This window comes from Mustelus asterias, chromosome 23 (genome assembly GCF_964213995.1).
Source record: "Mustelus asterias chromosome 23, sMusAst1.hap1.1, whole genome shotgun sequence".
Taxonomy (NCBI): domain Eukaryota; kingdom Metazoa; phylum Chordata; class Chondrichthyes; order Carcharhiniformes; family Triakidae; genus Mustelus; species Mustelus asterias.
Genome location: NC_135823.1, coordinates 2,381,837 through 2,526,015, shown reverse-complemented (window position 1 = coordinate 2,526,015; position 144,179 = coordinate 2,381,837). Strand labels below are relative to the sequence as shown.

Here is a 144,179-nt window from a genome sequence, read left to right as displayed (position 1 = left end):
GTCACTGTCTGTGTGGAGTTTGCACATTCTCCTCGTGTCTGCATGGGTTTCCTCCGGGTGCTCCGGTTTCCTCCCACAGTCCAAAGATGTGCGGGTTAGGTTGATTGGCCAGGTTAAAAATTGCCCCTTAGAGTCCTGGGATGCGTAGGTTAGAGGGATTAGCGGGTAAATATGTGGGGATAGGTAGGGCCTGGGTGGGATTGTGGTCGGTGCAGACTCGATGGGCCGAATGGCCTCCTTCTGCACTGTAGGGTTTCTATGATCCTATGATTCATTAATGCCTTTCCCTGACAGTTTCTGTTCCCATCTTATGCCCCCTAATTCTTGCCTAATTGCATCATAATTACCTCTCCCCCAATTGTAAACCTTGCCCTGCCGTACGGCCCGATCCCTCTCCATTGCAATAACAAAAGACACCGAATTGTGGTCACTATCTCCAAAGTGCTCTCCCACAACCAAATCTAACACTTGGCCCGGTTCATTTCCCATTACCAAATCCAATGTGGCCTCACCTCTTGTCGGCTTATCCACACATTGTGTCAGGAAGCCCTCCTGGACACACTGCACAAAAACTGCCCCATCCGAACTATTTGACCTACATTGGTTCCAATCAATATTTGGAAAGTTAAAGTCCCCCATGACAACTACCCTGTGACCCCCACACCTATCCATAATCTGCTTAGCAATTTCTTCCTCCACATCTCTATGACTATTTGGGGGCCTATAGTAAACTCCGAACAACATGACCACTCCTTTCCTCTTTCTAACTGCAGCCCATATTACCTCAGTGTGCAGATCCCCCTCGAACTGCCTTTCTGCAGCCGTTAAACTATCCTTGAATAACAATGCTACTCCTCCACCTCTTTTACCAGCTTCCCTACACTTACTGAAACATCTATACCCCAGAACGTCCAACAACCATTCCTGTCCTTGTTCTACCCACGTCTCCGTAATGGCCACAACATTGTAGTCCCAAGTACCAATCCACGCCCCAAGTTCATCTACCTTGTTCCGGATGCTCCTTGCATTGAAGTAGACACACTTCAACCCACCTTCCTGTCTACCGGTACCCACCCTTGACCTTGATCCCTTCCCCAATAACTCACTACCCTCAACACTGACTTGCGGACTACAACTCCTTTACCCACTCCCCTGACAAATTAGTTTAAACCCCCCTGAAGAGCCGTAGCACATTTCCCTCCCAGGATATTGGTGCCCCTCTGGTTCAGGTGCACCACGTCCTGTTTGTACAGGTCCCACCTTCCCCAGAATGTGTTCCAATTATCCAAGTCGCTGAAACCCTCCCTCCTACACCATCCCTGCAACCACATGTTTCACTGCACTCTCTCCCTGTTCCTCAACTCGCTATCACGTGGCACCGGCAATGTACCAGAGATGACAACATGGTTTGTCCTGGCTCTCAGCTTCCAGCCCAGCTCCCTAAATTCCTGTTTTAAATCCCCATCCCTTCTCTTACCTATGTCATTGGTACCAATGTGTACCACGACTTGTGACTGGTCCCCCTCCCCCTTAAGAATCTGGAAAACACAGTCCGAGACGTCAAGGACCCTGGGATCCGGTAGGCAACATACGATCCTTTTGCTGCCACAGGACCTCCTATCTATCCCTCTAACTAACGAGTCCCCAATAACTATTGCCCTCCCGCTCTGCCCCTTACCCTCCCGAGCCACATGGACGGACTCATTGCTGGAGATCTGCTCACTGCAGCTCCCCACTGTCCCCCTCAACTGCATCCAAAGCGGAATACTTGTTGCTAAGGGGGATGGTCACAGGGGATCCCCACTGACTGCTTCCTCCCAGCCCCTCTCACTGTCATCCATCTATTTTCCTTTCCTGGAGTAACTATATCCATGAAGCTTCTGTCTATGGCCACCTCTGCGTCCCTAATGATCCTAAGTTCATCCAACTCCAGCTCCAGTTCCCAAACACTGTTTTGGAGGAGCTGCAGATGGGTGCACTTCCCACAGATGTAATCAGCAGGGACACTGACGGCGTCCCTCACCTCAAACATAGTGCAAGAGGAACATAGCACTGCCTTCACACCCATCCCCTCTAGATACCTTGCCAGTACCACTAGCAGATAGAGTTGCTCCAATGGAACAATGAGCTATTTTCCCCCCTTTTCCTCGCAATCCACACAAACTGAACTCAGGATTTGCAATTGAAGAGACAACAAAACGAATTAAACTTACCCCGCCTCACCCTTTCTGCTGAAGCCCTTAGAACCAAAGCCCTTACAGCTCTCACTCTGTTCCCTGCTTACTCCGCTGCCTGCTCAAAAGTGCAACCTGCTTTTAAACCCACCAAAACACTTCCCAGGCCTCTCCTGGGCCTACTTCCAGTTTTGGAAAAAACCTCCGATTTTAAACACAAAAATCATCTAACTGTCCTGGGCGTGTTTGATGGGGGACAGTGGAGAGGAGCTTTACTCTGCATCTAACCCTGTGCTGTACCTAACATAAATGATTTGGAAGAAGGTGTAACTGGTGTTATCAGCAAGTTTGCAGATGACACGAAGATGGCTGGACTTGCGGATAGCGATGAACATTGTCGGACAATACAGCAGGATATAGATAGGCTGGAAAATTGGACGGAGAAATGGCAGATGGAATTTAATCCAGATAAATGCGAAGTGATGCATTTTGGAAGAACTAATGTAGGAGGGAGTTATACAATAAATGGCAGAGCCATCAAGAGCATAGAAACACAGAGGGACCGAGGTGTGCAAGTCCACAAATCCTTGAAGGTGGCAACACAGGTGGAGAAGGTGGTGAAGAAGGCATATGGTATGCTTGCCTTTTATAGGACGGGGTATAGAGTATAAAAGCTGGAGTCTGATGTTGCAGCTGTATAGAATGCTGGTTGGGCCACATTTGGAATACTGCATCCAGTTCTGGTCGCCGCACTACCAGAAGGACAGGGAGGCTTTAGAGAGAGTGCAGAGGAGGTTTACCAGGACGTTGCCTGGTCTGGAGGGTCTTAGCTATGAGGAGAGATTGGGTAAACTGGGTTTGTTCTCCCTGGAAAGACGGAGAATGAGGGGAGACCTAATAGAGGTGTACAAAATTATGAAGGGTATAAATAGGGTGAACAGTGGGAAGCTTTTTCCCAGGTCGGAGGTGACGATCACGAGGGGTCACGGGCTCAAGGTGAGAGGGGCGAGGTATAACTCAGATATCAGAGGGACGTTTTTTTACACAGAGAGTGATGGGGGCCTGGATTGCGCTGCCAAGTAGGGTGGTGGAGGCAGGCACGCTGACATCGTTTAAGACTTACCTGGATAGTCACATGAGCATTCTGGGAATGGAGGGATACAAACGAATGGTCTAGTTGGACCAATGAGCAGCACACGCTTGGAGGGCCGAAGGGCCTGTTTCCTGTGCTGTACTGTTCTTTGTTCTTTCCTGGGAGTGTTTGATGGGAATAGTGTAGATGGAGCTTTACACTGTATCCAACCCCGTGCTGGACCTGTCCTGGGAGTGTTTGATGGGGACAGTGCAGAGGGAGCTTTACTCCGTATCTAACCTCATGCTGTACCTGTCCTGGGAGTGATTGATGGGGGACAGTGTAGAGGGAGCTTTACTCTGTATCTAACCCCGTGCTGTACCTGTCCTGGGAGCGTTTGATGGGGACAGTGCAGAGGGAGCTTTACTCCGTATCTAATCCCGTGCTGTACCTGACCTGGCAGTGTTTGATGGGGACAGTGTAGAGGGAGCTTTACTCTGTATCTAACCCCGTGTTGTACCTGAGCTGGGAGTGTTTGATGGGGACAGTGTGGAGGGAGCTTTACTCTGTATCTAACCCCGTGTTGTACCTGTCCTGGGTGTGTTTGATGGGGACAGTGTAGAGGGAGCTTTACTCTGCATCTAACCCCGTGTTGTACCTGTCCTGGGAGTGTTTGATGGGGACAGTGTGGAGGGATCTTTACTCTGTATCTAACCCCGTGCTGTACCTGTCTCCTCGGTGTGTTTGATGGGGGACAGTGTGGGGGGAGCCTTAGTCTGTATATAACCCCGTGCTGTACCTGACCTGTGTGTGTTTGATGGGGACAGTTTTGAGGGAGTTTTCCTCTGTATCTAACCCCATGCTGTACCTGACCTGGGTGTGTTTGATGGGTCTCAGTGTAGAGGGAGCTTTACTCTGTATCTAACCCCGTGCTGTATTTTTTGGGAATGCGAAGAGATCTAATATTGTCTCTGCGCAGTAAAGGTTGATGGAAGAGTGCAGAGGCAGTCTACTGTGTCCAATTGGTGCTGTACCTGCTCCAGGAGAGATGTGTAAAGACAATGAGACGTTACTTTTATTCTGTAGGAGCCACCCCACCACCCCCGCCCCACTCCACACACAGCCCCCCACTCCACACAACCCAAACACCCGCCCGCTGTCCCTGCCCTGGGTGTGTTTGCTGGGGAAATTGCAGATGGAGTTTTATCTTGTGTTTCCCCGATGCTACACCTGTCTCTGCAGATGCAGAAATAACCTGATTCATATTGGAACCAGGTATTTAGGAACAGCAGTGACCGCACTCTCCTTTCACAACCTGCACAGCTACATTACTGAATTGCTCTTATTGTCAATACACATCCAGGTACATGGCTAACCTCATCCCTACTGCCTTTACCTTCCAGGGATATCACCGACTTCATTCTTATTACCAACTGACAAACAGATACATCACTGACCTCACTCTTATTGTCGCTACTGATTCCCTGAGACCCCCACGTTACAAAACGAATAAAGGCAACACAGCAGCAGCGTCACACAAACTGTCTCAAAAACCTTCAGCTCCTTCAATCATTCTGATCCTGGGCTGATATGAATAACAAAGTTTGAATGCAGAATGTAAGTTTGTTCCTCCACGAATAAACTTGGTTTAAATAATTGCGGAACAGAGCATCTATTTCAGGTCAAGCAGAGGTGGCAGTGTGGCAGCATGGTGCTAAATATCAGAATTATCTGTATCAATATCTGACTGCTCAGAGACCAGAATTAAAATAAATATATTCACTGCATGTGAAACATGTATAAAATGATATGCATTAAAACGTTACTGCTGGTGTTCAGTGACTGGAACTAATGTTATTCACCTTGAGATCTCTATAAATGTACCTCTTCTGTTCTGTACAGTCAGTTGGAGAAACGGATTTCAAAATGTTTTTCAATTAGATTGTACAAGATCTCCACATGCATTTTCACAAATTCCCTCAATAAATCCCCAGCTGAATTTAACAAGGCAATCCCCACCAATTGAATTCTGGTTTTTACTCTGCGTGAGATGTCAGCACCTCCGGGAATGTCATCCCGCTTGGTTAACGCTGACACACAGACTCACTGTTACTGGGAGATATTGCAAAGTGTTCTTGTGTTGGATCGGGTCATCTCATTGTCCCAATACTGCAAACAATCACAATATGGAACAGGTTCTCACTTCTACACAGGACAATTATTCCCCATTTGGCATTGATTGCAACCAGTCGGTCAATCTGATTTACTTTAATGGGGCAGTTTTCACCTGGCCTTCATCAATCGAGGGATTGAGTTTAGGAGTCCGGGGATAATGATGCAGCTTTATAAGACCCTCGTCAGATCCCACTTAGAGTACTGTGCTCAGTTCTGGTCGCCTCATTACAGGAGGGATGTGGAAATTATTGAAAGGGTGCAGAGAAGATTTACAAGGATGTTGCCTGGATTGGTTGACATGCCTTATGAGGATATGTTGAGGGAGCTCGGTCTTTTCTCCTTGGAGAGACGAAGGATGAGAGGTGACCTGATAGAGGTATATAAGATGTTGAGTGGTATAGATAGGGTGGACTCTCAGAGGCTTTTTCCCAGGGCTGAAATGGCTGCTACGAGAGGACACAGGTTTAAGGTGCTGGGGAGTAGGTACAGAGGAGATGTGAGGGGTAAGTTTTTCACTCGGGGTGGTGGGTGAGTGGAATCGACTGCCGTCAGTGGTGGTGGAGGCAAACTCGATTGGGTTTTTTAAGAGACTTCTGGATGAGTACATGGAGCTTAATAGGATTGAGGGTTCTAGGTAAGCCTATATATAAGCCTAGGTGGGTAGGGACATGACCGGCGCAACTTGTGGGCCGAAGGGCCTGTTTGTGCTGTAGTTTTCCTGTGTTCTATACAACAGAAAATGTTTGCAATTAATTCATTCGAATTCCCAAGTGTCTGAACTGTATTTAGGAAAGAACTGAAGGAGCATTTCACAAACTATTACAACAAATTAACAGAAGACCGTTATTATGAAAGCACAAATGGAAAATATCAATATCAGTGAGGCTGCCCTGGGATTACTTCATAGACAGTGATGGAAACGTGTTTGATACAGAAGATACACGTCCCTTTTATCAGCCTGTTTGAATTGGCAGTGCAGCAAGACCATATACTTGACCCAGTGCTGTCCCTATCCTTGGAAATGTTCAATGGAAGCACAATTTACAGTAACCCAATGGCAAATACAGAAACATGGTTCACAATTGGGTTCAAAACAGAGTAAACACCCTTTTCAGTGAACTATTCAATGGGACACTGCAGAGTGAGCTTTGCTCTGTCTGCAATCCCGTGTGTAACTGTTTTGGGAGGGTTTCAGAGGGCAGTATCAAGAGGACATGTATCTGTATTGAACTTTTCTTTACCCATACATGGGATTTTTTTCTGGCAACATACAGGAAGCTCAGAACTATATGTATCTCTGTATCCACCTGCGCTCAAGTTCCTGATGGGACAGTGTAGAGAGATTTTCTTGTACCTTACCCTGTGCTGCTCCTGCTCAAGTCTTTAGTGTTTGGACAGTATATGTGGACATTTTTTTGTGCATCTCACCCTTGCTACACCTTCTCTGGAGTTCTTGGTGAAACAGTGTGATGGGAGGTTTATGGAAATCTCAACCTGAGCTGCATCTGAACTCACACTAGTTGCATCTGTCTTGGGAGAGTTTGATGGGGACATTATAGAGGGAGATTTACTCTACATTTAACCACGTACTGTCCCTATCCTGGGTATCCTGGGAGTGTTTGATGAGGACACTGTAGAGAGAGGTTTATTATGTATCTACACCCCCACCCCGGCCAATGCTGTAGCTGTTCTGGGTGGTGCAGAGGGAATTTTACCGTGTGAATGTTGAATGGGCACAGTCTTAAATTTACTCTGCGTCTATCCCCATGCTGTTCACGTCCTGGGAGTGTTTGATGGGGACATTGATGAGGGAAATTTACTCTGTATCTAACCCCATCCAGTACCTGTCCTGTACGTTGCCCACCTCCTCAAGTTAGCATGGCTAATCCAACTAACTCCCATGTCTTTGGAGTGTGGGAGGAAACAAGAGCACATAGAGGATTCCCACGCAGACAGGGGAGAACGTGCACACTCCACACAGAGAGTGACCCGAGGCTGGAATCAAACCGGGTCTTTGGCGCCATGAGGCAGCAGTGCCAACCAGTGTGTTACAGTGCCTCACCCGCACCACAAAATTCCCCTCTCACCTCCACACTCCCACTGTCACCTCAACACTCTCCCCCTCTCACCTCAACTCTCCCCCTCTCACCTCAACACTCTCCCCCTCTCACCTCCACGCTCCCCCCCTCACCTCAACACTCTCCCCCTCTCACCTCAACACTCTCCCCCCTCTCACCTCAACACTCTCCCCCTCTCACCTCAACGCTCACCCCATCTCACCTCAACGCTTCCCCCCCTCTCACCTCAACGCTCCCCCCTCTCACCTCAACACTCTCCCCCTCTCACCTCAACTCTCCCCCTCTCACCTCAACACTCTCCCCCCCTCACCTCCACGCTCCCCCCTCTCACCTCAACACTCTCCCCCTCTCACCTCAACACTCTCCCCCTCTCACCTCAACGCTCCCCCTCTCACCTCAACGCTCCCCCTCTCACCTCAACACTCTCCCCCTCTCACCTCAACACTCTCCCCCTCTCACCTCCACGCTCCCCCCCTCACCTCAACACTCTCCCCCTCTCACCTCAACACTCTCCCCCTCTCACCTCAACGCTCTCCCCCTCTCACCTCAACGCTCCCACTTTCACCTCAACACTCTCCCCCCTCACCTCAACACTCCCACTTTCACCTCAATGCTCTCCCCCTCTCACCTCAACACTCTCCCCCTCTCACCTCAACACTCCCCCCCACCCTCACCTCAACACTCCCACCCTCTCACCTCAACACTCTCCCCCCTCACCTCAACGCTCTCCCCCTCTCACCTCAACACTCTCCCCCTCTCACCTCAACACTCTCCCCCTCTCACCTCGACGCTCTCCCCCTCTCACCTCAACACTCTCCCCCCTCACCTCAACGCTCTCCCCCTCTCACCTCAACACTCCCACCCCCTCACCTCAACACTCTCCCCCCTCACCTCAACACTCTCCCCCCTCACCTCAACACTCCCACCCTCTCACCTCAACACTCTCCCCCCCTCACCTCAACACTCTCCCCCTCTCACCTCAACGCTCTCCCCCTCTCACCTCAACACTCTCCCCCTCTCACCTCAACACTCTCCCCCTCTCACCTCAACACTCTCCCCCTCTCACTTCAACACTCTCCCCCTCTCACCTCAACACTCTCCCCCTCTCGCCTCAACGCTCTCCCCCTTTCACCTCAACGCTCTCCCCCTCTCACCTCAACACTCTCCCCCTCTCACCTCGACGCTCTCCCCCTCTCACCTCGACGCTCTCCCCCTCTCACCTCAACACTCTCCCCCTCTCACTTCAACACTCTCCCCCTCTCACCTCAACACTCTCCCCCTCTCGCCTCAACGCTCTCCCCCTTTCACCTCAACGCTCTCCCCCTCTCACCTCAACACTCTCCCCCTCTCACCTCGACGCTCTCCCCCTCTCACCTCGACGCTCTCCCCCTCTCACCTCAACGCTCTCCCCCTCTCACCTCAACGCTCTCCCCCTCTCACCTCAACGCTCTCCCCCTCTCACCTCAACGCTCTCCCCCTCTCACCTCAACGCTCTCCCCCTCTCACCTCAACGCTCCCCCCCCTCACCTTCACGCTCCCCCCCCCTCTCACCTCAACGCTCTCCCCCTCTCACCTCAACGCTCTCCCCCCTCACCTCAACGCTCTCCCCCTCTCACCTCAGCGCTCTCCCCCTCTCACCTCAACGCTCTCCCCCTCTCACCTCAGCGCTCTCCCCCTCTCACCTCAACGCTCTCCCCCTCTCACCTCAACGCTCTCCCCCTCTCACCTCAACGCTCTCCCCCTCTCACCTCAACGCTCCCCCCTCTCACCTCAACGCTCTCCCCCTCTCACCTCAACGCTCTCCCCCTCTCACCTCAACACTCTCCCCCTCGCACCTCAACACTCTCCCCCTCTCACCTCAACACTCTCCCCCTCTCACCTCAACACTCTCCCCCTCTCACCTCAACTCTCCCCCTCTCACCTCAACACTCTCCCCCTCTCACCTCCACGCTCCCCCCCCTCACCTCAACACTCCCCCCCTCTCACCTCAACACTCCCCCCCTCTCACCTCAACACTCTCCCCCTCTCACCTCAACGCTCTCCCCCTCTCACCTCAACGCTCTCCCCCTCTCACCTCAACGCTCTCCCCCTCTCACCTCCACACTCTCCCCCTCTCACCTCAACACTCTCCCCCTCTCACCTCAACACTCTCCCCCTCTCACCTCAACACTCCCCCTCTCACCTCAACACTCTCCCCCTCTCACCTCCACGCTCCCCCCTCTCACCTCAACACTCTCCCCCTCTCACCTCAACACTCTCCCCCTCTCACCTCAACACTCTCCCCCTCTCACCTCAACACTCCCACCTTCACCTCAACACTCTCCCCCTCTCACCTCAACACTCCCCCTCTCACCTCAACACTCCCACTTTCACCTCAACACTCTCCCCCTCACCTCAACACTCTCCCCCCATCACCTCAACACTCCCCCCCACCCTCACCTCAACACTCCCACCCTCTCACCTCAACACTCTCCCCCTCTCACCTCAACACTCTCCCCCTCTCACCTCAACACTCTCCACCTCTCACCTCAACACTCTCCCCCTCTCACCTCAACACTCCCCCCCTCACCTCTCCACACTCTCCCCCTCTCACCTCAACACTCTCCCCCCCTCGCCTCAACACTCCCCCCTCTCACCTCAACGCTCTCCCCCTCTCACCTCAACGCTCTCCCCCTCTCACCTCAACGCTCTCCCCCTCTCACCTCAACGCTCTCCCCCTCTCACCTCAACGCTCTCCCCCTCTCACCTCAACGCTCTCCCCATCTCACCTCAACGCTCTCCCCCTCTCACCTCAACGCTCTCCCCCTCTCACCTCAACGCTCTCCCCATCTCACCTCAACGCTCCCCCCCTCTCACCTCAACGCTCCCCCCCTCTCACCTCAACGCTCCCCCCCCACCTCAACGCTCTCCCCCTCTCACCTCAACGCTCTCCCCCTCTCACCTCAACGCTCTCCCCCTCTCACCTCAACGCTCTCCCCCTCTCACCTCAACGCTCTCCCCCTCTCACCTCAACGCTCTCCCCCTCTCACCTCAACGCTCTCCCCCTCTCACCTCAACGCTCTCCCCCTCTCACCTCAACGCTCTCCCCCTCTCACCTCAACGCTCTCCCCCTCTCACCTCAACGCTCTCCCCCTCTCACCTCAGCGCTCTCCCCCTCTCACCTCAGCGCTCTCCCCCTCTCACCTCAGCGCTCTCCCCCTCTCACCTCAACACTCCCACCTTCACCTCAACACTCTCCCCCTCTCACCTCAACACTCCCCCTCTCACCTCAACACTCCCACTTTCACCTCAACACTCTCCCCCTCTCACCTCAACACTCCCCCTCTCACCTCAACACTCCCACTTTCACCTCAACACTCTCCCCCTCTCACCTCAACACTCCCCCTCTCACCTCAACACTCCCACTTTCACCTCAACACTCTCCCCCCTCACCTCAACACTCCCACTTTCACCTCAATGCTCTCCCCCTCTCACCTCAACACTCTCCCCCTCTCACCTCAACACTCCCCCCCACCCTCACCTCAACACTCCCACCCTCTCACCTCAACACTCTCCCCCCTCACCTCAACGCTCTCCCCCTCTCACCTCAACACTCTCCCCCTCTCACCTCAACGCTCTCCCCCTCTCACCTCGACGCTCTCCCCCTCTCACCTCAACGCTCTCCCCCTCTCACCTCAACGCTCTCCCCCTCTCACCTCAACGCTCTCCCCCCCCTCACCTCCACACTCCCACCTTCACCTCAACACTCTCCCCCTCTCACCTCAACACTCCCCCTCTCACCTCAACACTCCCACTTTCACCTCAACACTCTCCCCCTCTCACCTCAACACTCCCCCTCTCACCTCAACACTCCCACTTTCACCTCAACACTCTCCCCCTCTCACCTCAACACTCCCCCTCTCACCTCAACACTCCCACTTTCACCTCAACACTCTCCCCCCTCACCTCAACACTCCCACTTTCACCTCAATGCTCTCCCCCTCTCACCTCAACACTCTCCCCCTCTCACCTCAACACTCCCCCCCACCCTCACCTCAACACTCCCACCCTCTCACCTCAACACTCTCCCCCCTCACCTCAACGCTCTCCCCCTCTCACCTCAACGCTCTCCCCCTCTCACCTCAACACTCTCCCCCTCTCACCTCAACGCTCTCCCCCTCTCACCTCGACGCTCTCCCCCTCTCACCTCGACGCTCTCCCCCTCTCACCTCGACGCTCTCCCCCTCTCACCTCAACGCTCTCCCCCTCTCACCTCAACGCTCTCCCCCTCTCACCTCAACGCTCTCCCCCTCTCACCTCAACGCTCTCCCCCTCTCACCTCAACGCTCCCCCCCCTCACCTCAACGCTCTCCCCCCCTCACCTCAACGCTCTCCCCCCTCACCTCCACACTCTCCCCCTCTCACCTCCACACTCTCCCCCTCTCACCTCAACGCTCTCCCCCTCTCACCTCAGCGCTCTCCCCCTCTCACCTCAACGCTCTCCCCCTCTCACCTCAACGCTCTCCCCCTCTCACCTCAACGCTCTCCCCCTCTCACCTCAACGCTCCCCCCTCTCACCTCAGCGCTCTCCCCCTCTCACCTCAACGCTCTCCCCCTCTCACCTCAACACTCTCCCCCTCTCACCTCAACACTCTCCCCCTCTCACCTCAACACTCTCCCCCTCTCACCTCAACACTCTCCCCCTCTCACCTCAACACTCTCCCCCTCTCACCTCAACTCTCCCCCTCTCACCTCAACACTCTCCCCCTCTCACCTCCACGCTCCCCCCCCTCACCTCAACACTCTCCCCCTGTCACCTCCACGCTCCCCCCTCTCACCTCAACACTCTCCCCCTCTCACCTCAACACTCTCCCCCTCTCACCTCAACACTCCCCCTCTCACCTCAACACTCCCACCTTCACCTCAACACTCTCCCCCTCTCACCTCAACACTCCCCCTCTCACCTCAACACTCCCCCTCTCACCTCAACACTCCCACTTTCACCTCAACACTCTCCCCCTCACCTCAACACTCTCCCCCATCACCTCAACACTCCCCCCACCCTCACCTCAACACTCCCACCCTCTCACCTCAACACTCTCCCCCTCTCACCTCAACACTCTCCCCCTCTCACCTCAACACTCTCCCCCTCTCACCTCAACACTCTCCCCCTCTCACCTCAACACTCCCCCCCTCACCTCCACACTCTCCCCCTCTCACCTCCACACTCTCCCCCCCTCGCCTCAACACTCCCCCCTCTCACCTCAATGCTCTCCCCCTCTCACCTCAACGCTCTCCCCCTCTAACCTCAACGCTCTCCCCGTCTCACCTCAACGCTCTCCCCCTCTCACCTCAACACTCTCCCCCTCTCACCTCAACACTCTCCCCCTCTCACCTCAACACTCTCCCCCTCTCACCTCAACACTCTCCCCCTCTCACCTCAACACTCTCCCCCTCTCACCTCAACACTCTCCCCCTCTCACCTCAACTCTCCCCCTCTCACCTCAACACTCTCCCCCTCTCACCTCCACGCTCCCCCCCCTCACCTCAACACTCTCCCCCTGTCACCTCCACGCTCCCCCCTCTCACCTCAACACTCTCCCCCTCTCACCTCAACACTCTCCCCCTCTCACCTCAACACTCCCCCTCTCACCTCAACACTCCCACTTTCACCTCAACACTCTCCCCCCTCACCTCAACACTCCCACTTTCACCTCAATGCTCTCCCCCTCTCACCTCAACACTCTCCCCCTCTCACCTCAACACTCCCCCCCACCCTCACTTCAACACTCCCACCCTCTCACCTCAACAGTCTCCCCCCTCACCTCAACGCTCTCCCCCTCTCACCTCAACACTCTCCCCCTCTCACCTCAACGCTCTCCCCCTCTCACCTCGACGCTCTCCCCCTCTCACCTCAGCGCTCTCCCCCTCTCACCTCAACGCTCTCCCCCTCTCACCTCAACGCTCTCCCCCCCCTCACCTCCACACTCCCACCTTCACCTCAACACTCTCCCCCTCTCACCTCAACACTCCCCCTCTCACCTCAACACTCCCACTTTCACCTCAACACTCTCCCCCTCTCACCTCAACACTCCCCCTCTCACCTCAACACTCCCACTTTCACCTCAACACTCTCCCCCTCTCACCTCAACACTCCCCCTCTCACCTCAACACTCCCACTTTCACCTCAACACTCTCCCCCCTCACCTCAACACTCCCACTTTCACCTCAATGCTCTCCCCCTCTCACCTCAACACTCTCCCCCTCTCACCTCAACACTCCCCCCCACCCTCACCTCAACACTCCCACCCTCTCACCTCAACACTCTCCCCCCTCACCTCAACGCTCTCCCCCTCTCACCTCAACGCTCTCCCCCTCTCACCTCAACACTCTCCCCCTCTCACCTCAACGCTCTCCCCCTCTCACCTCGACGCTCTCCCCCTCTCACCTCGACGCTCTCCCCCTCTCACCTCGACGCTCTCCCCCTCTCACCTCGACGCTCTCCCCCTCTCACCTCGACGCTCTCCCCCTCTCACCTCGACGCTCTCCCCCTCTCACCTCAACGCTCTCCCCCTCTCACCTCAACGCTCTCCCCCTCTCACCTCAACGCTCTCCCCCTCTCACCTCAACGCTCCCCCCCCTCACCTCAACGCTCTCCCCCCCTCACCTCAACGCTCTCCCCCCTCACCTCCACACTCTCCCCCTCTCACCTCCACACTCTCCCCCTCTCACCTCAACGCTCTCCCCCTCTCACCTCAGCGCTCTCCCCCTCTCACCTCAACGCTCTCCCCCTCTCACCTCAACGCTCTCCCCCTCTCACCTCAACGCTCTCCCCCTCTCACCTCAACGCTCCCCCCTCTCACCTCAGCGCTCTCCCCCTCTCACCTCAACGCTCTCCCCCTCTCACCTCAACACTCTCCCCCTCTCACCTCAACACTCTCCCCCTCTCACCTCAACACTCTCCCCCTCTCACCTCAACACTCTCCCCCTCTCACCTCAACACTCTCCCCCTCTCACCTCAACTCTCCCCCTCTCACCTCAACACTCTCCCCCTCTCACCTCCACGCTCCCCCCTCTCACCTCAACACTCTCCCCCTCTCACCTCAACACTCTCCCCCTCTCACCTCAACACTCCCCCTCTCACCTCAACACTCCCACCTTCACCTCAACACTCTCCCCCTCTCACCTCAACACTCCCCCTCTCACCTCAACACTCCCCCTCTCACCTCAACACTCCCACTTTCACCTCAACACTCTCCCCCTCACCTCAACACTCTCCCCCATCACCTCAACACTCCCCCCACCCTCACCTCAACACTCCCACCCTCTCACCTCAACACTCCCACCCTCTCACCTCAACACTCTCCCCCTCTCACCTCAACACTCTCCCCCTCTCACCTCAACACTCTCCCCCTCTCACCTCAACACTCTCCCCCTCTCACCTCAACACTCCCCCCCTCACCTCCACACTCTCCCCCTCTCACCTCCACACTCTCCCCCCCTCGCCTCAACACTCCCCCCTCTCACCTCAATGCTCTCCCCCTCTCACCTCAACGCTCTCCCCCTCTAACCTCAACGCTCTCCCCGTCTCACCTCAACGCTCTCCCCCTCTCACCTCAACGCTCTCCCCCTCTCACCTCAACGCTCTCCCCATCTCACCTCAACGCTCCCCCCCTCTCACCTCAACGCTCCCCCCCCTCACCTCAACGCTCCCCCCCTCTCACCTCAACGCTCCCCCCCTCTCACCTCAACGCTCTCCCCCTCTCACCTCAACGCTCTCCCCCTCTCACCTCAACGCTCTCCCCCTCTCACCTCAACGCTCTCCCCCTCTCACCTCAACGCTCTCCCCCTCTCACCTCAACGCTCTCCCCCTCTCACCTCAACGCTCTCCCCCTCTCACCTCAACGCTCTCCCCCTCACCTCAACGCTCTCCCCCTCTCACCTCAACGCTCTCCCCCTCTCACCTCAACGCTCTCCCCCTCTCACCTCAACGCTCTCCCCCTCTCACCTCAGCGCTCTCCCCCTCTCACCTCAACGCTCTCCCCCTCTCACCTCAACGCTCTCCCCCTCTCACCTCAACGCTCTCCCCCTCTCACCTCAACGCTCTCCTCCTCTCACCTCAGCGCTCTCCCCCTCTCACCTCAGCGCTCTCCCCCTCTCACCTCAGCGCTCTCCCCCTCTCACCTCAACACTCCCACCTTCACCTCAACACTCTCCCCCTCTCACCTCAACACTCCCCCTCTCACCTCAACACTCCCACTTTCACCTCAACACTCTCCCCCTCTCACCTCAACACTCCCCCTCTCACCTCAACACTCCCACTTTCACCTCAACACTCTCCCCCCTCACCTCAACACTCCCACTTTCACCTCAATGCTCTCCCCCTCTCACCTCAACACTCTCCCCCTCTCACCTCAACACTCCCCCCCACCCTCACCTCAACACTCCCACCCTCTCACCTCAACACTCTCCCCCCTCACCTCAACACTCCCCCCTCACCTCAACACTCTCCCCCCCTCACCTCCACACTCTCCCCCTCTCACCTCAACACTCTCCCCCCCTCGCCTCAACACTCCCCCCTCTCACCTCAACGCTCTCCCCCTCTCACCTCAACGCTCTCCCCCTCTCACCTCAACGCTCTCCGCCTCTCACCTCAACGCTCTCCCCCTCTCACCTCAACTCTCTCCCCCTCTCGCCTCAACGCTCCCCCCCTCTCACTTCAACGCTCTCCCCCTCTCACCTCAACACTCTCACCTCAACACTCTCCCCCTCTCACCTCAACACTCTCCCCCTCTCACCTCAACACTCTCCCCCTCTCACCTCAACACTCTCCCCCTCTCACCTCAACACTCCCCCCCACCCTCACCTCAACACTCCCACCCTCTCACCTCAACACTCTCCCCCCTCACCTCAACACTCCCCCCTCACCTCAACACTCTCCCCCCCTCACCTCCACACTCTCCCCCTCTCACCTCAACACTCTCCCCCCCTCGCCTCAACACTCCCCCCTCTCACCTCAACGCTCTCCCCATCTCACCTCAACGCTCTCCCCCTCTCACCTCAACGCTCTCCCCCTCTCACCTCAACGCTCTCCCCATCTCACCTCAACGCTCCCCCCCTCTCACCTCAACGCTCCCCCCCTCTCACCTCAACGCTCCCCCCCCCACCTCAACGCTCTCCCCCTCTCACCTCAACGCTCTCCCCCTCTCACCTCAACGCTCTCCCCCTCTCACCTCAACGCTCTCCCCCTCTCACCTCAACGCTCTCCCCCTCTCACCTCAACGCTCTCCCCCTCTCACCTCAACGCTCTCCCCCTCTCACCTCAACGCTCTCCCCCTCTCACCTCAACGCTCTCCCCCTCTCACCTCAACGCTCTCCCCCTCTCACCTCAACGCTCTCCCCCTCTCACCTCAGCGCTCTCCCCCTCTCACCTCAGCGCTCTCCCCCTCTCACCTCAGCGCTCTCCCCCTCTCACCTCAACACTCCCACCTTCACCTCAACACTCTCCCCCTCTCACCTCAACACTCCCCCTCTCACCTCAACACTCCCACTTTCACCTCAACACTCTCCCCCTCTCACCTCAACACTCCCCCTCTCACCTCAACACTCCCACTTTCACCTCAACACTCTCCCCCTCTCACCTCAACACTCCCCCTCTCACCTCAACACTCCCACTTTCACCTCAACACTCTCCCCCCTCACCTCAACACTCCCACTTTCACCTCAATGCTCTCCCCCTCTCACCTCAACACTCTCCCCCTCTCACCTCAACACTCCCCCCCACCCTCACCTCAACACTCCCACCCTCTCACCTCAACACTCTCCCCCCTCACCTCAACGCTCTCCCCCTCTCACCTCAACACTCTCCCCCTCTCACCTCAACGCTCTCCCCCTCTCACCTCGACGCTCTCCCCCTCTCACCTCAACGCTCTCCCCCTCTCACCTCAACGCTCTCCCCCTCTCACCTCAACGCTCTCCCCCCCCTCACCTCCACACTCCCACCTTCACCTCAACACTCTCCCCCTCTCACCTCAACACTCCCCCTCTCACCTCAACACTCCCACTTTCACCTCAACACTCTCCCCCTCTCACCTCAACACTCCCCCTCTCACCTCAACACTCCCACTTTCACCTCAACACTCTCCCCCTCTCACCTCAACACTCCCCCTCTCACCTCAACACTCCCACTTTCACCTCAACACTCTCCCCCCTCACCTCAACACTCCCACTTTCACCTCAATGCTCTCCCCCTCTCACCTCAACACTCTCCCCCTCTCACCTCAACACTCCCCCCCACCCTCACCTCAACACTCCCACCCTCTCACCTCAACACTCTCCCCCCTCACCTCAACGCTCTCCCCCTCTCACCTCAACGCTCTCCCCCTCTCACCTCAACACTCTCCCCCTCTCACCTCAACGCTCTCCCCCTCTCACCTCGACGCTCTCCCCCTCTCACCTCGACGCTCTCCCCCTCTCACCTCGACGCTCTCCCCCTCTCACCTCAACGCTCTCCCCCTCTCACCTCAACGCTCTCCCCCTCTCACCTCAACGCTCTCCCCCTCTCACCTCAACGCTCTCCCCCTCTCACCTCAACGCTCCCCCCCCTCACCTCAACGCTCTCCCCCCCTCACCTCAACGCTCTCCCCCCTCACCTCCACACTCTCCCCCTCTCACCTCCACACTCTCCCCCTCTCACCTCAACGCTCTCCCCCTCTCACCTCAGCGCTCTCCCCCTCTCACCTCAACGCTCTCCCCCTCTCACCTCAACGCTCTCCCCCTCTCACCTCAACGCTCTCCCCCTCTCACCTCAACGCTCCCCCCTCTCACCTCAGCGCTCTCCCCCTCTCACCTCAACGCTCTCCCCCTCTCACCTCAACACTCTCCCCCTCTCACCTCAACACTCTCCCCCTCTCACCTCAACACTCTCCCCCTCTCACCTCAACACTCTCCCCCTCTCACCTCAACACTCTCCCCCTCTCACCTCAACTCTCCCCCTCTCACCTCAACACTCTCCCCCTCTCACCTCCACGCTCCCCCCCCTCACCTCAACACTCTCCCCCTGTCACCTCCACGCTCCCCCCTCTCACCTCAACACTCTCCCCCTCTCACCTCAACACTCTCCCCCTCTCACCTCAACACTCCCCCTCTCACCTCAACACTCCCACCTTCACCTCAACACTCTCCCCCTCTCACCTCAACACTCCCCCTCTCACCTCAACACTCCCCCTCTCACCTCAACACTCCCACTTTCACCTCAACACTCTCCCCCTCACCTCAACACTCTCCCCCATCACCTCAACACTCCCCCCACCCTCACCTCAACACTCCCACCCTCTCACCTCAACACTCTCCCCCTCTCACCTCAACACTCTCCCCCTCTCACCTCAACACTCTCCCCCTCTCACCTCAACACTCTCCCCCTCTCACCTCAACACTCCCCCCCTCACCTCCACACTCTCCCCCTCTCACCTCCACACTCTCCCCCCCTCGCCTCAACACTCCCCCCTCTCACCTCAATGCTCTCCCCCTCTCACCTCAACGCTCTCCCCCTCTAACCTCAACGCTCTCCCCGTCTCACCTCAACGCTCTCCCCCTCTCACCTCAACACTCTCCCCCTCTCACCTCAACACTCTCCCCCTCTCACCTCAACACTCTCCCCCTCTCACCTCAACACTCTCCCCCTCTCACCTCAACACTCTCCCCCTCTCACCTCAACACTCTCCCCCTCTCACCTCAACTCTCCCCCTCTCACCTCAACACTCTCCCCCTCTCACCTCCACGCTCCCCCCCCTCACCTCAACACTCTCCCCCTGTCACCTCCACGCTCCCCCCTCTCACCTCAACACTCTCCCCCTCTCACCTCAACACTCTCCCCCTCTCACCTCAACACTCCCCCTCTCACCTCAACACTCCCACTTTCACCTCAACACTCTCCCCCCTCACCTCAACACTCCCACTTTCACCTCAATGCTCTCCCCCTCTCACCTCAACACTCTCCCCCTCTCACCTCAACACTCCCCCCCACCCTCACTTCAACACTCCCACCCTCTCACCTCAACAGTCTCCCCCCTCACCTCAACGCTCTCCCCCTCTCACCTCAACACTCTCCCCCTCTCACCTCAACGCTCTCCCCCTCTCACCTCGACGCTCTCCCCCTCTCACCTCAGCGCTCTCCCCCTCTCACCTCAACGCTCTCCCCCTCTCACCTCAACGCTCTCCCCCCCCTCACCTCCACACTCCCACCTTCACCTCAACACTCTCCCCCTCTCACCTCAACACTCCCCCTCTCACCTCAACACTCCCACTTTCACCTCAACACTCTCCCCCTCTCACCTCAACACTCCCCCTCTCACCTCAACACTCCCACTTTCACCTCAACACTCTCCCCCTCTCACCTCAACACTCCCCCTCTCACCTCAACACTCCCACTTTCACCTCAACACTCTCCCCCCTCACCTCAACACTCCCACTTTCACCTCAATGCTCTCCCCCTCTCACCTCAACACTCTCCCCCTCTCACCTCAACACTCCCCCCCACCCTCACCTCAACACTCCCACCCTCTCACCTCAACACTCTCCCCCCTCACCTCAACGCTCTCCCCCTCTCACCTCAACGCTCTCCCCCTCTCACCTCAACACTCTCCCCCTCTCACCTCAACGCTCTCCCCCTCTCACCTCGACGCTCTCCCCCTCTCACCTCGACGCTCTCCCCCTCTCACCTCGACGCTCTCCCCCTCTCACCTCGACGCTCTCCCCCTCTCACCTCGACGCTCTCCCCCTCTCACCTCGACGCTCTCCCCCTCTCACCTCGACGCTCTCCCCCTCTCACCTCAACGCTCTCCCCCTCTCACCTCAACGCTCTCCCCCTCTCACCTCAACGCTCCCCCCCCTCACCTCAACGCTCTCCCCCCCTCACCTCAACGCTCTCCCCCCTCACCTCCACACTCTCCCCCTCTCACCTCCACACTCTCCCCCTCTCACCTCAACGCTCTCCCCCTCTCACCTCAGCGCTCTCCCCCTCTCACCTCAACGCTCTCCCCCTCTCACCTCAACGCTCTCCCCCTCTCACCTCAACGCTCTCCCCCTCTCACCTCAACGCTCCCCCCTCTCACCTCAGCGCTCTCCCCCTCTCACCTCAACGCTCTCCCCCTCTCACCTCAACACTCTCCCCCTCTCACCTCAACACTCTCCCCCTCTCACCTCAACACTCTCCCCCTCTCACCTCAACACTCTCCCCCTCTCACCTCAACACTCTCCCCCTCTCACCTCAACTCTCCCCCTCTCACCTCAACACTCTCCCCCTCTCACCTCCACGCTCCCCCCTCTCACCTCAACACTCTCCCCCTCTCACCTCAACACTCTCCCCCTCTCACCTCAACACTCCCCCTCTCACCTCAACACTCCCACCTTCACCTCAACACTCTCCCCCTCTCACCTCAACACTCCCCCTCTCACCTCAACACTCCCCCTCTCACCTCAACACTCCCACTTTCACCTCAACACTCTCCCCCTCACCTCAACACTCTCCCCCATCACCTCAACACTCCCCCCACCCTCACCTCAACACTCCCACCCTCTCACCTCAACACTCCCACCCTCTCACCTCAACACTCTCCCCCTCTCACCTCAACACTCTCCCCCTCTCACCTCAACACTCTCCCCCTCTCACCTCAACACTCTCCCCCTCTCACCTCAACACTCCCCCCCTCACCTCCACACTCTCCCCCTCTCACCTCCACACTCTCCCCCCCTCGCCTCAACACTCCCCCCTCTCACCTCAATGCTCTCCCCCTCTCACCTCAACGCTCTCCCCCTCTAACCTCAACGCTCTCCCCGTCTCACCTCAACGCTCTCCCCCTCTCACCTCAACGCTCTCCCCCTCTCACCTCAACGCTCTCCCCATCTCACCTCAACGCTCCCCCCCTCTCACCTCAACGCTCCCCCCCCTCACCTCAACGCTCCCCCCCTCTCACCTCAACGCTCCCCCCCTCTCACCTCAACGCTCTCCCCCTCTCACCTCAACGCTCTCCCCCTCTCACCTCAACGCTCTCCCCCTCTCACCTCAACGCTCTCCCCCTCTCACCTCAACGCTCTCCCCCTCTCACCTCAACGCTCTCCCCCTCTCACCTCAACGCTCTCCCCCTCTCACCTCAACGCTCTCCCCCTCACCTCAACGCTCTCCCCCTCTCACCTCAACGCTCTCCCCCTCTCACCTCAACGCTCTCCCCCTCTCACCTCAACGCTCTCCCCCTCTCACCTCAGCGCTCTCCCCCTCTCACCTCAACGCTCTCCCCCTCTCACCTCAACGCTCTCCCCCTCTCACCTCAACGCTCTCCCCCTCTCACCTCAACGCTCTCCTCCTCTCACCTCAGCGCTCTCCCCCTCTCACCTCAGCGCTCTCCCCCTCTCACCTCAGCGCTCTCCCCCTCTCACCTCAACACTCCCACCTTCACCTCAACACTCTCCCCCTCTCACCTCAACACTCCCCCTCTCACCTCAACACTCCCACTTTCACCTCAACACTCTCCCCCTCTCACCTCAACACTCCCCCTCTCACCTCAACACTCCCACTTTCACCTCAACACTCTCCCCCCTCACCTCAACACTCCCACTTTCACCTCAATGCTCTCCCCCTCTCACCTCAACACTCTCCCCCTCTCACCTCAACACTCCCCCCCACCCTCACCTCAACACTCCCACCCTCTCACCTCAACACTCTCCCCCCTCACCTCAACACTCCCCCCTCACCTCAACACTCTCCCCCCCTCACCTCCACACTCTCCCCCTCTCACCTCAACACTCTCCCCCCCTCGCCTCAACACTCCCCCCTCTCACCTCAACGCTCTCCCCCTCTCACCTCAACGCTCTCCCCCTCTCACCTCAACGCTCTCCGCCTCTCACCTCAACGCTCTCCCCCTCTCACCTCAACTCTCTCCCCCTCTCGCCTCAACGCTCCCCCCCTCTCACTTCAACGCTCTCCCCCTCTCACCTCAACACTCTCACCTCAACACTCTCCCCCTCTCACCTCAACACTCTCCCCCTCTCACCTCAACACTCTCCCCCTCTCACCTCAACACTCTCCCCCTCTCACCTCAACACTCTCCCCCTCTCACCCTCTCACCTCAACACTCTCCCCCTCTCACCTCAACACTCTCCCCCTCTCACCTCAACACTCTCCCCCTCTCACCTCAACACTCTCCCCCTCTCACCTCAACACTCTCCCTCTCACCTCAACACTCTCCCCCCTCGCCTCAACACTCTCCCCCTCTCCCCTCAACACTCTCCCCCTCTCACCTCAACGCTCCCCCTTCTCACCTCAACGCTCTCCCCCTCTCACCTCAACACTCTCCCCCCTCACCTCAACACGCTCCCCCTCTCACCTCAACACTCTCCCCCTCTCACCTCAACACTCTCCCCCTCTCACCTCAACACTCTCCCCCTCTCAACACTCTCCCCCTCTCACCTGTACACACTGTGTATCTCACCCTCTGCTATACCTGCACTGGAGATTCGTGTTTGGACAGTGTAGAGGGAGATAGTTTGTGTAATTGGGCCTGTGCTGCATCTACAGTGAGAGTGTTTGATGGGAGTGTGTAGAGGCAGCTTATCCTTGTAAATGTCTGATGGGCGCAAGCTTACGGATATCGAGCCTGAAGGTTGCCTGACTAAGTTGAACCTTCACTTTAGCAGCCATGAGACAGCCTGGTCACACAGTTAAGATTGGGTGGGAGTGACACTGGACCTCTGTAGCTAACATTGGAGCGTTTGATGGGATGTTGCAGATGATGTTTGCTCCGTGTTTAAGGGCTGTCACCGTTCCCTCTGCACTCTGCTGGCAGCGTGAGGGGACAGACTGACTTTGCACCTAATCCCTGCAGCAAATATCCTGGGAGTGTTTGTTGGATCAGTGTGTATTGATATAACACCATGTTGTTCCCCTCTCATCTGAAAGCTCCCTCCTCACATCAACACACTCCCTCTCACCTCAGCAACCGCCTCTCACCTCAACTCCCACCGTCCACAGCAACACCCCTCACCTCAACACTGACCCTCTCACCTCAAAATCCCCCTTCACCTCAACACTCTCTCTCTCACCCCACTCACATCAAAAATAGGATTGACCTTGTGAGTTCCTTCAATCTTTCTGATTCTAGGCTGTCCTGAACAGCATAAAGTTTCACTGTGCACCGCCCGTCTGTTCCTCCAGAAATACCCTAGTGTTAAATAATTTCTGAATAGAGCATCTATTTCAGGTCAGGGAAAGGTAGCGGCGTTGAAGCATGATGCTAAATACCAGCATTAACTATACCAATGTCTGATTTCTCCATGTCCCATGTTACATTGATTTGGATGAGAATTTAGAAGGCATGGTTAGTAAGTTTGCAGATGACATCAAAATTGGTGGCACAGTGGACAGTGAAAGTTATCTCCGATTGCAATGGGATCTTGATCAATTGGGCCAGTGGGCTGACAAATGGCAGATGAAGTTTAATTTAGATAAATGTGAGATGATGCATTTTGGTAGATGGAATCAGGGCAGGATTTACTGAGTTAATGGTAGGGCATTGGGGAGAGTTACAGAACAAAGAAATCTCGAGCGGGGGTAAGGGAAATACAGACATTGACAGCAAAACAGGTGTGGGTTGAAGTGAGATGGTGGGATGAGACACAGGATCTGGGGGGGGGTGTCCAGTGTGGGCTCAGAACAAAGAACAATAAAGCACAGGAACAGGCCCTTCGGCCCTCCAAGCCTGTCCCGATCTATTCCCAGTCTGTTAGAACCGAGAACCATAGAACATTACAGCACAGAAACAGACCTTTTGGCCCTTCTTGCCTGTGCCGAACCATTTTTCTGCCTAGTCCCACTGACCTGCACCTGGACCATATCCCTCCACACCCCTCTCATCCATCAACCTGTCCAAGTCTTTCTTAAATGGTAAAAGTGAGCCCGCATTCACCACTTCATCTGGCAGCTCATTCCACACTCCCACCACTCTCTGTGTGAAGAAGCCCCCCCCCCTGATGTTCCCTTCAAACTTTTCCCCCTTCACCCTTAACCCACGTCCTCCAGTTTTTTTCTCCCCTAGCCTCAGTGGAAAAAGCCTGCTTCCATTCACTCTATCTATATCCATCATAATTTTATACACCTCTATCAAATCTCCCCTCATTCGACTATGCTCCAGGGAATAAAGTCCTAACCTATTCAACCTTTCTCTGTAACTCAGTTTCTCAAGTCCCGGCAACATCCTTGTAAACCTTCTCTGCACTCTTTCAACCTTATTAATATCCTTCCTGTAATTAGGTGCCCAAAACTGCACACAATACTCTAAATTCGGCCTCACCAATGTCTTATACAACCTCACCATAACATTCCAACTCTTATACTCAATACTTTGATTTATAAAGGCCAATGTACCAAAAGCACTCTTTACGGCCTTAACTACCTGTGACACCACTTTTATGTATTATGTATCTATATTCCCAGATCCCTCTGTTCTCCTGCACTCTTCAGTGTCCTACCATTTACCTTGTATGTTCTACCTTGGTTTGTCCTTCCAAAGTGCAATACCTCACATTTGTCTGCATTAAACTCCATCTGCCATTTTGCAGCCCATTTTGCTCGCAAATCCCTCTGCAAGCTTTGAAAACCTTCCTCACTGTCCACGACACCTCCAATCTTTGTATTGTCAGCAAATTTGCTGATCCAATTTACCACATTATCATCCAGATCATTGATATAGATGACAAACAACAATGGACCTAGCACTGATCCCTGTGGCAAACCATTCGTCACAGGCCTCCACTCAGAAGCAATCCTCCACTACCACTCTCTGGCTTCTTCCATTGAAAGAAGTTTAACAACACCAGGTTAAAGTCCAACAGGTTTATTTGGTAGCAAAAGCCACACAAAGGTGTGGCTTTTGCTACCAAATAAACCTGTTGGACTTTAACCTGGTGTTGTTAAACTTCTTACTGTGTTTACCCCAGTCCAACGCCGGCATCTCCACATCATTCTTCCATTGAGCCAATGTCTAAGCCAATTTACTACCTCTCCATGTTTACCTAGCGACTGAAACTTCCTAAGTAACCTCCCATGCGGGACTTTGTCAAAGGCCTTACTGAATTCCATGTAGACAACATCCACCGCCTTCCCTTCATCCACTCTCCTGGTAACCTCCTCGAAAAACTCTAATAGATTGGTCAAACATGACCTACCACGCACAAAGCCATGTTGACTCTCCCTAATAAGTCCCTGTCGATCCAATTATTTGTAGATCCTATCTCTTAGTACTCCTTCCATTAATTTACCTACTGCTGACGTCAAACTTACCGGCCTATAATTTCCCGCATTACGTTTGAGCCTTTTTTAAACAACGGAACAACATGAGCTATCTTCCAATCATCCAGCAACTCACCCGTGGATACCAACATTTTAAATATATCTTCCAGGGCCCCTGCAATTTCAACACTAGACTCCTTCAAGGTCCGAGGAAATACCCTGTCCGGTCCTGGGGATTTATCTACTCTGATTTGCCTCAAGACAGCAAGCACCTCCTCCTCGTTAATCTGTATCGGTTCCATAACCTCCCTACATATTTGCCTTATTTCCATAGACTCCATGCCAGTTTCCTTAGTAAATACGGATGCAAAAAACCCATTTAATATTTCCCCCATTTCTTTTGGTTCCGTAATAGCCGACCACTCTGATGTTGAAGAGGACCAATTTTATCCCTTACTGTCCTTTTGCTCTTAATACACCTGTAGAAGCTCTTCGGATTATCCTTCACCTTGTCTGCCAAAGCAACCTCATATCTTCTTTTAGCCCTCCTGATTTCTTTCTTAAGTAGTTTCTTGCACTTTTTATACTCCTCAAGCATCTTAACCCTGTTGCCGAAACATGTCATACATCTCTCTCTTCTTTATCAGAGTTCTAATATCCCTCGAGAACCAAGGTTCCTTATTCTTATTCACTTTGCCTTTAATTCTGACAGGAACATACAAACTCTGCACTTTCAAAATTTCTCCTTTGAAGCCTCCCACTTACCAATCACATCCTTGCCAGAGAACAGCCTGTCCCAATCCACGCTTTTTCGATCCTTTCTCATTTCTTCAAATTTGGCCTTTTTCCAGTTTAGAACTTCAACCCGAGGACCGGTTCTATCTTTATCCATGAACAAGTTCAAACTAATGGCGTTATGATCACTGGAAACAAAGTGTTCCCCTACACACACTTCCGTCACTTGTCCTAACTCGTTTCCTAATAGGAGATCTAATATTGCATCCTCTCTAGTTGGTACCTCTATATACTGATTTAGAAAATTTTCCTGAACATATTTTACAAACTCTAACCCGTCTAGACCTTTAACAATATGGGAGTCTCAATCTATATGTGGAAAATTAAAATCCCCTACTATCACAACTTTATGTTTCCTGTAGTTGTCTGCTATCTCTCTGCAGATTTGCTCCTCCAATTCTCGCTGACTATTGGGTGGTCTATAATACCTTTAATGTGGTCATACCTTTCCTGTTTCTCAGCTCCACCCATATGGCCTCGGTAGACAAGCCCTCTAATCTGTCCTGCCTGAGCACTGCTGTAACATTTTCCCTGACTAGCAATGCCACCCCCCCACCCTTCATCCCTCTGCCTCTATCACGTCTGAAACATCGGAACCCTGGAACATTGAGCTGGCTGTCCTGCCCCTCCTGTAGCCAAGTTTCACTAATGGCTATAATGTCATAATTCCATGTGTCAATCCACGCCCTCAGCTCGTCAGCCTTCCCCACAATACTCCTGGCATTGAAATAGACACACCTCAGAAGATTATTACCACCACACACAAAACTTCTATTTGTGGTTTTGCATGAACTATTAACATCATTTATTTTCACCCCCGCTCCACTGTCTGCTCTGGCACTCTGGTTCCCATCCCCCTGCGAATCTAGTTTAAACCCTCCCCAATAACACTCGCAAACCTCCCTGCAAGTATATTGGTCCCCTTGTAGTTCAGGTGTAACCCGTCTCTCTTGTACAGGTAGGTCCTACCTGCCCCAGAAGAGGTCCCAATGATCTAGAAATCTGAAACCCTGCCCCCTACACCAGTTCCTCAGCCACGTGTTCATCCGCCCAAGCATCCTACTCCTTCCTTCACTGGCACGTGGTACAGGTAGCAATCCTGAGATTACTACCCTCGGGGTCCTGCTTTTTAACTTCCTACCAAGCTCTCTATACTCACTCTTCAGGACCTCCACACTCTTCCTTCCTACGTCACTGGCACTGACGTGTACCATGACATCTGGCTGATCACCGTCGCACTTCAGAATGCTGTGCACGCGATCAGAGACATCCCTGACCCTGGCACCCGGGAGGCAACAAACCATCCCGGAGTCTCTGTCACGACCACAGAACCTCCTGTCTGTACCTCTGACAATCGAGTCCCCTATCACTACCGTTCTCCTCTTCTTCCACCCTCCCTTCTGCGCTAGAGAACCAGACTCAGAGCCAGAGAAAAGGCTGCCGCAGCTTGCCCCAGGTAAGTCATCCCCCACAACAGTATCCAAATCGGTACACCTGTTGTGGAGGGGAATGGCCACAGGGAACCCTGCTGGGCCTTCCCTTTCCCTCGCTTGACAGTAACCCAATTACCTGTGATCTGTGCCTTTGGCGTAACTGCCTTCCTGAAGCTAATATCTATAATCTCCTCACTCTCCCAAATGATCCGGAGGTCATCCAGCTCCTGCTCCAGTTCCCTTACGCGGTTTGTTAGGAGCTGCAGCTGGATGCACCTCCTGCAGGTGTCGTTGTCAGGGACACCGGAGGTCTCCCTGACTTCCCACATCCTGCAAGAGGTGCATTCCAACATCCTGCCTGGCATTCTTTCTACTCTGAAGAAACAATAAAAAATTGCCCGAACCTACCGTTGCCTCTGCCTGTTTACGCCAAAGCCTGTTTGAGCCAAAGCCGTCCCACTCTGCTCCCTCTCACTCCGCCTCCCACTGGATAGAGTGGCCTGCTTTTTAAACCTTCTGCGCTAAGGTAAGTAACTTATAAACAAAAAAAAATCTTCCCATGCCTCCCCGCCGCCTACTTCCGGTTTCCCATTTAACTGAAAAATAAACTCCACTGAAAAGTAAAGTAATAACAAAAGATTCACTCTTACCCTCAGCCACTCCTGACATGAATCACTCCCTCTCTACTTTGCTCCGGTGGAACAATGAACTGTGACCTTCAGCAGTCAGATGGAACTCGCTGCTCTGTTGGAGATTGGGCCAGAATGGAATGAACACTGGCCTTGACTGTAACAATGCAAGGGCTGATTCACACACATGGCTACTTTTGACAGGTCAGGACAGTCCAATTCCTATTTATTGACTGATTGCTGCAAACATATTTCAATCCATTCTTCTTACTTTGGACGATTTCCTCAAGTTGGAAGCTGGAGGAATGAGGTGGGTTTAATGCTGATGATTTTGTGTTGAGGTGATTGATCTGACATCCAATTTGTTCCTATGTCAATGGTTCTTTTTCAGACGCACAATAAGAATGGATGCCGCGGCAAGAGGCATGATTCATTTCTTGAGAAACTGGCTGACTGTAACACATACATCATGTAGTTGCAGTGCATTTGCTTGTAAAAAAATGCGGAGTGTGCAGTCGTCAACTGGATACAACATCAACAGTGAAATACAGAAAAACATTCACAAACTCTTCCCAGACTGAAAGTTGACAAGTCCCTGGGAACAGATAAGCCTCATCCAATCATTTGATTTGATTTATGATTGTCACATTTCAGAGAACCCCCACAGTGCAGAAGGAGGCCATTTGGTCCATCGTGTCTGCACCAACCAGAATCTCACCCAGGCCCTATTCCCGTAACCACACCTATTTACCATGTTAGTCCCACTTGGCACTAAGTGGCGATTTATCATGGCCGATCCACCTAACTCGCACATCTCTGGGGTTTGGGAGGAAACTGGAGCACCCGGAGAAAACCCACGCAGACAGGGAGAGAACGTGCAAACTCTGTGACCCAAGCCAGGAATTGAACCCCGGTCCCAGGCGCTGTGAGTAAGCACTGTGCCACTTTGCTGTATTATGTGTATTATGATACAGTGTAAAGTATTGTTTCTTGCGCACCATACAGACAAAACATACCATAGATAGAGAAGGAAAGGAGAGGGTGCAGAATCCAGTGTTACAGTCACAGCTAGAGTGTAGAAAAAGATCTTAGTATGAGATAGGTCTGTTCAAAAGTCTGGTGACAACAGAGAAGAAGCTGCTCTTGAGTTGACTGGTACATGATCTCAGACTTTTGTGTCATTTTCCCGATGGGAGAAGGTAGAAGAGAAAATGTCCAGGATGCGTGGGGTCCTTGGATATGCTGGCTGCTTTGCCAAGGCAGCGGGAAGTGTAGACAGAGTCAATACATGGGAGGCTTGTTTGCGTGATGGACTGGGCTTCGTTCACGACCCTTCGTGGTTTCTTGTAGTCTTGGACAGACTTTATTCCTTGGATGACAGCTCTGTCATCTGAGAGACTAAGTTGGTTAGGATTACATTCATTGGAGTTTAGAAGAGTGAGAGGGGATCTCACAGAAACTTATAAAATTCTACCATTGTTAGACAGGGTAGATTCAGAAAGAATGTTCCCAATTATGGGGGAATCAAGATCGAGGGGGTGATAGATTGAGGATAAGGAGTAAACCTTTTAGAACTGAGGTGAGGAAAAATGTCTTCACCCAGAGGGTGGTGAATGTGTGGAATTCACTCCCACAGAAAGTAGCTGAGCCCAAAACTTTGTGTGATTTCAAGAAGAAATTAGATATAGCTCTTGGGGCTATAAAGGAATCAATGGATATGGGGAAAGGGGGGATCAGGATATTGAATTTGATGATCAGCCATGATCACAATGAATGGCAGAGCAGGCTGGAAGGGCTAAATAGAACATAGAACATTACAGCGCAGTACAGGCCCTTCGGCCCTCGATGTTGCGCCGACCAGTGAAACCAATCTAAAGCCCCTCTAATCTACACTATTCCAATATCATCCATATGTTTATCCAATAACCATTTGAATGCTCTTAATGTTGACGAGTCCACTACTGCTGCAGGCAGGGCATTCCACACCCTTACTACTCTCTGAGTAAAGAACCTACCTCTGACATCTGTCCTATATCTCTCACCCCTCAATTTAAAGCTATGTCCCCTTGTGTTAGCCATCACCATCCGAGGAAAAAGGCTCTCACTATCCACCCTATCTAATCCTCTGATCATCTTCTATGCCTCGATTAAGTCACCTCTTAACCTTCTTCTCTCTAACGAAAACAACCTCAAGCCCCTCAGCCTTTCCTCATACGATTTTCCCACCATACCAGGCAACATCCTGGTAAATCTCCTCTGCACCCTTTTCAACACTTCCACATCCTTCCTATAATGCGGCGACCAGAACTGTACGCAATACTCCAAGTGCGGCCGCACCAGAATTTTGGACAGTTGCAACATGACCTCCTGGATCTGAAACTCAATCCCTCTACCAATAAAAGCTAACACACCGTACGCCTTCTTAACAACCCTATCAACTTGGGTGCCAACTTTCAGGGATCTAAGCACATGGACACCCAGATCCCTCTGTTCATCCACACTACCAAGTATCTTACCATTAGCCCAGTACTCTGTATTCCTGTTACCCCTTCCAAAGAGAATCACCTCACACTTTTCCGCATTAAACTCCATTTGCCACCTCTCAGCCCAGCTCTGCAGCTTATCTATGTCCCTCTGTAACCTGCCACTTCCCTCCGCACTGTCTCCAACTCCACCGACTTTAGTGTCATCCACAAATTTACTAACCCATCCTTCTATGCCCTCATCCAGGTCATTAATAAAAATAACAAACAGCAGTGGCCCCAAAACAGATCCTTGCGGTACACTACTAGTAACTGAACTCCAGGATGAATATTTCCCATCAACCACCACCCTCTGTTTTCTTCCAGCTAGCCAATTTCTGATCCAAACCACTAAATCACCCTCAATCCCATGTGTCCGTATTTTCTGTAAAAGCTTACCATGGGGAACTTTATCAAACGCTTTGCTGAAATCCATATACACCACATCAACCGCTTTACCCTCATCCACCTCTTTGGTCACCTTCTCAAAGAACTCAATAAGGTTTGTGAGGCACGACCTATCCTTCACAAAACCGTGCTGACTATCCCTAATCAAATTATTCCTTTCCAGGTGATTATAAATCCTATCTCTTATAATCCTTTCCAATACTTTGCCCACAACAGAAGTAAGGCTCACCGGTCTATAATTACCAGGGTTGTCCCTACTCCCCTTCTTGAACAAGGGGACAACATTTGCTATCCTCCAGTCTTCTGGCACTGTTCCAGTAGACAATGACGACCCAAAGATCAAAGCCAAAGGCTCTGCAATCTCCTCTCTAGCCTCCCAGAGAATCCTAGGATAAATCCCATCCGGCCCAGGGAACTTATCTATTTTTACCCTTTCCAGAATTGCTAACACCTCCTCCCTATGAACCTCAATCCCATCCAGTCCAACAGCCTGCATCTCAGTACTCCCCTCGACAACACTGTCCCTCTCCAGTGTGAATACCGACGAAAAATATTCATTTAGTGCCTCTCCTATCTCTTCAGGCTCCACGCACAACTTCCCACTCCTGTTTTTGACTGGCCCTAATCTTACCCGAGTCATTCTTTTACTCCTGACATACCTATAGAAAGCTTTAGGGTTTTCCTTGATCCTACCTGCCAAAGACTTCTCATGTCACCTCCTGGCTCTTCTAAACTCTCTCTTTAGGTCCTTCCTGGCTAACTTGTAACTTTCAAGCTCCCTAACTGAGCCTTCACGTCTCATCCTTACATAAGCTTCCTTCTTCCTCTTCACAAGAGATTCAACCTCCTTAGTAAACCACGGTTCCCTCACACGTCTGCTTCCTCCCTGCCTGACAGGTACATATTTATCAAGGACGCGTAGTAGCTGTTCCTTGAACAAGTTCCACATTTCAATTGTGCCCATCCCCTGCAGGTTCCTTCCCCAACCTATGCCAGCTAAATCTCGCCTAATCGCATCATAATTTCCTTTCCCCCAGCTATAACTCTTGCCCTTTGGTATATACCTATCCCTTTCCATAGCTAAGGTAAACGTAATCGAATTGTGGTCACTGTCACCAAAGTGCTCACCTACCTCCAAATCTAACACCTGGCCTGGTTCATTACCCAGTACCAAATCCAATGTGGCCTCGCCTCTTGTTGGTCTATCTACATACACACCTACTGGAAGAAGGTGTAACTGGGGTGATCAGTAAGTTTGCGGACGACACAAAATTGGCAGGACTTGCAGATAGTGAGGAGCATTGTCAGAAGCTACAGAAGGATATAAATAGGCTGGAAATTTGGGCAAAGAAATGGCAGATGGAGTTCAATCCTGATAAATGCGAAGTGATGCATTTTGGTAGAAATAATGTAGGGAGGAGCTATATGATAAATGGCAGAACTATAAAGGGTGTAGATACGCAGAGGGACCTGGGTGTGCAAGTCCACAGATCCTTGAAAGTGACGTCACAGGTGGAGAAGGTGGTGAAGAAGGCATATGGCATGCTTGCCTTTATAGGACGGGGCATAGAGTATAAAAGTTGGGGTCTGATGTTGCAGATGTATAGAACGTTGGTTAGGCCGCATCTGGAATACTGCGTCCAGTTCTGGTCGCCACACTACCAGAAGGACGTGGAGGCTTTGGAGAGAGTACAGAGGAGGTTTACCAGGATGTTACCTGGTATGGAGGGGCTTAGTTATGAGGCGAGATTGGGTAAATTGGGGTTGTTCTCCCTGGAAAGACGGAGAATGAAGGGAGACTTAATAGAGGTGTATAAAATTATGAAAGGCATAGATAGGGTGAACGGTGGGAAGCTTTTCCCCAGGTCGGTGGTGACGTTCACGAGGGGTCATAGGTTCAAGGTGAAGGGGGCGAGGTTTAACACAGATATCAGATGGACATATTTTACACAGAGGGTGGTGGGGGCCTGGAATGCGCTGCCAGGCAAGGTGGTGGAGGCGGACACACTGGGAACGTTTAAGACTTATCTAGACAGCCATATGAATGGAGTGGGAATGGAGGGATGCAAAAGAATGGTCTAGTTTGGACCAGGGAGCGGCGCGGGCTTGGAGGGCTGAAGGGCCTGTTCCTGTGCTGTATTGTTCTTTGTTCTTTGTAAGGATCGTTGTCAAGTCATCGCAAGTTTTGATTTCTGACTTTGCTGGTTGAGCTATATTCCAGAACAAATTAAAGATTTTACTTCCTATTGTACTGAGGAAAACTGGCATGAGCAAATTGTTTTCAATTGTTTTCGGACAATGCAGTGAAAACACTGTGTATAGGAACTCCATGATTAATTTCCTTAATCGAAACGTCCCATGGATCAGAGTTGACCCACCATTTCTCTTGCAGGCACTAAAGTTAACATTTATTTATTAGTCACAAGTAGGCTGACATTCACACTGCAATGAAGTTACTGTGAAAATCCCCCAGTTGCCACACTCCGGCACCTGTTTGGTACACTGAGGGAGAATTTAGCATGGCCAATCCACCTAACCTGCACATCTTTGGACTGTGGGAGGAAACTGGAGCACCCGGTGGAAACCCACGCAGACACGGGGAGAACGTGGACACTCCACATAGACAGTGGCCCAAGCCGGGAATCGAACCCGGGTCCCTGGCACTGTGAGACAGCAGTGCTAACCACTGTGCCACCATGCTGCCCCACCCTAGCAATGTGAGACTGTTCTCTCTCTCTCTCTATATATATGTATATATATATTTAACACAGTACTGCCCTTTAGACTTGATGTATTTTTCTAAATGTCCCCAGCAATAGAAAACAATCTCTTGTTTTCAAATATGCCACACTGCCCGGAATCTCACTCTGATCTGATTGGGGAATAAATCTATTTTAAAAGCTAAACAGAGAACTTTTTCTTACTTGGTCTTCCTGCACTGGCGCTTGAACCCTTAATCCTGTTGCTGATTTTCCCCAGTGTTCCAACATTTGAAATGTGAGGACTCACAAGATCTCTTCTGGCCAAAACAACATCCCAACTTCAGAGAATCTTGACAGTGCAGAAGAAGGCCATTCGGCCATTGAGCCTGCACCAATAACCATCCCAACCAGGCCCTATCCCTGTTGCTCCATATATTTACTCTGCTATTTGCACTGACACAATTGGACAATTTATTATGGCCAATCCACCTCACCTTTTGTAATGTCCTAACTACATTTAGAGTTGTGGATTGTAAACAATAAAAATAAATATATAAAATGTGGTTTGGACATGCAGACTCAAAGTAACAACAATAGATTTATTGAAGGAGCTTTTGCTAGTGTAAAGTACAAACTGAAACGAAAACAGCAGTCTGTGCAGAACCCTTATGACATTCCCATCAAATCATATTTTTTAAATTCATTCGTGGGACATGGGCATCGCTGACTGGGGCAGCATTTATTGCCCATCCCTAGTTGCCCTTGAGAAGGTGGGAGTCAGCTGCCTTCTTGATTCGCTGCAGTCCATGTTCTGTGGGTTGTCCCACAATGCCATTAAGGAGGGAATTCCACAATTTTGACCCAGCGAATGTGAAGGAATGGTGATAAATTTCCAAATTTTTATTTGAGAGACAGGATCTGCAGGCATTTAGAGATGCAAGGACTGATTAGGGACAGTCAGCATGGCTTTGTGAATGGAAAATCTCACAAATTTAATTGAGTTTTTTGAAGGGGTAACCAAGAAGGTAGATGAGGGCAGTGCAGTTGATGTTGTCTACATGGACTTTAGCAAATACGGACTTTAGAAAATACGGACACATGGGATTGAGGGTGATTTCGTGGTTTGGATCAGGAATTGGCTAGCTGGAAGAAAACAAAGGGTGGTGGTTGATGGGAAATATTCATCCTGGAGTTCAGTTACTGGTGGTGTACCGCAAGGATCTGTTTTGGGGCCACTGCTGTTTGTCATTTTTATTAATGACCTGGATGAGGGCGTGGAAGGATGGATTAGTAAATTTGCGGATGACACTAAAGTCGGTGGAGTGGTAGACAGTGCGGAGGGAAGTGGCAGGTTACAGAGGGACATAGATAAGCTGCAGAGCTGGGCTGAGAGGTGGCAAATGGAGTTTAATGCGGAAAAGTGTGAGGTGATTCACTTTGGAAGGAGTAACAGGAATACAGAGTACTGGGCTAATGGTAAGATACTTGGTAGTGTGGATGAACAGAGGGATCTGGGTGTCCATGTGCATAGATCCCTAAAAGTTGGCACCCAGGTTGATAGGGTTGTTAAGAAGGCGTACGGTGTGTTAGCTTTTATTGGTCGAGGGATTGAGTTTCAGAGCCAGGAGGTCATGCTGCAACTGTACAAAACTCTGTTGCAGCCGCATTTGGAGTATTGTGTACAGTTCTGGTCGCCGTATTATAGGAAAGATGTGGAAGTGTCGGAAAGGGTGCAGAGGAGATTTACCAGGATGTTGCCTGGTATGGTGGGAAAATCATATGAGGAAAGGCTGAGGGGCTTGAAGTTGTTTTCGTTAGAGAGAAGAAGGTTAAGAGGTGACTTAATAGAGGCATACAAGATGATCAGAGGATTAGATAGGGTGGATAGTGAGAGCTTTTTCCTCGGATGGTGTTGGCTAGCATGAGGGGACATAGCTTTAAATTGAGGGGTGAGAGATATAGGACAGATGTTAGAGGTAGGTTCTTTACTCAGAGAGTAGTAAGGGCATGGAATGCCCTGCCTGCAGCAGTAGTGGACTCATCAACATTAAGAGCATTCAAATGGTTATTGGATAAACATATGGATGACATTGGAATAGTGTAGATTAGAGGGGCTTTAGATTGGTACCACTGGTCGGCGCAACATCGAGGGCCGAAGGGCCTGTACTGCGCTGTAATGTTCTATGTTTAGCAAGGCCTTTGACAAAGTACCGCATGGTAGGTTGTTGCATAAGGTTAAATCTCACATGATCCAGGGTGAGGTATCTAAATGGATACAAAATTGGCTTCTTGATAGAAGCCAGAGAGTCGTTGCTGAGAGTTGTTTTTCAAACTGGAGGCCTGTGACCAGCGGTGTGCCTCAGGGATCAGTGCTGGCCCACTGTTATGTGTCATTTATATTAATGATTTGGATGAGAATATAGGGGGCATGGTTAGTAAGTTTGCAGAAGACACCAAGATTGGTGGCATAGTGAAGAAAGTTATCTCCAATTGCAATGGGATCTTGATCAATTGGACCAGTGGGCTGATGAATGGCAGATGGAATTCAATTTAGACAAATGCGAGGTGATGCATTTTTGCAGATTGAACCAGGGCAGGACTTACTCAGTTAATGGTAGGGCGTTGGCGAGAGTTACATGTAACCCCCTGCTGACCACTATATGGGGGCTACTATTTAAATATTCAATCAACAGGATCCCGAATTCTGAGCGGTTGATGTTGATTTGGCTAATTCCGTTTACCCATAAATGTCAGTACTGTAAGTCGGAATATCAAAAATAAATTTAATAACACATATCATTAACAGACATGAAACAGTGAGCTCTGCCTCTCTCTCTCTCTGCCTGGAAAAAGCTCTCTCTCTCTGCACTCTACCTCTCCAGCTCTGCCTCTCTCTCCAGCTCTCTGCCTCTCCCTCTCTCTGCACTCTTCCTCTCCAGCTCTGCCTCTCTCTCCAGCTCTCTGCCTCTCCAGCTCTGCCTCTCTCTCTCTCTGCACTCTTCCTCTCCAGCTCTGCCTCTCCCTCCAGCTCTCTTCCTCTTCACTTCCTGGCGCCTTTTTTTTTCTCCCGCCCCCAGTGCAATCCCATTGGCCCAGCCCACATCACTCAACCAACAGCATCCTGTTCACAGCACCCACCCTGCAAACATGACACTGAAGCCCACCAGGGATAAAGAACACTGGTAACTGTCTTCCCCACAAATTTTCCTCAGTCCCTTACATTCTCCCCCCACCAAAAATACAGCATGCCCCCATGCTGAAGTACATGACATAGGACCCAGATAACCAATTACACCATGTACCTTATAGTGTGATGACTGGTATAATAGTGGGTGAAAAGAGTGGTACCTTATTTATACATGACGAGCACTGAGCAAAGGAGTTACACCACCATGTATGACAACTATTGCAGTGTTCAGGAAAATGCCTAGTGGGTGGCGTAGCTGAGTGAACACTTGTATGTCCTACTACTACAGACTTTGCACACGGCTCTCCCAGCTTTGTATAATGGAAACGGTCTGCTGGCTTTCTCTCTCTCTGTGATCTCCTTATCTCTGGTTCTGGATTGGCTATGTTAGATGTGTCTGTAGTGTAAGTGCCCTCAACAGAACTGTCTGATTCTACTTCCCTTTGCTCAGTTACTATCTCTTCTATCACAACAGGTAGCCCTTCTGAAGATTCTGAGCTCGCTGCGACTTCTGTCACCTCTGTAGCATTTGTGGGGGGATTGGACTCTGTAAGCATGACATCCTGTTCCGGTTGTTCACAGATTCCCTCCGGATTGTCAATGATCAAGTCCTCTGGGTAATGTCCATACTCTGACTCTGAGTCTGAAGAGTTTTGATCTCCCAGGGGCACATCAGCTGCGGAGTCATCTTTGTGAACCTCAGGAGTTTGATTCCTTTCTTTTGCTTTTCTGCGCCTGAGGGCTCTTGGAGAGGGAGTAGGCTTTGAGTCAACCTCAGTGCTCAATTGGACCTCTTGTCCCAGGGGCAAAATATGATTTCGGTGCATGACCTTAATGGGTCCCGAACCATCTGCAGGCTTTAGACAATAAACAGGAAGATCAGACATTTGACTCTCAACCACATAAGGATTTGCACTCCACCGATCAGCAAGCTTCTGTTTCCCTTTCAGGCCAAGGTTTCGAATGAGGACTCTATCCCCAGGCTTCAAGCAATGGTAGCGCACTCTCTGGTCATACCTCTCCTTGTTACTTTGGTTCATTTTAGCGAAAGTGGCTTGGGCCAACTGATAGGCTGCTTGCAGCTCTTTCTTCATCTTAGACACATACTGCAAGTGGGAAGTTGTTGAGGTCCCATCCGCTGACACGCCAAAGCAAATGTCCACAGGAAGTCTGGCTTCCCTCCCGAACATTAAAAAGTAGGGCGAATACCCGGTAGCTTCATTTGGGGTACAGTTGTACGCGTGGACCAGATGTGCAATGTGCTGACTCCATTTGGACTTTTGACTGGGCTCAAGAGTTCCTAGCATGTTCAACAGGGTTCTATTGAACCTCTCTGGTTGAGGGTCACCTTGTGGGTGGTATGGTGAAGTTCTTGATTTCCTCACACCCAACATGGTCAACATCTCTCTCACCAACTGGCTTTCAAAATCCCGACCCTGGTCTGAATGTATGCGAGCTGGTAGGCCGTAGTGAATGAAGTATTTCTCCCATAGAGTTCTGGCAACCGTTATGGCTCTCTGATCCTTGGTTGGGAATGCTTGTGCATAACGAGTGAAGTGGTCAGTGACTACCAACACATTGCGGGAATCAGGTTCTATGGAGAGAAAGTCAATGCATACAAGATCCATAGGGCCTGAACTTTGGATGTGGGAAAGTGGTGCTGCTCTCTGTGGCAGAGTCTTTCTCTTAATGCAGCGTTCACATGTCTTGCAGTAGGTCTCTACGTCTAGCTTCATGCGGGGCCAGAAGAATCTGTCACAGACGAGTGCATAGGTCTTGTCAAATCCCAGATGTCCATTGTTGTCATGCAGTGACTTCAGAATCATATGGTGGAACTGCTTGGGGAGCACAAGCTGTCGCCGTAAGCGTAGGTCAGACTGTTTGACTGTCCTGTAAAGCAGACCCTGCTCGATTGACCACTTCCCCCACTCTCGTTTCAGAAGTGTAAGATCAGGATGGTTTGTCTGTATTTGACTTGCTGGTGCCTTCTGATTGACAGCTAGCCATATTTCTCCGATACACGGGTCGCTTTTTTGAGCAGCTTGAAGCTCTGCTGGACTGAAAGTGGGCAGCTGATCAGCTACTACTGCAACGGTATGACAGAAAGCCTTGGGAACTGCAGACACATGAGCCCCTATTTGTTCGATCACACATGGATAGGAGTGTCCTGCTCGTGTGCTACTCGACACCGTCTGACAGAGAGCCCGCACTCCTGGAACTGGGATTTCTTGCCATTCATCATCTGGTGTCATGCTGTCATGTGGACGTCGAGACAACGAATCTGCGTCAAGGTTATGCCGGCCTGGTCTATACTTAAGGCTAAAGTTGTAGGTGGACAGTGCTGAGAGCCAACGATGACCAGTGGCATCCAGTTTAGCTGACGTTGTGATGTAGGTCAGGGGATTGTTGTCCGTTCTGACTTGTACAGTAGCTCCGTAAAGATAGTCATGTAGCTTATCCACAATAGCCCACTTGAGAGCCAAAAACTCCAGTTTGTGTGCTGGATAGTTTTTCTCAGATGGCGAGAGACTTTTGCTGATGAATGCAACTGGGCGTAGACCATCATCATGCTCTTGGTATAAGACACCACCTAGTCCGTCTAGGCTAGCATCCACGTGCAGAATGTAAGGCTTCTGTGGATCCGCGAACGCCAATACAGGGGCTTTGGTGAGCCGGGTCTTGAGTCCTTGGAAAGCATGTTCGCATTGCTCACTCCACCGAGAGCCAAAGGGTTCAGAAGGCTTGAAGTCAGTCTTGTCAGGTGAGTTTGCAGTCTGACTCCCCTTGGAGCGGGGACGGGGAGGATATCCTTGAAGGAGTCCGTTGAGGGGACGGCAGAGTTTGGAGAAGTCCTTGACAAAGCGGCGATAGTAGCCACAAAATCCAAGGAAGGATCTGAGCTCTGTCACCGTTTGGGGTCTTGGCCAGGAGACAACAGCCTCTACCTTGGATGGGTCCGTCGCTATTCCGTCCTGCGACACTACATGTCCAACGTAGGTGACAGAAGTCCTGCCAAACTGGCACTTGTCAAGCGACAGCTTCAGACCTTCTTCTTGGAGCCGGTCAAGCACTTTGAGCAACCGCTCCTCGTGTTCTTCGAGGGTTCGTCCAAACACAATGAGATCATCCAGGTACACCAACACCTCCAGAAAGTTCATGTCGCCGACAGTATGTTCCATGACTCTCTGAAAAGTGGCCGGTGCTCCGGAAATTCCCTGAGGCATGCGTTCGAACTGATAAAAACCCAACGGGCAGATAAAAGCGGTCTTCTCCTTGTCAGCCTCACTCATGGGTATTTGATAGTACCCGCTCCTCAGGTCGAGGACTGTGAACCATTTACTCCCAGACAAGCAGTGAAGAGCGTCTTCTATCCTTGGGACAGTGTACTGGTCCAGTATTGTTCGAAGGTTAAGGGTTCGGTAGTCCACACACATTCGTACCTTCCCTGACTTCTTGCGTACGACTACTATTGGCGATGCATAGGGACTACGCGATTCAGAGATGATGCCATGGCTTTGTAGTCCCTGTAGGTGCTGACGCACATCCTCAAAGTCAGCAGGCGACAAACGAAGTGACCTCTCTCGGAAGGGCCTTGCATCCTTCAGTCTTATTTCATGTCTGGTGCTTTTAGAACAACCTACATCCCACTCGTGCTGAGAGAAAACCTCTTTCCTCTCCATCATTTTCTCACAGAGACGCCTCCTTGCCTCCTCTGGCATAGGAGAGGCTCCAAAATCAAAAGAGGAAGGGGTCAGTTCAATTGCAGCTTTATCCGCACACTGTGCCCTCGGCAGAGAAACAGGGGCTACTGGAAAAATATGGGCTACTGGAGTCCCACGTTTCAAGGAGATTTCTCTGGATGACAGGTTCTTCACAGTCACAGTAATGCGTCTGCTGGAAACAACTGATGCAGGATGAACCTCAGGCCTCACCCACAACTCTTCAGGGGAAAAAGTGTCAATAGGCTGATCTGTTAGTGCTAGCTGGTCTGTGAAATCACCAGGAAACTTTGGGAGGCCAGTGACTTTAAACACTTGTCCTGGTTGCAAGGTGATTGGCTTGTGCTGGGTAAACCACACAGTACCATGCTTGTCTACCTCTTCTGTTGTTTCAGACTGGGTGTCTCATAAGCTTCTCGGAGGACGGGGTGTATGGTCAAAGTACCCAAGAAGCGTTCTCCCGCCTGTTCTTTACAGGACTCAACCAACTCTCTCACTAGCCGGGTATTTGTCCCCACCAGCACGGCAATGTTGTTATCTTTCACAGGGTCAGGACATACTAAGGCCAAAGTGTCAACTGTCTGCGGCACTCCGGTTACAGCGGCAGTGAACTCGAGTTGTATGGACAGGTAGCCACCATATGGGTATTGGTGAGAGCTTAAACCCCATATTTCCAGGTCTTCAAGTGGCTGGAGAGGCAAGTGTTTCAGGTAGGTGTCGTAGAAGTTGCGATACAAAATGGTTACTTGGGAGCCACTGTCAAGCAAAGCTCTTGCATAAACTCCTTCTATTTGCACAGGTACACCAGAGATGGGCCCCACTAATCCTGCAGGTAACTGTTTTGAGCCCTCCTTCGCTGGGGGTGGACAGTGGGTGGAACGTATTTCACACGGAACCAAGCACTGTTCCTTCACATGGCTCCTGAAGTTTCCCTGCTTTCTGCTTGCTTTGATCAGCTTCTGATTCACTTTCCTCAGATCCTCGAGTTCTTTGCACTCTCTCCTTGTATGCCCATCTTGCCCACACCTGTAGCAAAAGATTCCTGCCGGCAGTGGTTTGGACATTTTCACTCGGGGCGACGCGTCCCGAACAGCAGCTTCTGGCGCCTGCTGTACGGACCCAGTCCTTGCTGTCGTACTTTCAGATGTGGGGGTAACTGGAACGGTGCTCAACAGCCTGGCCACCTGAGAAGTCAGTTCCCTTACCTCATTTCGTAGGCTGTTCAACTCAGACGTAGCTGAGGACTGCGGTACACTGGCGATGGCTGCGGTAGCAGTAGCTTTCACCCCTTCTCTGGCGCTAATCCAATTTTCTTCCTTTCTCACCTCCCGCATCAGCTGGAAGAAGGAAGGGGGTTTGTCCAGGGTGTGGCTCATCCTTACACGCAGAGCAACCATGTCTCGAGTGAGTGCACCCTTGACTAGCTGTTCCATCCGAGCTCGATTCATGTCTGCAGCCGTAATTCCTCCCTTAAGAAGAGCACGATGGAGAAGTTTGTCAAGGCGATATAGAAAAGCAGAGAGGTTTTCTCCTTCATCCTGGTATGTGTGTCTGAACTTGGCCAAGATGTCGGCTCCACTCTCTGTGGTGCCATAAGCTGTGTCCAGAGCAGATAAATAATTGGTGGCCGTAGCAGTGGGAGTGCTAACTTTCAAAAATTGAACGATGTCAGCAGCAGGCCCTTTTAAACTCTCCACTATACGCTGTCTCTTGGCGGCGTCAGTGCATTGCCACTCGCTGATCATCTGGGTAGCCTGCTCCATCCAGGCATCGTATTCTTCCTCACCTGGGGGTACAGGTTTCAGTCCTGAAAACAGTCTCAGCTTTCTGTAGCTAGGCCCATCGGTAGACACTTGGTTGCACTTGTCCACCAGTTTGCCAATAGCAGTCACTAAATCCATGTTCACATCCACTTTGGGAGCTTGATTTTCTGATACTATGGCCTGAAAATCCTCCATCGACTTGCCTTCCTGTTGTAGTAGTAACAACAGCTTTGTATGGAAAGCATCCTCTTCAGGAACAGCATCCTGTGTGACAAGGCTTTCTAGCGTATGTACAGCCCATGGCCCAGCTTCTCCTTCAATACCTACATCTGGAGGTACAGTGTCAGGGGCTAAATCAATGCTAGTCTCCACTAGTATGAACAACTGTGTGCCAGTAGAATCCCCACGGCGACCACAAATCTTGGTGCGACCAAAGACTTTCACTGTGTTTAAGACCCCAGCAATGGTCTCCTCACTAGTATCTATTGGCACATTGCTCAGTAATATGCCACGAGAAAGACTGATATTCTTTTGGCGGCTCCAGTCAGCGGCCTGAGAAAAATCCATTGTCTTAAGTGAGCTGCTAATACTGTAAAACTTTTCCTGTTGTAATTACTGGGTTAACTGTTACTGACTGACAGAAAAAAAATTATATTTGACCTTATGGGTAAACAGGAATGATCCCAGCGGTGCCTCCAAAAATGTAACCCCCTGCTGACCACTATATGGGGGCTACTATTTAAATATTCAATCAACAGGATCCCGAATTCTTAGCGGTTGATGTTGATTTGGCTAATTCCCTGTTTACCCATAAATGTCAGTACTGTAAGTCGGAATATCAAAAATAAATTTAATAACACATATCATTAACAGACATGAAACAGTGAGTTCTGCCTCTCTCTCTCTCTGCCTGGAAAAAGCTCTCTCTCTCTCTGCACTCTACCTCTCCAGCTCTGCCTCTCTCTCCCTCTCTCTGCACTCTTCCTCTCCAGCTCTGCCTCTCTCTCCAGCTCTCTGCCTCTCTCTCTCTGCACTCTTCCTCTCCAGCTCTGCCTCTCCCTCCAGCTCTCTTCCTCTTCACTTCCTGGCGCCTTTTTGTTTCTCCCGCCCCCAGTGCAATCCCATTGGCCCAGCCCACATCACTCAACCAACAGCATCCTGTTCACAGCACCCACCCTGCAAACAGGACACTGAAGCCCACCAGGGATAAAGAACACTGGTAACTGTCTTCCCCACAAATTTTCCTCAGTCCCTTACATACAGAACAAAGAGATCGAGGGGTACATGTTCATAGCTCCTTGAAAGTGGAGTCACAGGTGGACAGAGTGGTGAAGAAGGCATTCGGCATGCTTAGTTTCATCGGTCAGAACATTGAATACAGGAATTGGGACGTCTTGTTAAAGTTGTACAAGACATTGGTAAGGCCACACTTGGAATACTGTGTGCAATTCTGGTCACCCTATTATAGAAAGGATATTATTAAACTAGAAAGAGTGCAGAAAAGATTTACTAGGATGCTACCGGGATTTGACGGATTGAGTTATAAGGAGAGGCTCAATGGACTGGGACTTTTTTCTCTGGAGCGTAGGAGGCTGAGGGGTGACCTTATAGAGGTCTATAAAATAATGAGGGGCATGGACAAGGTAGATAGTCAATATCTTTTCCCAAAGATAGGCGAGTCTAAAACTAGAGGGCATAGTTTTAAGGGAGAGATACAAAAGTGTCCAGGTGGCAATTTTTTCACACAGAGAGTGGTGAGTGTCTGGAACAAGCTGCCAGAGGTAGTAGTAGAGGCGGGTACAATTTTATCTTTTAAAAAGCATTTAGATAGTTACATGTGTAAGATGGGTATAGAGGGATGTGGGCCAAATGTGGGGAATTGGTATTAACTTAGGGGTTTTAAAAAAAAGGATGGCATGGACAAGTTGGACCAAAGGGCCTGTTTCCATGCTGTAAACCTCCATGACTCTATGACTGTAAGTTAGAATGGTGAGTGGCTTGGAGAAGATTTCAGGTGGTGGTGTTCCCATGTATCTGCTGCCCTTGTCCTTCTGGATGGAAGTGTTTGTAGGTTTGGACGGTGCCTGTCTAAGGATCTTTGGTGAATTGCTGCAGTGCATCTTGTAGATAGAATATTGCTGCTACTGAGAGTTGATGGTGGAGGGTTGAATGTTTGTGGATATGATGCCAATCAAGTGGGCTGCTTTATCCTGGATGGTATCAAGCTTTTTGAGTGTTGTTGGAGCTGCACCCATCTCGGCAAGTCGGGGAGTATTCCATCACATTCTGACTCGTGCCTTGTAGATGGTGGACAGGCTTTGGGGAGTCAGGAGGTGAGTTACTCACTGAATTATTCCTATCCTCTGACCTGCTCTTGTAGCCACAGTGTTTATGTGGTGAGTCCAGTTGAGTTTCTGGTCAATGGCAACCCCAATGGTGTTGACAGTGGGGGTTCAGTGATGGTAAAATCATTGAATGTCAAGGGGCAGTGGTTAGAATGTCTCTTATTGGTGATGGTCATTGCCTGGCATTTGTGTGGCACGAATGTTATTTGCCACTTGTCACCCAAGCCTGGCTATTGTCCAGATCTTGTTGTATTTGAACATGGACTGCCTCAGTATCTGAGGAGTCGCAAATGGTGCTGAACATTGTGCAATCATCGGAGAACATCCCCAATTCTGACCTTATGATAGAGGGAAGATCATTGATGAAGCAGCTGAAGATTATTGGGCCTTGGACAATTCCCTGAGGAACTCCTGCAGAGATGTCCTGGAGCTGAGATGACTGACCTCCACAGCTACAACCATCTTCCTATGTACCAGGTATGACTCCAACCAGTGAAGTTTGCCCCCTGATACCCATTGGTTCCAATTTCACTAGGGCTCCTTGATGCTGCACTCGGTTGAATGCGGCCTTGACGTCAAGGGCTGTCACTCTCACCTCACCCCTGGAATTCAGCTCTTTTGTCCAAGGGTGTAATGAGATCAGGAGTTGAGTGACCCTGGCGAAACCCAAACTGGACATCACTGAACAGGTTATTGCTGAGCAGGTGCTGCTTGATAACACTGTTGATGATCCCTTCCATCACTTTAATGATGATCGAGAATAAACTGATTGGGCAGTGATTGGCCAGGTTGGATTTGTCCTGCTTTTTGCGTACAGGACGTACCTGGGCAATTTTCCACATTGTTGGGTAGATGTCAGTGTTGTAACTGTACTGGAAGAGCTTGGCTAGGGGAGCGGCAAGTTGGAGAATAATTCTTCAGTACTATTGCCAGAGTGTTATGTGCCTCCAACCGTTCCTTGATATCATGTGTGATAGCATGATGACATATGATGTGATGGGCTAATAAAGCAATATGCAACCATTTAAATATATAACATTATTTCTTCGAAGAACCCTATCAAATTGGTTACACATGATTTCCCTTTCACGAAACCATGCTGACTTTTCCCGATTACCTTGAGCTTCTGTAAGTGTCCAGCAATAATCCCTTTAGTGAACAATTCTAACACCTTTTTCATGACTGTCATCAAGCTAAAAAAAGCCTATATTTTCTTGTTTTCTGCCTCCCTCCCTTCTTGAATAAAATGTATTAATTAGTGTCACAAGTAGGCTTACATTAACATTGCAATGAGATTACTGTGAAAGTCCCCGAGTCGCCATACTCTGGCACCTCTTTGGGTGTACTGAGGGAGAATTTAGCATGACCAATGCACCTAACCAGCACATCGTTGGACTGTGGGAGGAAACCAGAGCACCCGGAGGAAACCCACGCAGACACAGGGACAACATGCAAACTCCACACAGTCACCCAAGCTGGGAATCGAACCCGGGTCCCTGGTGCTGTGAGGCAGCAGTGCTAACCCACTGTGCCATTGTATATTAGCTACTTTCCATCTGATGGAACCTTTCCAGAATTTAGGAAATCTGGGGAAAGGAACGTCAATGTACCTTATTAACCACCTCTTTTAAGACCCTATGATGAAGTCCATTGGTGCCTGGAGACATGAGCCCACAGATCCATCATTTGCTCAGTATGCTTCCCTCATGATTGCAATTTCACCAAGTACCCCAAAATCTTTATTAACTGCTAATACTGGGATGTATCTTCTAAAGTAAAGTTTATTGGTCACAAGTTAGGGTTACATTAACGCTGCAGTGAAGTTACTGTGAAACTCCCCTAGTCGCCACACTCTGGCGCCTGTTTGGGTCAATGCACCTAACTAGCACATCTTTCGGACTGTGGGAGGAAACCAGAGTACCCGGAGGAAATCCATGCAGACATGGGGAGAACACGCAAACTCCACACAGTGACCCAAGCCGGGAATGGAACCCGGGTCCCTGGCGCTGAGAGGCAGCTGTGCTAACCACTGTGCCACCGATTATCTATCTGATGCCCATCTATTATCTATCAATATTCTCACACTTTAGAGGACAAACAATCGCTTTACCTACTCTTTTCCTTTTTAAAAATCTGTCAAAACTTTTGCTATCTAGTTTTTTAACATTTCTAGCCATCTTCTTCTCACTCTAATTTCTTTACTCCTCACTAACCATCCCTGTAATGTCCGAACTATGTTCAGGGTTGTGAGTTTTAACAGAAAATCTAAAGACACGGTTTGCACACACAGATTTAAACTAAGATACAACACATTTTATTGAAGAGCTGTTCCCTGCCCCGCACAGAATACAAAACTGAAAGTAAAGCAGCATCCTGTGGCAACACCCTAATGACATCGCCATCGAATCATGTGATCAAAGCAACCTTCAACCCTTTAAATAAAGAACAATTTGCTGCCATTCTTTATATTTTGACCAATCATCTCACTCACCACTCATCTTTGTTATGTTTCCTTCCTTAAGTTTGACGCTTTCCCTAACTTCTTTAGTTATCTGTGGATAGCTTTTCCTCCCTTTACAATGTCTCTTTATGGTAGGAATATACTTATTCAGAGCATGGTTCCTTCAATATCTGTCACTGTTTATTTATTGATCCATTTCCTAGCCGAGTACCAGTTCACTTCACACATTATTCATGCCCACAAGGTCACCCTTATTTAAGTTTAAAATACTAATCTTAGATCCACTCTTCTCACCTTTAAATTGGATCCAAAATTCAATCACAATGTGGTCACTGACAGCCTAGGGGTGCCTTTGCCCAGAGGTCATGAACCCGGTTACATGATACAATACATTACAGTGGACCCCATTGTAACGTGATTTAGCGTGAAATCGGATATGACGCGATGAGTCATTGGACCTTTTTTTTGCTCTTTCCAGTTTAGCGATTTAGCGCGACCCCGATAACATTCGCGATAACATTTTATGAACCCCCAACCATCGCGTTACAACGGGGCTCCACTGGATATCAGTCTTTGTATCTATTAAGCCTGATATAAACAAATCGCTAATTGGATCCTCAACATTCTGCTAAAAGAATCTATCTCCAAAGCATTGAACTCTTATAGCTGGACTTATCTGTACGCCCTGTTTTGAACAAGGATGTATCGCTTGCAATCTCTCTGGGAACTAACCATCGAAGGAAGTTGGAGACATCATGTGCAGTGCCTATGCAATTTCTACTCTCACTTCCCTCAGCATGCTACAGTGCATCTCATCCAGTCCAGGTGCCTTATCAACTTTAGAAGCAGATACAAGGAGCAGGAGCAGGCCACTCAGCCCTTTAAGCCTGCTCCGCCATTCAGTATAATCATGGCTGGTCCTTGATCTCAATGCCATATTCCGGCTGTCTCCCCATATCCTTTGACGTCCTTAAAATCTAACAAATTATCGAATTATCTACATCATAAAAGCAAGTTACCCTGGATGCTGGAATCTGAAACCAAAAGAGAAAATGCTGGAAAATCTCAGCAGGTCTGGCAGCATCTGGAAGGAGAGAAAAGAGCTGACGTTTCAAGTCCAAACGAACCTTTGTCAAAGCAGCTTTGACAAAGGGTCATCTGGACTCAAAACATCAGCTCTTTTCTCTCCTTACAGATGCTGCCAGGCCTGCTGAAATTATCTACCTCCTTATAGAGCCAGAGAGGTTTACATCATGGAAACAGGCCCTTTGGCCCAACTTGTCCATGCCACCCATTTTTTTCTAAAACCCCTAAGCTCACCCCAATTGCGCGCATTTGGCCCTCTGGACACTTTTGTATCTCTGCCCTCTCACCTTAAACCTATGCCCTCTAGTTTTAGACTCCCCTACCTTTGGGAAAAGATATTGACTATCTACCTTGTCTATGCCCCTCATTATTTTATAGACCTCTATAAGGTCACCCCTCAGCCTCTTACGCTCCAGAGAAAAAAGTCCCAGTCTATCCTTATAACTCAATCCATCAAGTCCCGGTAGCATCCAAGTAAATCTTTTCTGCACTCTTTCTAGTTTAATAATATCATTTCTCATAGAAATCATAGAATCATAGAAACCCTACAGTGCAGAAAGAGGCCATTTGGCCCATCGAGTCTGCACCGACCACAATCCCACCCAGGCCCTGCCCCCATATCCCTACATATTTACCCACTAATCCCTCTAACCTACGCATCTCAGGACACTAAGGGGCAATTTTAGCACGGCCAGTCAACCTAACCTGCACATCTTTGGACTGTGGGAGGAAACCGGAGCACCCGGAGGAAACCCACGCAGACACAAGGAGAATGTGCAAATAATTCTAAAATAGGGTGAGCAAAATTGCGCACAGTATTCCAAGTGTAGCCTTACCAACGTCTTGTACAACTTCAACAAGACATCCCAACTCCTGTATTCAATGTTCTGACCGATGAAACCAAGCATGCCGAATGCCTTCTTCACCACTCTGTCCACCTGTGACTCGACTTTCCTTCTTTTGATTTGATTTATTATTGTCACATGTATTGGTATACAATGAAAATTTTTGTTTCTTGCATGCAATACAAAGCAAACCGTACATAGAGACAGAAGTAGAGTACATAGAGATAGAGATTTGGGCGGCACGGTAGCACAGTGGTTAGTGGGCGGCACGGTAGCATGGTGGTTAGCACTGCTGCTTCACAGCTCCAGGAACCTGGGTTCGATTCCTGACTCAGGTCCCTGTCTGTGTGGAGTTTGCACATTCTCATTATGTCTGCGTGGGTTTCCTCCGGGTGCTCCGGTTTCCTCCAACAGTCCAGAGATGTGCGGGTTAGGTTGATTGGCCATGCTAAAATTGCCCCTTAGTGTCCTGAGATGCGTAGGTTAGAGGGATTAGCGGGTAAAATATGTAAGGATATGGGGGTAGGGCCTGGGTGAGATTTGGTCGGTGCAGACTCGATGGGCCGAATGGCCTCTTTCTGCACTGTAGGGTGTCTATGATTCTATTAAATAAAACATAGAACATAGAACAGTACAGCACGGAACAGGCCCTTCGGCCCACGATGTTGTGCCGAGCTTTATCTGAAACCAAGATCAAGCTATCCCATTCCCTATCATCCTGGTGTGCTCCATGTGCCTATCCAATAACCGCTTAAATGTTCCTAAAGTGTCTGACTCCAGTATCACTACAGGCAGTCCATTCCCCACCCCAACCATTCTCTGCGTAAAGAACCTACCTCTGATATCCTTCCTATATCTCCCACCACGAACCCTATAGTTATGCCCCCTTGTAATAGCTCCATTCACCCGAGGAAATAGTCTTTGAACGTTCACTTTATCTGTCCCCTTCATCATTTTATAAACCTCTATTAAGTCTCCCCTCAGCCTCCTGCGCTCCCTCAACCTTTCCTCATAAGACCTACCCTCCAAACCAGGCAGCATCCTGGTAAATCTCCTCTGCACTCTTTCCAGCGCTTCCACATCCTTCTTAGAGCGAGGTGACCAGAACTGCACACAATATTCCAAATGTGGTCTCACCAAGGTCCTGTACAGTTGCAGCATAACCCCATGGCTCTTAAACTCAAACCCCCTGTTAATAAAAGCTAACACACTATAGGCCTTCTTCACAGCTGTATCCACTTGAGTGGCAACTTTTAGAGATCTGTGGATATGGACCCCAAGATCTCTCTGTTCCTCCACAGTCTTCAGAACCCGACCTTTGACCCTGTAATCCACATTTAAATTAGTCCTACCAAAATGAATCACCTCACATTTATCAGGGTTAAACTCCATTTGCCATTTTTCAGCCCAGCTTTGCATCCTATCTATGTCTCTTTGCAGCCTACAACAGCCCTCCACCTCATCCACGACTCCACCAATCTTGGTGTCATCAGCAAATTTACTGATCCACCCTTCAGCCCCCTCCTCTAAGTCATTAATAAAAATCACAAAAAGCAGAGGACCAAGCACTGATCCCTGTGGCACTCCGCTCGCAACCTGCCTCCAATCCGAAAATTTTCCATCCACCACCACCCTCTGTCTTCAATCAGATAGCCAGTTACCTATCCAATCGGCCAACTTTCCCTCTATCCCACACCTCCTCATTTTCATCATAAGCCGACCATGGGGGACCTTACCAAACGCCTTACTAAAATCCATGTATATGACATCAACTGCCCTACCTTCATCAACACACTTAGTTACCTCCTCAAAAAATTCAATCAAATTTGTGAGGCATGACTTGCGCTTCACGAATCCGTGCTGACTATCCCGGATTAATCCGCATCTTTCTAAATGGTCGTAAATCCCATCCCTAAGGACCTTTTCCATCAATTTCCCAACCACCGAAGTAAGACTAACCGGTCTATAATTACCAGGGTCATTTCTATTCCCTTTCTTAAACAGAGGAACAACATTCGCCATTCTCCCGTCCTCTGGCACCATCCCCGTGGACAGCGAGGACCCAAAGATCAAAGCCAAAGGCTCTGCAATCTCATCCCTTGCCTCCCAAAGAATCCTAGGATATATTTCATGAGGCCCAGGGGACTTATCGACCTTCAGTTTATTCAAAACTGCCAAGACATCCTCCCTCCGAACATCTATTTCATCCAGCCTATTAGCCTGTAACACCTTCTCTTCCTCAAAAACATGGCCCTTCTCCTTGGTGAACACTGAAGAAAAGTATTCATTCATCACCTCGCCTATCTCTACTGACTCCATACACAAGTTCCCACTACTGTCCTCGACCGGCCCTAACCTCACCCTGGTCATTCTTTTATTCCTCACATAAGAGTAAAAAGCCTTGGGGTTTTCCTTGATCCGACCAGCCAAGGACTTCTCATGTCCCCTCCTCGCTCTCCTAAGCCCCTTTTTCAGCTCATTCCTTGCTAACATGTAACCCTCAATCGAGCCATCTGAACCTTGTTTCCTCATTCCTACATAAGCTTCCCTCTTCCTTTTCACAAGACATTCCACCTCTTTCGTGAACCATGGTTCCCTCGCTCGGCCATTTCCTCCCTGCCTGACAGGGACGTACCTATCAAGGACACCCAGTATTTGTTCCTTGAAAAAGTTCCGCTTTTCATTAGTGCCTTTCCCTGACAGTTACTGTTCCCAACCTATGCCCCCTAATTCTTGCCTAATCGCATCATAATTACCTCTCCCCCAATTGTAAACCTTGCCCGGACGTACGGCCCGATCCCTCTCCATTGCAATAACAAAAGACACCAAATTGTGGTCACTATCTCCAAAGTGCTCTCCCACAACCAAATCTAACACTTGGCCCGGTTCATTTCCCATTACCAAATCCAATGTGGCCTCACCTCTTGTCGGCTTATCCACACATTGTGTCAGGAAGCCCTCCTGGACACACTGCACAAAAACTGCCCCATCCGAACTATTTGACCTACAAAGGTTCCAATCAATATTTGGAAAGTTAAAGTCCCCCATGACAACTACCCTGTGACCCCCACACATATCCATAATCTGCTTAGCAATTTCTTCCTCCACGGCTCTATTACTATTTGGGGGCCTATAGTAAACTCCTAACGTGACCGCTCCTTTCCTATTTCTAACCTCAGCCCATATTACCTCAGTGTGCAGATCCCCCTCGAAGTGCCTTTCCGCAGCCGTTAAACTATCCTTGATTAACAATGCCACTCCTCCACCTCTTTTACCAGCTTCCCTACGCTTACTGAAACATCTATACCCCGGAACGTCCAACAACCATTCCTGTCCTTGTTCTACCCACGTCTCCGAAATGAGAGAATGCAGAATGTAGTGTTACAGTCACAGCTAGGGTGTAGAGAAAGAGCAGCTTAATGCAAGGTAGGTCCATTCAAAAGTCTGACAGCAGCAGGGAAGAAGCTGTTCTTGAGTCGGTTGGTACATGACCTCAGACTTTTGTATCTGTTTCCTGACGGAAGAAGGTGGAAGAGAGAATGTCCGGGGTGCGTTGGGTCCTTAATTATGCTGGTTGCTTTGCGAAGGCAATGGGAAGTGTAGACAGAGTCAATGGATGGGAGGCTGGTTTGCGTGATGGATTGGGCTACATTCACGAATTTTGTAGTTTCTTGCGGTCTGTGGCAGAGCGGGAGCCATACCAAGCTGTGATACAACCAGAAAGAATGCTTTCTGTGGTGCATCTGTAAATGTTGGTGAGGGTTGTCGGTGACATGCCAAATTTCTTAGTCTTCTGAGAAAGTTGGTGGGCTTTCTTAACTATAGTATTGGCATGGGGGTGATCAGGACAGGTTGTTGGTGATCTGGACACCTAAAAACTTGAGACTCTCGACCCTTTCTATTTCATCCTCGTTGATGTAGACAGGGACATGTTCTCCTTTTTTAATACATTCAGTGAGTTGGCCTCCACAGCCAGCCTTCTGTAGTGGAGAATTCAACAGGTTTGAGTGAAGAAATCTTTCTTCATCTCAGCCCCACTGGCCTGCACATATCCTGAAACTGTGTCCCCTGGTTCGAGGTTCCCCAACCAGGGAAAACATTCTCTCTGCATCTAGTCTGTCCAGCCCTGCTAGAGTTTAATATGTTTCAATCAGGATCTCCTCCCATCCTTCTAAAGGGTCTCATGCGTAAGACCATAAGACATAGGAACAGAATTTAGCCACTTGGCCCATTGAGTTTGCTCCACCATTCAATCATGGCTGATATTTTTCTCATCTCCATTCTCCTACCTTTTCCCCATAATCCCTGATCACCTTATTAATCAAGAACCTATCTGTCTCTGTCTTAAAGACACTCAATGACCTGGCCTCCACAGCCTTCTGCGGCAAACAGTTCCACAGATTCACCACTATCTGGCTGAAGAAATTCCTCCTCATCTCTGTTTTAAAGGATCGTCCCTTTAACCTGTGGTTGTGCACTCTGGCTTTAGTTTTTCCTACTAGTGGAAACACCCTCTCCACGTCCACTCGGGGCGGCACGATAGCACAGTGGTTAGCACTGCTGTTTCACAGCGCCAGGTGCCCGGGTTCGATTCCTGGCTTGGGTCACTGTCTGTTTGGAGTTTGCACGTTCTCCCCGTGGCTGCGTGGGTTTCCTCCGTAAGAAGTCTCACAACACCAGGTTAAAGTCCAACAGGTTTATTTGGTAGCAAACGCCACTCGCTTTCGGAGCGCTGCTCCTTCGTCAGGTGAGTGGGAGTTCTGTTCACAAACAGGGCATATAAAGACACAAATTCAATTTACAGAATAATGAATAATGATTGGAATGCGAGTCTTTACAGCGAATCAAGTCTTAAAGGTATAGACAATGTGAGTGGAGAGAGCATTAGCACAGAGTTTCCTCCCACAGTCCGAAAGACGTGCTGGTTGGGTGCATTGACCTGAACAGCTGCCGGAGTGTGGCGACTCGGGGAATTTCACAGTAACTTCATTGCAGTGTTAATGCAAGCCTTAATTGTGACTGATAAACTCTATCCAGGCCTCGCAGTATCCTGTAAGTTTCAATAAAATCCCCCCTCAGCCTTCTAAATTCCAATGAGTACAGACCCAGAGTCCTCAACCGTTCCTCATACGACAATGTGTCCCATCTTGTCCCTTTCGAGGGATTATACCTCAGCTGCACCCAAACCATCTCCTCTCATTGATCAACTAGCAAATTCCCTGTAAAACCTTCGACTCAAATTTATTTGACCCAGATCCGTTCTTACCCCACTGAAGTTGACTGCCCCCAGTAATGTGTATTTTCGTACTACGGATGAGTCATTGCACTTTCCCCACAGCCAGCCTTGGAATGGATTTGAATGTCCAATCGTTTAGGCGATACAGACGGGTTGGTCTCGTAATCTGAGGCTTTGGTCTTCGCTATTTGCTGGACCATCAATTTTTGTGTCATCTTCAAACTTATAACATCAAAAGCAAAATACTGTGGATTCTGGAAATCTGATCAGGGCAGAACAGTGGCAAATGAAATTTAACCCAGAAAAGTGTGAGGTGATGCATTTTGGGGAAAATAACAAGGCACAGGAATACACAATGAACAATACGACACTTGGAAAAACAGAGGACCAGAGGGATCTTTGAGTGCATGTCCATAGATCACTGGAAGCAGCAGGGCAGGTAGATAAAGGTGGTTAAGAAGCCATATGGAATACCTGACTTTATTAGCCACAGCACTGAGTATAAGAGCAGTGAGGTTGTGCTGGAGCTGTACAAAACACTGGACAGACCACAGCTGGAATACTGGGTGCAGTTCTGGTTGCCACACTCTTTCATTAGGGTACTGGACCAGAAGCCCAATTTATATTAGGAATCCACATGACCCCCAACAATTTCGGTTGTTGTAAAACTGTGAGGAAAGGATATTTCATATCCAAGAACCAATCAAACGCATTGAAGTGGACTTCTCTCGCCACTATTTTTCAAGAATGGCAAAACATTGGGACAGCGGGGTGGGCACCCTATCCCAGGAGAAGCAAAGCAGGGCAAATCTCGGGTTGCCAATGCCGGAATGTTCTCAAATCTGGGCTCTGGGGATGTGCACATCAGCTTCCTCAACATCTGCTCAGGTAGGCAAGCAGGCACCCCGGGTGAGGGGAGGCGCCTCGGGCTCCCCCCCGGGCAAGGGGAGGCGCCTCGGGCACACCCCGGGCGAGGGGAGGTGGGCACCCTGGACGAGGGGAGGCACCGCAGGCACCCTGGGTGAGGGGGCCACCGTGGGCACCCTGGGTGAGAGCGGGCGCCGTGGGCATCCCCCGAGTGAAGGAAGGTGCCACGGGTACCCTGAGCAAGGGCAGGTGCCACGGGCACTTCGGCAGAGCATTAAGGAGGCTTTTGGACAAAGGAAGGCACAGTTGTTTTATTCATTCGTGGGACACAGGCATCACTAGCTGGCCAGCATTTATTGCCCATCCCGAGTTGCTCCTGTTCAGAGGGGAGTTAAGAGTCAACCACATTGCTGTGGCTCTGGAGTCAAATGCAGCCAGACTAGGTAGGGACGGCAGATTTCCTTCCCTAAAGGACATTAGCGAACCAGATGGGTTTTACCAACAATGGTTTCATGGTCATCAGTGGATTATTAATTCCAGATTATTTTTATTGAATTCAAATTCCACCAGCTGCTGTGCTGGGATTCGAACCCGGGTCCCCCAGCTGGTTTTCAGGATTAATAGTCTCACGACAATGCCACTCGGCCATCGCCTCCCCTTCACTCAAAGATAGGTGGAAGCATAGCAGTTCGAGGGATTTCTTAAAGAGAGAGAGAGAGAGTTTGGAGAATTGCAGTGTTCAGAATGCTTCGGTTAAGTCTTGGCAATGAGACCCGAGAGAGGAGCAAGGAAGCGAACGGTGAAGGAAGTGTGTAGCTGGCTACTCGGGAGTGAAAAGGGATTGGAGCTCCTCACAGCGGCTCATCATCACGCTCTCTCGCCTCCTCGTCAGGAAGCTGCTGCCCTTGGAGACCAGAATTTAAACCATCTTCCTCAGCACCATTCACAGCCACCTCCCCATCTTCCCAGGGCTTCTCCTCATCGTCCGACTGGTCTGAGTTGTCGTCTTCCAAGTAGCGGTAGCCTCGCACCTTGTGCCGAGGTTTGGGGATGCGGGGAATGCGGAACGGGACGCGGCGCTCCAGCTTCCTCTCCATCCACAGGTAGCAGAGAACAGCAACGACTAGGGTGACCAAGAGGATTGATAACTTCACCTGGAGCAACACCACAAAGAGTTAGATACAGAGTAAAGCTCCCCCGACACTGTCTGCATCAAATACTCCCAGGACAGGTACTGCACACGGTTAGATATAGAGTAAAGCTCCCTCTACACTGTCCCCATTAAACACTTCCAGGACAGACACAGCACGGGGTTAGATACAGAGTAAAGCACAATCGACACTGTCCCCCATCAAACATTTCCAGGACAGATAGAGCATGGGGTTAGACACAGAGTAAAGCTCCATCTACACTCCTCGTCAAACACCCCCAGGACAGGTTCAGCACGGGGTTAAATACAGAGTAAAGTTCCCTCTACACTGCCCGCATCAAACACTCCCAGGACAGGTACAACACGGGGTTAGATACAGAGTAAAGCTCCCTCTACATTGGCCCAATCAAACACTCCCAGGACAGGTAATAGTATGGGGTTAGATGCAGAATAAAGCTCTCTTGACACAGTCCCCATCAAACACTCTCTGGACAGGTAAAGCATGCGGTTAGATACAGAGTGAAGCTCTCTCTGCAAGTGTCCCCCATCAAACACTCCCAGGTCAGGTACAGCACAGGGCTAGATCCAGAGTAAAGCTCCCTCTCCACTGTCCCCATCTGCCACTCAAAGGACACATCCAGCAACGGGGTAGATAGTGTACAGGGAGCTTGACTCTGTTTCCATCAAACATTCACAGGACAGGTACAGCACAGGGTTAGATACAGAGTCCAGCACGCTCTACACTGTTGCCATCAAACACTCCCAGGCCATTTACAGCTCAGGGTTAGATACAGAGTAAAGCTCCCTCTACACTGTCAAGCCGGGAATCGAACCCAGGTCCCTGGAGCTGTGAAGCAGCAATGCTAACCACTGTGCTACCGTGCCACCCATTCGAGCTCACACTACACTGTCCCCCATCAATCATTTCCAGGACATTTACAGCACCGTGTCAGACACAGAGTAAATCTCCCTCCACACTGACCAAACAAACACTGCCTGGGCAGGTACAGCACATTGGTTAGATACAGAGTAAAGCTCCCTCTACACTGTCCCCATCAAACATGTCCAGGACAGGTACAACGTAGGGTTAGATACAGAGTAAATCTCCCTCCACACTGATCCCACAAACACTCCTTGGACTGGTAAAGCAAGGGGATAGATAGAGAGCAAAGCTCCCACCAAACTGGCCCCATCAAACACTCCCAGAACAGGTACCACATGGGTTTCACTACAGAGTAAAGATCCCTCTACACTATCCCCATCAAACGCTTCCAGGAGAGGGAGAGCATAAGGTTAGATACAGAGTCAAGCTCACACTACAGTGTCTCCATCAAACACTCCCAGGACAGTTGCAGCAGCGTGTCAGATGCAGAGTAAAGCGCATTTGACACTGGCCCCATCAAACACTCCCGGCACAGGTACAGCACATGGTTAGATGCAGAGTAAAGCTACCTCCACACTGGCCCCATCAAACACTCCCAGGACAGGTACAGCATGGGGTTAGATACAGAATAAAGCTCCCTCTGCACTTGCCTTCCCGCCAAGCACACCCAGGACAGGTACAGCACGGGGTAAGATATGGAGTAAAGCTCCCTCGACACTGTCCGCATTAAACACTCCCAGCATAGGTACAGCACATGGTTAGATACAGGATAAAGCTACCTCCACACTGGCCCCATCAAACATTCCCATGACAGTTACAGCACAGGGTCCCAACAACCACTCCAGGACAGGAACAATATGGGGTTAGATACAGAGTAAAGCTCCCTCTACACTGTCCCCATCAAACACTCCCAGGACAGGTACAGCACAGGGTTAATTACGGAGTCAAGCTCCCTCTACGCTGTCCCCTTCAAAAACCCCCAGGAGAGGTAGAGCATAAGGGTAGATCCAGAGTCGAGCTCACACTACAGTCTCCATCAAACACTCCCAGGACATTTACAGCACCGTGTCAGATACAGAGTAAATCTCCCTCCACACTGACCTAACAAACACTCCCAGGACAGGTACAGCATGGGGTTAGATGCAGAGTAAAGCTCCTTCTACACTGTCTCCCATCAAACACCCCAGTATAGGTACAGCACAGGATTAGATAAAGAGTAAATCTCCCCCTACTCTAGCCCCACTGTGGTGGACTTCAGTTGTGCCTTTGTCCTATATGGACCACCGTTGTGTGTTTGTTATGCCTGGACACATCCCCTGCCGGTTCGGTTCCTCCCCTTGTCTCCTAGTTTCAAGGTGGCTGTCTCCTCCCTCTTGTTCAGTTCGGGTCAGTTACCTGTTGGGATGTGCTCCTGATTCTGTTATGAATAAAAGCCTACAGTTGTATTGGCACACAAGTAGTCTTTTGCCTAATTGATAGCGCATCAATTTTATTCATAACATTTGACCAACATGGAGCAGCTTCTAAAACCCGACAAATTAACATTAGACCCTCAAGAGGTCGGAGTCTCCGATAAATTTGACCATTGGCTGGACTGCTTGGAAGCATTCATCGACGCCGCTGTGGCCGTCGACTCCGACGGAGCTAAGCTCCACGTGCGCCACGCCCGGGTAAGCGATGCAGTCTACGGTATCTTCCGGGACGCTGCTACATACGCGGACGCTATAGAACTCCTAAAAGGGCAGTTTCGAAAGAGCCCTAACGTGGTCTACGCCAGACATCTCCTAACTACTCGCAAGCAGCAGCCAGGAGAATCGTGCGCCCAATTTCTGCGCGCCCTGCGGGTCCTAGCTCGAGCTTGCGACTGTAAGGCTGTTTCAGCAGCTCAGAACATGGAGGACCTGATCCGGGACGCCTACATTGCAGGTGTTGAGTCTACTTACATTCGGCAGTGCCTGCTTGAACAGGATGGCCTGGATCTCCGGAAAACGGCCACGATGGCTGAAACGCGAGAAGCGGCCTCCCACAATCTCAGGGCCTACCCTGCATCCCGTTCCAGCGACGGTTCCACCGCGACGGCTGTTCCAGCGGGACCCAAATGCTACTTTTGTGGCCTATCCAAGCACCCTCGGTGTCGCTGCTCGGCGAAGGATGCGATCTGCTCCGGATGCGGTAAGCGAGGCCACTTCGTTCAAGTCTGCCGGGCGAAGCCAATCCCGAAGTCTCGTGGCGCCACGTGTGTTCCGCGGGCGCAGCCATCTTTAATGCAGGCAGCGGCTGCGCGCGAATTGCCATTTTTAATGCGGTCACCGGAAGTGCGGGAGTCGCCATCTTTGATGCGGTCACCGGATGCGCGGGAATCGCCATCTATGAGGCTGTCATCAAGACGCGCCGAGCAGGAAGCTTTATCCGTGACGTCATCAGACGCGGACGAAGATGGATTCTTCCTGGATGCGACGGTGGCATCGATTTGCCTGGACCAGTCGCAGCCTCACCAACTCTCCAAGTCAATAATGGAGATCAAGGTAAATGACCATGCAGAAAGCTGCCTGTTCGACTGCGGGAGCACAGAAAGTTTTATACACCCTCGCACAGTGCGTCAATATGCCCTTCCCGTGCGGCCCTGGAGCCAGACTATCTCCATGGCTTCGAATTCCCACTCGGTGGAGGTCCTCGGGTGCTGCTTGGTGACGCTGACGGTACAGGGCACAGTCTACGAGCATTTTCGGCTCCTCGTGCTGCCGCAACTCTGCGCAGCTGTACTGCTGGGGTTAGATTTCCTCACCCATCATAGGAGCGTCACCCTATGATGGCCCTTATCCCCCGCTCTCTGTCTGCCAGGCGCCGTCACTGCAGCGCCCCCCGCGCACCACTTGCAGTCTCTCAACCCTCAAGATTACCCCCCCCCCTTTATTCGATAATCTCACCCCGGATTGCAGGCCTATAGCCACCAAAAGTAGGCGTTATAGTGCGGAAGACCAGGCCTTCATTCGGTCCGAAATACTACGTTTGCTCAAGGAAGGTATTCTCCAGGCCAGCACCAGCCCCTGGTAGTTAAATCAGGGGAGAAACACCGCATGGTGATTGACTACAGCCAGACCATAAACAGGTATACGCAACTAGATGCATACCCTCTTCCCCGCATCGCGGACATAGTCAACCGCATCGCGCACTATCGGGTTTTCTCTACGATCGATTTAAAATCAGCTTACCACCAGCTCCCTATCCGCTCGGAGGATCGCCCATATACTGCCTTTGAGGCGGACGGTCGCCTCTACCAGTTCCTCCGAGTCCCCTTTGGTGTCACCAATGGGGTCTCAGTCTTCCAGCGGGCCATGGATCAAATGGTGGACCAGCACGGGCTACGGCCCACTTTCCCGTATCTGGATAACGTCACCATCTGCGGCCATGACCTGCAGGACCATGATGCCAACCTACAAAAATTCCTCCGTAATGCCACTCTCCTGAACCTGACATATAATGAGGCGAAGTGTGTCTTTCGGACACGCCGCCTCGCCATCCTTGGGTACGTGATAGAAAATGGTGTCCTTGGTCCCGACCCAGCCCGTATGCGTCCCCTTATGCAGCTTCCCCTCCCTACTACTCTCAAAGCACTGAGATGATGCCTGGGCTTCTTCTCCTACTATGCCCAGTGGGTTCCCCGTTACGCGGATAAAGCCCGTCCGCTCCTAGGATCGACCTCTTTTCCCCTGGCGGAGGAGGCCCGTCGGGCCTTCAACGACATCAAAGCGGACATCGCGAAGGCCGCGATGCATGCTGTGGATGAATCCATCCCATACCAAGTGGAAAGTGATGCGTCTGACTTTGTCCTAGCTGCCACCCTTAACCAAAGGGGCCGTCCGGTGGCCTTCTTTTCCCGGACCCTACAAGGCCCTGAGATTCGACACTCCTCGGTTGAGAAGGAGGCCCAGGCCATCGTGGAAGCCGTCCGGCACTGGCGCCATTATCTTGCGGGCCAACGGTTCACCTTAATTACGGACCAGCGGTCAGTTGCCTTCCTGTTTAACACCAGGCAAAAGGGCAAGATTAAGAATGACAAGATCTTGCGGTGGAGGATTGAGCTCTCCACCTACAGATATGACATCATGTACCGGCCTGGGAAGCTCAATGGGCCCCCAGATGCCCTGTCCCGTGGATCATGTGCCAGCGCCCAACTGGACCAGCTACAGTCCCTCCATAACGATCTCTGTCACCTGGGTGTCACCAGAGTTTTCCACTTTGTCAAAGCCCGTAACCTGCCCTACTCCCTCGAGGAAGTCCGGACGATTACCAGGCAATGCAGGGTCTGCGCAGAGTGCAAACCGCAGTTCTACCGGCCAGGTAGGGCGCACCTTATAAAGGCCACTTGCCCATTTGAGCGCCTTAGCATTGATTTTAAAGGCCCCCTCCCCTCCTCTAACCGCAATATTTATTTTCTGAATGTCATCGATGAATACTCGCGTTTCCCTTTTGCCTTCCCCTGCCCGGACATGACCACGGCTACGGTGATTCGGACCCTGAACACGCTCTTCACCCTGTTCGGCTTTCCATCCTATATTCATAGCGACCGTGGGTCCTCATTCATGAGTGACGAGCTGAGGCAATACCTGCTCGCCAAAGGCATTGCCTCCAGCCGCATCACTAGCTATAACCCCAGGGGTAATGGTCAAGTAGAGCGGGAGAACGCAACCATCTGGAAGGCTGTTCTATTAGCGCTACAGTCTAGGGGCCTTCCAGTCAGCCATTGGCAAGACGTCCTCCCAGACGCATTACACTCAATCAGGTCACTCTTGTGTACAGCGACCAATACGACCCCTCACGAGCGGATGTTCTTGTTTCCCAGAAAGTCCTCCTCGGGTACTTCGCTCCCAGATTGGCTGATGTCCCCGGGGCCCGTTCTGCTTCGGAAGCATGTCCGGACCCATAAGGCAGATCCCTTGGTCGAGGAGGTCCAATTGCTCCGCGCTAATCCTCAATACGCTTATGTAGCATACCCTGATGGGCGGGAGGACACGGTCTCTGTCCGTGACTTGGCACCCACGGGTGCCCCTGAGGCCACCACGTCCTTCCGCCCCACTGTCCCTGGTGTTGTCCACTCAGAGACCGCGACGCCCCTCCCCCCTTCAGTCCCAGTCTCCCATGTTGTGCGTCCAGAGCCCATTGCAGCCCCCCACCCCCCAGCTCCAGTTCCCACTGTTCTCCATACACCACCAGGGCCACTGCTCACTCCTCTCGCCCCCATGTACAGCTCGCTTGAGTCGCCGGAGCCGTCGCCACGCAGTACCCGACGACTGGACGGGACGACGGATCGGTCCGCTTCACACCACCTGGCGCCTCCTCTCGACGCTCACTGCATGGAGCCTGGGCTGACACCGCTCCCTGCTCGGACGACTCTGCGACCTGCACTACGACGATCGCGACGGTGGATCAAGCCACCGGTTCGTCTGGACTTGTGATATTGTTTCCGCTTCACCCTCGTGTTGTTTTTTTTTAAAGGAGGGGTGAATGTGGTGGACTTCAGTTGTGCCTTTGTCCTATATGGACCACCGTTGTGTGTTTGTTATGCCTGGACACATCCACTGCCGGTTCGGTTCCTCCTCTCATCACCTAGTATAAAGGTGGCTGTCTCCTCCCCCTTGTTCAGTCCAGGTTGGTTATCTGTTGGGATGTGCTCCTGATTCTGTTATGAATAAAAGCCTACAGTTGTATTGGCACACAAGTAGTCTTTTGCCTAATTGATAGCGCATCACCCACCAAACACTCCCAGGACTAGTACAGCACAGGGTTAGATATAGAGTAAATCTCCCCCTACACTAGCCCCACCTAACACTCCCAGGATTGGTACAGCAGGGAGTGAGACAGAGTCAAGCTCCCTCTAAACTATCCCCAACCAACACTCCCAGGACAGGTACAGCAGGGGGTGAGATACAGAGTAAAGCTCCCTCGAAACTGTCCCCGTCAACCACTCACATGACAGGTACAGCATGGGTTCGACACCAAATAATGCTCCCTTGATAGTGTCCCCCACCAAACCCTCCCAGGAAAGGCACAGGATAGGATTAGATATAGGGTTAGGCTTCCACTACTGATTAGGGACAGTCAGCATGGCTTTGTGAGTGGAAAATCATGTCTCACAAATTTGATTGAAGGGGTAACTAAGGAGGTAGATGAGGGCAGTGCAGTTGATGTTGTCTACATGGACTTTAGCAAGGCCTTTGACAAGGTACTGCATGGTAGGTTGTTGCATAAGGTTAAATCTCACGGGATCCAGGGTGAGGTATCTAAATGGATACAAAATTGGCTTATTGATAGAAGCCAGAGGGTCGTTGCAGAGAGTTGTTTTTCAAACTGGAGGCCTGTGACCAGCGGTGTGCCTCAGGGATCAGTGCTGGGTCCACTGTTATTTGTCATTTATATTAATGATTTGGATGAGAATATAGGAGGCATGGTTAGTAAGTTTGCAGATGACACCAAGATTGGTGGCATAGTGGACAGTGAAGAACGTTATATCCAATTGCAACGGGATCTTGATTAATTGGGCCAGTGAGCTGACGAATGGCAGATGGAGTTTAATTTAGACAAATGCGAGGTGATGCATTTTGGTAGATTGAACGAGGGCAGGACTTACTCAGTTAGTGGTAGGGCGTTGGGGAGAGTTACAGAACAAAGAGATGTAGGAGTACATGTTCATAGCTCCTTGAAAGTGGAGTCACAGGTTGACAGAGTGGTGAAGAAGGCGTTCGGCATGCTTGGTTTCATTGGTCAGAACATTGAATACAGGAGTTGGGACGTCTTGTTGAAGTTGCACAAGACATTGGTAAGGCCACACTTGGAATATTGTGTGCAATTCTGCTCACCCTATTATAGAAAGGATATTATTAAACTAGAAAGAGTGCAGAAAAGATTTACTAGGATGCTACTGGGACTTGATGGATTGAGTTATAAGAAGAGGCTGGATAGACTGGGACTTTTTTCTCTGGAGCGTAGGAGGCTGAGGGGTGATTTTATAGAGGTCTATAAAATAATGAGGGGCACAGATCAGCTAGATCGTCAATATCTTTTCCCAAAGGTAGGCGAGTCTAAAACTAGAGGGCATCGGTTTAAGGTGAGATACAAAAGTGTCCAGGGGGCAATTCTTTCACACAGAGGGTGGTGAGTGTCTGGAATAAGCTGCCAGAGGTAGTAGTAGAGGTGGGTACAATTTTGTCTTTTAAAAAGCATTTAGATAATTACATGGGTATGATTGTTATAGAGGGATATGAGCCAAATGCGGGCAATTGGGATTAGTTTAGGGTTTTTTTAAAAAAAGGGCAGTATGGACAGGTTGGGCCGAAGGGCCTGTTTCCATGCTGTAAACCTCGATGACTCTGCACTGTCCCCCCCAAACACTCTCTGGACAGGTAAAGCACGCAGTTAGATCCACAGTGAAGCTCTGTCTGCAAGTGTCCCCATCAAACACTCCCAGGACAGGTACAGCACGGGGTTAGATCCAGAGTAAAGGCCCTCTACACTGTCCCCATCTACCACTCAAAGGACACATACAGCACAGGGATAGATAAAGAGTAAAGATCCCTATGCACTGCCCCCAACAAACACTCCCAGGACAGGTACAGGACGGGGTTAGATACAGAGTAAAGCTCCCTTGACACTGTCCCCATTAACCACTCACATGACAGGTACAGCATGGGTTCGACACCAAATAATGCTCCCTTGATAGTGTCCCCCATCAAACACTCCCAGGAAAGGGTTAGATATAGGGTTAAGCTTCCTCTACACTGTCCCCATCAAACACTCTCTGGACAGGTAAAGCACGCAGTTAGATACAGAGTGAAGCTCTCCCTGCAAGTGTCCCCATCAAACTCTCCCAGGACACGTACAGCATGGGATTAGATACAGAGTAAAGCTCCCTCTACACTGTCCCCATCAAACTCTCCCAGGACAGGTACAGCATGGGATTAGATACAGAGTAAAGCTCCCTCTACACTGTCCCCATCAAACTCTCCCAGGACAGGTACAGCATGGGGTTAGATACAGAGTAAAGCTCCCTTTACACTGTCCCCATCAAATACAGTAAGAAGTCTCATCAGTTGAGTGAACCTGATGAAGGGACAGTGCTCCGAAAGCTTCTGCTGCCAAATAAACCTGTTGGACTTTATCCTGGTGTTGAGAGCCTTCTTACTGTGCTTACCCCAGTCCAACGCCGGCATCTCCACATCATGCCCATCAAACACTCCCAGGACAGGTACATCACAGGGTTAGATACAGAGTAAAGCTCCTTCGACACTGTCCCCCATCAAACACTGCCAGGACAGGTATGGCACGGAATTAGATACAGAGTAAAGCTCCCTCTACACTGTCCCCATCAAACACTCCCTGGACAGATACAGCACAAGGTTTGATGCAGAGTAAAACTCCCTCTACATTGTCCCCATAAAAGCCCGTAGAGGAGGGGGCCCCTAAAGATTGGGGGCGGGGGGGCGGGGAGGGGGAAGTGTGCCTGATGTGGGGGGGGGGGCAGGGAGGGTACACCTGGGAAGGTGGGGGCGCGCGCCTGAGGGGCGAGGAGGGGGGCAGGGGAGGGCACATCTGAGGGTGGGGGGGGGGGGGGAGGGGAGTGCGCACCCGGGGGGGCGGGCGGCGGGGGGGTGGGGGGGGGGGAGAGCCGAGAGGGTCCCAGTCAAACTCTCACCTTCATGTGGGCCTCAGACCACAGATAAACTCCGAAGATTGCCATGGCTTGCCACCAGTGATAGATGGAGAAGATGAAATCCTGTCTCTCTTTATCCTCGTACAGCATGCCTAACAGAGCTAAAGACACAACGGGGCAAAATCAATTCACCCACAACATCATCCACACTCCCGCCTACTCGCTGGAACACTCTCTCACACACACACTCATCCACTCACTCACAGTCCAACCCCTCTCATCATTCCCTTACTCCGGCTTCTTCCCACTCACACTCGCTCCTCCCCCCATCTGTCCCGCACTCCTCCCTTCTCTCTCCCACTCCCCATCTCTCTCTCTCTCGTGGGCAGCACAGTGGTTAGCACTGCTGCCTCAGTGCCAGGGACCCGGGTTCGATTCCCGGCTTGGGTCACTGTCTGTGTGGAGTTTGCACATTCTCCCCGTGTCTGCGTGGGTTTCCTCCGGGTGCTCCGGTTTCCTCCAACAGTCCAAAGATGTGCAGGTTAGGTAGATTGGCCATGCTAAATTCTCTGTGTCTCTCTTTCTCCCCCACTCCCCGTCTCTCTCTCTCTCTCTCTCTCTCTCTCTCTCCCTCCATCCCGCTCCCCTCACCTGTGTCTCCCTCCCCTCCCGCCCCCTTGACCATGCCCCCCTCCCTCTCCACTCGTCCCTCTTGCCCCCTCACCCGTGCTTCTCGCCCCCACCTCATGCGTGCTTCCTGCCACCCTTGAATGTGCCTCCCTCCTGCCCCCTCCATCCGTCCCTCCCTCACGTTCACCTCGCATGTGTCTCCCTCCCCCTTCGCCCGTGCCTCCCTCTCATTCCCTATCTCTCTCCATCACCCCCCTCCACCCCATCCCGTGTCTCTCTCTCTCCAGCCTCCCCCTCGTCTCTCTCCCTCCTCCCATGCCTTCCCCCCCCACTCACCACCCGCGTCTCTCTTGGACACCCCCCCCTCCCCCACAACAGTGTGCCTCTCTCGCTCTCCCCCTCCTCCCTCCGTGCCTCTCTCTCGCTCTCCCCCTCCTCCCTCCGTGCCTCTCTCTCGCTCTCCCCCTCCTCCCTCCGTGCCTCTCTCTCGCTCTCCCCCTCCTCCCTCCGTGCCTCTCTCTCGCTCTCCCCCTCCTCCCTCCGTGCCTCTCTCTCGCTCTCCCCCTCCTCCCTCCGTGCCTCTCTCTCGCTCTCCCCCTCCTCCCTCCGTGCCTCTCTCTCGCTCTCCCCCTCCTCCCTCCGTGCCTCTCTCTCGCTCTCCCCCTCCGTGCCTCTCTCTCGCTCTCCCTTCCTCCCTCCGTGCCCGTCTCTCGCTCTCCCCCTCCTCCCTCCGTGCCCGTCTCTCGCTCTCCCCCTCCGTGCCTCTCTCTCGCTCTCCCCCTCCGTGCCTCTCTCTCGCTCTCCCTTCCTCCCTCCGTGCCTCTCTCTCGCTCTCCCCCTCCTCCCTCCGTGCCCGTCTCTCGCTCTCCCCCTCCTCCCTCCGTGCCCGTCTCTCGCTCTCCCCCTCCTCCCTCCGTGCCTCTCTCTCGCTCTCCCCCTCCGTGCCTCTCTCTCGCTCTCCCCCTCCGTGCCTCTCTCTCGCTCTCCCTTCCTCCCTCCGTGCCTCTCTCTCGCTCTCCCCCTCCTCCCTCCCTCTCGCTCTCCCCCTCCTCCCTCCGTGCCTCTCTCTCGCTCTCCCCCTCCTCCCTCCGTGCCTCTCTCTCGCTCTCCCCCTCCTCCCTCCGTGCCTCTCTCTCGCTCTCCCTTCCTCCCTCCGTGCCCGTCTCTCGCTCTCCCCCTCCTCCCTCCGTGCCCGTCTCTCGTTCTCCCCCTCCTCCCTCCGCGCCCGTCTCTCGGTCTCCCCCTCCTCCCTCCGCGCCCGTCTCTCGGTCTCCCCCTCCTCCCTCCGCGCCCGTCTCTCGGTCTCCCCCTCCTCCCTCCCGCCCGTCTCTCGCTCTCCCCCTCCTCCTTCCGTGCCTCTCTCGCTCTCCCCTTCCCCCTTCCGTGCCTGTCTCTTGCTCCCTCCCCGTGTTTCTCTCTCTGTCTCTCGCTCCCTCCCCGTGTTTCTCTCTCTGTCTCTCGCTCCCTCCCCGTGTTTCTCTCTCTGTCTCTCGCACCCTCCCCGTGTTTCTCTCTCTGTCTCTCGCTCCCTCCCCGTGTTTCTCTCTCTGTCTCTCGCTCCCTCCCCGTGTTTCTCTCTCTGTCTCTCGCTCCCTCCCCGTGTTTCTCTCCCTGTCTCTCGCTCCCTCCCCGTGTTTCTCTCCCTGTCTCTCGCTCCCTCCCCGTGTTTCTCTCTCTGTCTCTCGCTCCCTCCCCGTGTTTCTCTCTCTGTCTCTCGCTCCCTCCCCGTGTTTCTCTCTCTGTCTCTCGCTCCCTCCCCGTGTTTCTCTCTCTGTCTCTCGCTCCCTCTCCGTGTTTCTCTCTCTGTCTCTCGCTCCCTCCCCGTGTTTCTCTCTCTGTCTCTCGCTCCCTCCCCGTGTTTCTCTCTCTGTCTCTCGCTCCCTCCCCGTGTTTCTGTCTCTGTCTCTCGCTCCCTCCCCGTGTCTCTGTCTCTCGCTCCCTCCCCGTGTCTCTGTCTCTCGCTCCCTCCCCGTGTCTCTGTCTCTCGCTCCCTCCCCGTGTCTCTGTCTCTCGCTCCCTCCCCGTGTCTCTGTCTCTCGCTCCCTCCCCGTGTCTCTGTCTCTCGCTCCCTCCCCGTGTCTCTGTCTCTCGCTCCCTCCCCGTGTCTCTGTCTCTCGCTCCCTCCCCGTGTCTCTGTCTCTCGCTCCCTCCCCGTGTCTCTGTCTCTCGCTCCCTCCCCGTGTCTCTGTCTCTCGCTCCCTCCCCGTGTCTCTGTCTCTCGCTCCCTCCCCGTGTCTCTGTCTCTCGCTCCCTCCCCGTGTCTCTGTCTCTCGCTCCCTCCCCGTGTCTCTGTCTCTCGCTCCCTCCCCGTGTCTCTGTCTCTCGCTCCCTCCCCGTGTCTCTGTCTCTCGCTCCCTCCCCGTGTCTCTGTCTCTCGCTCCCTCCCCGTGTCTCTGTCTCTCGCTCCCTCCCCGTGTCTCTGTCTCTCGCTCCCTCCCCGTGTCTCTGTCTCTCGCTCCCTCCCCGTGTCTCTGTCTCTCGCTCCCTCCCCGTGTCTCTGTCTCTCGCTCCCTCCCCGTGTCTCTGTCTCTCGCTCCCTCCCCGTGTCTCTGTCTCTCGCTCCCTCCCCGTGTCTCTGTCTCTCGCTCCCTCCCCGTGTCTCTGTCTCTCGCTCCCTCCCCGTGTCTCTGTCTCTCGCTCCCTCCCTCCCCGTGTCTCTCTCGCTCGCTCTCTCCCTCCCCGTGTCTCTCTCCCTCGCTCTCTCCCTCCCCGTGTCTCTCTCCCTCCCTCGCTCCCTCCCCGTGTCTCTCTCCCTCCCTCGCTCCCTCCCCGTGTCTCTCTCCCTCCCTCGCTCCCTCCCCGTGTCTCTCTCCCTCCCTCGCTCCCTCCCCGTGTCTCTCTCCCTCCCTCGCTCCCTCCCCGTGTCTCTCTCCCTCACCGTGTCTCTCTCCCTCGCTCTCTCCCTCCCCGTGTCTCTCTCCCTCCCTCGCTCCCTCCCCGTGTCTCTCTCCCTCCCTCGCTCCCTCCCCGTTTCTCTGTCTCTCGCTCCCTCCCCGTGTCTCTGTCTCTCGCTCCCTCCCCGTGTCTCTGTCTCTCGCTCCCTCCCCGTGTCTCTGTCTCTCGCTCCCTCCCCGTGTCTCTGTCTCTCGCTCCCTCCCCGTGTCTCTGTCTCTCGCTCCCTCCCCGTGTCTCTGTCTCTCGCTCCCTCCCCGTGTCTCTGTCTCTCGCTCCCTCCCCGTGTCTCTGTCTCTCGCTCCCTCCCCGTGTCTCTGTCTCTCGCTCCCTCCCCGTGTCTCAGTCTCTCGCTCCCTCCCCGTGTCTCTGTCTCTCGCTCCCTCCCCGTGTCTCTGTCTCTCGCTCCCTCCCCGTGTCTCTGTCTCTCGCTCCCTCCCCGTGTCTCTGTCTCTCGCTCCCTCCCCGTGTCTCTGTCTCTCGCTCCCTCCCCGTGTCTCTGTCTCTCGCTCCCTCCCCGTGTCTCTGTCTCTCGCTCCCTCCCCGTGTCTCTGTCTCTCGCTCCCTCCCCGTGTCTCTGTCTCTCGCTCCCTCCCCGTGTCTCTGTCTCTCGCTCCCTCCCCGTGTCTCTGTCTCTCGCTCCCTCCCCGTGTCTCTGTCTCTCGCTCCCTCCCCGTGTCTCTGTCTCTCGCTCCCTCCCCGTGTCTCTGTCTCTCGCTCCCTCCCCGTGTCTCTGTCTCTCGCTCCCTCCCCGTGTCTCTGTCTCTCGCTCCCTCCCTCCCCGTGTCTCTCTCGCTCGCTCTCTCCCTCCCCGTGTCTCTCTCCCTCGCTCTCTCCCTCCCCGTGTCTCTCTCCCTCCCTCGCTCCCTCCCCGTGTCTCTCTCTCCCTCCCTCGCTCCCTCCCCGTGTCTCTCTCCCTCCCTCGCTCCCTCCCCGTGTCTCTCTCCCTCCCTCGCTCCCTCCCCGTGTCTCTCTCCCTCCCTCGCTCCCTCCCCGTGTCTCTCTCCCTCCCTCGCTCCCTCCCCGTGTCTCTCTCCCTCCCTCGCTCCCTCCCCGTGTCTCTCTCCCTCACCGTGTCTCTCTCCCTCGCTCTCTCCCTCCCCGTGTCTCTCTCCCTCCCTCGCTCCCTCCCCGTGTCTCTCTCCCTCCCTCGCTCCCTCCCCGTTTCTCTGTCTCTCGCTCCCTCCCCGTGTCTCTGTCTCTCGCTCCCTCCCCGTGTCTCTGTCTCTCGCTCCCTCCCCGTGTCTCTGTCTCTCGCTCCCTCCCCGTGTCTCTGTCTCTCGCTCCCTCCCCGTGTCTCTGTCTCTCGCTCCCTCCCCGTGTCTCTGTCTCTCGCTCCCTCCCCGTGTCTCTGTCTCTCGCTCCCTCCCCGTGTCTCTGTCTCTCGCTCCCTCCCCGTGTCTCTGTCTCTCGCTCCCTCCCCGTGTCTCTCTCCCTCGCTCTCTCCCTCCCCGTGTCTCTCTCCCTCGCTCTCTCCCTCCCCGTGTCTCTCTCCCTCGCTCTCTCCCTCCCCGTGTCTCTCTCCCTCCCTCGCTCCCTCCCCGTGTCTCTCTCCCTCCCTCGCTCCCTCCACGTGTCTCTCTCCCTCCCTCGCTCCCTCCCCGTGTCTCTCTCCCTCCCTTGCTCCCTCCCCGTGTCTCTCTCCCTCACCGTGTCTCTCTCCCTCGCTCTCTCCCTCACCGTTTCTCTATCCCTCCCTCGATCCGTCCCCGTGTCTCTCTCCCTCCCTCGCTCCCTCCCCGTGTCTCTTTCTCTCGCTCTCTCCCTCCCCGTGTCTCTGTCTCTCGCTCCCTCCCCGTGTCTCTGTCTCTCGCTCCCTCCCCGTGTCTCTGTCTCTCGCTCCCTCCCCGTGTCTCTGTCTCTCGCTCCCTCCCCGTGTCTGTCTCTCGCTCCCTCCCCGTGTCTCTGTCTCTCGCTCCCTCCCCATGTCTCTGTCTCTCGCTCCCTCCCCGTGTCTCTGTCTCTCGCTCCCTCCCCGTGTCTCTCTCCCTCGCTCTCTCCCTCCCCGTGTCTCTCTCCCTCGCTCTCTCCCTCCCCGTGTCTCTCTCCCTCACCGTGTCTCTCTCCCTCGCTCTCTACCTCACCGTGTCTCTCTCCCTCCCTCGCTCCCTCCCCGTGTCTCTCTCCCTCCCTCGCTCCGTCCCCGTGTCTCTTTCTCTCGCTCTCTCCCCGTGTCTCTTTCTCTCGCTCTCTCCCTCCCCGTGTCTCTGTCTCTCGCTCCCTCCCCGTGTCCCTGTCTCTCGCTCCCTCCCCGTGTCTCTGTCTCTCGCTCCCTCCCCGTGTCTCTGTCTCTCGCTCCCTCCCCGTGTCTCTGTCTCTCGCTCCCTCCCCGTGTCTCTGTCTCTCGCTCCCTCCCCGTGTCTCTGTCTCTCGCTCCCTCCCCGTGTCTCTGTCTCTCGCTCCCTCCCCGTGTCTCTGTCTTTCGCTCCCTCCCCGTGTCTCTGTCTCTCGCTCCCTCCCCGTGTCTCTCTCCCTCGCTCTCTCCCTCCCCGTGTCTCTCTCCCTCGCTCTCTCCCTCCCCGTGTCTCTCTCCCTCCCTCGCTCCCTCCCCGTGTCTCTCTCCCTCCCTCGCTCCCTCCCCGTGTCTCTCTCCCTCCCTCGCTCCCTCCCCGTGTCTCTCTCCCTCACCGTGTCTCTCTCCCTCGCTCTCTCCCTCACCGTGTCTCTCTCCCTCGCTCTCTCCCTCACCGTGTCTCTCTCCCTCGCTCTCTCCCTCACCGTGTCTCTCTCCCTCGCTCTCTCCCTCCCCGTGTCTCTCTCCCTCGCTCTCTCCCTCCCCGTGTCTCTCTCCCTCCCCGTGTCTCTCTCCCTCCCTCTCTCCCTTCCCGTGTCTCTCTCCCTCCCTCGCTCCCTCCCCGTGTCTCTCTCCCTCACCGTGTCTCTCTCCCTCCCTCTCTCCCTTCCCGTGTCTCTCTCCCTCCCTCGCTCCCTCCCCGTGTCTCTCTCCCTCACCCGCTCCCTCCCCGTGTCTCTCTCCCTCACCGTGTCTCTCTCCCTCGCTCTCTCCCTCTCCATGTCTCTCTCTGTCTCTCGCTCCCTCCCCGTGTTTCTCTCTCTGTCTCTCGCTCCCTCCCCGTGTTTCTCTCTCTGTCTCTCGCTCCCTCCCCGTGTTTCTCTCTCTGTCTCTCGCTCCCTCCCCGTGTTTCTCTCTCTGTCTCTCGCTCCCTCCCCGTGTTTCTCTCTCTGTCTCTCGCTCCCTCCCCGTGTTTCTCTCTCTGTCTCTCGCTCCCTCCCCGTGTTTCTCTCTCTGTCTCTCGCTCCCTCCCCGTGTTTCTCTCTCTGTCTCTCGCTCCCTCCCCGTGTTTCTCTCTCTGTCTCTCGCTCCCTCCCCGTGTTTCTCTCTCTGTCTCTCGCTCCCTCCCCGTGTTTCTCTCTCTGTCTCTCGCTCCCTCCCCGTGTTTCTCTCTCTGTCTCTCGCTCCCTCCCCGTGTTTCTCTCTCTGTCTCTCGCTCCCTCCCCGTGTTTCTCTCTCTGTCTCTCGCTCCCTCCCCGTGTTTCTCTCTCTGTCTCTCGCTCCCTCCCCGTGTTTCTCTCTCTGTCTCTCGCTCCCTCCCCGTGTTTCTCTCTCTGTCTCTCGCTCCCTCCCCGTGTTTCTCTCTCTGTCTCTCGCTCCCTCCCCGTGTTTCTCTCTCTGTCTCTCGCTCCCTCCCCGTGTTTCTCTCTCTGTCTCTCGCTCCCTCCCCGTGTTTCTCTCTCTGTCTCTCGCTCCCTCCCCGTGTTTCTCTCTCTGTCTCTCGCTCCCTCCCCGTGTTTCTCTCTCTGTCTCTCGCTCCCTCCCCGTGTTTCTCTCTCTGTCTCTCGCTCCCTCCCCGTGTTTCTCTCTCTGTCTCTCGCTCCCTCCCCGTGTTTCTCTCTCTGTCTCTCGCTCCCTCCCCGTGTTTCTCTCTCTGTCTCTCGCTCCCTCCCCGTGTTTCTCTCTGTCTCTCGCTCCCTCCCCGTGTCTCTGTCTCTCGCTCCCTCCCCGTGTCTCTGTCTCTCGCTCCCTCCCCGTGTCTCTTTCTCTCGCTCGCTCCCTCCCCGTGTCTCTTTCTCTCGCTCGCTCCCTCCCCGTGTCTCTTTCTCTCGCTCGCTCCCTCCCCGTGTCTCTCTCCCTCCCTCGCTCCCTCCCCGTGTCTCTCTCCCTCGCTCTCTCCCTCACCGTGTCTCTCTCCCTCGCTCTCTCCCTCACCGTGTCTCTCTCCCTCGCTCTCTCCCTCACCGTGTCTCTCTCCCTCGCTCTCTCCCGCACCGTGTCTCTCTACCTCGCTCTCTCCCTCACCGTGTCTCTCTCCCTCGCTCTCTCCCTCACCGTGTCTCTCTCCCTCGCTCTCTCCCTCGCCGTGTCTCTCTCCCTCGCTCTCTCCCTCGCCGTGTCTCTCTCCCTCGCTCTCTCCCTCGCCGTGTCTCTCTCCCTCGCTCTCTCCCTCGCCGTGTCTCTCTCCCTCGCTCTCTCCCTCACCGTGTCTCTCTCCCTCGCTCTCTCCCTCCCCGTGTCTCTCTCCCTCGCTCTCTCCCTCCCCGTGTCTTTCTCTCTCACTCCCCGTGTCTCTCTCTCTCTCCCCCTCACCGCCTCTCCTCTTCCGCCCCCCTCTCTCTCGGGTACTCACTGATAAGGCTGGTTTTATTCAGGGCGGATCCGAGCCCCCACAGTATGGCCACCGTGTAAATGGCGATTAGATTCCCGGTGTGGAGATTCTTGGCGGCGGGAGCCCAGCAGAAGAGGCTGATGATGATGAGGAACTGGACTGCAGCCCCAGATAGGAGGGGCACCCCTCGAGGTAGATGGAGCAGAGTGAGGGATAGTAGTGAGAAGAGGGATGAGGCCACTCCGTAGGTGATGATGATGCTGGCTAAGTGCTCCATCCCGATCGAACACACCCCGTAGGACTGAGGGAGAGACAGAGGAGAGGCCACTGAGTTTGAGAGGCAGGAAAAATCTCCCCTTCCCTCCCCCAGAGTAACATCCCCTCGCTTCCCCTCCATCTGCCTCCAAACTCACTCACTGCCCCGCAGTCCTCCCTCAACCACCTCCCCCGACCTTCCATCGCGCCCTCTTCAGATCTCCCTCCCCCTCCACTCCCTCTCCCACCCTCAGTTATCTCACCGCCTCTCTTCCTGCCTCTCCTCTTCCCCCCCCCATCCCCCCGCCCTCCTGTTGGACAGCACGGTGGCACAGTGGTTAGCACTGCTGCCTCACAGCGCCAGGGACTCTGGTTCCATTCCCGGCTTGGGTCACTGTCTATGCGGAGTCTGCACATTCTCCCAGTGTCTGCATGGGATTCCTCCAGGTGCTCCGGTTTACATAGAAACATAGAGGATAGGAGAAGGAGGAGGCCATTTGGCCCTTCGAGCCTGCTCTGCCATTCATCACTATCATGGCTGATCATCCAACTCAATAGCCTAATCCTGATTTCTCCCCATAACCTTTGATCCCATTCGCCCGAAATGCAAGATCGAGCCGCCTCTTGAATACATTCAATATTTTAGCATCAACTACTTGAAGTAAAATATATTTATTAGTCACAAATAAGGCTTACATTAACACTGCAATGAAGTTACTGTGAAATTCCTCTGATCGCTACACTCCGGCACCTGTTCGGGTCAAAGCACCTAAACAGCATGTCTTTCAGACTGTGGGAGGAAACCGGAGCACCCGGAGGAAACCCACGCAGACACGGGGAAAATGTACAAACTCCGCACAGACAATGACCCAAGCTGGGAATTGAACCCGGGTCCGTCACGCTGTGGGGCAGCAGTGCTAACCACTGCGCCACCGTGCCGCCTGTCCTGTGCGAATGAATTCCACAGGCTCACCACTCTTTGGGTGAAGAAATGTCTCCTCACCTCCATCCTAAATGGCCTACCCTGAATGCTCAGACTGTGACTCCGGGTTCTGGACTCTCCCACCATCGGGAACATCATCCCTGCATCTAACCTGTCTAGTCCTGCTAGAATTTTATAAGTCTCTATGAGATGCCCACCCATTCATCTGAACTCCAGCGAAAAAAATCCTAACCTAGTCCTCATACATCAGTCCCGCCATCCCCAGAATCAGCCTGGCAAACCTTCACTGCACTCCCGTGAGAGCAAGAACATCCTTCCTCAGAAAAGGAGACCAAAACTGCACACAGTACTCCAGGTGTGGCCTCACCAAGGCCCTCTATAATTGCAACAACACATCCCTACTCCTGTACACGAAACCTCTCGCAATGAAGGCCAACATACCATTTGCCTTCTTTACCGCCTGCTGCACCTGCATGCTTACCTTCAGCGACTGGTGCACAAGGGCACCCAGGTCCCGCTGCACACTCCCCTCTTGCAATTTACAGCCATTCAGGTAGTAATCGGTCTTCTTGTTTTTGCTACCAAACTGAATTCAATTTCCCTGGTATAGACTGGAAATCGCATAGGGCTGGGAGTCTGAATGGGGAGGCATTTGTAAAATGCGTACAGGAAGGTTCTTTGGAACAATATGTAGATAGCCCGACTAGAGAGGGGGCTGTACTGGACCTGGTACTGGGGAATGAGCCCGGTCAGGTCTTCAAAGTTTCGGTAGGGGAACATGTGGCAAAGAGTGACCACAATTCTGTTAGCTTTAAGATAGTGATGGAAAAGGATGAGTGGTGTCCCAAGGGTAAGGTGTTGGATTGGGGGAAGGCTAACTTTAGTGGGATTCGGCAGAATTTGGCAGCTGTTGATTGGGAGAGGCTGTTTGAGGGTAAATCCACATCTGGCATGTGGGAGTCTTTTAAGGAACAATTGTTCGGGCTGCAGGATAGGCATGTGCCTGTGAAAAAGAAGGATAGGAAGGGTAGGATTCGAGAACCATGGATAACCAGGGAAATTGAGCGATTGGTCATAAAGAAAAGAGTGGCGTACGTTAGGTCCAGGCAGCTAAAAACGGAGGCAGCTCTGGAGGAACACAAAGAAAGTAGAAAAGAACTCAAACGAGGAATTAGAAGAGCAAAGTTCTTATGGAATATAACGTTAGCAAATGTGAGGTTATCCACTTTGGAAGAAATAATAGTAAATTGGAATATTATTTAAATAGAGAAAAATTACATCGTGCGACTGTGCAGAGGGACCTGGGAGTCCTTGTGCACGAATCGCAAAAACTCAGTCTGCAGGTGCAGCAGGTGATCAAGAAGGCGAATGGAATGTTGGCCTTTATCGCGAGGGGGATAGAATATAAAAGCAGGGAGGTCTTGCTGCAACTGTACAAGGCACTGGTGAGGCCGCAACTGGAGTACTGTGTGCAGTTTTGGTCCCCTTATTTGCGAAAGGATATATTGGCCTTGGAGGGAGTGCAGAGAAGGTTCACCAGGTTGATACCGGAGATGAGGGGTGTAGCTTATGAGGAGAGATTAAACAGATTGGGTCTGTACTCGTTGGAGTTTAGAAGGATGAGGGGTGTCTTATAGAGACATATAAGATAATGAAGGGGCTGGATAGGGTAGAGGTGGAGAGATTCTTTCCACTTAGAAGGGAAACCAGAACTAGAGGGCACAGCCTCAAAATAAGGGGGGGCCGGTTCAGAACAGAGTTGAGGGGGAACTTCTTCTCTCAGAGGGTAGTGAATCTCTGGAATTCTCTGTCCATTGAAGTGGTGGAGGCTTCCTCGTTGAATATGTTTAAATCACGGGTAGATAGTTTTCTGATCGATAAGGGAATTAGGGGATATGGGGAGCAGGCGGGTAAGTGGAACTGAGTCGCTTCAGATCAGCCATGATCTTATTGAATGGCGGGGCAGGCTCGAGGGGCCAGATGGCCTACTCCTGCTCCTATTTCTTATGTTCTTATGTTCAAAAAGGGATCACGAAATGTCCTTGGCAGACAGGATTAAGGAGAATCCCAAGGCATTTTATTCATACGTTAGGAGCAAAAGGGTTGTCAGGGAAAAAATCGAACCTCTCAGGGACAAAAGTGGGGAATTATGCTTGGAGCCCAAAGAAGTAGGGGAGATCCTAAGTGAATACTTTGCGTCGGTATTCACAAAGGAGAGGGATGTGTTGACTGGGAGTGTCTCGGAGGGGAGTGTTGACCCGTTACAGAAAATCTCCATTACAAGGGAGGAAGTGTTAGGTTTTTTAGGCAATATAAAGACTGACAAATCCCCAGGGGCTGATGGAATCTATCCCAGGCTGCTCAGGGAGACAAGAGATGAAATCGCTGGGCCTCTGACGCAAATCTTTGTCTCGTCACTGGACACAGGTGAGGTCCCGGAGGATTGGAGGATAGCTAATATGATCCCGTTATTTAAGAAGGGTAGGAAGGATAACCTGGGAAATTATAGGCCGGTGAGCTTGACGTCCGTGGTCGGGAAGTTGTTTGAGAGGATTCTTAGAGATAGGATGTATGCGCATTTAGAAAGGAATAAACTCATTAATGATAGTCAGCATGGTTTTGTGAGAGGGAGGTCATGCCTCACTAACCTGGTGGAGTTTTTTGAAGAAGTGACTAGAATGGTTGACGAGGGAAGGGCCGTGGATGTCGTCTATATGGACTTTAGTAAAGCGTTTGACCAGGTCCCTCATGGTAGGTTGGTGCAAAAGGTTGGATCTCATGGGATAAAGGGGGAGGTGGCTAGATGGGTGGAGAACTGGCTTGGTCACAGAAGACAGAGGGTGGTAGTGGAAGAGTATTTTTCCGGCTGGAGGCCTGTGACTAGTGGTGTTCCGCAGGGCTCTGTATTGGGACCTCTCCTGTTTGTGATTTATATAAACGATCTGGAAGAATGTGTAACTGGGGTGATCAGTAAGTTTGCGGACGACACGAAAATGGCTGGACTTACAGATCGTGAGGAACATTGTCAGAGGCTACAGAAGGATATAGATAGGCTGGAAATTTGGGCAAAGAAATGGCAGATGGAGTTCAATCCAGATAAATGCGAAGTGATGCATTTTGGTAGCACTAACGTAGGGCTATACGATGAATGGCAGAACCATAAAGGGTGTAGATACGCAGAGGGACCTGGGTGTGCAAGTCCACAGATCCTTGAAGGTGACGGCACAGGTGGAGAAGGTAGTGAAGAAGGCATATGGCATGCTTGCCTTTATAGGACGGGGCATGGAGTATAAAAGTTGCAGTCTGATGTTGCGGTTGTATAGAATGTTGGTTCGGCCCCATTTGGAATACTGCGCCCAGTTCTGGTTGCCACACGACCGGAAGGACGTGGAGGCTTTAGAGAGAGTACAGAGGAGGTTTACCAGGATGTTCCCTGGTATGGAAGGGCTTAGTTATGAGGAGAGATTGGGTAAACTGGGGTTGTTCTCACTGGAAAGACGGAGGATGAGGGGTGACCTAATAGAGGTGTATAAAATTATGAAAGGCATAGATAGGGTGAACGGTGGGAAGCTTTTTCCCAGGTCGGCGGTGACGTTCACGAGGGGTCATAGGTTCAAGGTGAGGTGGGGGAGGTTTAACACGGATATCAGAAGGACGTATTTTACACAGAGGCTGGTGGGGGCCTGGAATGCGCTGCCGGGCAAGGTGGTGGAGGCGGACACACTGGGAACGTTTAAGACTTATCTAGATAGCCACATGAACGGAGTGGGAATGGAGGGATACAAAAGAATGGTCTAGTTTGGACCAGGGAGCGGCGCGGGCTTGGAGAGCCGAAGGGCCTGTTCCTGTGCTGTAATTTTCTTTATCCTTTGATCTCTTATGCAAGACTTTGTCAAACGTTTTCTGAAAGTCCAAATATACCACATCTACTGGTTCCCCCTTGTCAACTCTATTAGTTACATCTTCTAAGAATTCCAACAGATTTGGCAAGCATGATTTCCCCTTCATAAATCCATGCTGACTCTGTCTGATCCTGCCACTGCTTTGTAAATGCTCTGTTATAAAGTCCTTGATAATGGATTCAAGAATTTTCCCCACTACCGACATTAAGCTTACTGGTCTACAGTTCCCTATTTTCTCTCTACCTCCCTTTTTGAATATTGGAGTGACAGTAGCTACCCTCCAATCTGAAGGGACTGTTCCAAAGTCTATAGAATCTTGGAAGATGGCCACCAATGCATCCAATATTTCTCGAGCCACTTCCTTAAGTACTCTGGGATGTAGATTATCAGGCTCTGGGGATTGACCCGCCTTCAATGCCATCAATTTTACCAGCACCATTTCTCCACTATTGTTGATCTCCCTCAGTTCTTCCCTCTCTCTAAATCTTGCATTCTCCAACATTTCTGGCATTTGATTTGTGTCCTCTTTTGTGACGACAGAACCAAAGTATGTATTCAGTTGCTCGGCCATTTCTTTGTCCCCTATTATACATTCCCCTGTTTCTGTCTGTAGGGGACCTACATTTGTCTTCATCAACCTCTTTCTCTTCACATATCCATAGAAACTCGTGGTGTCAGTCTTTATTTTCCCTGCAAGCTTACTTTTGTACTGTATTTTCCCCTTCTTAATCAATCCCTTTATCCTTCTTTGCTGAATTCTAAACTGCTCCCAATCCTCAGACCCATGATCGTTCTTGGCCAATCTGTATGCTTCTTCCTTGAATCGGATACAATCTTTAATTTCATTGGTAAGCCATGGATCGGCCCACTTACCCATTTTGCTTTTGTGCCAGACAGGAATAAACAGTTACTGCAATTCCCCCATGTGCTCCTTGAATGTTTGCCATTGCCTATCCGCTGTCATCCCTTTAAGTAACTCTCCTCAACCTATCAAGGCCAACTCACACCTCATATCCTCATAGTTTCCTTCATTAAGATTCAGCACCCAAGTCTCTGAATCTTCACTCGCTATCCTGATAAAAAATTCTATCATGTTATGGTCGCTCATCCCCAAGGGGTCTCGTACAGCTAGATTGGCAATGATTCCCTTCTCATTACACAGTACCCAGTCTAAGATGGCCTGCTCTCTCGTTGGTTCCTCCACATATTGGTGAAGAAACCATCCCGTTTACACTCCAGGAATTCCTCCTCTACGGCACTGTGGCTAATTTGATTTGCCCAATCTATGTGCAGATTAAAATCACCCATCTTCACCGATATTCCCTGATCACAAGCATCTCTAATTTCGTGTTTAATGCTATTCCCAACATCACCACTGCAGTTTGGGGGTCTATATATGACACCCACTAATGTATTCTGCCCCTTGTTATTTCTCAACTCTACTCATACATACTCCCCATTGTCAGAGCTAATATCCTTTCTCACTATTGTGTGTTAATTTCTTCTTTATCCAGCAGTACCAATCCACCACCTGATTCTTTATGCCTGTCCTTCCACAATACTGAATACCCTGGGACATTCAATTCCTATCCCTGGTCACCCTGCAGCCACGTCTCCATAATCCCAATGATATCATTCCTGTTTATATCAATCTGCGTGATTAATTCATCCACTTTATTGCAAATGCTCCACCCATTAACTTTCACAGCCTTGAAGCTTGTCTTTTTAACACTGTTTCCTCCCACAGTCCAAAAGTGCTGATTAAGTATATTGGCCGTACTAAATTCTCCCTCAACTACCTGAACAGGCTCCGGAGTGTGGTGACGAGGGGATGTTCACGGTAACTTCATTGCAGTGTTAATACAAGCCTACTTGTGACACTAATAAATAAAGTATAAACTTAAAATTTCTCTCACCCTCCTGATCTCTCTCGCTCCCTTCCCCCTCCCCTCCCTCTCTCCACCTCCCCTCCTTCTCTCCACCTCCCCTCCTACCCTCACCCCCTCCTCTCCCCCACCCTAACCTCCCACCCTCCCCCTCCACACTGCTCTTACCCTCCACCACCCCTCCCTCCCATCCCCCCATCCGTATCCTTGCCCCGCCCCTCCTCCACCCGTCCCCCTCTCCTGCCCCGCCCCTACCCACCCCCATTCGACGCCCCTACCCTCCACCTTTCCCCCTCCCCTGCCCCTCCCCTCACCCTTTACTTCCCATCCTCTCCTCGCCTCCTCCCCTTCACCCCCTCCCTCCCTGTCTCCCTCCCTCTATCTCCAGTCCCCTCCCTCTGCCTGCCATCCGCCTTCCCCTCCCCCCATCCTCCTTCCCCACCTCTCATCACTCCCATTGCTTCCCATCCCCCTCCCTCCCCTCCCCCTCAGAATGAGACATCAGAAGTTAGCGTGTCGCTGTCTCAGACTCACCATTGTGAAGTCAGTGCAGGCAAATAGCACCTCAAAGCCGCTGTAGATGAAGAAGGGGAGGAGATGCCTCAGCCGATAATCCCTCATGTGTTTGAAGGGCAGCTGGAAGATATTTCCCCAGCCGATGCTGCGAAGATCAATCTCCTCGGTGGGACGGTAGGCCGGACCACACAGGATCAGAACCTGAAATTAAAACAACATCTCACCTCGCCATTCCCACTGTTTTCGAGCAGCGCGTACCGAGCGTCTGAGCGCGTGGGGTCGGGGGTCAGATCCAGAAAGCAAGTGGGGAGGTGGAGGGGAGATGGGTGGGGAGTGCCAGAGAAGCAGGGGGCCAGGGGAGAATCCCAAAGAGCATTAGGTCAGGGTTCGATGCCAAAGTGCAAGGGGTCAGTGCCAGAGGGTGACAGGTCAGGGGTCAGTGCCAGAGAGAGCGAGAGGCCAGGTGTCAGTGCCAGAGAGAGCGAGAGGCCAGGTGTCAGTGCCAGAGAGAGCGAGAGGCCAGTGGTCAGTGCCAGAGCGAGTGAGAGAGGGGTCAGGGGTCAGTGCCAGAGAGAGCGACAGAGGGGTCAGGGGTCAGTGCAAGAGAGAGAGAGGGGTCAGTGCCAGAGAGAGAGAGAGAGAGAGAGGGGTCAGGGGTCAGTGCCAGAGAGCGAGAGGGGTCAGGGGTCAGTGCCAGAGAGAGAGAGGGGTCAGGGGTTGGTGCCAGAGAGCGAGAGAGAGAGGGGTCAGAACCAGAGAGAGAGAAGGGTCAGGGGTCAGTGCCAGAGAGAGGGGTCAGGGGTCAGTGCCAGAGAGAGAGTCATAGAGGCTTACAGCAAGGAAACAGGACCCTCGGCCCAACTTGTCCATGCCACCCAGTTTTTACCCCTAAGCTGATCCCAATTGCCCGCATTTGGCCCATATCTCTCCACACCCATCTAACCCATGTAACTGTCGAAACGCTTTTAAAAGACAAAATTGTACCCGCCTCTACTGCTACCTCTGGCAGCTTGCTCCAGACACTCACCACCCTGTGTGTGAAAAAATTGCCCCTCTGAACTCTTTTGTATCTCTCCCCTCTCACCTTAAACCTATGCCCTCTAGTTTTCGCGCAGGGCCAGCAGCGCGTGGGGCCGGCATAATTAAGGACCCCATGCACCCCGGACATTCTCTCTTCCATCTTCTTCCGTCAGGAAAAAGAGACAAAAGTCTGAGGTCACATAGCAACCGACTTAAGAACAGCTTCTTCCCTGCTGCTGTCAGACTTTTGAATGGACCTACCTCGCGTTAAGTTGATCTTTCTCGACACCCAGGCCATGACTGTAACACTACATTCTGCACTCTCTCGTTTCCTTCTCTATGAACGGTATGCTTTGTCTGTATGGTGCGCAAGAAATAATACTTTTCACTGTATCCTAATACGTGACAATAATAAATCAAATCAAAACCTCCCCCTCTATCCCTCGCACTCTCCTCCACGCCCCCCCCCCCCCCCCCCCCCACCCTTTAAGGGGAGGTGACGGTAGCACAGTGGTTAGCACTGCTGCTTCACAGCTCCAGGGACCCGGGTTCGATTCCCGGCTTGGGTCACTGTCTGTGTGGAGTTTGCACAATCTCCTCGTGTCTGTGTGGGTTTCCTCCGGGTGCTCCGGTTTCCTCCCACAGTCCAAAGATGTGCGGGTTAGGTTGATTGGCCACGCTAAAAATTGCACCTTAGTGTCCTGAGATGCGTAGGTTAGAGGGATTAGTGGGTAAATCTGTCGGGATATGGGGGTCGGGCCTGGGTGGGATTGTGGTCGGTGCAGACTCGATGGGCCGAATGGCCTCTTTCTGTACTGTCGGGTTTCTATGGAGAGCCGAGTGGTATTATCGCTAAAGCATTAATCCAGAAACTCAGCAAATGTTCTGGGGACCGGATTCGAACCTCACGGCATTTGGTGGAATTTGAATTCAATAAGAAAAGAATATGGAATTAAGAATCTACTGATATCCGTGCAACAATTGCCGATTGTTGGAAAACCCCATCTGATTCACCAAAGGCCATAAGTTAATGATTAAAGTCCATACGACCATAAGACATGGAGCAGAATTAGGCCACTTGGCCCATCAAGTCTGTTCCGCCATTCAATCATGGCTGATATTTTTCTCATCCCCATTCTCCTGCCTTTTCCTCATAACCCCATATCCCCTTATTAATCAAGAACCTATCTATCTCTGTCTTAAAGACACTCAATTACCTGACCTCCACACCCTTCTGCGGAAAAGTTCCATAGATTCAGCACTCTCTGGCTGAAGAAATTCCACCTCATCTCTGTTTTAAAGGATCGTCCCTTTAGCCTGAGGTTGTGCCCTCTGGTTCTAGTTTTTCCCAGTAAGAAGTTTAACAACACCAGGTTAAAGTCCAACAGGTTTATTTGGTAGCAAAAGCCACACAAGCTTTCGAGGCTCTAAGCCCCTTCTTCAGGTGAGTGGGAATTCTGTTCACAAACAGAATTTATAAAGACACAGACTCAATTTACATGAATAATGGTTGGAATGCGAATACTTACAACTAATCCAGTCTTTAAGAAACAAAACAATGGGAGTGGAGAGAGCATCAAGACAGGCTAAAAAGATGTGTATTGTCTCCAGACAAGACAGCCAGTGAAACTCTGCAGGTCCACGCAACTGTGGGAGTTACAAATATTGTGACATGAACCCAATATCCCGGTTGAGGCCGTCCTTGTGTGTGCGGAACTTGGCTATCAGTTTCTGCTCAGCGACTCTGCGCTGTCGTGTGTCGCGAAGGCCGCCTTGGAGAACGCTTACCCGAATGAAGTTTTTCCTACCAGTGGAAACATCATCTCCACGTCCACTCTATCCAGGCCTCGCAGTATCCTGTAAGTTTCAATAAGATCCCCACCCCTCATCCTTCTATACTCCAACGAGTACAGACCCAGTGTCCTCAACCATTCCTCATACGACAAGCTCTTCATTCCAGGGATCATTCTTGTGAACCTCCTCTGTACCCTTTCCAAGGTCAACACATCCTTCCTTAGATACAGGGTCCAAAACTGCTCACAATACTCCAAATGGGGCCTTCAAAAAGGCTCTCCCCTCCTCTCACCCTCTCCACCCCTCCCCCCAACCCTGTCCATCCCTCCCCCCCCAACCCTCTCCCTTGCTGCTCCCATGTACGGTGTGTTATGGTGTACCAGTAACATGGCGAGAAAGGCCACTCCCATCAGCACACTCTCCACCACAATCAGGCTGATGCTCTGCGGAAGTGTCATCAGAACCGTTTTATTCAACCCCTCGAGCATTCCCACCATCTCCGTCCCTGCAACAAGAAAATCAAGCTATCAGTCGATACAGAAAGGAGCGGCAGTCTGGCTGTGACATCCCTGACCTGCTGCGGCGCCCTCCCCACCTGTGTGAAAGAGTGTGATGGTGAGAGGGTGTGTTAGCACTTCCTTCCCTCTGTGTGGGTGAGTGTGTGTGAGTGCATGCACTAGAGTGTGTCCATTTCTCGCTCTGTGTTTGTGTGTGTGTGAGAGAGACTGTCCATTTCTCTCTCTGTGTGGGTGTGGGTGTGCGTGTGGGTGTGTGAGTGTCCATTTCTCTCTCTCTGTGTGGGTGTGTGTGTGGGTGTGTGTGTCCATTTCTCTCTCTCTCTGTGGGTGTGTGGGTGTGTGTGGGTGTGTGTGTCCATTTCTCTCTCTCTGTGGGTGTGTGAGTGTCCATTTCTCTCTCTCTGTGTGGGTGTGTGTGTGCGTGTGGGTGTGTGAGTGTCCATTTCTCTCTCTCTGTGTGGGTGTGTGTGTCCATTTCTCTCTGTGTGGGTGTGTGTGGGTGTGTGTGTCCATTTCTCTCTCTCTGTGTGGGTGTGTGTGTGTGGGTGTGTGACTGTCCATTTCTGTGTGTGTGTGTGTGTGTGTGAGAGAGACTGTCCATTTCTCTCTCTCTGTGTGGGTGTGGGTGTGCGTGTGGGTGTGTGAGTGTCCATTTCTCTCTCTCTGTGTGGGTGTGTGTGTGGGTGTGTGTGTCCATTTCTCTCTCTCTGTGTGGGTGTGTGTGTGTGTGTCCATTTCTCTCTCTCTCTGTGTGGGTGTGTGTGTCCATTTCTCTCTCTCTGTGTGGGTGTGTGTGTGTGTGTGTGTGTCCATTTCTCTCTCTCTCTGTGGGTGTGTGTGTGTGTGGGTGTGTGTGTCCATTTCTCTCTCTCTGTGGGTGTGTGAGTGTCCATTTCTCTCTCTCTGTGTGGGTGTGTGTGTGCGTGTGGGTGTGTGAGTGTCCATTTCTCTCTCTCTGTGTGGGTGTGTGTGTCCATTTCTCTCTGTGTGGGTGTGTGTGGGTGTGTGTGTCCATTTCTCTCTCTCTGTGTGGGTGTATGTGTGTGGGTGTGTGACTGTCCATTTCTGTGTGTGTGTGTGTGTGTGTGTGTGGGTGGGTGTCCATTTCTCTCTCTCTGTGTGGGTGTGTGTGTGGGTGTGTGTGTCCATTTCTCTCTCTCTCTGTGGGTGTGTGTGTGTGGGTCCATTTCTCTCTCTCTGTGTGGGTGTGTGTGTGCGTGTGGGTGTGTGAGTGTCCATTTCTCTCTCTCTGTGTGGGTGTGTGTGTCCATTTCTCTCTGTGTGGGTGTGTGTGTGTGGGTGTGTGTGTCCATTTCTCTCTCTCTGTGTGGGTGTGTGTGTGTGGGTGTGTGACTGTCCATTTCTGTGTGTGTGTGTGTGTGTGTGTGGGTGGGTGTCCATTTCTCTCTCTCTGTGTGGGTGTGTGTGTGGGTGTGTGTGTCCATTTCTCTCTCTCTCTGTGGGTGTGTGTGTGTGGGTCCATTTCTCTCTCTCTGTGTGGGTGTGTGTGTGGGTGTGTGTGTCCATTTCTCTCTCTCTCTGTGGGTGTGTGAGTGTCCATTTCTCTCTCTGTGTGTGGGTGTGTGTATGTGTGGGTGTTGTAAAGGGAAAAATACAAGGGGGGCACACTTTAAAATGGCAATACAAGAAAGCACACTCTAAAATGGCTGCCTTGCACATAAAGGGTTAACTGGGAAAGAAGCCAGAAAAGCAGACACAGGCTCCTGCTGTTCAGAAATCATGTCAAGTCAAAACCTAACAGACAAGCCACTTCCAAATTACAGACAGTGACTCATAGCAAACAAACGCCTCAGGAAGCCAAAGCCAAGGGTCAAAACATCTTTTAAGATAAGGAAAACCCGAAACAAAGAGCTTAGATTAACGTTAGAGGAACGCGGGAAATATGAATGCGAGGGAACCGATTAGCACCTGAACGAGACGAAACTAGCCATTTATAGATACAGACATAAGGAGATGTACCCATTCATAAAATGTTAAATACTTGTACTCACTTAAACGATGTGATAATGTTCGAATCACCGGTTTACCCATTGTGTAAAGGGTATAAAAATGAACCGCTCCCGACATACTAGTGAGAAAAGGTGTTAACACGTGCCTCATCTCCCGGAGCTCCGTTTAATAAATCGTATTTTCTGAATCTCGAAGTCTGACTACTGGTGGATTTTTCCCACAACAGTGTGTGAGTGTCCATTTCTGTGTGTGTGTGTGTGTGTGTGTGTGTCCATTTCTCTCTCTCTCTGTGGGTGTGAGTGTCCATTACTCTCTCTCTGTGTGGGTGAGTGTGTGTGAGTGCTTGCACCAGTGTGCATCCATTTCTCTCTCTGCGAGGGTGTGTGTGTGTGTGTGTGTGTGTGTATGCACCAGCGTGTCCATTTCTCTCTCTGTGGGCGAGTGTGTGAGTGCATGCACCATAGAGTCATAGAGGTTTACAGTATGGAAACAGGCCCTTCGGCCAAACTTGTCCATGCCGCCCTTTTTTTTTAAAACCCCTAAGCTAATCCCAATTGCCTGCATTTGGCCCATATCCCTCTATACCCATCGTACCCATGCAACTATCTAAATGCTTTTTAAAAAACAAAATTGTACCCGCCTCTATTACTACCTCCGGCAGCTTGTTCCAGACACTCACCACCCTCTGTGTGAAAGAATTGCCCCTCTGGACACTTTTGTATCTCTCCCCTCTCACCTTAAACCTGTGCCCTCTAGTTTTAGACTCCACTACCTTTGGGAAAAGATATTGACTATCTACCTTGTCTAAGCCCCTCATTATTTTATAGACTACACCAGTGTGTGTCCATTTCTCTCTGTGTGTGTGGGTAAGCGTGTGTGAGTGCGTGCACCAGTATGGGTCCGTTTCTCTCTCTTTGTGTGGGTGAATGTGTGTGAGTGTATGCACCAGTGTGTGTCGATTTCTCTCTCTCTATGTCTCTGTGGGTAAGTGTGTGTGAGTGCATCACAGTTTGAGATGGGGCTACGTGAGAGAGTCAAAGGCTGAGAGAGAGTGTGGGCGTGTTTGTCTGCATGTGTGTTTGAGTGCAAAGGCCTCTGCATCTCACCCACTTTCTCGCTCCTTCACTCAATCTCCCCGATTCTCTCTCTCTGTGTATTTCTCCCTCCACCCTGGCAGAATACTGTAGAAGATTTCTTACCACAGTGTTTCACAGCATACAGCGTGTGATTGGACTGATACAGGTACCGGTTCAGGAAGAAGACCATCGGCATTTCCGCAAAAACAAAGCTGAGCTAAACCGGGAGCAGAGAGAGAGAATTCGATCAGGACACAGGATAACGGAGCTTTGCGTTTGTAGCTACAGTCCACACAGGCAGTAGGGCAGGTCGATCAGGTGGATAAGGCGGCACATAGGATACTTCTCTTTTTTAGCCAAGGCATCGAATCTAAGAGCAGCGAGGTTATGATGGAGCTGTATAAAACCCTGTTCCGGTCACAGCTAGAATACTGTGTGCCGCTCTGGTCACCACACCATAGGAAAGATGGGACTGCGCTGGAGAGAGGGTGCAGAGGAGATTCACCGGGATGTTGCCTGGGCTGGAACCTCTCAGCTATGAAGAGAGGCTGGTTAGGCTGGGGTTGCTTTCCCGAGAGCAGTAAAGGCTGAGGGGGGTTTTATACACCTGTTCGAGGTGTGCAAAACCCTGGCTAATTTCCTCTCTCTCCCTAACCCAGGGATCACTGCACAGTGATCAGGCGCAGGAACCCTGGCTGATTTCCCCTCTCTCTCTCCCTAACCGAGGGATCACTGGATAGTGATCAGCAGCAGGAACCCTGGCTGATTTCCCCTCTCTCTCTAACCCAGGGGTCACTGGACAGTGATCAGGAGCAGGAACCCTGGCTGATTTCCCCTCTCTCTCTCTCCCTAACTGAGGGATCACTGGATAGTGATCAGGAGCAGGAACCCTGGCTGATTTCCCCTCTCTCTCTCCCTAACCGAGGGATCACTGCACAGTGATCAGGCGCAGGAACCCTGGCTGATTTCCCCTCTCTCTCTCCCTAACCGAGGGATCACTGGATAGTGATCAGGAGCAGGAACCCTGGCTGATTTCCCCTCTCTCTCTAACCCAGGGGTCACTGGACAGTGATCAGGAGCAGGAACCCTGGCTGATTTCCCCTCTATCTCCCACGGACTGACTTACATTGAAAAAACAGTAGAATATTGCCTGGAAGATGATGATGTATCTGTGACAAGCTCCTTTTGGAGGCCGTTTCTGCTCCTGAACATGTTCCTCTTTATAATTCACATATTCATAATACTTCTGTGCCATTCTGTAAGGGAAATCAATATTAGAGACAATATTTCCCATCAAACACTCCCAGGACAGGTACAGAGTAAAGCGCCCTCTACACTATCCGCATCAAACACTCCCAGGACAGGTACAGCACAGAGTTAGATACAGAGTGATGCTCCCTCAACACTGTCCCCATCAAACACTCCCAGGACAGGAACAGCACGGGGTTAGATACAGAGTAAAGCTCCCTCAACACTGTCCCCATCAAACACTCCCAGGACAGATACAGCACGGGGTTGGATACAGAGTAAAGCTCCCTCTACAACACCCCCAGGGCAGCACAGCGTTAGATACAGAGGAAAACAGACTGATGGGGTGGGGCATAGGAGAATGGAGGCAAATGTGGGGTGCGTGTGGGCGTGTACCAGTGAGGTGGAGAGGGGAAACTCAATATAGATGCTCGGCTCGGCCTGGGATGGGGAATGGTATGGGGAACCGGACAGAATGAGGAGAAGGGGGGCACATGAGTGCAATGGACAGAGGGAGAGGCTACATAGAAAGCAGGAGCAGGAGTAGGCCCTTCGCTCCTGCTCCATTAATCAGTATGATAATGGCTGAGCCTTTATCTCAACACCATGCTCCCACATTCTCCTCATAACCATTGACACCTTCAGAGGCAAGAAATCGATTTCCTTCTTAAATATACTCAGTGTCTTGGCATCCACAGTTTTCTGTGGTAGAGAATTCCACAGAGGGCAAAAACATTGCAGATGCAGTGTAACATGAATAAATGTGAAGTTATCCACTTTGGACGGAGAAACAGAACGGCAGAGTATTATTTAAATGGTGACAGATTGGGAAATGTTGATGTCCAAAGGGATCTGGGTGTGCTTGTACACCAGCCACTGAAAGCAAGCAAACAGGTACAGCAAGCAGTTAGGAAGGCAAAAGGTACGTTGGCCTTCATTGCAAGAGGACTTGAGTACAGGAGCAAGGATGTCTTCCTGCAGCTTCCTGCCGACAGGGAGATTGGGTACACATGAGTGGGGTACAGGATAACAGCCAGGAAGATTAGGTACGTGGGAGTGGGGGATGGGGTACAGGGATAACTGACAGGGATACTTGATGAGGGAAGGTCTGTGGAAGTAGTTTATATGGACTTTAGTGAGGCGTTTGACAAGGTCCCACATGGCAGACTGGTACAAACACTAAAATCACATGGGATTCAGGGTTGGCTGGCTAGATGGATACAGAACTGTCTTGGTTATAGAAGACAGAGAGTAGTGGTGGAAGGGTGTTTTTCAGAATGGAGATCTGTAGCTAGTGGTGTTCTGCAGGGATCAGTGCTGGGACCTCTGTAATTTGTCATATGTATATATATATAAATGATCTGGAGGAAAATGTGGGTGGTCTGATCAATAAGTTTGCGGATGACACGAAGATTGGTGGACTTGCTGATACTGCTGGGGATTGTCAGAGGATACAACAAAATATAGATAGATTGGAGACTTGGACACAGAAATGGCAGATGGAGTTTAATCTGGACAAATGCAAAGTGGGTGCATTTTGGAGGATCAAATTTACTATAAATGGCAGAATCCTTAGGAATATTAACATACAGAGGGATCTGGGCGTGCAGATCCACAGTTCCTAAAAGTGGCAACACAGGTGGCTAAGGTGAGTAAGAAGACACGTGGCATGCTTGCCTTCATCAGCTGGGGCAGTGAGTACAAGACTTGGTAAATCATGTTGCAGCTATATAAAACCTTGGTTGGGCCGCATTTGGAGTACTGCGCGTAGTTCTGGTCACCACACTACCAGAAGGAGGTGGGAGCTTTGGAGAAAGTGCAAAGAAGGTTCACCAGGATGTTGTCTGGTCTTGGGGGTGTTGGCTATGAGGAGAGGTTGAATAAATTAGGATTGTTTTCACTGGAAAGACAGAGGCTGAGGGGAAACCTGATAGAGGTCTACGCAATTATGAGAGTTATCAACAGGGTGGATAGTCAGAGGCTTTTTCCCAGGGTGGAAATGTCAATTGCAAGGGGGCACACGTTTAAGGTGAGAGGGGGAAAGTTTAAGGGAGGTGTGCGGGGAAGGTTTTTCTCGCAGAGAGTGGTGGGTGCCTGGAACTCGCTGCCAGAGGATGTAGTGGAAGCAGGCACACCAGCAACATGTCATGGGCACCTGGGTGGGTACATGAATAGGGAGGGAATAGAGACATACGGACTGAGTAAGGGCGGAAGGTTTTTTTAAAGTTTAGTTGGGACAGCAGATCGGCACGGGCTTGGAGGGCCGAAGGGCCTGTTTCCTGTGCAGTACTTTTCTTTATTCTTTGGAATTTGGGTATGGTAGGAGGGGGGTACAGGGAGAGGGTATAGGAACTCTCATACTCGTACCTGGTGATGTAGTTCCCCACCGCTGCCCAGAGCGGGACAATGGCTGCTCCAATAGCAACGGCCGATGGGACTAGGGTGTAGAATCGCTCCCAGTAATTGGTGGAGACAAACAGGGCGTAAATTCCAATGGAGAGAAACATCATCCACTTGGTACCAAGAAACCTGGGACGGAAAGGAGAGAGGATCGAGATTAATCCCAGCAGGAATAAATAATCATTAAAACTGGCATCCATGAGGCGCTGTGGGCCATCAGCAGAATTGTACTCTTGACACAACCTGTAACCTCATGGCCCGGCATATCCCCACTCAACCACTCCCACCAAGCCAGGAGATCAACCCTGGTTCAGTGAGAAGCGCAGGAGGGCATGCCAGAGCAACAGCAGGCATGCCTAAAAATGAGGTGGCATCCTCGTGAAGCTATTGAACAGGACTACTTAGAACATAGAACAGTACAGCACAGAACAGGCCCTTCGGCCCACGATGTTGTGCCGAGCTTTATCTGAAACCAAGATCAAGCTATCCCGCTCCCTATCATCCTGGTGTGCTCCATGTGCCTATCCAATAACCGCTTAAACGTTCCTAAAGTGTCTAACTCCACTATCACTGCAGGCAGTCCATTCCACACCCCAACCACTCTCTGCGTAAAGAACCTACCTCTGATTTCCTTCCTATATCTCCCACCACGAACCCTATAGTTATGCCCCCTTGTAATAGCTCCATCCACTTGCGTGCCAAACAGCAGGTCATAGGCAGAGCTCAGTGATCCCACAACCAACGGATCAGATCTAAGGTCTGCAGTCCTGCCACATCCAGCTGTGAATGATGGTGGACAATTAAACAACTCACTGGAGGAGGCGGCGCCACAAATATCCCCAACCTCAATGATGGAGGAGCCCAGCGGCATGGTGGCATAGTGGTTAGCACTGCTCCCTCTCAACGCCAGGAACCCGGGTTCGATTCCCAGCTTGGGTCACTGTCTGTGTGGAGTTTGCATGTTCTCCCCGTGTCTGCGTGGGTTTTCTCTGGCTGCTCCGGTTTCCTCCCACAGTCTGAAAGACGTGCTGGTTAGGTGCATTGACCAGAACAGGCGCCGGAGTGTGGCAACCAGGGGAATTTCACAGTAACTTCATTGCAGCGTTAATGTAAGCCTGACTTGTGACTAATAAATAAACTTTAACTTTAGGGATATGAGAATGTGTCCATTTTGGTAGGAAGAAGAAAAAGGCAGAACATCATTTCGGTTGTGAGAATTTGCAAACTTGCTGAGGTGCAGAGGGATCTGGGTGTCCTGGTACATCAATCCCCTGAAGTTAGTCTGCAGGACAGCAAGTTAGCAGGACAATAAATCGAATAATGTCTTTCATTGCAAGAGTAATGGAATACCAATACCAGCTTACTGCAGCTGCACAGGACGTTGGTAAGACCACATCTGGAATGCTGTGTATAGGCATCGGATTTTACAGCAGAGCAAGAGACCCTTCAGCCCGCCGTGTCTGTGGCGCCAATCAAGCACCTATCTACTTTAATCCCATTGCCCAGCACTTAGTCCATCACCTTGTATGCTATGGCGTTTCGAACGCTCACCTAACTTTGCGAGAGCTCCCGCCTCTACCACCGTTTCAGGCACTGAGTTCCAGATTCCCACCATCCTCCGAGTGAAAAAGCCTTTCCTCAAACCCCCTCTAAACCTCCTGCCCTGACCTTAAATTTACTTCCCCTGGTTATTGACCCCTCGAATTGGAAAAAAACTTTTCCCCTCACCCAGCTTATCTGCACGCCTCGATCAGGTCCCTGCTCAGCTTTCTCTGCTCTGAGGAAAACAACCCCAGCCTAACCAGCCTCTCTTCAGAGCTTAAACGCTCCAGCCCAGGCAACATCCTGGTGAATCTCCTCTGCACCCTCCAGTGCAATCACATCCTTCCAAAAGCGTGGCGATCAGAACAGCACACAGAACTCTAACTATGGCCGAACCAGCATTTTACACAGCTCCACTATAATCTCCCAGCTCGGATATTCCATGCCACGGCTAATGAAGACAGGTATCCCATATGCCTTCTGACCATCTTATCTACCTGCCCTGCTCCTTTCAGGGATCTTTGGACAAGCACCCCAAGGTACCCTTGGCCGCCTGCACTTCCTACCATTCATCGTGTATTCCCTTGCTTTGATTGTCCTCCCAAGATGCATCACCTCACACTTTTCAGGGTTAAATTCCATTTGCCGCTCTTCTGCCCATCTGACTGCCCCATCCATATTGTCCTGTCACCCAAGGCTTGCCCCCTTGCTATTTCCCACACCACCAATTTTCGTGGTCATCTGCAAACTCACTGATCCTACTCCCCACATTCACCGTCCAGGTTTGAGAGAATTTGAGAGAAGGTACAATTCCGTCAGTAGCACCTCAGAGAAGGTCTCATCTTGGGATGAGGGGCCTATTCTTTGAGGAGAGCTGGGACAGGTTGGGCCTACACTCAGTTGGATTTCAGAAGAATGAGAATTCATTTCATTGAACCACACAAGATCCTGAGGAAGCTTATATAGAAAGATTGAAACTAGACACAGGAGGAGGCCATTCGGCCCTTCAAACCTGCTCGGCCATTCATTATGAACATGGCTGATCATATTCAATATCCTGATCCACCTCCTCCTCCCCCCCTCAGGACCCCCAACACCCCCGCCACATATCTCTTGATTCTTTCAGCCCCAAGGGCTATATCTAATTTCTTCAATCACGTTTTGGCCTCAACTACATACTGTGGTAGTGAATGCCACACATTCACCACCCTCTGGGTGAAGAAATTTCTCCTCACCTCAGTCCTAAAAGGTTTACTCCTTATCCTTAAACTGCGATTCTTAGTTCTGGATTCTCCCACTATCGGGAATATGCTTTCTGAATCTACCCTGTCTAACCCTGTTAGAATGTTACAAATTTCTGTGAGATCCCCTCTCACCCTTCTAAACTCCAGTGAATATAATCCGAATCGACTTAGTCTCTCCTCATCTGACAGACCTGCCATCCCAGGCATCAGCCTGGTAAACCGTTGCTGTACTCCCTCTATTGCAACAACATCCTTCCTGAGATAAGGGCACCAAAATTGCACACAATACTCCAGATGTGGCCTCACCAATACCCTATACAATTTCAGTAACACATCCATATTTCTGTACTCAATCCTCTCGCTGTGAAAACCAATATACCATTTGCCTTCTTTGCTGCCTGCTGTACCTGCGCCTTGAAAGGATGGTAACTGAGTGAGTACTTCGCTTGGAGAGAGACTGGTACAAAAAAGAAAGAACAGTACAGCACAGCAACAGGCCATTCGGCCCAACAAGCCTGATCGATCACGTTGTCCTATTGAGACCAACCGCCTGTATCCCTCTATTCCCCACCTGTTCATGTGTTTATCCAGACAAGTCTTAAATGTCGCTAACATGTCTGACTCAACCACCTCACTTGGCAGTGCATTCCAGGCCCCCACCACCCTCTGTGTAAAAAACTTCTCCCACACATCTCCACTGAACCTTTCCCCTTTTACCTTGAACTCATGCACCTTTGTAATTGTCATTTCTGCCCTGGGGAAAAAGCTTCCAACTGTTCACCCTGTCTATACCCCTCATAATCTTATAAAATTTTATCAGATCACCTCTTAGCCTCCGTCTTTCCAAGGAGAACAATCCTAGTTTATTCAATCTCTCCTCATAGCTAATACCAGGCAACATCCTGGTAAACCTTTTCTGTACTCGCTCCAAAGCCTCCTCATCCTTCTGGTGTGTGGTGACCAGAATTGGACACAGTATTCCAAATGTGGCCTAACCAACAACTTATATAACTGGAACATAATTTGCCAACTTTTATATTCGATGCCCTGGTCAATGAAGGCAAGCTACCTTGTCACCACCTTTTCCACCTATGCTGCCACTTTTAAGGATCTGTGGACCTGTACTCCAGGTATCTGTCTGTCTGTGCTCCTGATGGTTTGCCGTTTATTTTATAGCTCCCACCTGAATTGGATCTACCTTAATGCATCACCTCACATTTTTCCAGATTAAGTTTTATCTGCCATTTCACCACCCAATTTTCCAGCCTATATCCTGCTGTGTTCTCTGACAATCTTGAACAAAGAAAATTACAGCACAGGAACAGGCCCTTCAGCCCTCAAAGCCAAGCTGCCCGACTGAACTAAAACCCCCAACTGTTCCCGGGACCATATCCCTCTATTCCCATCCTATTCATGTATTTGTCAAGACGCCCCTTAAAAGTCACTATCGTATGTGCTTCCACTACCTCCCCCGACAGCAAGGTACAGGCACCCACAACCCTCTGTGTAAAAAACTTGCCTTTTACATCTCCTTTAAACCTTGCCCCTCGCACCTTAAACCTATGCCCCCTAGTAATTGACTCTTCCACCCTGGGAAAAAGCTTCTGACTATCCACTCTGTCCATGCCCCTCATAATCTTGTAGACTTCTATCAGAATGCCCCTCAACCTCCGTCGTTCCAGTGAGAACAAACTAAGTTCCTCCAATCTCTCCTCATAGCTAATGCCCTCCATACCAGGCAACATCCTGGTAAATCTTTTCTGTATCCTCTCCAAAGCTTCCACATCCTTCTGGTAGTACAGCGACCAGAATTGAATACTATATTCCAAGTGCAGCCTAATTAAGGTTCTATAAAGCTGCAACATCACTATCTGCAGGGGATCCAGTGGAAGAATAAGAGATCTACTGTTCAAAATGGAGATGGAAGATCTGATTTCCCCTTCAGGGAGATCTCTTCTGCCTTCTTCCGTCGGGAGAAAGATACAAAAGTCTGAGGACATGTACCAACCGACTCGAGAACAGGTTCTTCCCTGCTGCCATCAGACTTTTGAATGGACCTACCTTGCATTAAGTTGATCTTTCTCTACACCCTAGCTATGACTGTAATACTATTCTGCACTATTTCCTGTCCTTCTCTACGTAGGATATCGCATGCAAGAAATAATCCTTTTCATTGTATACTAATACGTGTGACAATAAATCAAATCAAAGTCAGTGGAATTCTCTTCAACAGACAGCAGTGGAGGCTTTGTCATGGAATTTATTCAAGGCCGAATTCGACAAATTTCTGACAAGCAAGGGTTCTGGGGAGTGGGGAGGCAAGATTAGAGTTCCAACACAACCAGATTGTCCATGATCTTAGTGAATGGTGCACAAGACTCAAAAGGTCCACTCGCCTTCTCCTGCTCCCAACTGCTACATTGCTATAGACTAAAGAGCTGAACTCACAAAGTGAGGTGAGAGTGACTGCCCTTGAGAGCTCGGCTGAGTGTGACATCAAGGAGCCCTAAAACTGGAGTCAATGGGAATCGGGGAAAACTCTCCACTGGTTAGAGTCATGCCTGGCACTAAGGAAGATGGTTATAGTGGTTGGAGGTCAACCCTCTCAGTCCCAGGCACAACAAGAGTTCCTCAGAATAGTGTCCTCGGCCCAACCTGCTTTATCAATGGCTTTCCCTTCATCATAATGTCAGAAGTGGAGATGTTCGCCGATGACTGCTCAATGTTCAGATACTGAAGCAGTCCATGTTCAAATGCAACAAGACCTGGACAATATCCAGGCTGGGGCTGATAATTGGCAAGTAACATTCATGCCACATAGGTGCTAGCCAATGAGGGGCAGCACAGTGGTTAGCACTGCTGCCTCACAGCCCAGGGACCCGGGTTCGATTCCCGGCTTGGATCACTGTTGTGTGTGGAGTTTGCACATTATCTCCGTGTCGAGCGCAGGTTTCTTCCGGGTGCTCCGGTTTCCTCCTACAGTCCAAAGATGTGTGGGTTAGGTGGATTGGCCATGCTAAATTGCCCCTTAGTGTCAGGGGGACTAGCTAGGGTAAATGCATGGGCTTGTGGGGATAGGGCCTGGCTAGGTAGTGGTCGGTGCAGACTCGATGGGCCGAATGGCCTCCTTCTGCACTGTAGGGATTCGATGATCTCCAACAAGAGAGGATTTAAACCTCACGCCTTGATATTCAAGGGAATTACCATCACGGAATCCCCTACTATCAACATCCTGGAGGTTACCATTGACCAAAAATTGAACTGGACCCAGCCATGTAAATACTGTGGTGACCATAACATGTCAAATGCTGGGAAGGTCGCAGAGAGTAACATACTCCCTGACTCTCCAAAGCTGTCCACCATCTACAAGGCACAAGTCAGGAGTGTGATGGAATACTCTGCACTTGCCTAGATGGGTGCAGCTCCAACAACACTGAAGAAGCTTGACACCATCCAGGGTAAAGCGGCCCACTTGATTGCTAACCCTTCCACAAACATTCATCCCCCCACCACTGATGCACAGTGGCAGTCTTGTGTACCACCTACAAGATGCACTGCTGCAACTCACCAAGGTTACTGAGGCAGCACCTTCCAAACACACAACCAGGACAAGAGCAGCAGATACCAGGGAACACCTGGAAATTCCCCTCCAAGTCACTCACCATCCTGAACAAAGAACAAAGAACAATACAGCACAGGAACAGGCCCTGCAGCCCTCCAAGCCCGCGCCGCTCCCTGGTCCAAACTAGACCATTATTTTGTATCCCTCCATTCCCACTCCGTTCATGTGGCTATCTAGATAAGTCTTAAACGCTCCCAGTGTGTCCGCCTCCACCACCTTGCCTGGCAGCGCATTCCAGGCCCCCACCACCCTCTGTGTAAAATATATCCTTCTGATATCCGTGTTAAACCTCCCCCGCCCCCCCCTCCTCACCTTGAACCTATGACCCCTTGTGAACATCACCACCGACCTGGGAAAAAGCTTACCACCGTTCACCCTATCTATGCCTTTCATAATTTTATACACCTCTATTAGGTCACCCCTCATCCTCCATCTTTCCAGGGAGAACAACCCCAGTTTACCCAATCTCTCCTCATAACTAAGCCCCTCCATACCAGGTAACATCCTGGTAAACCTCCTCTGCACTCTCTCTGAAGCCTCCACAACCTTCTGGTAGTGTGGCGACCAGAACTGGACGCAGTATTCCAAATGCGGCCAAACCAACGTTCCTAACAACTGCAACATCAGACCCCAACTTTTATACTCTATGCTCCGTCCTATAAAGGCAAGCATGCCATATGCCTTATTCACTACCTTCTCCACCTGTGACTTGCGACGATATCGCCGTTCCATCATTCGCTGGGTCAAAATCCTGGAACACCCTCTCTAACAGCACCGTGGATGTACCTTCACCTCAGGGACTGCAGCAGTTCAAGAAGGCAGCTCAGCACCATCTAGAATCCCTACAGTGCAGAAGGAGGCCATCTGGCCCATCGTGCCCGTACCGACAACAATCCCACCCAGATCGCATACTGGCAGCCCCACACATCTACCCACCTAATCCCCCTGACACGAGGGGTAATTTAACCTGGCCAATAAACCTAACCCGCACATCTTTGGACTGTGGGAGGAAACCGGAGCACCCGCAGGAAACCCACGCAGACATGGGGAGAACGTGCAAACTCCACACAGTGACTCGGGGCCGGAATTGAACCCGGGTCCCTGGTGCTGAGAGGCAACAATGCCAACCACTGTGCCACCGTACCTTCTCAAGGGGCAATTAGGGATGGGAAAAAAATACTGGGCCTAGCCAGCAGCACCCACATGGAGGTGAAAGAGCGAATTAAAAACTGGAAGCTGCAACTGTCCACAGGATTGCGAGTGAGTGGCAGAATGAGAGACTGTGCCTGCCCAAACTCAGTAAGAGTTTTAACAACACCAGGTTAAAGTCCAACAGGTTTATTTGGTAGCAAATGCCATTAGCTTTCGGAGCGCTGCTCCTTTGTCAGATGGAGTGGATATCTGCTCTCAAACAGGGCACAGAAACACAAAATCAAGTTACGGAATACTGATTAGAATGCAAATCTCTACAGCCAACCAGGTCTTAAACATACAGACAATGTGAGTGGAGGGAGCATTAAGCACAGGTTAAAGAGATGTGTATTGTCTCCAGACAGGACAGCCAGTGAGATTCTGCAAGTCCAGGAGGCAAGCTGTGGGGGTTACTGATAGTGCGACATAAACCCAAGATCCCGGTTTCGGCCGTCCTCATGTGTGCGGAACTTGGCTATCAGTTTCTGCTCAGCGACTCTGCGCTGTCGTGTGTCGTGAAGGCCGCCTTGGAGAACGCTTACCTGAAGATCAGAGGCTGAATGCCCGTGACCGCTGAAGTGCTCCCCCACAGGAAGAGAACAGTCTTGCCTGGTGATTGTCGAGCGGTGTTCACTCATCCGTTGTCATAGCGTCTGCATGGTTTCCCCAATGTACCATGCCTCGGGACATCCTTTCCTGCAGCGTATCAGGTAGACAACGTTGGCCGAGTTGCAAGAGTAGATACCGTGTACCTGGTAGATGGTGTTCTCACGTGAAATGATGGCATCCATCACGGCACACGACAGCACAGGGTCGCTGAGCAGAAACTGATAGCCAAGTTCCGCACACATGAGGACGGCCTAAACTGGGATCTTGGGTTTATGTCACACTATCAGTAACCCCCACAGCTTGCCTCCTGGACTTGCAGAATCTCACTGGCTGTCCTTGTCTGGAGACAATATACATCTCTTTAACCTGTGCTTAATGCTCCCTCCACTCACATTGTCTATATGTTTAAGACCTGGTTGGCTGTAGAGATTTGCATTCTAATCAGTATTCTGTAACTTGATTTTGTGTCTCTGCATGCCCTGTTTGAGAGCAGATATCCACTCCATCTGACGAAGGAGCAGCGCTCCGAAAGCTAATCTGTATGCCCTGTTTGAGAGCAGATATCCACTCCATCTGACGAAGGAGCAGCGCTCCGAAAGCTAATGGCATTTGCTACCATTAACCTGTTGGACTTTAACCTGGTGTTGTTAAAACTCTTACTGTGTTTACCCCAGTCCAACGCCAGCATCTCAACATCATGCCTGCCCAAACTAGCAGGGAGTGTGGCACTGGCCTTACACGCGGCACAGGAGGGTCCTATGGCATGGCTGCTTCTGGCAGTTCCGGGCACCGGCTCACAAACCGAGTCCTGGTCTCACCTGATGAGGACAGGGGTGTAGAGGAGGGCCACGATCGGGGTGACATTAATCCCCATCAGGATCTTCTTATCAATATCCTCCAATCCCATGTTCCCGTATTTCACCTCACGATATGTCTCATCGTAATGTAGGATCAACTGCATCTGGAGTAGACCTGGAGAGAGAGAGAGAGAGAGAGGGGGGGAGATGAGTCTCATCATAATCTGGATCTGGGGCAGAAAGAGGGAGATAGAGTCAAAGAATAGAACCATAGAATCTCTACAGTGCAGAAGGAGGCCATTTGGCCCGTCGAGCCTGCACCAACCACAATGGGCCCTATCCCCGTAACCTCACACATTTACCCTGTGAATCCCCCTGACTCTAAGGGGCAATTTAGCATGGCTGTGAGGCAGCACTGCTAACCACTGAGTCGGTGTGACAGAGCCCGGGAAAGCACAGGACAGTGGAGAATTCTCTCTGTCCCAGTCTGAAAGTGGAACAATTCTCCACACCCCACGCCCACCATCCGGATCTGAGGCTCTCACTAACGTACCCAAGTAGACTCCATAGGTGAGGGCACTGGCCAGGCTGGCACACACTACATTCTTCAACACAGCCAGACGCTTCCTGCGAAAATATTTCCGCTCCTCCTCCTCCTCGTTATAATCCTGGTTCTGGGCCAGAAAATCATCAATCTGTCAAAAAAAATAGAACAAGTTGTGAGAGGGAGGGAGAGAGCAAGGGACGGAGAGTACCAAAGAGCACCACTGAGGGAATGGCACAGTGGTTAGCACTGCTGCCTCACAGCGCCAGGGACCCGGGTTCAATTCCAGCTCGGGTCACTGTCTGTGTGGAGTCTGCACGTTCTCCCCGTGTCTGCGTGGGTTTCCTCCGGGTGCTCCGGTTTCCTCCCACAATCCAAAGATGTGCAGGTTAGGTGGATTGGCCACGTTAAATTGCCCCTTAGTGTCCAGAGATGTCGAGATTAGATGGGTTGGCTGTGGTAATTATGTGAGGTTATGGGGATAGGGTGGGGGAGAGGGCCTGGGTAAGATATTCTGTCAGAGAGTCGGTGCAGACCCAATGGGCTGAATGGTCTCTTCTGCTTCTATGGGGGAGAGTGCGGAAGAGCGCGAGAGAGAAAGAGAGAGAGAGATGAATGTCCTCAGACATGCAGAGAGGTATAAATGCCCACCAGCAACCCAAATCCTCTGGCCAAACTCCATTCGCTCACTAAACAGTTCCGAGGAGCTGATAGGTCAGTGTCTGGCCAACTCGACCCCTTCCCACAGGGAGTGGCAAAGTTCCAACAATGAGGGCGACAGTAGCCAAAGAGCTGGCACCCAGCATCATGGGTACATAGAGGCGATGTGGCTTCCATGGTTACCTGAGCGTCGCCTTGGTCGTCAGGGCAACAGGGCACTGGTCCATCTGCTGTCGCCATCCCATTCTGCTGGGCGTCACGGTGATGGAGGGTATCGGAATCCATGTCTTGGCAACTTGACACTGTGGAAAGGAAACAGGAGGGTCAGTGCTGAGGGAGCGCCGCACTATCAGAGATTCGGCGCTGAGGGAGCACCGCACTGTCAGAGATTCGGTGCTGAGGGAGCGTCGCACTATCAGAGGGTCGGCGCTGAGGGAGCGCCGCAATGTCAGAGGGTCGGCGCTGAGGGAGCATCGCACTGTCAGAGGGTCGGCGCTGTGGGAGCGCCGCACTGTCAGAGGGTCGGCGCTGAGGGAGCATCGCACTGTCAGAGGGTCGGCGCTGAGGGAGCTCCGCACTGTCAGAGGGTCGGCGCTGTGGGAGCGCCGCACTGTCAGAGGGTCGGCGCTGAGGGAGCATCGCACTGTCAGAGGGTCGGCGCTGAGGGAGCTCCGCACTGTCAGAGGGTCGGCGCTGAGGGAGCTCCGCACTGTCAGAGGGTCGGCGCTGTGGGAGCGCCGCACTGTCAGAGGGTCGGCGCTGAGGGAGCATCGCACTGTCAGAGGGTCGGCGCTGAGGGAGCTCCGCACTGTCAGAGGGTCGGCGCTGAGGGAGCGCCGCAATGTCAGAGGGTCGGCGCTGAGGGAGCGCCGCACTGTCAGAGGGTCGGCGCTGAGGGAGCGCCGCAATGTCAGAGGGTCGGCGCTGTGGGAGTGCCGCACTGTCAGAGGGTCGGCGCTGTGGGAGCGCCGCACTGTCAGAGGGTCAGTGCTGAGGGAGCGCCGCACTGTCAGAGGGTCAGTGCTGTGGGAGCGCCGCAATGTCAGAGGGTCGGCGCTGAGGGAGCGCCGCACTGTCAGAGGGTCGGCGCTGTGGGAGCGCCGCAATGTCAGAGGGTCAGTGCTGAGGGAGCGCCGCACTGTCAGAGGGTCGGCGCTGTGGGAGCGCCGCAATGTCAGAGGGTCAGTGCTGAGGGAGCGCCGCACTGTCAGAGGGTCGGCGCTGTGGGAGCGCCGCAATGTCAGAGGGTCAGTGCTGAGGGAGCGCCGCACTGTCAGAGGGTCAGTGCTGAGGTTAATGTGGTGGGTCTATTGGTCTGCCAAAACTTTCACTTTTACCAATGAGTGTTAATCTGATGTCCTGTTTCACCTCTCGGGTTGCTGCATGGGATCCCCACTCCAGAATATAAAACAGCAAGGCGTGGAAAATCTCCTGCATGCTCCAAGGCTAATATTTGCCATGACTCAACATGAAATGAATTTTGCCTTCTGTGACAATAATCCTGAGATCTCTCAATGCGGCAAAAAAAACACTGAGATTCTCTTAGCCAGTGAGACACTCTATTTGATTCTATATCTCTCCGAAGGCCCCAGACTCTGAGTTTAGTTTCGATTCCCTGACTGAGTGAGGTTCCCTGGTGAAATGGGTTTCTCTCTCTCTCTCTCTCTCTCTTTCATTCAAGGTAACTTTCAGACAGTTTCTGAGTTTAAACAGCTTTGATTCCCCGAGGGACTGAGGGTTCCTGGTGAAATATGTTTCTCTCTTTGTCATGGGGCGGCACAGTGGTTAGCAGTGCTGCTTCACAGCGCCAGGGACCCGGGTTCAATTCCCGGCTTGGGTCACTGTCTGTGCAGAGTTTGCACGTTCTCCTCGTGGCTGCGTGGATTTCCTCCGGGTGCTCCGGTTTCCTCCTACAATCTGAAAGACGTGCTGGTTAGGAGCATTGACCCGAACAGGCGCCGGAGTGTGGCGACTCAGGGAATTTCACAGTAACTTCATTGCAGTGTCAATATAAGCTTTACTTGTGACTAATAAATTAACTTTAACTTTAGAGTATCTGAGTTTTGATTTCCTGAGGGAGTGAGTGAAAGACTTTTCTTTCTCTCTCTCTGTGAGATTTCACTTTCTGAGTTGAATTGGCTCTCTGTCCAATGCAACAGCCGAGCAATCTCCAGGAACAGGCCGGCTTTCCCCAGGTTTTCCTCTGCTTTGGGTCCAGTCTCACAGATCTGAGTTTCGATACTAGCCTGAAGAAAGACAATTGAGAGATGTGAAATGTGCTTTTTACCTGAGCTATGGTGGTTCTCTGTCCAAGCTGCTCTGACAGAAAGGCAGTCCCAACTTCCTCATTTCATCTTCCAGCAGTTTCTCTCTCACTCCACAATGTGTACATTTCCTTTTTTTTCTGTTGCAGCATAAGTTCTGGGGCCCACTTCCTCATTTAGACTTCCTCTTAAAGTGGCAACGCCCTTTTTACAGCAAGTCCCTCCCTCCCTTAATGTGGCGATCTCCCATTTCTCTGGCAGGCTCTCCTCCTTAAAGAGGCAACACACCTCTGAGGCGGAAGTGCATCGCTCTTAAAGATTATTTATTAGTGTCACAAATAGGCTTGCATTAACACTGCAATGAAGTTAATGTGAAAATCCCTAGTGGCACCACACCTCATACAATATTCCTGTCCCATTCACCTGATGAAGGGGTAGCGCTCTAAAAGCTCGTGATGCCAGATAAACCTGTTGGACTTCTTCCTGTGCCTGTCCCATTAAAATGATCTTGAAGCGATACTCTCTTCAAAGCAACACTATCTGTCTTCGATAAAAGCAGAAAATGCTGGATAAACTCAGCAAGTCTGGCAGCATCTGTGGAGAGAGAAACAGACTTCATGGTAAATGTTGAAGGGTGGCACAATGGTTAGCACTGCCGCCTCGATTCCCGACTTGGGTCACTGTCTGTGTGGTGTCTTCTCCCCGTGTCTGCGTGGGTTTCCCTCTGGGTTCTCCGGTTCCCTCCCACAGTCCGAAAGATGTGCTGGTTAGGGTGCATTGGCTATGCTAAATTCTCCCTCAGTGTATCCGAACAGGCGCCAGAGTGTGGCGACTAGGGGATTTTCACAGTAACTTCATCACGGTGTTAATGTCAGCCTACTTGAGACATTAATAAATAAACTAAACTAAATGATCCCTCTGCAGAATCAGATCTCTCTTAAATCAGGTCTTCCCTCCCACAGCAAAGCCATCCCTCTTAAAACAAGACTGTCCCTCCTAACACAATACTGGTCCTCTTAAAGCCAAGCCTGTCCCTCTTAAAGCAAAGCTGTCTCTCCTGAAGCAATACTCATCCACTTAAAGCAAAGCCATCACTCTTAAAGCAAAACCATCACTCTTAAAGCAAAACCATCACTCTTAAAGCAAAACCATCACTCTTAAAGCAAAACCATCACTCTTAAAGCAAAACCATCACTCTTAAAACTGTTGAACCTTGGCCGTTCATTGTCAAATGAACAAACCGAGCCGTCGTGTTCTGCACAGCAGGATCCCACAGTGACTGATCCCAAGGAAGCTACGGGAAGGGCAGCCATGCACCTTCATTCTCGCTCTGGAGTGCTCACACACTCCACCATCCCAATCCGATCTTTCGTAAATGTTACCCAATCCTTCGCTCCAAATATTGGGAATGCAAGGCTGTAAACAGTAACTCTCTTGTCACACTGTGGCCACATCCTTTTGTGCTTTTTTTTTTGTTTACAGCAGTCTTCCTTTAAGGTGTGGATGGAGAAAGTTGATGTTTAGTTGAAGTTGATGTTCAGTTAGAGTTAAAGCTTAGTAAAGAGTTAATGAATTACAACTGTTTATGTTTGAGTTGGTTCTGGAAATGTGAAATAAAGAAATAATGGAATTACTGTCCTCGTTTGTCTCATTAAACTGAAACGCTTGGAAGGTGTTTAAATGAAAGTTGTAACAAAGGGGCTACCTTTTCATCTCAGCCCCTCAAGTCCTTTTGGTTTAGTTCAATGAGTTGACTTCAAAAAGAGTTGGAACAAATACTGTTGAGAAGGTGGTTAAAAATAGTACCAAAGATTCTGGGCTTTTATTAATAGTGCAATTTGGTGCAGAAAAAGGAAGCGATGCTATTCATTGCTCCTCACATAAACGTTGTATCTAATTCTGTGAGCATGACACTTTCTGAAGATTGTCTTTCGCAACGCACACAGATCTCTCTCTGTCTCTATCAGTTTCTGCTTCTATCCAAAGCAGTTCCACGTGCTTTCTCTCTCTCGCTCTTTCCCTCTCTCCTGTCAATCTATCCATTCTACATGCTTTTTCTCTCTGTCCCTCTGCCAATTGCGCTTGGCAGAGGGACAGAGATTGACAGTCCCTCTGCCAACTGCTGCCTCTCTCTCAATCTCTGCCTCTACCTCTCAATCTCAATCCCTGCCTCTCTCTCTCTTTCCCTCAATCCCTGCCTCTCCCTCCCCCCCAATCTCTGCCTCTCTCTCCCTACCCCTCAATTTCTGCCTCTCTCTCCCGACCCCTCAATCTCTGCCTCTCTCCCTACCCTTCACTCTCTGCCTCTCTCTCCCTATATCTTAATCTTTGCCTCTCTCTCCCTACCCCTCAATCTCTACCTCTCTCCCTACCCTTCACTCTCTGCCTCGCTCTCCCTCAATCTCTGCCTCTCTCTCCCTACCCCTCAATCTCTGCCTCTCTCTCCCTATACCTTAATCTCTGCCTCTCTCTCCCTACTCCTGAATCTCTGCCTCTCTCACTACCCTTCACTCTCTGCCTCTCTCTCCCTCAATCTCTGCCTCGCTCTCCCTCAATCTCTGCCTCTCTCTCCCTACTCCTGAATCTCTGCCTCTCTCACTACCCTTCACTCTCTGCCTCTCTCTCCCTCAATCTCTGCCTCTCTCTCCCTACCCCTCAATCTCTGCCTCTCTCTCCCTACCCCTCAATCTCTGCCGCTCTCTCCCTACCCCTCAATCTCTGCCTCTCTCTCCCTACCCCTCAATCTCTGCCCCTCTCTCTCTCTCTCTCTCTACCCCTCAATCTCTGCCAATCTCTGGCTGCTCTACCTGCTTTCTCTCTCTCTCTCTCTCTCTGTCTCCCTCCTCTGTTTTTCTTTCTATCTCCTCTGGTTTCTCTTTGCCTTTCTGTCTGCGACGCCATGCCTGAGGCAAAGGGAATTGTCCCCTTTCCAAGACTGAGTCGGGGAACGGCTGGCTCCCGCGGTACCAGGCCAGAATGGCAAGATCCCGCGCCAGATTCCGTGCTTGGGACCTCATTAGTGAAGCCCAGGTGCGGCCGTCGCTGTCTCACCTGGTGGGCCGGCAGCTGATTCGTCTGCCCGCCCTCAGCTAGCTAGTTGAAAGATCACGCCGCCATCTTTAAACGCCGGTGCAGCACATTCTTACCACTCTCTCTCCAGCCCAGCTGTCCTCACCAGATCCTGCACAATGTCAGCAACCCTGAGGGATAAGGCTGGCAGCCTCACGGGGAGGCCTCGTTGTCAGGCCATTTCCCTCCTGGCCTCGGCTTGCACTCGACTCCTGGTTGAGCAGCACGGTGATATCCAAGAGGAGCAGCTCAGCACGGAGATGGAGGGCAGGAAGTGGAAATTTGGCACCCTGGGAAAGTGGTGACCAAGTGGATAAGGAGCAGTGCAGCTTCCTGGCAGCGTTATATTTTCCCTCAAAGTCTCTGGCCAACTGCGCATTGTTTTATGCCACTCGTTCGCAATCGGGTTTTGTGCCAATGATATTTTCCCCCCAGTAAAGTGGAGCCCAGGAAGGGGGTGCCCTGGGGGGCGGGGGGGGGGGGAGCGGGGAGTTGCGAAGAGGCCCATCTCATTGTTGAATAAGTGAAGGGAAGGTCGGAGGTCACTGGTGCGTGAGGGGAGGCCTTCCGCAGTCTGAAAGGGCCTTTCCATCGGGGAGACTCCACACTTTCTGCCCGGGATCGAGGGGGGACAAACTTCACTCTTGCCTATCCAGAGTCATGGGGCCCCACCAGTCTGGAAACTGAGGCTGGGCACAGCAAGGCCCTGGAATGGCCATTACAGGGAGCAGAACATTCTTGTCTCAATTGCCTCTTCTTCCCGGCCTAACATTTTTTATATCGTTTGACATCTTTTGCCTTCATAGTCATTCATTTGCAATCAGTTTGCCCTCATTTGGCATCAATTGTTCTTTCCCTTCATTTGACATCACTTCCTCTCACAGGCAATCAACTGGTCGTCTTTCTGTCTCATTTTCCCTCACAGCTGACCAGTGCAATGTCGAATGATAGTTGTCCATGGACGCCATTACCCCAACCCCTCCGAACTGGACCCTGACCCTTCAGTGACCTGGGGCCTGGACTGGGCATTGACCTTGCTACATCCTGGGCCCCAAACTGAGTGAGATCAGTGCCCAGGTGGGACTAAGTGCCCAGGCTGGTTAGGATCAGTGCCCAGGCACAAGGATGGTTTAGAGCGCACGGGGAGGACTGGGGGCGCACGGGGAGGGCTGGGGGCGCACGGGGAGGGCTGAGAGCGCACGGGGACGGCTGAGAGCGCACGGGGACGGCTGAGAGCGCACGGGGACGGCTGAGAGCGCACGGGGACGGCTGAGAGCGCACGGGGACGGCTGAGAGCGCACGGGGACGGCTGAGAGCGCACGGGGACAGCTGAGAGTGCACGGGGATAGCTTCATGTGTATGTAACAGCTTTGAAAGTCAGGGGCAGATTTACATGCAAGCGATGACTCTGAGCATTTCATCAAATTTTATATCAAAATTCATTGCAAATGAGAATTCTGATGTCAAATTTTAATTGTGAGCATTGAGTTGTCATGAATGCCAAATATCTGGTAATGAAGTTCCTCAAAAATCACCAATTTATAATTCCTCAGATGATCAGGTTACGGGGAAAAGGGGGGAGAATGGGGTTGAGAAACCTATCAGCCATGATTCAATGGTGGAGCAGACTCGATGGGCCGAATGGCCTAATTCTGCTCCTATATCTTATGGCTTAAGATCTTGAAGATGAGGAGCAGGAAGAGGTCAATTGGCCCACCAATCCGGCACTGTGATTTTACCAGATCAGGACCGACCTGCTGGTGGCCTCACGTCCATTTTGCTTTCTATCTACAGTCCCCAATCTGCACAGGGCTGTATTCCAGAGCTTGCCCCTGTTTCTAGACTGAGAGAGGATTCAGAAGGGGGAGAGTGGAAAGTGTCTTGGGTCTGAAATATAATATCGCAATGAAACAACTGTGAATCACAGAATGTCTTCTGTTGCTGGATCTAGTGAATGGATAGCCACCTTTTGGACAATCCAAAGTCCACTTGCCCTCTGAGGGAAGAGATTTCTTCTCATCTCCACTCTCATTAGGCGACCTGTGAATCTGGAAATACTCTTTATCAGGCTTGGTTCGACAAAAATTGATTCATCAAGTCCAATATTACTTTATCTCCCACATCCTCTGCATCCAATTCTGCTTCCACTTCTCGTCGGGCTTCCTCCTGGACCTCGTCGTCCAGCATGAGTTTGTATTCCTCGTCCTCCCCCTTACTCGTGGCGACCATCATCAGTTGAGTCGGTCGTGATCCTATCGATTCCAAGGTGGCCATCACCCGTGCAATGAGACACTTTACAATGCCAATTCCAATACTTATACAAAGAACTAAGAGTATGGCATATAATCCCACGTTCCTTAACCAACCAAGCCATCCTGACAGTTCCCATTCCCCCAATCCCTTGCCCTCTCTAATAGACCCTAGTTGCTGGTCAATTTGGTTCAGGTAATTAGTGAGATTAGTAGTGACCTTATCTCGTCCCAGTGTGCAGTTATCCTTCACGATGGTGCACATGCCTCCTTGTCGAGCCAGCAGGTAATCCAAGGCATATCTATTCTGCTGGGCATACAGCCTGAGTTTCTCTAGTTGGGTGGTGATGACCCGGAGGGCCCCTCTTGTAGCGTTCCCCAAGGCGGTAAGGCCGCAAGCAATGTAATTACGATTATCTGCAGCCATTCACCCTGGGACGGCTCCAAAGGAAAAGAAACCCGCCGCTCCATAGCCAGCAGCCTGACCAGGAGTGAGGGCAGTTATTTCCTTGTAGTCAGCGCAATAATTCTCCGATAACTCCCGCTCTGGCCTTCTATGGTGATGACGTGAGGGCCCCCAATGGCTCGGACAAGGAACCATGCTGGGAAGTATGGTCCCTATTGCCACCGTCTGGGGGTAAGGGTAGGACAAATAATTGGTGGCCGTACCATTGAAAAAGAAGAAATACCCTGTTTCAGTGTACATGGTCTCAGAACACTTTTGCCATGTCCCGTTGGCTCGAACCCGGTGATAGGTATCATCGGTTCCCAAGAACAGGGATCTGGAACCTGTACAGGATGGTACCATCCGTCTTCTTTCTGCATTAATCTGTACTATCGTAAAGTCCTTACCGTAAGCATGAAGGTGGGTGCCATTCATATGGCCACAAATTAGATTTTCCCCTTTTCCCAAAGCTATGCAGGTAGAATTCAAACACTTACAGATTACCTCATCTCTCTGGGCTAAGTACCCACATTTATGCTGATTGCAATGCTTGCTCAGGCAGGGGTGATCCTAGCACACATAAACTATGGAGCATCCCCAAATATTCCCCTGCACTTACAGCACAGAACATCAAGCTGATGAGCTCCAAGAGTATTTTGCCAATTTCATGTTGGTTTGTCCTTACTTGACCACTACCTGAAGAGGACAAAAACATAACGACAAGCATAACAACCACAGAGTAAAGAGCATATCACCTGGTACTGCCTCTCATACTAATCATCCGTACAATCCTCCTCACTGCCGTCCTCAATTCCCCCCTTTTTGGGATCGGCTTGCCCGATCAATTTACAGTGGTGGAGGTGGACACAAGCATCGCGTCCCGCCACCTTAGCCGCTGTAGGGGTGGTTAACAAGACTTGGAATGGGCCCTCCCACCGCGGCTCTAAATGCTCGCGAGTCCAATTTTTGATAAGGACAAATGAGCCCGGTTTTACTTTAGTGGGAGTGGATAAGGTAGGTGGTTTACCGTAAGTAGCCCAGACTTGCGAATGAAGATGACGCAAAGAGTGGGTAAGGGAGAGGACATATGAGGTCATTTCATCTGTCATATGATGGAAATGAACAGGTGTCTTTGACCCATCATCCCAAGGGGTCCGCAGGGGTCGACCATACAAGACCTCCGAGGGCGAGAGACGGGGCGGTCCTGCAGGGGTGGTTCGTATTTGAAATAAAGCAACAGGGAATAGTCTGACCCAAGGCAGACCTGAAGTTTCTACAAGTTTAGCCAGCTTGGTTTTGAGCGTTTGATTGGAGCGTTCGACTGCACCAGCAGCTTGGGGATGGTGAGCGCAATGGAGTTGTTGGCGAATATTCAGCTGGGCGCACAGCTCCTTATTGACCGATGCAATAAAATGTGGGCCATTGTCAGAACTCAGGCAGGTCGGGACGCCAAATCGAGGCACAATTTCACGCAGTAAAATCCTGACGACAGTTGTCGCTTTGTTATCCGATGTAGGATACGCTTCAATCCACTTACTAAAGACATCCACGATTACTAGGACATATTTATACACCTGACATCTCTGCAACTCAATGAAGTCCATCTGCAGGGTCTCAATGGGGCCTGCCGGCAGGGTAGTCTTACCCAGATCACAGGGCGCACTCTTGCCCGGATTATGCTGTTGGCATATCAAACAGCGGAGGCTTAGACTTTGTGCCATGACCTGTAGGCGAGGATGCCACCAGGAAGTGAGGAGTAAATCACTAAGAGACCTTGCACCACAGTGAGTTGCAAAGTGTACACAATCAATTACCCAGAGAGCCAAAGTATCGGACATACAGGTTTGGTTAGCAGGGGTGATCCAGACTCCGGATTCTGGGTCCACCCTACTGCCCAGTGCATTCCATAAATCTTTGTCGCGAGGCGAGGCTTCTTGCTGCGATCTAACAACATCATCGATGGTTGGCATGGGTTTCTCAGAGGCAGGGCCATCTGCGTCCAGACTTTTCCCCTGCCTCATCATTCGGGGCACAATCATCTGACAAGTTTTAGAAAGCAATTTGGCCGCCTCATCTGCCCTATGGTTACCTAAAGTGACAGGGTCTTTACCGGAGGTATGGGCGACGCACTTAATCACTGCAATGCGAGCAGGCAGAAGAAGGGCCTGTAGTAAGTCAGACACCAGTTGTTTGTGTGAAATAGGGGCGCCGGATGATGTAAGGAAGCCTCTATTCCTCCACAGTTGTCCAAAGTCATGGACAACTCCAAAAGCATACTGGGAGTCCGTGTAGATGTTAACATTCAAACTCAGACCCAGAACACAAGCTCTGATGAGGGCAAACAGTTCGGCTTGCTGAGCCGAGAAAGGGGTCTCAAAAGCTGCTGACTCCAAAATAACCCCCTGGTCATTCACAATAGCGTACCCTGAGAGCCGATGGCCTCTCTCATCAATGGAGGCACTGCCATCGGTGAACATGATGAGATCGGGGTTCGTCAGGGGAATTTCAGAGAGATCGGGGCGCACGGTGGTGTCTTCCCTGAGAAGGACGGAACAGTCATGTGGAGGGGAATCAGCGACCCAGGGAGGGTGGGTCAGGAAATTGGCTGGATTATAACAGTGCAATACTTAAAGGTAAGTTGAGGATTATTAAGCAAATAAATCTCATATCGGTTCTGTCTGACCGCAGTCAGATGTTGTGTCTGTAACTGGCCCAACAGTGCTGCCACCGCGTGAGTGGTGTATATGACGATGGGCTGTGGTAAAGTCAGATTTGCAGCCGCCTTCAAGCTGAGGTAAATAGCCGCAAGGATTTGGGTGCAGTGTGGATATCCGAGCGCTACAGGGTCCAGTCTAGAGGAAAAATAGGCAACCGGTCGGTGTCGGTCACCATGAAGTTGAGTCAAAATCGAAGTAGCGCAGTCGTCGATAATCGTACAGAAGAGTTGAAAGGGTCGATCGTATAAAGGCCTCCCCAGGGCTGGTGCCTGTATTAAGGACTGTTTTAATTCACCGAACGCCTCTTCTGCTTCTGCGGAAAGGACGAAGGATCCCTCCTTAGCCGTATAAGGGGTTAGTTTTTTTGTTAACAAGGTCACATTGGGGATCCACTGCCGGCAGTAATTAATCATACCCAACCACTGTCGGACTGGCTTGGCATCAGTGGGACTGGGGAAGTGTGTTATTGGTTCAATTCGACTTTCTGCCAGGTGACGAGTGTCAGTGGACAGCAGGACACCTAAGAACTTAACAGTGGTCTGAGCGATCAGGACCTTACTGGGAGACACAACGTAGCCCAAGTAGGACAGGTAATACAGGACCTGAACGGCATCTTCTCTATTACTGCATTCGTCTGAACTCGCTATAAGCAAATCATCAACGTATTGGATGAGGGTTGATCCACTAGCAGGGGTTAAATTCTGTAATTGTTTCTGGAGACAATGCGAGAAGAGGGTAGGCGAGTTAATAAAGCCCTGAGGTAGTCGAGTCCAGGTATATTGTTGGCCGTTGTGGGAAAAGGCAAACAAGAACTGACTATTCAGATGTAATGGGATGGAGAAAAAGGCATGCTGAAGATTAATGACCGCGAACACCCGAGTATTAGCTGGAATGGAGGCCAGGATATGAGCTGGGTTGGGCACCAAGGCACGTAAAGGCTGGACGATAGAATTAATGGCTCGTAAATTCTGTACGAGGCGATATTCATTTGGCTTTCCTGGTTTAGGGACTGTAAGGATTGGGGTATTACATGGGACTGACAGAGTAATAGAAACCCTTGATGTAAAAGGCTATCGATCAGTCGAGGGATACTCGGAATGGCTTGCGCCTTTAAGGGATATTGCCGGATTGACGGAAAAGTCACATTAGGTTGCACCAAGATCTCGATGGGTTCAATATCTGTAAATCCAACCTGCAGAGAGTCCATCGCCCATACAGAGGGGTTAGTGTATTCTATACTGTCCTTTCCCTCGTGTCGATGGAGGACCACAGTGGAGACCTGCGGGTGGTAATAAAATTGGATACACAGGTCCCCAGGGAGCTCTTGTTTGTCCGTTCTGCGTGGGTCAGCCAAATACACCGCTCTGTGCACCATGGGGCCCAGATCTTTGGCATGATTGGGTGGGGTGACGGATCTGGTAATATGCGGGGCCACTCCAGATGGCTGTTTCCACAATTGGAGAGGGACATTGACATAGTCAGCTTCACCCTCCGGTCCCTGAACCCAGGCACGGGTCTCAATGGTCCATGATGTACCTTCAAGATCCTTGAAAAACTCTGCCAAATCGTGATTCTGGCCACTGCGATCGTAGGCAAGGGTCACATAGTGCGTGGCACCCACCAGATCTAAGGTCCACCACTGGGGAACTGATGCGGCGTAACGCGTTCAAGGAGATTGTGACATGTCAATTTGGATACCAGCCTCTGAACAGCGGAGTCGAAGTTGAAAGACACACAACAAATCTCTCCCCATTAGGTTGCAATCGATTCCAGTGGTGATAACAAATTGCTGATCCACGGTTTCGCTCTGATAGGACACCGGGACCTTTCCTGACACCGCGTATTGCAGAACTTGACCCTGGAGTCCGGAAAGTTTTTGGGTTTTTTTGATTGGGGTAACTTCAAGGTGGCTTGTACGGAGGACATAGCTGCCCCAGTGTCTACCAGAAACGGATACCAGTGATTATAGAGCTTCAACGTCAATAAGGGTTCTTGGTCGGATTGGGACTCCATCAGCAACAGCATACGTTGTCAGAAGGGATTCTGCTGGGAAAATGGAGTGTAGGGTCCGCGTCTATCACCTCCCCTAGTCTGCCTCCTGCTGGGGCACTCCTTGCTGTAATGTCCCAGAAGGCCACAGTTAAAACAGCCAGCAGATCTGGCATTATTCCGGCCCCGTGGGGTTCTCTCATGTCCTCGATGCAGGTTATAAGGTGGATAATGAGTATATGGTGGGCCATAGAAGGGAGCTGTGGGGCCACTCGGGTGGGTTCTATATCCATATCCCTGCTGGCCTACCCACCCTGGATAATAAAAGTGAGGTTCCATTTGATAATGCACCTGATCAGGGTCTCCTCTGATAGGAGGCTGCCGCGGTTCCTCTTTCATTACATATTCTGTTTTTTCAGGTTTGACCTTAGCCTGAGGTTCCTCTTTCAGGCCTTGAGGTTCCCCTCTAGTGTCCCCTTGTGAGTTTGGCCAGAAGGCTTTGACAGCACGGGACATCTGCACGGGGGAGCTGTCTGCCCAATCAATGTTATTGGTCTTTATGGCTGTCACCACCATGGAAGGGAGACAATGCATTAGGATCCAGGGGCGGCACGGTAGCACAGTGGTTAGCACTGCTGCTTCACAGCTCCAGGGACCTGGGTTCGATTCCCGGCCTGGGTCACTGTCTGTGTGGAGTTTGCACATTCTCCTCGTGTCTGTGTGGGTTTCCTCCGGGTGCTCCGGTTTCCTCCCACAGTCCAAAGATGTGCGGGTTAGGTTGATTGGCCATGTTAAAATTGCCCCTTAGTGTCCTGGGATGCATAGATTAGAGGGATTAGTGGGTAAAATATGTAGGGATATGGGGGTAGAGCCTGGGTGGGATTGTGGTCGGTGCAGACTCGATGGGCCGAATGGCCTCTTTCTGTACTGTAGGGTTTCTATGACTTTTATGATTTCCATGAGGTGTCGGATTGAGCAGTGCTGCGGCGAAGAGTTCCCCTCCGTATACCTCTGGTCTCCTGACTGAGTTTCATAGATTTCGTGGAACCTTTCTAGGAACTCCTCTGCCCCTTCACTCTTCCGGGGTTTCAACTCCAATATCTTGGACAAATCAACAGGCTTCTGCAAAGTGCGACTGACCGCCTGAAGTATCAAATCGATGCGTCCTTGCCCCGTATTATTAATCGGTAATAGATCGTCATGAATGCGGACCGGGTGTTCATCCGTGCTCACATGGCCGAGGAATCGGGTGCACTCCGATGGGGTCAGCACCTGACGAAACAATGCCCACAGGTTTCTTGACTCAGCGCCATAAACCTGGATAGTGGTGCGAAGGAAGTCGACAAATTTTTGCGGGGTCTTATGCCGATCAGCTGCGCCACCTAGTATGGCCATCAATTCATTCGGCTTCCATGGGTAATATACTTCCATAGTTGCCCGGGAGTTTACGTCGTTTGGGTCGTGTCGAGGGTTGGGCATTGCTCTTATAGGGTAGTTCCCAGGGTGATTATTCGTCTGTGCTTCGGATTCATTGCCCTGGTTTTTATGGCTCAGCATTCGACCGGAAACAGGCTCGTCTGCTGGAGGTTCAGTATGTTGGGTGTCGGGGCTGGGACAGTAGGGACTGGGACTGGGACTGGGACTGGGACTGGGACTGGTGACGTTAATTACAATTGGGGTCTGCGAACCTAACATGCCAGGGAGAGGGGGGTACAGGGTCGACTGTTGTTCCCTGGTACGGGGGAGGCGCAGTTTTACCCTCAGAGAAGGAGCAGTTGGACCAGGGATCTCTTCCCGTGTATTGGCATCTGCATTAGATGCCGTCGGGGGTGGGTCTGCTAAGGGCTGCTCTCGAGGCGGGTGAAGCGGAAGAGGTGCAGTTACCCCTGTCATCCAATTTTGTAGATCCTCATCTGTATCATTATCAGTGACCTTAATGCCATCCATCATGTTCCCTATCCCAGAAACCTCACGATCCTTGAGAGAACGTTTCTTATGTAAGCATTCCCTTTTCAACACCTCAACCGGTTTCAGAGTCCCTCCCTCCATTAATTCTATTCCCAACTTAACAGCATTGTCCTGCCAGCTGGATAGGAGACTCTGCTCCTTTAACTCCTGACAATATTGCAACCATAACCCTATAAGCTCCTTCGTCTTCCTTCCCATATTCTTTCGCCAAATTTGTTGCTGCGCAGCTTTAACAAGTTGGATATTTTTGGTCCCTCCTGGGGGCGATTCGGGTGGCCCAAATTTATGGGTCAACGCCCCCGACAATTGTCTCAATTTGGTGGCTTTATCCGGATATTTTTCGCAAAAAAATTTGTAAGGCTGAATTTGTCTGATTGATTGTATCCAAATAGTTCCCCATTTTAAAACAAACTATTGTATTCACTCAATACCCCGGTAAATTCAATTCGAGCTCTAACAATTCTATCACCACCTCACCAGTTCCCTGGTGACCCTCGCCGATCAATGGCGACCCTCAGTGAATTACGGTTCTGGTCAATTATTCACTGACTAATTAATTTCTACCTCACCGTTTTCACAGTGACCCAAATAACACCGACCTGGAGTTGCACAAGCTGACGAAATCACAGGCTATTCAGTCGGGGTGGGTGGCGACGACAAACGAAAGGTCAACTAACCACCAGAATTACAGGGCAGAGGAAAACCAAGTGGTTGTTTCAACGGTACTCACGCACTTGGGTGGCCAATTCCTCAGTCCCGGACTCTGTGCTGCTGACTCTAACACCGACCGTTGCAATCCCACTCCTGACACCAAATGTGAATCTGGAAATATTCTTTATCAGGCTTGGCTCGACAAAAATCGATTCAACTCCAGGTATCTGGGTAACTTCTTATTCCCTTTTATGACATCGGGTCAGTCTTCCATAATGATGCGGGTTACCGAAGCCTGCAGCCATCAGGGGAGGCTGAATACATTTCCCGCGCTTTTTACAGTTCAAATACTTTTTCAGAACTGGCGCCAAAAACATCACGTGACTGCACCCAACCGCAAATTCAAATACCTTTTCAGAACAAGCACCAAAGCATCGCTATCTAAGCAACACTATACATTTATTTACATCCACAGACCCATCATTTTTAAATTGTCCTTCCTGTTTTGAAAATCCCCCCATCCAAGAGGAAACAGCTTCTGAATATCTACTAAATGAACAGGCCTCGGAATGTTTTACATTTTGATAACGTCAACTCAAATTCTTCCAAACTTCTTTGCGCATCTCCATATTTTCCCAGCAGATTTGCTCCAACTGCTCTTTCCAGTCATGCAAGTACAAGTTTTTAGGTGTCCAGGTCACCAACAACCAGTCCTGGTCCCCCATGCCGACACTATAGTTAAGAAAGCCCACCAATGCCTCTATTTTCTCAGAAGACTAAGGAAATTTGGCATGTCAGCTACGACTCTCACCAACTTTTACAGATGCACCTTAGAAAGCATTCTTTCTGGTTGTATCACAGCTCGGTATGACTCCTGCTCTGCCCAAGACCGCAAGGAACTACAAAAGGTCGTGAATGTAGTCCAATCCATCACACAAACCAACCTCTCATCCATTGACTTGTCTACACTTCCCGCTGCCTCGGCAAAGCAGCCAGCATAGTTAAAGACCCACGCACCCTGTACATTCTCTCTTCCACCTTCTTCTATTGGGAAAAAGATACAAAAGTCTGAGGTCACGTACCAACTGACTCAGGAACAGCTTCTTCCCTGCTGCCATCAGACCTTTGAATGGACCTACCTTGCATTAAGTTGATCTTTCTCTAGCTATGACTGTAACACTACATTCTGCACTCTCTCACTTCCTTCTCTATGAACAGTATGCTTTGTCTGCATAGCACGCAAGAAACAGTACTTTTCACTGTATGTTGATACATGTAACAATAATAAATCAAATCAAATGTAAAGGGGTCTGATACAGTCGGGATTCCAGAGACATGGTTGCAAGGTGACCAGGGATGTGAAATGAACATCCAGGGGTATTCAGTATTCAGGAAGGACAGACAAAAAGGAAAAGCTGGTGGAGTTGCATTGCTGGTAAAAGGAGAAATGAATGCAATAGTGTGAAAAGTTATTTGCACCGGAATCTGTATGGGTGGAGCTCAGAAACACCACGGGGCAAAAAACGTTAGTGGGGGTGTATATCGACCCACAAACTGCAGTGGTGACATCAGGGATGGTATTAAACAGGAAATTAGAAACATGTGCAATAAAGGAACATCTGTAATGATGCAGAACCTTAATCTGTATATAGATTGGGCAAATCAGATTCGGAACATACCATAGAAAAGGAATTCCTGGGATGGGTACGCGATGGTTTTCTGGAGTAATACATTGAGAAACCAACCAGACAACAGGCTAGACTGGATATTGTGGAATGAGAAAGGAATCATTGGCACTCTACAAAATGCTGGAAAATCTCAGCAGGTCTGGCAGCAGTTGGTGGCATGGTAGCACAGTGGTTAGCACTGCTGCTTCACAGCTCCAGGGGCCTGGGTTCGATTCCCGGCTTGGGTCACTGTCTGTGTGGAGTTTGCACATTCTCCCCGTGTCTGCGTGGGTTTCCTCCGGGTGCTCCGGTTTCCTCCCACAGTCCAAAGATGCGCGGGTTAGGTTGATTGGCCATGCTAAAATTGCCCCTTCGTGTCCTGAGATGTGTAGGTTAGAGGGATTAGCGGGCAAATATGTAGGGATATGGGGGTAGGGCCTGGGTTGGATTGTGGTCGGTGCAGACCCGATGGGCCAAATGGCCTCTTTCTGCACTGTAGGGTTTCTATGATCTGTAAGGAGAGAAAAGAGCTGACGTTTCGAGCCCAAATGACCCTTTATCAAAGCTAAAACGCACAGACAGTGGGAGATATTTATACTGCAGGGTGAGGGAATGAAAGATGAGAATTAGCCACAGAAACCAGGGGAAAAGGCTGATACTGGCTGTCCATAGAGAGAATAAAGGGTGTGAATGGCTAAACAGCAGAGAAGCTGGAGGAACAGCATCTCATCTTCAAGCTAGGCACTTTACAGTCTTCCGCTTTCAACATCCAATTCAACAACTTCAGATGATTCGCTCTAACCCACCTCGGCCCCCTTTGTTTTCATTGTATTTAATTTTTTACTGTTCTCTACCTTATATTTCTTTATTGTCTTTCATTTTTCTTCCCCCCCCCAGCCACTCTTTCCCCCTAATTTATCCCCCTTCCCTTAACTTTTCTCCCCCTTTGTTTTCCCTGTCCCCCTTTTTCTAAATTGTACCTCTCTCCCACCTATTCCCTCCCCTCCCCCCACATCTTCACCTCTCACAGTTTACCCTCTGATTTTAACTTCTCTGCCGTTTGACCATTCACACCCTTTATTGTCTCTATGGGCTGCCATTAGGAGCCTTTTCCCCTGGTTTCTGTGGCTATGACTCATCTTTCATTCCCTCCCCCTGCAGTATAAATATCTCCCACTTTCTATGCCTTGTAGCTTTGACAAAAGTTCATCTGGACTCGAAACGTCAGCTCTTTTCTCTCCTCACAGATGCTGCCAGACCGGCTGAGATTTTCCAGCATTTTCTCAGTTGGTTTCAGATTCCAACATCCACAGTAATTTGCTTTTTATCATTGGCAATCAAGTTGTGAGAGAACCCTTGGGGATGAATGACCATAATATGATGGAAATCTTCTTCAAGCTGGAGAGTGACGTCATGGAGTCTGAGACTCGGCTTCTGAATCTAAATAAAGGAAACTTAGATGGTATGAGGCATGAGTTGGCCATGATAGATTGGGGAACTAATTAAAGGGATAACACTGGATAGACAATGGCAAACATTCAAAGAGCACATGGCTGAACTATTGTAAAAATAGAATCATACAGCGCAAAAGAGGTCCTTCGCCGATTGAGTCTGCACTACCTCCCACCTAATCACATTACCAGCACTTGGCCCATAGCCTTGGATGTTATGATGTGCCAAGTGCTCATCCAGGTACTTTTTCAAGGATGTGAGACATCCCGCCTCCACCACCCTCCCAGGCAGTGCATCCCAGAGCCTCTGGGCAAAAAGGTTTTTCCTCACATCCTCCCTAAACCTCCTGCCCCTCACCTTGAGCCCATGTCCCCACATTATTAACAGTGGGGCGGCACGGTGGCTAGCACTGCTGCCTCACAGCACCAGGGACCCGAGTTCAATTCTGGCCTCGGGTCACTGTCTGTGTGGAGTCTGCACGTTCCCTGCCCCCGTGTCTGCATGGGTTTCCTCCGGGTGCTCCGGTTTCCTCCCACAGTCCAAAGATGTGCGGGTTAGGTGGATTGGCCGTGCTAAATTGATCCTTGGTGTCAGGGGGGCTAACAGTGTGAATAGGTGGGGTTGTGGGAATAGGGCCTGGGTTGGGTTGTTGTCGGTGCAGGCTCGATGAGCTAAATGGCTTCCTTATGCACTGTAGGGATTCTATGATTCATTACTGACCCTTCAACTAAGGGGAACAGCTACTTCCTATCCATTCTGGTCATGCCCCTCATAATCTTGAACACCTCAATTATGTCGCCCCTCAACCTCCAACCTCCTCCGCTCCAATGAAAACAACCCAAACCTACGCAACCTCTCTTTATAACTTTAAATGTTCCATCCCAGGCAGCATCCTGGTGAATCTTCTCTGCACCCCCTCCAGTCAATCACATCCTTCCTTTAATGTGGCAACCAGAACGACACATAGTACTCTAGCTGTGGCCTCCTCAAAGTTCAATACCAGTACAAAATGAGTGATGTTGTAATCTATGCCTCAACTGATAGAGTAAGAAGTTTAACAACACCAGGTTAAAGTCCAACAGGTTTATTTGGTAGCAAAAGCCACACGAGCTTTCGGAGCTCTTAGCCCCTTCTTCAGGACGAAGAAGGGGCTAAGAGCTCCGAAAGCTTGTGTGGCTTTTGCTACCAAATAAACCTGTTGGACTTTAACCTGGTGTTGTTAAACTTCTTACTGTGTTTACCCCAGTCCAACGCCGGCATCTCCACATCATCAACTGATAGAGCCAGGTATCCCATATGCCCTTTTCACTGCCTAACTAACATGCCCTTCTGCCTTCAGAGATCTGAGAACAAACATGCCAAGGTGCCTTTGTTCTACAGAATGTCCTCGTGTCAGGCTATTCATTGAATACTTCCTTGTCAAATTACTCCTTCCAAAGTGTATCACCTTACACTTTTTTGGGTTAAATTCCATCTACCACTTATCTGCCCATTTGGCCATTCCATCCATATCTTCTTGTAGTCCAAGACACACAGCCATACTGTAATCTACCTGGTCAATCTTTGTGTCATCCACAAACTTATTAAGCCTACCTCCCCTCCCCCAACATAATTATCTATTTGATTTGATTTATTATTGTCACGTGTACACAGTGAAAAGTATTGTTTCTTGCGCGCTATACAGAAAAAACATACTGTTCATAGAGAAGGGAACGAGAGAGTGCAGAATGTAGTGTTACAGTCATAGCTAGGGTGTATAGAAAGATCAACTTAATGCACCAAATCTGTAAGAGTTTGATTAGAGCATTGTTAGAGAGTTTAAAAGAGTTTGAGTTAAGTTTTAGAAGCATTGAACGAGAGTAAAAGATAGAAGGTATGTTGGGCACAGCTTGCAAGAAGTTGCATTGCTCCGGTGCCATCTTGGGAGGAATTATCTATGTTGTTTATATAAGTAATGAATAATAAAGGGACCCAACACAGATCCTGGTGGTACGTCACTGGACACTGGCTTCCAGTCACCAAAGCAGCCTTCTGTCATCAGCTTTGGTCTCCTACAACTGAGCCAATTTTGAATCCATGTTATCAAATTACCCTGTATCCCATGTGCATTTGCCATCTTTATTGGTTTCCCATGTGGGGACTTGTCAAAGGCTTTGCTGAAATCTGGATAAACTGCATCGATTACACCACCCTCATTGGGCGGCACAGTGGTTAGCACCGCTGCCTCACAGCGGCAGGGACCCAGTTCGATTCCCGGCTTGGATCACTGTCTGTGTGGAGTTTGCACATTCTCCCTACGTCTGTGAGAGTTTCCTTTGGATGCTCCTCCCACAGTCCAAAGATATGCGGGTTAAGTGGATTGGCCATACTAAATTGCCAGGTGGACTAGCTAGGGGAAATGCATGGGTTTATGGGAATAGGGCCTGCTTGCGACTGTGGTCAGTGCACACTCGATGGGCCAATGGCCTCCTTCTGCACTGTAGGATTCTGTGTTTCTATGTGACACACCTGGTCACCTCCTCAAAATATTCCATTAAATTTGTTAGGCACGAGCTTCCTCTGATGAAGTCATGATGACTATCCCTGATTAAGCCTTGCCTCTCCAAGTGGAGATAAATGTTCTCCTTCAGAAGTTTGTCCAATAATTCCCACACCACTGAAGTGAGATTCATTGGTCTGTAGTACCATGGCTTATCTTTAGAACCCATCTTAAATAGCGGAACCACATTAACTGTTCTCCAGTTGTCTGGCACCTCTCCCGTGACCAGAGAGGAATTGAAAATTTGGCTTAGAGCCCCTGCAAACTCGTCCATTGCCTCCCACAGCAGCCTATGGAACAATTCATCCAGACCTGGAGATTTATCCACTTTTATCATGGAATACAATAGAATCATAGAATCCTTACAGTGCAGAAGGAGGGCATTCAGCCCATCGAACCTGCACCGGTCACAGTTCCACCCAGGCCCTCTCCCCGTAACCCCATGTATTTACCCTGCTAATCCCCCTAACATTAAGGGGCAATTTTGTACGCCAATCAACCTAACCCGCACATCTTTGAAGTGTGGGAGGAAACCGGAGCACCCGGAGAAAACCTAGGCAGACATGGGAAGAACGTGCAAACTCCACACAGACAGTCACCCAAGGCTGGAATTGAACTCGGGTTTCTGGTGCTGTAAGGCAGCAGTGCTAACTTTTAAGCCTGCGAACACATCCAATACCTTATCCTTCCCTATGTCGATTTGCTCAAGAACCTCACAGTCTCTCTCGTTAAATTCCATAATTTCCATAAGTGAGAAAATTGATGGGATTGAAGACGGATAAATCCCCAGAGCCTGGTAATCTCCAACCAAGAGTATTTAAGGAAGTGGCTCTGGAAATAGTGGATGCATTGGTGGTCACCTTCCAGGATTCTATAGACTCTGGAACAATCCCTGCAGATTGGAGGACAGCGAATGTCACTCCAATATTCAAAAAGGGAGGTAGAGAGAAAACAGGGAATTATAGACCAGTAAGCTGAACATCGGTAGAGGGGAAAATTCTCAAACCTATTATCAAGGACTTTATAACAGAGCATTTAGAAAGCAGTGGCAGGTTCAGACAGAGTCAGCATGGATTTATGAAGTGGAAATCATGCTTGACAAATTCGCATTGAATTCTCTGAAGATGTAACTAGTAGAGTTGACAAGGGGGAAACCAGTCGATGTGGTATATTTGGACTTTCAGAGAACATTTAACAAAGTCCTACACAAGAGATTATCGTGCAAGATTAAAACGCATGGGATTTGGGGAAGAGTATTGAGATGGATAGAAAAATGGTTGGCAGAGAGGAAGCAAAGAGTAGGAATTAATGGGTGCTTTTCAAATTGTCAGGCAGTAACTAGTGGAGTGCCACAGGGATTGGTGCTGGGACCCCAGCTATTCACAATATATATTAATCATTTGGATGAGGGAACAAAATGTAACATCTCAAAGTTTGCAGATGATACCAAGTTGGGTGGGAGGGTGAACTATGAGGTGGGTGCAGAGATCCTTCAGAATGATCTGGGCAAGTTGGGTGAGTGGGCTAATCAATGGCAGATGCAGTATAATTTGGATAAATGTGAGGTTATTCACTTTGGAAGCAAAAACAAGGAGGCAGATTACTACCTGAATGGCTGTAAATTGGGAGAGGGGAGTGTGCAGCGGGACCTGGGTGTCCTTGTGCACCAGTCGCTGAAGGTAAGCATGCAGGTGCAGCAGGCGATAAAGAAGGCAAATGGCATGTTGGCCTTCATTGTGAGGGGTTTCGAGTACAGGAGCAGGGATGTGCTGTTGCAATTATACAGGCGCTTGGTGAGGCCACACCTGGAATATTGTGTGCAGTTTTGGGTCTCCTTTTCTGAGGAAGGATGTCCTTGCTCTCAAGGGAGTGCAGCGAAAGTTTACCAGGCTGATTCCGGGGATGGCGGGACTGATGTATGAGGAGAGATTGACTAGGTTAGGATTGTTTTTCCTGGAGTTCAGACGCATGAGGGGGGATCTCATAGAGACTTATGAAATTTTAACAGGACTAGACAGGGTCGATGCAGGGAGGATATTCCCAATGGTGGGGGAGTCCAGAACCCGGAGTCACAGTCGGAGGATTCAGGGTAGACCATTTAGGACGGAGGTGAGGAGACATTTCTTCACCCAAAGAGTGGTGAGCCTGTGGAATTCATTCCCACAGGAATTAGTTGATGCCAGAACATTGAATTGATTCAAGAGGCGGCTAGGTATGGCACTTGGGGCAAATGGGATCAAAGGTTATGGGGAGAAATCAGGATTAGGCTATTGAGTTGGACGATCAGGCATGATCGTAATGAATGGTGGAGCAGGCTCGAAGGGCCAAATGGCCTCCTCCTGCTCCTATCTTCTATGTTTCTGTTTCAGTAAATTCATCCTCATTCTCTTGGGTGAAGACAGATGTGAAGTATTCGGTCAGCACACTACCAATATCCTCTGGTTCCATGCTCGGATTGCCCCCTTGGTCCCAAATGGATCCTACTATTTCCCTGGTTATCATCTTACCATTGATATACTTAGACTATCTTGGAATTTTCACCAATTTTACCAGCCAGAGATTTCTCATATCCCCTCTTAGTTTTCCCACTTGCTTTTTTGAACTCTCCCCTGCACTTTCTATACTTCACTAATGCCTCCGCTGATTTTCTCCCCTCGTACCTGTTGAAAGCCTCTCTTTTACTTCTCATCATATCCTGTATACTTCTGCCCACCCATGTTATAAAATCATAGAATCCTACAGTGCAGAAGGAGGCCTTTTGGCCCATCGGGTCTGCACTGACCACAATCCCATCCAGGCCCTATCCCCATAACCACAAGCATTTACCCCAGCTACTCCCTCTGACACTAAGGAGCAATTTAGCATGGCCAATCCACCTAACCGCACATCTTTGGACTGTGGGAGGAAACTGGGGCACCTGAAGGAAACCCACACAGACACGAGGAGAATGTGCAAACTCCACACAGACAGTGATCCAAGCCAGGAATCAAACCCTGGTCTCTGGCGCTGTGAGGCAACAGTGCTAACCACTCTGCCACTGTCCTTGTTTGTCTGGCTTGTTACTCCTTCCTAGCATCCTAGAGGGAACATGCTGGGCTTGCACCCTCCCCATTCCTGTTTGCACATCCCCCACTGCACTTGTGTGGATTTCCCCATAAGTAGCTTTGCCCAGTCTACCTTGGTCAGATCCTGCATTATTTTACTAAAATCTGCTTTCCCTCAATCCAAACCTTTTTTATTGCAACTTGACTATTTCTTTGTCCAAAACAAGTTTCAATTGCACCATGTTGTGAAATAAGGGCACAGCACCATATCGTAAAACAATCAAGTCAGAAGGAGTGGAGCTGTATTAAGTTTCAAGGGAGTAAGGCAAGGCTGAAATGGCCTCTGCACTGCCCAAGACCGTAAGAAACTATAATAGGTCGTGAATGTAGCCCAATCCATCACTCAAACCAGCCTCCCATCCATTGACTCTGTCTACACTTCATGCTGCCTCGGCAAAGCAGCCAGCATAATTAAGGACGCCACACACCCCGGACATTCTCTCTTCCATCTTCTTCCATTGGGAAAAACAGACAAAAGTCAGAGGTCACGTACCAACCAACTCAAGAACAGCTTCTTCCCTGCTGCTGTCAGACTTTTGAACGGACTTGCATTAAGTTGATCATTCTCTACACCTTAGCTGTGACTGTAACACTACATTCTGCACTCTCTCGTTTTCTTCTCTGTGAACGGTATGCTTTGTCTGTATAGCGCGCAAGAAACAATACTTTTCACTGTATGTTAATACATGTGACAACAATAAATCAAATCAATGGCCTACCGGTATCATCGCTAGACTTTTAATCTAGAAACTCAGCTAATGTTCTGGGGACCAGGTTCGAGGCCTGCAATTTGAATTCAATAAAAAATAATCTGGAATTAAGAATCTGCTGATGACCATGAAACCATTGTCGATTGTCAGGAGAACCCACTTGGCCTACATGTGACTCCAGAGCCACAGCAATGTGGTTGACTCTCAACCGCCCTCTGAACAAGGGCAACTAGGGATGGGCAATAAATGCAACTTGACTATTGACTATTGACTATACTTCTTACTGTGTTTACCCCAGTCCAACGCCGGCATCTCCACATCAATAAATGCTGGCCAGCTAGCGATGCCTATGTCCCATGATTTAATTTTAAAAAATATTTTTACACACCTGAGCAAATTGTGCTCATATTTATTCCTGAATTGTCCACTGACTGTCTGGGGCTCCATAATAAATGCCTAGCAATGTTGGCTGCCCGTCTTTATTCAGAAGCTCTGTCCACAAAATTTCATTTGACGTCCCCTCCAAGATATCATCTCTCCCTACTGCAGTAACTAATGCCGTAACTAATAATCCAATGCCTCCTCCTCTTTTTACTCTATCTTGACTGAAGATTCTATCTCCTGGAATGTTGAGCTGACAATCCTGCCCCTCCCTCAACCATGTCTCCGTAATGGCTATTATATCACAATTTCACGTGTCAATCCTCACCCTTAACCCATCCATTTTACGTACAATACTCCTGGCATTAAAGTATTTGATTTGATTTATTATTGTCACATGTAATAGCATACAGTGAAAAGTATTGCTTCTTTCGTGCTATACAAAGCATACCGTTCATAGAGAAGGAAACGAGAGTGTGGAATCTAGTGTTACAGTCATAGCTAGGGTGTAGACGACGATCAACTTAATGCGAGGTAGGTCCGTTTAAAAGTCTGACGGCAGCAGGGAAGAAGCTGTTCTTGAGTCGGTTGGTATGTGACCTCAGACGTTTGTATCTTTTACCTGACGGAAGAAGGTGGAAGAGAGTATGTTCGGGGTGCGTGGGGTCCTTAATTATGCTGGCTGTTTTTTCCGAGGCAGCAGTAAGTGTAGACAGAGTCAATGGATGGGAGGCTGGTTTGAGTGATGGATTGGGCTACATTCATGACGTTTTGTAGTTTCTTGCGGGCTTGGGCAGTGCAGACGCCATTTCAGCCTTGCCTTACTCCCTTGAAACTTAATACAGCTCCACTCCTTCTGACTTGATTGTTCTACTATATGGTGCTGTGCCCTTATTCTGCTGACAGTCTGTCTCCCCTCCACCACCACTGCTCCCCCTCCAGGCCCCTGCGGAATTAGTTTAAACTCCCAACAGCATGAGCAAAACATCCAGCAAGAACGTTAGAATGAACCACTCTGGTTCAAATGGAACACCCTAGCCGGCGGCACGGTAGCACAGTGGTTAGCACTGCTGCTTCACAGCTCCAGGGTCCCGGGTTCGATTCCCGGCTCGGGTCACTGTCTGTGTGGAGTTTGCACATTCTCCTCGTGTCTGCGTGGGTTTGCTCCGGTTTCCTCCCACAGTCCAAAGATGTGCGAGTTAGGTTGATTGGCCAGGTTAAAAATTGCCCCTTAGAGTCCTGAGATGTGTAGGTTAGAGGGATTAGCGGGTAAATATGTGGGGGTAGGGCCCGGGTGGGATTGTGGTCGGTGCAGACTCGATGGGCCGAATGGCCTCCTTCTGCACTGTAGGGTTTCTATGATTCTATGATTTCTATGAACACAGTGGGAAACATGGCCAAACTATGTCTTACAAGGGAAATTTGGCATCAACTTAGCATTTGAGCAAATGTGGCATCAAGGGGCCCAAGCAACATTGGAGTCAATGGGGATTGGGGGAAAACTCTCCGCTGGTTGAAGTCATACCCGGCACAAAGGAAGATGGTTGGGGTGGTTCGAGGTCAATCATCTCAGCTCCAGGACATCACTGCAAGAGTTCTTCAGGGGAGTGTCCTCAGCCCAACCATTGTTGCTTCACCAATGACCTTCCTCCATCATAACATCATAAGTGGGGATGTTCGCCAATGATTCACAATGTTCAGCACCTCAGATACTAGAGCAGTCCCTGTTCGAATGCAACAAGATCTGCACAATATCCAGGCTTGGGCTGACAAGTGGCAAGTGACATTCGTGCTACACAAGTGCCAGACAATGACCATCTCGAATAAGAGAGGATCTAACCATCACCCCTTGACATTCAATGGCATCGGCATCATGGATTCCTCCACTATGAACATCCTGGGGATCACCATTGATTAAGACTGAACTGGACTCACCACATGAAGACAGTGGCTACAAGAGCAGGTCAGAGGCTCGGAATACTGCAGCGAGTAACTCACCTCCTGACTCCCCAAAGCCTGACCAGCATCTACAAGGCAGGAGTGTGGTGGAATACTCCCCACTCGCCTGGGTGGATGCCGCTTCACCAACACTCAAGAAGCTTGACACCATCCAGAACAAAGCAGCCCCCGCTTGATTGCTACCCCTTTCACAAACATTCACTCCCTCCATCACCAACACAAAGTGACAGCTGTATGTACCATCTACAAGATGCACTGCAGGAACTCACCAAGGTTCCTTCGGCAACACCATCCAAACCCACGACCTCGACCTGGAGCAAGAGCAGCAGATACCTGGGAACACCATCACTTGGACATTCCCCTCCAAGTCATCACCCATTCTGACTTGGAAATATGTCGCCATTCCTTCACTGTCGCTGGGTCAAAATCCTGGAACTCACACCTGACAGCACTTCGGGTGCACATACACTTCAGGGACTGCAGCAGTTCAGGACGGTGGATCACCGCCACCTTCTCAATGGACAAGGCAATGAATGCTGTTCCAGCCAGCGAGGCCCACACCCCACAAAAATGTTTTTAATTAAGTATAGTATGGGGCAGCACGGTAGCACAGTGGTTAGCACTGCTGCCTCACAGCGCCAGGGACCCCGGGTCTGATTCCCGGCTTGGGTCACTGTCTGTGTGGAGTTTGCACGTTCTCCCCAGGTCTGCGTGGGTTTCCTCCGGCTGCTCCGGTTTCCTCCCACAGTCCAAAGATGTGCCGGTTAGGCGGATTGGCCATGCTACATCGCCTCTTAGCTAGGGTAAATGCATGTAGTTATGGGTAGGGGGCCTGGGTAGGATTGTGGTGCAGACTCGATGGGCCGAATGGTCTCCTTCTGCTCTGTAGGGATTTTATGATCTCTGTTAGAGCCAAGGGTGAGCTATAAGGGCTTTGGCTCACAGGGCTTAGGCAGAAAGGGCGAGCAGGGGTGAGTTTAATTCATTTTTGCTGTTCCTACCTGGTACTGGCAAGGTATCTAAAGGGGATGGGTGTGCAGGCAGTGCAATGTTCCTCTTGCAGTATGTTTGAGGTGAGGGACGACATCAGTGTCCCTGCTGATTACATCTGTGGGAAGTGCACCCATCTGCAGCTCCTCCAAAACCGTGTTAGGGAACTGGAGCTGGAGTTGGATGAACTTAGGATCATTAGGGACGTAGAGGGGGCCATAGACAGAAGCTTTAGGGATACAGTTACTCCGAGGAATGAAAATAGATGGGCGACGGTGAGAGGGGCTGGGAGGAAGCAGTCAGTGCAGAGATCCACTGTGGTCATTCCCCTTAGCAACAAGTATTCCGCTTTGGATACGGTTGAGGGGGACGACATACCAGTGGTGAGCTGCAGTGAGAGGATCTCCAGCACTGTGTCCGTCTCTGTGGCTCGGGAGGGTAAGGGGGAGAGCGGGAGGGCAACAGTTATTGGGGACTTGTTAGTTAGAGGGATAGATAGGAGGTTCTGTGGCAGCAAAAGAGACTCGAGGATGGTATGTTGCCTACCGGATGCCAGGGTCCGTGACGTCTTGGACCGTGTTTTCCGGATTCTTAAGGGGGAGGGGGAACAGTCACAAGTCGTGGTAGACATTGGTACCAACGACATAGGTAAGAGAAGGGTCGGGGATTTAAAACAGGAATTTCGGGAGCTGGGCTGGAAGCTGAGAGCCAAGACAAAACATGTGGTCATCTCTGGTACGTTACCGGTGCCACGTGATAGCGAGTTGAGGAACAGGGAGAGAGTGCAGATAAACATGTGGTTGCAGGGATGGTGTAGGAGGGAGGGTTTCAGATACAAAGAACAAAGAACAAAGAACAGTACAGCACAGGAAACAGGCCCTTCGGCCCTCCAAGCCTGTGGTCCAACTAGACCAATCATTTGTATCCCTCCATTCCCAGGCTGCTCATGTGACTATCCAGGTAAGTCTTAAACGATGTCAGCGTGCCTGCCTCCACCACCCTACTTGGCAGCGCATTCCAGGCCCCCACCACCCTCTGTGTAAAAAACGTCCCTCTGATGTCTGAGTTATACTTCGCCCCTCTCATCTTGAGCCCGTGACCCCTCGTGATCGGCACCTCCGACCTGGGAAAAAGCTTCCCACTGTTCACCCTATCTATACCCTTCATAATCTTGTACACCTCTATTAGATCTCCCCTCATTCTCCGTCTTTCCAAGGAGAACAACCCCAGTCTACCCAATCTCTCCTCATAGCTAAGACCCTCCATACCAGGCAACATCCTGGTAAACCTTCTCTGCACTCTCTCTAACGCCTCCACGTCCTTCTGGTAGTGCGGTGACCAGAACTGGATGCAGTACTCCAAATGTGGCCTAACCAGAGTTCTATACAGCTGCATCATCAGACTCCAGCTTTTATACTCTATACCCCGTCCTATAAAGGCAAGCATACCATATGCCTTCTTCACCACCTTCTCCACCTGTGTTGCCACCTTCAAGGATTTGTGGACTTGCACACCTAGGTCCCTCTGTGTTTCTATACTCCTGATGACTCTGCCATTTATTGTATAACTCCTCCCTCCATTATTTCTTCCAAAATGCATCACTTCGCATTTATCCGGATTAAACTCCATCTGCCACCTCTCCTCTACGTGGAGAATTGGAACACATTCTGGGGAAGGTGGCTCCTGTACAAACAGGACGGGGTGCACCAATATCCTGGGAGGGAAATTTGATACGGCTCTTCAGGGGGGTTTAAACTAATTTGTCAGGGGAGTGGGAAAAGGAGTTGTAGTCCAGAAGTCAGTGTGGAGGGTGGTGAGGTATTGGGGAAGGTATCAAGGTCAAGGGTGGGTACCGGTAGATCGGAAGGTGGGTTGAAGTGTGTCTACTTCAATTCAAGGAGTATCCGGAACAAGGTAGATGAACTTGGGGCGTGGATTGGTAATTGGGACTACGATGTTGTGGCCATTACGGAGACGTGGGTAGAACAAGGGCAGGAATGGTTGTTAGACGTTCCGGGGTATAGATGTTTCTGTAAGTATAGGGAAGCTGGTAAAAGAGGTGGAGGAGTAGCATTGTTAATCAAGGATAGTTTAACGGCTGCGGAAAGGCACTTCGAGGGGGGATCTGCACACTGAGGTAATATGGGCTGAGGTTAGAAATAGGAAAGGAGTGGTCACGTTGTTAGGAGTTTACTATAGGCCCCCAAATAGTAATAGAGATGTGGAGGAAGAAATTGCTAAGCAGATTATGGATGTGTGTGGGGGTCACAGGGTAGTTGTCATGGGGGACTTTAACTTTCCAAATATTGATTGGAACCTTTGTAGGTCAAATAGTTCGGATGGGGCAGTTCTTGTGCAGTGTGTGCAGGAGGGTTTCCTGACACAATATGTGGATAGGCGGACAAGAGGTGAGGCCACATGGGATTTGGTACTGGGAAATGAACCGGGTCAAGTGTTAGATTTGGTTGTGGGAGAACACTTTGGAGATAGTGACCACAATTCGGTGTCTTTTGTTATTGCAATGGAGAGGGATAGGGCCGTACGGCAGGGGAAGGTTTACAATTGGGGGAGAGGTAATTATGATGCGCTTAGGCAAGAATTAGGGGGCATAAAATGGGAACAGAAACTGTCAGGCAAAGGAACTAATGAAAAGTGGAACTTTTTCAAGGAACAAATACTGGGTTGTCCTTGAAAGGTATGTCCCTGTCAGGCAGGGAGGAAATGGCCGAGTGAGGGAACCATGGGTCACGAAAGAGGTGGAATGTCTTGTGAAAAGGAAGAGGGAAGCTTATGGAGGGATGAGGAAACAAGGTTCAGACGGCTCGATTGAGGGTTACAAGTTAGCAAGGAATGAGCTGAAAAAGGGGCTTAGGAGAGCGAGGAGGGGACATGAGAAGTCCTTGGCGGGTCGGATCAAGGAAAACCCCAAGGCTTTTTACTCTTATGTGAGGAATAAAAGAATGACCAGGGTGAGGTTAGGGCCAGTCAAGGACAGTAGTGGGAACTTGTGTATGGAGTCAGTAGAGATAGGCAAGGTGATGAATGTATACTTTTCTTCAGTGATCACCAAGGAGAGGGGCCATGTTTTTGAGGAAGAGAAGGTGACACAGGCTAATAGGCTGGAGGAAATAGATGTTCGGAGGGAGGATGTACTGGCAGTTTTGAATAAACTGAAGGTCGATAAGTCCCCTGGGCCTCATGAAATATATCCTAGGATTCTTTGGGAGGCAAGGGATGAGATTGCAGAGCCTTTGGCTTTGATCTTTGGGTCCTCACTGTCCATGGGGATGGTGCCAGAGGACTGGAGAGTGGCGAATGTTGTTCCTCTGTTTAAGAAAGGGAATAGAAATGACCCTGGTAATTATAGACCGGTTAGTCTTACTTCGGTGGTTGGTAAATTGATGGAAAAGGTCCTTAGGGATGGGATTTACGACCATTTAGAAAGATGCGGATTAATCCGGGATAGTCAGAACGGATTTGTGAAGGGCAAGTCGTGCCTCACAAATTTGATTGAATTTTTTGAGGAGGTAACTAAGTGTGTTGATGAAGGTAGGGCAGTTGATGTCATATACATGGATTTTAGTAAGGTGTTTGATAAGGTCCCCCATGGTCAGCTTATGATGAAAGTAAGGAGGTGTGGGATAGAGGGAAAGTTGGCCAATTGGATAGGTAACTGGCTATCTAACAGAAGACAGAGGGTGGTGGTGGATGGAAAATTTTCGGATTGGAGGCAGGTTGCTAGCGGACTGCCACAGGGATCAGTGCTTGGTCCTCTGCTCTTTGTGATTTTTATTAATGACTTAGAGGAGGGGGCTGAAGGGTGGATCAGTAAATTTGCTGATGACACCAAGATTGGTGGAGTAGTGGATGAGGTGGAGGGCTGTTGTAGGCTGCAAAGAGACATAGATAGAATGCAAAGCTGGGCTGAAAAATGGCAAATGGAGTTTAACCCTGATAAATGTGAGGTGATTCATTTTGGTAGGACTAATTTAAATGTGGATTACAGGGTCAAAGGTCAGGTTCTGAAGACTGTGGAGGAACAGAGAGATCTTGGGGTCCATATCCACAGATCTCTAAAGGTTGCCACTCAAGTGGATAGAGCTGTGAAGAAGGCTGAAAGTGTGTTAGCTTTTATTAACAGGGGGTTGGAGTTTTAGAGCCGTGGGGCTTTGCTGCAACTGTACAGGACCTTGGTGAGATCACATCTGGAATATTGTGTGCAGTTCTGGTCACCTCACTATAAGAAGGATGTGGAAGCGCTGGAAAGAGTGCAGAGGAGATTTACCAGGGTGCTGCCTGGTTTGGAGGGTAGGTCTTATGAGGAAAGGTTGAGGGAGCTTGGGCTGTTCTCTCTGGAGCAGAGGAGGCTGAGGGGAGACTTAATAGAGGTTTATAAAATGATGAAGGGGATAGATAGAGTGAACGTTCAAAGACTATTTCCTCGGGTGGATGGAGCTATTACAAGGGGGCATAACTATAGGGTTCATGGTGGGAGATATAGGAAGGATATCAGAGGTAGGTGCTTTACGCAGAGAATGGTTGGGGTGTGGACTGGACTGCCTGCAGTGATAGTAGAGTCAGACACTTTAGGAACATTTAAGCGGTTATTGGATAGGCACATGGAGCACACCAGGATGATAGGGAGTGGGATAGCTTGATCTTGGTTTCAGATAAAGCTCGGCACAACATCGTGGGCCGAAGGGCCTGTTCGGTGCTGTACTGTTCTATGCTGTACTGTTCTATGTTCTATGTTCATACAAATTGGCCAGAAAAAGCAACAGGCCCGGGGATTGGGAGCAGTTTAGAATGCAGCAAAAGTGGACAAAGGAATTGATTAAGAATGGGAAAATAAAGTATTGGTGAGTAAGCTTGCAGGGAACATAAAAATTGACTGCAAAGGTTTCCATAGGTGTGTGAAGAGAAAACGTTTGCTGAAGACAAACGTAGGTTCCTTATAGTCAGAAACAGGGGAACTTATAGTGGAGAACAAAGAAATGGCTGACTAAGTAAATGCATACTTTGGCTCTGTCTTCACAAAGGAAGATACAAATAACATTTCAGATATCTTGGGGGACAAAGGGTTTAGTGAGAGGGCAGAACTAAAGGGAAAGACTCTTTGTACAGTAGAGGATCAGAAGGACCTTGGGGTCCGGGTCCATAGGACTCTAAAATCAGCCCCGCAGGTGGAGGTGGTGGTTAAGAAGGCATATGGTGTGCTGGCCTTTATTAATCGAGGGATTGAGTTTAGGAGTCCAGGGATAATGATGCAGCTACATAAGACCCTCGTCAGACCCCACTTGGAGTACTGTGCTCAGTTCTGGTCGCCTCATTACAGGAAGGATGTGGAAAAGATTGAAAGGGTGCAGAGGAGATTTACAAGGATGTTGCCTGGATTGAGTGGCATGCCTTATGAGGATAGGCTGAGGGAGCTCGGTCTTTTCTCCTTGGAGAGACGTAGGATGCGAGGAGACCTAATAGAGGTATATAAGATGTTGAGAGGCATCGATCGGGTGGACTCTCAGAGGCTTTTTCCCAGGGTGGAAATGGCTGCTACGAGAGGACACAGGTTGAAGGTGCTGGGGGGGGGTAGGTACAGGGGAAATGTTAGGGGGAAGTTTTTCACACAGAGGGTGGTGGGCGAGTGGAATCGGCTGCCGTCAGTGGTGGTGGAGGCAAACTCAATAGGGTCTTTTAAGAGACTCCTGGATGAGTACATGGGACTTAATAGGATGGAGGGTTATAGGTAGACCTAAAAGGTAGGGATATGTTCGGCACAACTTGTGGGGCCGAAGGGCCTGTTTTGTGCTGTAGTTTTCTGTTTCTATGAGATCAGTATTGAGGTGACGCTGCCGGTGTTGGACTGGGATGGGCACGGTAAGGTGTTTCACAATGCCAGGTTAAAATCCAACAGGTTTATTTGGAATCATGAGCTTTCGGAGCACTGCTTCTTCACTGATTATCAGTGAAGGAGCAGTGCTCCGAAAGCTCGTGATTCCAAACAAACATGCTGTACTTTAACCTGGTGTTGCGAGACTTCTTCCTGAGATTAATATTAGTAGAGAAATAATGTTGGGAAATTGATGGGATTGAAGGCCGATAAATCCCCAGGGTCTGGTAATCTACATCCAGAGTACTTAAGGAAGTAGCCCGAGAAATAGTGGATGCATTGGTGGCCATCTTCCAAGATTCTATAGACTCTGGAACAGTTCCAACAGATTGGAGAATAGCTAATGTAGCCCAATTACTTAAAAAGGGAGGTAGAGAAAAAACAGTGAATTGCAGATCTGACATCGGTAGTGGGAAAAAATCTAGAGTCCATTATCAAGAATCCATTATTAAAGATTCTCCAGCAAAACACTTGCCAAAACCATGCCAACACTAGTTAAGAAAGCCCACCAACGGCTCTATTTTCTCAGAAGACTAAGGAAATTTGGCATGTCAGCTACAACTCTCACCAAGTTTTACAGATGCACCATAGAAAGCATTCTTTCTGGTTGTATCACAGCTTGGTATGGGCTCCTGCTCTGTCCAAGACCGCAAGAAACTCCAAAAGTTTGTGAATGTAGCCCAATCCACCACACAAACTCTGTCGATACTTCCCGCTGCCATGGCAAAGCAGCCAGCAACTGACACAAGAACAGCTTCTTCCCTGCTGCCATCAGACTTTTGAATGGACCTACCTTGCATTAAATTGATCTTTCTCTACACTCTAGCTATGACTGTAACATTACATTCTGCACTCTCTCGTTTCCTTCTCTATGAACAATATGCTCTGTCTGTATAGCGCGCAAGAAACAATACTTTCCACTGCCTGCTAATATATGTGACAATAATAAATCAAACCAAAACTTGGAAAACAGTGGCAGGATTGGATAGAGTCAGCATAGAACATAGAACATAACAGCGCAGTACAGGCCCTTCGGCCCTCGATGTTGCACCGACCAGTGATACCAATCTAAAGCCCCTCTAATCTACACTATTCCAATATCATCCATATGTTTATCCAATAACCACTTGAACGCTCTCAACGTTGACGAGTCCACCACTGCTGCAGGCAGGGCATTCCACGCCCTTACTACTCTGAGTAAAGAACCTACCACTAACATCTATCCTATATCTCTCACCCCTCAATTTAAAGCTATGTCCCCTCGTGCTAGCCAACACCATCTGAGGAAAAAGGCTCTCACTCTCCACCCTATCTAATCCTCTGATCATCTTGTATGCCTCTATTAAGTCACCTCTGAACCTTCTTCTCTCTAACGAAAACAACCTCAAGCCCCTCAACCTTTCCTCATACGATTTTCCCACCATACCAGGCAACATCCTGGTAAATCTCCTCTGCACCCTTTCCAACGCTTCCACATCTTTCCTATAATACGGCGACCAGAACTGAACGCAATACTCCAAATGCGGCCGTAGTATTGGATGTATGAAAAGGAAATCATGCTTGACAAATCTTCAAGGATGTCACTGGCAGAGTTGATGAGAGAGGTGGGGGAGGCGGGGGGCAGTGGATGTGGTTTATTTGGACGTTCAGAAGGCTTTCAACAAAGTCCCTCATAAGAACTAGGAGCAGGAGTCGGCCATCTGGCCCCTCGAGCCTGATCCGCCATTTCAATAAGATCATGGCTGATCTGTTTGTGGACTCAACTCCACTTACCACCCGCTCACCATAACCCTTAATTCCTTTACTGTTCTATCCTTGCCTTAAAAATATTCAATGAGGTAGCTCATAAGAGATTAGCGTGTAAAATTCAAGCACATGGGATTGGGGGGTTGTGGAATAAATGGGGTCTTTTTTCGAATTGCAGGCAGTGACTAGTCAGTTACCGCAGGAATCGGTGCTCGGACTCTAGCAATTCACAATATTCATTAACAAATTAGCTGAGGAAACTGCATGTAATATCTCCAAATTTGCCACCAAGTTGGGTGGCAGGGTGAGCTGGGAGGAGGATGCAGAGATGCTTCATTGTGATTGCACAGGGGGAGAGTCGGCAAATACAAGGCAGATGTAGTATAATGTGAGGTGATCCACTTCACTCGCAATAATAGGAAGCCAGGTTATTATTTGAATGGCTATAGACTGAGCGTGAGGAATGGGCAATGAGATCTGGGTGCCCTTATACATGCTGAAGGTAAGCATGCAGCAAGCAGAAAGAAAGCAAATGGTATGTTGGCCTTCATAGCAAGAGGATTCAAGTGCAAGAGCAGGGATGTTTTACTGCAGTTGTATAGCGCTTTGGCGAAGCCACACCTGGAATATTGTGTGCAGTTTTGGTCTCATCTGAGGAAGGATGTCCTTGGTATAGAGGGAGTACAGCAAAGGTTTACCAGACTGATTTCTGGAATGGTATGACTGATATATGGGAGATTGAATCGGTTCGGATTATATCCGCTGGAGTTCAGAAGAATATGCGGGGATCTCATAGAAACCTATAAAATTTTAACAGTACTGGACAGGGTAGATGCAGGATGTTCCCGAAGTTGGGGGTGTCCAGAACCATGGGTCAAGCTCCAAGGATAAGGGGTTGACCATTTAGGACGGAGGTGAGGAGAGATTTCTTCACCCAGAGGGCGCTGAATGTGTGGAATTCACGACTGCAGAAAGTAGCTGAGGCCAAAACGTTGTGATTTCAAGAAGAAATTGGATATAGCTCTTGGGGCTAAAGGGATCAATGGATATGGGGGAGGGGGGGGGGGGAGATCACGATATTGAATTTGATGATCAGCCATTATCAAAATGAATGACGGAGCAGGCTCGAAGGGCTGAATGGCCTCCTCCTGCTCCTATTTTCTGTGTTTCTCTCGAACTGTTTGGAGGACAATCGGGTGTCACCAGTTGTCAGAAAACTCCTTCTTTCCATTCTCAACTCTCCAGCACCCTGGTCGCTTCCTGCATGTTATTAGGACCATAAGAACCAGGAGCAGGAGTAGGTCATCTGGCCCCTCGAGCCTGATCTGCCATTCAATAAGATCTTTTCGTGGCCTCAGCTCCACTTACCTGCCCACTCACCATAACCTTTAATTCCATTACTGTTCAAAAATTTATCTATCCTTGCCTTAAAAACATTCAATGAGGTAGCCTCAACTGCTTCACCGGGCAGGGAATTCCACAGATTCACAACCCATTGTGTGAAGAAGTTCCTCCTCAGCTCAGTCCTAAATCTGCTTCCCCTTATTTTGAGGCTATGCCCCCTAGTTCTGGTATTCCTCCTTTGTAATTCAGTATGTTGGCACCCGTACACCCTCCACCCCTATTGCCAATTGAAACTCATTCCAAAACCAACACACTGGGGATCCCAACAGCTAGGACATTGATTCCAGCCCTGCCAGGCTAAAACCTCTTCCCCATGAAATTGCTGCTTTCAATCCTACAACTTGTCCCCATCCCTGAGGTGTCCGACTTCACCTTCCGTGAATCAACCTTCCCAGCTTCGTATTGCTGGTCTCACCTTCCCTCTGGAAACATTTCCCCTAGTTCTACCTTAATGAACACCCCCTCCCACAATCTTTGAACGAACTTGAAGATCTCGATCAGATTACCCTCTTCACCCTCTCGGGGGATAGAAGAGCCGCAATCTGTTTAAGCTTCCCGATGGTTGGAGCCTCTCTGTCCTGCTCTCGTTAATGGAGTGGAGAGGAAATGACCATGTGGTCATCACTGGTGAGATTTCCATTGATTGTCCCAATCTGCTGAGCCCTCTCAACACAGCAGTCAGATCTTGCTTCTGTTGTGCAGGAGCTTGGTTACACTGCACCTGGAATACTGTGTGCCGTTTGGTTCACTTAACACAAAGGACATTATTATCTCACACATGCACGCCCACTCATGTGCACACATGTTCAGGTAGAGGCGCAGGTCTGCACGCTCACATGTACACACTTGCACACTCACGCAAAAACACATTCAAAGTCACACAATCAGGCACACACAGACTCATGTACACAAACACACATGTGCACACTCCACAGGAACTGGAAAGGGCCATTCAGCCCCTCGAGCATATTCTACAGGAACAGGAGGCCATTCAGCCCCACGAGCATATTCTACGGGAACAGGAGGCCATTCAGCCCCTCGAGCATATTCTACGGGAACAGGAGGCCATTCAGCCCCTTGTATCTATTTTACAGGAAAAGGAGGAGGCCATTCAGCCCCTGGAGTCCATTCTGCAGAAATAGGACGTGGTCATTCAGCCCCGCGGGTCTAGCACACAGGAACAGAAGGCCATTCAGCCCCTCGCATCAATTCTACAGGAAAGGTAGGAGGCCATTCAGCCTCTGGAATCTACTCTACAGGAAAAGGAGGAGGCCATTCAGCCCCTTGGGTCTAGGACACAGGAAGAGGCCATTCAGCCCCTCAGACCTAGCACACAGGAACAAGGAGACCATTCAGCCCCTCAAGGTTTAGGACACAAAACAATATTATATATTAACAATAAAATTTTTGTTTAAGGTTTTCGATAAATCCCCAGAACCAGACAGGGTATTCCCACGGACCTTGAGGGAAGCTAGTGTTGAACTTGCAGGGGCCCTGGCAGACATATTTAAAATGTCAGTCTTCATGGGGGAGGTGCTGGATGATTGGAGGGTGGCTCATGTTGTTCCGTTGTTTAAAAAAGGTTCCAAAAGAAATCCAGGAAATTATAGGCCAGTAAGTTTGACGTCGGTGGTGGGCAAGTTATTAGAAGGTGTGATAAGGGATAGGATCTACAAATATTTGGATAGACAGGGACTTATTAGGGAGAGTCAACATGGCTTTGTGCGTGGTAGGTCATGTTTGACCAATCTATTAGAGTTTTTCGAGGTAGTTACCAGGAAAGTGGATGAAGGGAAGGTGGTGGATGTTGTCTACCTGGATTTCAGCAAGGCCTTTGACACGGCCCCTCATGGGAGGTTAGTTAGGAAGGTTCAGTCGCTGGGTATACATGGGGAGGTAGTAAATTGGATTAGACACTGGCTCAATGGAAGAAGCCAGAGAGTGGTTGTGGAGGATTGCTTCTCTGAGTGGAGGCCTGTGACTAGTGGTGTGCCGCAGGGATCGGTGTTGGGTCCATTGTTGTTTGTCATCTATATCAATGATCTGGATGATAATGTGGTAAATTGGATCAGCAAGTTTGCTGATGATACAAAGATTGGAGGTGTAGTGGACAGTGAGGAAGGTTTTCAAAGCTTGCAGAGGGATTTGGACCAACTAGAAAAATGGGCTGAAAAATGGCAAATGGAATTTAACGCAGACAAGTGTGAGATATTGCACATTGGAAGGACAAACCAAAGTAGAACGTAAAGGGTAAATGGTAGGACTCTGAAGGGTGCAGTTGAACAGAGGGATCTAGGAATACAGGTACAGAATTCCCTAAAAGTGACGTCACAGGTGGATAGGATCGTAAAGAGTGCCTTTGGTACATTGGCCTTTATAAATCGGAGTATCGAGTATAAAAGTTGGAGTGTTATGGTAAGGTTAGGCATTGGTGAAGCCGAATTTGGAGTATTGTGTACAGTTTTGGTCACCTAGTTACAGGAAGAATGTAAATAAGGTTGAAAGAGTGCAGAGAAGGTTCACAAGGATGTTGCCGGGACTTGAGAAGCTGAGTTACAGAGAGAGATTGAATAGGTTGGGACTTTATTCCCTGGAGCGTAGAAGATTGTGGGGAGATTTGTTAGAGGTGTATAAGATTTTGATGGGTATAGATAGAGTGAATGCAAGCAGGCTTTTTCCACTGAGGCTAGGGGAGAAAAAAAACCAGAGGGCATGGGTTAAGGGTGAAAGGAGAAAAGTTTAAAGGGAATATTAGGGGGGGGCTTCTTCATGCAGAGAGTGGTGAGAGTGTGGAATGCGCTGCCGGATAAAGTGGTAAACCACTTTTAACATTTAAGAATAACTTGGACGGGTTCATGGATGAGAGGGGTGTGGAGGGATACGGTCCAAGTGCAGGTCAGTGGGACTAGGCAAAAAATGGTTCGGCACAGACAAGAAGGGCCAAAAGGCTTGTTTTCTGAGCTGTAATTTTCTATGGTTGTATGGACACAGAAACGGCAACAGGAGAAGGCCATTCAGCCCCTTGGGCCGAGGACACAGGAAGAGAAGGAGGCCATTCGGCCTTGTGAACCTGTTCCACCGGAAACAGAGAAGGACAAGTCAGTCCCTTGAATCCGTTGCACGGCAACAGGAGGAAGCCAGTCAGAAGCTGACCAGGCGAGACCAGCAAACTCTGAACAGGCTGAAGCTAGGGGTGGAAAGAGGCCTGGGATCATCCTGTTCCGTGCCTGCGAAAATCACCACCTGAATTGGCCAGCACTCTCATCACAGAATGGGAAAACAAGGAAGAGAATTCTGGCCAGGAATCAGAAACCATCAGTCCAGAAAGAAAATCCTTTACTTTATTCCAAGATAGGTGTTTGTGTCTACATCTGTGGCTCATCTCACTCGCACGCTCATTCCTGTCTCCCATTGTTCATCGATTAACTCTCTTCGGTTCACTTAGTATCACCCCACCATCTTTCATTGCGGAACGGAATCGCTGGACCTATCATTGAGAGAGACGGAGAGGTGATTCAATCCTTAACTGTTCATCCCCCCTCCCTCACCAACTCTGAATCCGCGATTCCTCCCTTGGTTGGCAAGCCTTCCTCCCACCCAAACCAGCCCCGAATTTGTGGCTAGCACTGCTGCCTCACCAGGGACCTGAGGATCACTCTAAATATTAGCACAATCCCCAAGGACCACTCTAAATCATGCCACAATCCCGAAGGATCACTCTAAATATTGACACAATTCCCAAGGATCACTCTAAATAGTGACACAATCCCCAAGGATCACTCTAAATAGTGACACAATCCCCAAGGATCACACTCAATCGTGACACAATCCCCGGGGATCAGTCTAAATAGTGACAGAATCCCCAATGTCCACTCTCAATAGTGACACAATCCCGAGGGATCTCTCTCAATAGTGACACAATCTCCGAGGATCACTCTAAATAGTGACACAATCCCCAAGGATCATTCTAAATAGTGACACAATCCCCAAGGATCAATCTCAATAGTGACACAATCCCCAAGGATCACTCTAAATAATGACACAATCCCCAAGGATCACTCTAGATATTGACACAATTCCCAAGGATCACTCGAAATAGTGACACAATCCCCGAGGATCACTCTAAATAGCGACACAATCCCCAAGGCTCACTCTAAATAGTGACACAATCCCCAAGGATCACTCTAAATAGTGACACAATCCCCAAGGATCACTCTAAATAGTGACACAATCCCCAATGGTCACTCTAAAGAGTGACACAATCCCCAAGGATCACTCTAAATAGCGACACAATCCCCAAGGATCACTCTAAATAGTGACAAAATCCCCAAGGATCACTATAAATAGAGACACAGACCCCCAGGATCACTCTAAATAGTGACACAATCCCCGAGGATCACTCTAAATAGAGACACAATCCCCAAGGATCACTCTAAATAGAGACACAATCCCCAAGGATCACTCTAAATAGCGACACAATCCCCAAGGAACACTCTAAATATTGACACAATCCCCAAGGATCACTCTAAATAGTGACACAATCCCCAAGGATCACTCTAAATAGTGACACAATCCCCAAGGATCACTCTAAATATTGACACAATTCCCAAGGGTCACTCTAAATAATGACACAATCCCCAAGGATCATTCTAGATATTGACACAATTCCCAAGCATCACTCTAAATAGTGACACAATCCCCGAGGATCACTCTAAATAGCGACACAA

The 144,179-nt window shown here is 50.6% G+C and overlaps 1 protein-coding gene across 1 annotated transcript; it reads right to left on the bottom strand.

Moving 5' to 3' along the window:
* Positions 1–54,336: 54,336 nt before the first annotated feature.
* Positions 54,337–104,685, bottom strand: unc93b1 (unc-93 homolog B1, TLR signaling regulator). Its single transcript, XM_078239904.1, has 12 exons — positions 104,549–104,685; positions 102,445–102,563; positions 101,611–101,752; positions 101,079–101,232; positions 92,020–92,181; positions 89,531–89,660; positions 88,528–88,621; positions 85,220–85,344; positions 82,044–82,226; positions 74,545–74,824; positions 66,479–66,597; positions 54,337–56,910 (listed from the first exon to the last, which is right to left on the bottom strand). The coding sequence occupies exons 2-12, from the start codon at positions 102,544–102,546 to the stop codon at positions 56,608–56,610; spliced, it is 1,794 nt and encodes a 597-aa protein (XP_078096030.1). The 5' UTR covers positions 102,547–102,563; positions 104,549–104,685; the 3' UTR covers positions 54,337–56,607.
* Positions 104,686–144,179: the final 39,494 nt, after the last annotated feature.

Excerpts from the sequence above, each read along its gene's own strand:
- unc93b1 (XM_078239904.1), bottom strand. The coding sequence starts at position 102,546 with ATGGATTCCGATACCCTCCATCACCGTGACGCCCAGCAGAATGGGATG. Across the intron at positions 101,753-102,444 it reads ACGACCAAGGCGACGCTCAG|ATTGATGATTTTCTGGCCCA; the intron begins GTAACCATGGAA and ends TTTTTTTGACAG. Across the intron at positions 85,345-88,527 it reads GTATGCTGTGAAACACTGTG|GGACGGAGATGGTGGGAATG; the intron begins GTAAGAAATCTT and ends TTCTTGTTGCAG.